The following is a 104,875-nucleotide window of genomic DNA, read 5'->3' on the forward strand; positions in this document are numbered from 1 at the left end:
TACTTCACATGCCTAGCACTTTGTGGTGATGAAACAAAACCAGGGCGGACAACAATCCCAGAAAGAAGAGATTGGACTCATTGCCGTACAATCAGGGACGAATGAAACGTTTCCTGTCATTAGAGTCGAGCGTTTATTCAGCGAGCAGGTCTGCTTCATCCTCACAGCTAGCAAAGCGACGCCCAAGAGCAGAAGAATTTTGTGTGGTGGCCAATTTGACAGTTGTTGAGGGAGTGGAGAGTTATATTCATCCCTTCTCTGTCCGCCCGGACTATCAGATCGTATCCAAGGATTAAAGCCCACTCCATCAGGCTTTACTTGAGTGCTTTATTGATTGTAGAGGATAAAACAATAACGCCTCTGGTAATAAAGCAATGGCTTTTTCCTTTTTTTTAAAATAAACGTTATTAACAGGCAACAGATTCTGCAACAAAAAACAGGTGGAATGAGGAAGTTTTAGGCCTCATTTAGATTTGTTGCACCTGGAGAGACTGTTACTTAAAAGCTGCAGTAATTAATTTTTATTAAAAAAATATATGTTTTCACATATTTGTTGAAATGATCATTATGTCATGAGAAAAAAACTGACCTCCTGTAGCCACACTACAAAACTAGAAAATTCCTGCAGAAATTTAACTGGGGCCTGCCAAAGTGTGCCCGTCGGTTTGGACCCAGCGTTCTGATGCTAAGAATTACCATCAATGCTAAAGAAAGCTGCAATGTAATCAATAGCATGTGGAGAATCACAAGAATGTTAAGTAAGCTGGACATGCAACATTCAGTATGATAAAGTAAGTGTATTAGCTAAAATGAGCAAATATGCTAATGTAAGCATAAATACTTTCAGTAGCATGTGGGGTATCATTAGAATGTTTACTGTCATTTACTTACTCCATTAAGTATACTAAACATGGCTAATAAGTCTGAAAAATAGAAAATAGCTTATTTAAGCTAAAAGGCTAATGCTAATGAACTGCCTTGCTGCGCAAGGCAGTTCCCTAACCTCGGATAAACAGATAATGCAGAATGATATCACTGCACTCCTCTGATGCACTATCAGAAGGGGCATTTTGAGGCTTTTATTTTGAAATTTGCAGTAAGCTTCATATTAAATGCCCACACTAATCCAATGTGTAAGAGTGCTTTGGATAAACCAATCACATAAAGCCAAAAAGAGCAATTACATGATGTAAAAATTGCCAAAGCTTTTATTTTGAAATTTTTATTTAGCTTCATTTGAAAGGGTCAAAGTCATCCCATGTGTAACAGTCATTGGATTAAATCAGTCATATAACGCTCAAAAAAGCAATGACCTGATGTAAAAATTTTCAAGGGCTTTTATTTTGAAATTTTCAGTAAGCTTCATATTAAATGCCCACACTAATCCAATGTGTAAGAGTGCTTTGGATAAACCAATCACATAAAGCCAAAAAGAGCAATTACATGATGTAAAAATTCCCAAGGCTTTTATTTTGAAATTTTTGTTAAGCTTCATTTGAAAGGGTCAAAGTCATCCCATGTGTAACAGTCATTGGATTAAATCAGTCATATAACGCTCAAAAAAGCAATGACCTGATGTAAAAATGTTCAAGGGCTTTTATTTTGAAATTTTCAGTAAGCTTCATTTTGAAGGGCTAGACTCATCCCATGTGTAACAGTGACAGGGTTAAATGAGTTATATACAGCCCATAGCAGCAAGTTGTTCTAAAGGCCAGCTCAGTCCTCCTCTGTTTTAACTGAACTACTAGTTAGAACTACAGTGATGCGTGTTGTAGTCTAAGCAGCTCTCCCTGCTCTGGGTTCCGTTGCCATGGTAAATAATCCTCTCTGCCAGCTGTGAGTGAGACATCCAGGGGGAGACAATTCTCTGTTTGAGCCAGCCAGTTTGACTAAAAAAAGCATTGCAAACAACTGTTTCCCGTTAGGAACCGTAATACATATTCAAAACCGTTTGAAGCATATGAGACGGCTATTTGTCGTCTCACATAGTCCGCCATTCATATCTCTACCTCACTCACAGTATTAACAGCGATGAGATAAAAAAGTGTGTGCCAAGGTCTGAAATTTTCAGAAATACATGGAAGTGAATCAGTGAGATCTGTCTGCTACCCTGGCGCATGACTTTGCTCTGAAGCACCTGGAGAGAAAACTGTAAGCGCTAGATAATTTTTGAAAACATTTGACCGGAGCAGGCACGCAGCGTCATGACCAAGTTTGATACCAATCATGCAATATTTGTGAGCGTGAGGCGAGTTAAAAAATGATTTGGGGTCAAAATGTCGCTCTGACTCTCACTCTAGCGGAGCGGCTTCACACTCTGATTTTTCCAAAAATCAAAAACTTTGGGTCGCTTAGAAAGAAGTTGTGGACAAACCATAATACATATTGACGTGCTGTCTTCACTTTAAAAGAGATCACGGACGTATCTACAAAATGAAGTTTGAATGGCGTTTCTACATAAAGTTATGACGACACAGAAAATCCTCAAAAATAGGGTATTTTCAGGATTTACTGGTTGCCTCATCCCTTGACAGAGACTTGCACCTGGTGAGCTCGTTAGTGATTTTGGGGTCGTTTTTTGCTTTTTACGTCGCCATGGTAACTCCAAAGCCCACCAAAAGTAATAGCACACCTCCCGGGATCGAGCCGCACGTTTTGATACCACTTTTGTGGGTGGGCTCGCAGCGGTACGAGCCGCATTCCGGTTGGCGGAAGAATAATAAATAATAAACTACCCTTCCTGAAGAAATTTAACTGGGGCCTGCCAAAGTGTGCCCGTCGGTTTGGACCCAGCGTTCTGATGCTAACAATTAGCATCAATGCTAAAGAAAGCTGCAATGTAATCAATAGAATCACAAGAATGTTAAGTAAACTGGACATGCACCATTCAGTATGATAAAGTAAGTGTATTAGCTAAAATGAGCAAAAATGCTAATGTTAGCATGAATGCTGTCAGTAGCATGTGGGATATTATTAGAATGTTCTCTGTAATTTACTTAATTCCTTCAGAATACTAACTATGGCAGATAAGTAAGAAAAATACGTTATAGCTTATTTAAGCTAAAAGGCTAATGCTAATGAACTGCCTTGCTGCGCAAGGCAGCTCCCTAACCTGAGAGAACCAGATAATGCAGAATGATATCATTGCACCGCCTGCTGCGGTGCACTATTCAGAAGGGCATATTGAGGCTTTTATTTTGAAATTTGCAGTAAGCATCATAAGAAATGGTCAAACTCATCCCATGTGTAACAGTGAATGTGTTAAATCGTTTCTATAATGCTCAAAACACAAGTAGTTCTAAAGGCCAGCTCAGTCCTCCTCTGTAGTAACTGACAGTTCCACCATGTTGTAGTTCTAACCTTCAGTCTTTGTAGTTCTAAACAGCAGCTCAACTGTCATGTGAGTGAAACACACAGGGAGAGAGATTCCTAACTGTTTGAAGCAGTTACTTTTTCTGATCAAAGCAGGCCAAACATATCTTTACCTAAGTGTTGCCAATAGCATGTGGGGTATCATTAGAGTGTTTTCTGTAATTGATTTACTCCATTCAGTATATTTAAAATGACTAATAAGTAAGTAAAATAGCTAATAGTTTATTTAAGGTAAAAGTCTTATCTTAATGATCTGCCTTGCTGCGCAAGGCAGATCCCTAACCTGAGAGAAGAATATAAAGCATTCTAATATTATTGCATCGCCTTACGGCGATGCATTAACCTGAGGGCAATATGAAGGCTTTTATTTTGAAAAATAAACATAAGCTTCATATTAAATGCTCACACTAATCCAATGCCTAACAGTGTTTGGGTTAAATTCCTTATTTACTGGCCTAAACAGCCAGTAGTTCTAATTGGAAGCTCTGTTTTAACTGAGTGTTAGTTAGAACTACAGATATGGTGTTCTGATAGTCCTATTTATTATCATTAGGTCAAAGGTTAATGCCATTGCACTGGCTTGCTGCGCAAGCCAGTGCCATAACCTGAGAGGAAAAGATAATATAGGCAGAGATTTTTTCAGCGCCTTACGGCGCTGCACTCACCTGACAGAGATATTGGGGCTTTTATTGGGAAATTTCAATTAAGCTTTATTTAAAATTGACACATTAATCCTGTGTGTAACAATGGTTTGTTAAAATCTGTTATAAAATGCCCAAAACACAAGTAGTTCTAAAGGCCAGCTCATTCCAGAGTGTCCTCCCATAAATCAGCTGCTCTGGCCTCATGTGTTCCGTTGCTATGGTAATGGATCAGCTGCTAACTGTCATGTCTGTGTGAGACAGAAAGAGGGGAAAAAAATTCTATCTTTGTGAGACACCCAGCCAATTAATATGGAAAAAGCACTCCGAACAAACCTTTGCCGTTCAGGAACCGTAATACATATTTGAAAACCGTTTGAAGCGTATAAGAGGGCTATTTGTCTTCTCCGATAGTACCGCAATTCATATTTTTACCTCATTCACAGTAATTGCAGTGATGAGACAAAAAATTGTGCAGAAACTTTTCAGAAATACATGGAAGTGAATCAGGGAGAGCGTCAGTTACCCTGTCCCATAATTTCACTCTGAAGCACCTTGACAGAAAACCGTAAATGCTAGAGAAATATCGAACACATTTTACCGGAGCAGGCACGCGTATCAATGTCATGACCGAGTTTGATACAAATTGGGCGATATTTGTGGGCGTGACGGCGATTTCAAAATCGCTTTGGGGTCAAAAATCTGCTTAAATTCTCACTCTAAAAAAGCGGCAGTTGGTGTCAGTTATGCTCTGCGTTTCGGCAGTTGGAAATTTTGCTCGTTTTTCGCTTTTTACGTCGCCATCGTAAGTCCGATTCCTTATAAAAATAATAGCACCCCTCCCGGGACCGAGCCGCACGTTTTGATACCACTTTTGTGGGTGGGCTCGCAGCGGTACGAGCCGCATTAACGGTGACGGAAGAATAATAAATAATACGTAATAAAGAGGCGTTCTATTGGGTGTAGAACAATAGGTGCCTGCCATGCAATGCATGGAGGCAGTGACTGACTTGCTTCGCAAGTCAGTCACTGCTCTCCTTATGCATTGCTATGGGCAGGCCCCAACTAGAAAATTCCTGAAGAAATTTAACTGGGGCCTGCCAAAGTGTGCCCGTCGGTTTGGACCCAGCGTTCTGATGCTAAGAATTTGCATCAATGCGAAGCTAAGTTCAAAAATTCCAAAGAACTATGTGGAGAATCACAAGAATATTGACTAACATGGACTTGCACCATTCAGCATGATAAACTAAATGAATCAGCTAAAATTAGCCAAAATGCTAATGTTAGCATGAATGCTGTCAGTAGCATGTGGGGCATCGCTAGCATGTTTTCTATACCTGACTTACACCATTCAGTATACTAAACATGGCTAATAAGTAAGAAAAATAGCTAATAGCTTATTTAAGACAAAATGCTAATGCTAATGAACTGCCTTGCTGTGCAAGGCAGTTCCCTAACCTGAGAGAAAAAGATAATGCAGAATGATATCATTTGCACGCCATGTGCATTATTCACAGGGGCATATTGAGGCTTTTATTTTGAAATTTTCAGTAAGCTTAATAATAAATGCCCACACTAATCCAATGTGTAAGAGTGGTTTGGAGAAACCAGTCACATAAAGCCTAAAAGAGCAATTACATAATGTAAAAATTGTCAAGGCTTTTATTTTGAAATTCTTTTTAATCTTCATATCAAAGGGCCACACTCATCCAATGTTTAAGAGTTATTGGATTAAATCAGTAATATGCTCATGAAAGCAATTACTTGATTCAAAAATATTCAAGGTAATAGAAAAATAGGTAATAGCTTATTTAAGGTAAAAGGCTAATGCTAATGAACTGCTTTGCTGCACAAGGCAGTTCCCTAACCTGAGAGAAAAATATAAAGCATTCTAATATTATTGCATCGCCTTACGGCGATGCATTAACCTGAGGGCAATATGAAGGCTTTTATTTTGAAATTTGCAGAAAGCTTCATATTAAATGCCCACACTAATCCAATGTGTAAGAGTGCTTTGGATAAACCAGTCACATAAAGCCAAAAAGAGCAATTACATGATGTAAAAATTGCCAAAGCTTTTATTTTGAAATTTTTGTTAAGCTTCATTTGAAAGGGTCAAAGTCATCCCATGTGTAACAGTCATTGGATTAAATCAGTCACATAAAGCCAAAAAGAGCAATTACATGATGTAAAAATTCCCAAGGCTTTTATTTTGAAATTTTTGTTAAGCTTCATTTGAAAGGGTCAAAGTCATCCCATGTGTAACAGTCATTGGATTAAATCAGTCATATAACGCTCAAAAAAGCAATGACCTGATGTAAAAATTTTCAAGGGCTTTTATTTTGAAATTTTCAGTAAGCTTCATTTCAAAGGGCTAGACTCATCCCATGTGTAACAGTGACAGGGTTAAATTAGTTATATACAGCCCATAGCAGCAAGTTTTTCTAAAGGCCAGCTCAGTCCTCCTCTGTTTTAACTGAACTAGTAGTTCGAACTACAGTGATGCGTATTTGTAGTCTTCAGCAGCTCTCCCTGCTCTGGGTTCCGTTGCCATGGTAAATAATCCTCTCTGCCAGCTGTGAGTGAGACATCCAGGGGGAGACAATTCTCTGTTTGAGCCAGCCAGTTTGACTAAAAAAAGCATTGCAAAAAACTGTTTCCGTTGGGAACCGTAATACATATTCGAAAACCGTTTGAAGCATATGAGAGGGCTATTTGTCGTCTCACATAGTCCCGCCATTCATATCTCTACCTCACTCACAGTATTAACAGCGATGAGATAAAAAAAGTGTGTGCCAAGGTCTGTAATTTTTCAGAAATACATGGAAGTGAATCAGTGAGATCTGTCTGCTACCCTGGCGCATGACTTTGCTCTGAAGCACCTGGAGAGAAAACTGTAAGCGCTAGATAATTTTTGAAAACATTTGACCGGAGCAGGCCGCAGCGTATCAATGTCATGACCAAGTTTGATACCAATCATGCAATATTTGTGAGCGTGAGGGCGAGTTAAAAAATGATTTGGGGTCAAAATGTCGCTCTGACTCTCACTCTAGAGGAGCAGCCTTCACACTCTGATTTTTCCAAAAATCAAAAACTTTGGGTCGCTTAGAAAGAAGTTGTGGACAAACCATAATACATATTGACGTGCTGTCTTCACTTTAAAAGAGATCACGGACGTATCTACAAAATGAAGTTTGAATGGCGTTTCTACATAAGGTTATGACGACACAGAAAATCCTCAAAAATAGGGTATTTTCAGGATTTACTGGTTGCCTCGTCCCCTTGACGACGAGACTTGCACCTGGTGAGCTCGTTAGTGATTTTGGGGTCGTTTTTTGCTTTTTACGTCGCCATGGTAACTCCAAAGCCCACCAAAAGTAATAGCTCCCCTCCCGGGAACGAGCCGCACGTTTTGATACCACTTTTGTGGGTGGGCTCATGGCCAGTAATGAGCCGCATTAACGGTAACGGAAGAATAATAAATAATACGTATTAAAGAAACATTCTATTGGGTGTAGAACAATAGGTGCCTGCCATGCAATGCATGGAGGCAGTGACTGACTTGCTTCGCAAGTCAGTCACTGCTCTCCTTATGCATTGCTATGGGCAGGCCCCAATAAAGAGGCGTTCTATTGGGTGTAGAACAATAGGTGCCTGCCATGCAATGCATGGAGGCAGTGACTGACTTGCTTCGCAAGTCAGTCACTGCTCTCCTTATGCATTGCTATGGGCAGGCCCCAACTAGTTCACCACAACATAGCCTGCCACAAATGCTAATGCTAGTTAGCATGAATACTGATGATAGGTTTTCCTGGATTATTAAGTTGTTTTAGCACATTCAGACACTGATTGACAGCGCTAACTTCAAACCCCTTTTGAAATCTCTTAAAAATGCTTATTTTAATTGTTCAAACACTGAATATAACTTGACATGCATCCATAAGCAAAGAGGAAGATGTCTTAGAAGTCAACAGCTACAGTCTTCCCTCCTTTTCGGAGGACAGCCAATCAGTGCCAAGGAAAATAAATGGAGCTCCTGGATTGGTTGTCTTTAAAAAATCAGCCAATAGCGTTTCAAGTATCATTGAGCCTTTGTATTTTAGCTTCCAAAGCTACATTTTCTTTAGAAAATTTTAGTTATTAATAGGAAAATTTTCTGTGAATTATTTGGAGTTTCCATTCACGTAGAAAATCTTCGACTAGGTGAACACAAATGGGCGTTGATCCAATATTTACCGTTCTCTTCAGTGCTAATATTTATGTCCTTCCATGCTGGTTTTACACAAATATATGGAATCAAAGCAATAATATACAACCACATCAACTTAATTTCACAATAATTTATGTTTATTATGTTTACATACAACTGTAAACATAATAATTTGCTGAAATGTCCTTTTATATTATTTATATTGTGTATTAAATAGCAAAAAGTTTGTTGTGATATCTAATGAAAACCTTTTTTTAATCAGAAAACATTCCACAAAAATTTGTCCCTATCTGCTCAGTAATAAAACTTGATTAAATCTGGTGTTTGGTGAGAGGCAGACTGCAAAAACACCAAACCTTACCAAGTATTTTTATGTAAGTATAGTGCATCCATCCATCCATCCATCCATTTTCTTTACACCCTTCTTCCCTAAATGGGGTCGGGAGGGTTGCTGGTTCCTCTCCAGCTGCGTCCCGGGCGAGAGGCGGGGTTCACCCTGGACAGGTCGCCAGTCTGTCGCAGGGCAACACAAAGACATACAAGACTAACAACACACACACACACACTCACACCTAGGGAGAATTTAGAGAAACCAATTAACCTGACAGTCATGTTTTTGGACTGTGGGAGGAAGCCGGAGAACCCGGAGAGAACCCACGCATGCACAGGGAGAACATGCAAACTCCATGCAGAAAGACCCCGGGCCGGGAATCGAACCCAGGACCTTCTTGCTGCAAGGCAACAGCTCTACCAACTGCGCCAAGTATAGTGACATATAACACTTCATAAGTAACTTTTCAGCAAGATGTAGGAGTTTGTTTTAAGTAAATAAGACCTTAATATTGAAGAAAAAAGTACTAGTAAAACAGGTAGATTATTTCACTCATCAAATGGAAGAAATGTCTTATAAGTGAAATAATTTGCCAGTGAAACAATTACTTTAAAAAAATATCTATATTCAGGAATTATTAACTTAAAACAAGCTCCTATATCTTGCTGAAAAGTAACTTGCAAGTTTGTTTTGTCTTATTTCAAGTGTACCAAGATATTTGCACTAGAAACTGGACTACAAAGTAAGATTTGGTGTTTTTGCAGTGCAGCCAACATAAAGAGAATTTTTCATTCTTTTGTACCTTAACTTTGTGTGAAGAGAAGTTTTCCCTAGATGGAGGAAACAGTTCAATTCTCTTACTTCCTGTAACTGCTGATACTTTAAAGCTCATAAAGGTTCAACAAGACGCTGTGGAACAGATTTAGATGTTAGTTGTTGGTGTGTTGAAAACAAAAAGCTCTCAGTAACCTCAGTGTGTCTCGGTCTCCAGTCAGAGCTCTTATTCCCTGATCTGGGACAGGAGCCTCATACTGAGGACTTAACGCCGCCCGCCTCTCCTCAGGCCAACCCCAGCTCTCGTTCTCAGTTAAGCTCCCTTTTGTAGGCGCGCTCGGTTTCAAATAGCCACACCACAAATAGATGTTTTTGATTTAATTACACAAAATTCACTTTTTGCATGTTTTTGTTCTTCCGTTTGGGTCTCGACCGCTCCTGAAAATAAATGTTTTCTGGTGTTTTTAGAATTGAGACGTTTCAAAACCTCCCAGATTGTTGAGTCACATTCCATGGGGACTTTGTCGTTGCCTAGCAACCCCAGCCAAGTGCAGCCCCGTCACCTAGCAACCCCAGCGGAACTCCACCAGCACATTTGGCAGCTGGATTCGCCACATTTTTAGTCACATTTATTTGAAGCTGTTTTTGTTACATGCAGCATTTTTATAACAGATTCAGATTCACAAACAGTAACCAGCTGTTTTAAACTACAGAATGATATAAAAAAAATAAAAGAAAAAAGGGAAGGCAGAATAAAAATAAGTGCAAACTTTTGCAACTTTTAAAAATAGAAAGTCGTAATGTTACTTGACTGTGATATAAAATAGCACAGAGTCTGAAAACACAGAATAGCCCATTTTAAATGCAAAGCACTGAGAAAAAGATCCATAATCAAATACCAAGAGTTATGGTTGAACAAGACAGACAAATATTTTAGTTTTATTTTGTTGTGACTTTTTGTCTAATTCAGCTAGTTATAGTTAGTTTTTAGAGTGTGTCTGCAAGTTTTTATTAGTTATTAGTTAAATATTTAGTTTTTATTAGTTATTGTAGTAGTTTTAGTTCTTTCATACTTTGACAAATATTTAGTTGCTGAATTCAAAAAGTTGAAAGTATTGAATTGTGATTGTGGGTCATTGAAATACATTTTTTTTTAAAAAAATGTTTTCATTTATTTTTGAACAACCAGCTGACTTTGTTGTTTTCTACCAACTCTTCCTGTTGCCATTTTGTGGTCGACAGTAATTCCCACCTGTGTACCGTAATTTGCCGACAGCTGACGTCGCTTTGGGGAAAAAAGGCTAATAAATAGATTCATAAACATGAGAATGAAGAATGTTATATTGATAATTTCAGTATGATCTAGTTAGTTTTATTAACACACAACATAGTTCCCGTAAGTTATAGTTTTTTCCCTGTTAATTACTATTTTTTTTATTGATTTTAGTTAATCAGTTTTTGTTTTTTCTTTAGATTTGCTTAACTATGCTAACCTTGGTAGCATTGAAACTTTTCAACTTGGACCATGGATAGAGCTTCCTAAAGCTTCTACCTCAACTCAACTGAAAATGCATGAATAAGTTTTTAAGAACTCATCCCAACCAATTTAAATTGACCACATTCTCCCAGGTCAACTGGTCCAGTTTTGGTTGGTACTCAGCCAAAAACGTGTTGATGTTTTCAGTTCTTGTGATGTCAGCATATCCAAATGAAAGCTTTAATCTAAAACCTGAGATGTCTTGAAAACGTTTTCAAGACATCTCAGGTTTCGCCGCTCATCTCCACAGACCAACTGTGAGGCTGATGACTGAGGAGGTTAGCTTTGAGAGGCTAGCGGCGTGAACAGGTATCTCTTTACCCCTTCGGCCGACGACAGACCCACCGCAACAACATTCCACTTCTAATAAATGACATTTAAAAGTTTAATCAGCTCAAGAGGCGCCTGTTAGCGAACAACAGGGTCATTGTCTGGGTGGCTAATGGTGCTGGCACCACGGCAGAGTGTGTGTGGATGGAAACCAAGAAAGCTGGAGGCTATCAGGTGAGCCTGGAGTGGCTGATGGAGGCCGAGCTGCTGGTCGCTGGTGGATAAACACCAGAATACATCAAATGTTTACCTGGAAATTTGTTACTTCTGTACTTTTGTGTTGTGTTAGCTGACGTTATGAAGCCATAAAGGTGATTTCACCTGGTTCAGACTTCTTTTAAATGTTGTTGCAAATCAAAAATATGTAGATTTTAAAAAGCCTTAGCTTCTGTTTAAAACACCGGTATAAAACTCTTTTCTATTCTGGGCCACATCACAGCCAAGAATGAATTAAAGGGCAGTTTGTGTTGATAAAACTACCCATTAATATTAATAAACAGCTGTTTCTGCATTTGGTGAGAAATTAAATAGTATTAAACATGTTTTCACCTTTACCTAATTTGGCACAATACAAATAAAACTGCTGATTGATAAAATAATATTTAAAGAACACAACTGTTATTTTAAACATTATTTCTAGATTCCAGAGGGCCACATTACATCTTCTGGCGGGCCAGGTTTGGCCCACGGGCCTTCAGCTGGACTCATGATTTTAAGGAAAGCAGCTCACTCCGCCATGATGGACGACAAAGCCACTGCAATAAATCCTGATAAGGTTGTCTAAAAATGATAATGGTGTATTAAACCCATTTTAGCTTTAAAAAAAATGAGAGGAGGAGTCCATTTCCACCAAAAAATCTCTAAAATTTTGTAGAAAAAGACCTGACATTTTTTAATTCAAGAAAAAAAAATTTAACACTTGAGGTTAATTTCAGAAGTTTTCTAGAAAAAGAAACAGGAAATTTCTGAGTTTTAAGTCAAAGGTTTGAGAGAAAAAAATTATTGAAAAAATGTGGACATTTTCATTTTCAAAAGTCGAAAATGTTTGACTCTTGAATTGAAAGTTGAAATTTAGTCAAACATTTTCAAAATTTGAACATTTTCTAAAGTCAAACATTTTAGTCAAACAGACTTTTGACATTTAAAAAATGTCAGAAAGTAAAAAAATAAATAAAAAATTGACGGTTGAAGATCAGAAATGTCCAAATTCTTACTGTAAAATATTTTAGATAAACCTCAAACTTTTGAATTGTTCTAAAAATTTCTTTTAATCACAAAATTTTTCAAATTTTCTACTTTTGAAACTCAGAAAATCCCAAGTTTTTACTAGATTTTAGAGATTAATATCAAAATTGATTTTTTTTTCTTGCAAATTTTAAACAAAAAAACAAAACAAAACCACCAGGTATTCCATTAGACAATCCAGAGTCACATTTTAAATGTTTACCAGTCATTTTGTGATTATTTACTATTTTATTTGCTAGTGCTATGGGTTAGCTTTAGCAGAGCTAGCGCAGTGACACATTGTATGTAATTTGGGCTGGAACATGTCAGATCTGGCAACCCTCAGCTTGTTTCCAGACACTGTAAAAACTATTATTAACAAACAAAACCTATATGCACTGTTTCAGCTGTTTCAGTCTCTTAACATTTTCCATCTCTGGATTACGTTTCCAGATTGAATTAGGCTAAAATTCTGATGTTTAGACACCAGGAACATTGTACCGAATGCTTTTATGAATGCATATTGGAACATACATGTGAACATGTGTAGCAGGGAATTACGGTTCAGTAATCACAACCTCTTTCACCTCGGGGATGAACTATGCATGTGGCCGCTCTCATTTCATTTCTAAATGAGATTAGGGGACACATTTGATCCTCATAACCTCTCTCACACCCCTCACCCATCTCTGACTCCATGGCAGCGTTTTGACAGCCACGGTTTCGCATTTCTTTCTTGGCGTCCAACTTTAACCTGCCTGTGGCCTCGCTGCCCCTTCCTGTTTGTAAAGTTACACAAAAATCAACAGAAATATTTTGGTTTGTCATACAGAAAGAAATATGGGTGTTCCTTTTTCGTCATATTTTCACTATTTTATTCATACATTTCCAAACTAAATATTTAATTTTCAGGCTAAATATTAATTTGTACATTAATCATTTAGTTCCAAATAAAATATTTATTGTTTATAACAAGCATTTGATTTTCAAACAAAATATTTAGAATGGACCTAGATATTTAGTTTTACTAAATACATAAAAGCAATTTAAATATTTAGTTAGTAGGTTAGGAGACCAACTAAATATTTAGTTAGCTTACCAATTATATAATTTGTAAGCTATTTTATTTTATTTTCCAATTAAATGGAATTGGACCTAAATACTTTCTTTACTAACTATTTAGCATGCAAACTAAATATTCAGTTCACAGACTAAATATTTAGCTTACTATTAAATTTGGAAGCTACTACTTTTGTAAAGTAAATTTTTTTTCTGATTAAATATTTAATATTATATATTAATTTAGTTTACTATATATTTATTTAGCAAATTAAATATTTGGTTCACAGGCTACTGTACTAAACATGTTTAGTTTGCAAACTAAATATTTATCTTCGTTCAATGTGTAAGCTAAATATTTAGCTTTATTAAATATTTAATTCCAAATAAAGTACTTATTTCTCAAACTACGTATTTAATTTCCAAGCTAAAAATTTATTTTTATTGAGCTTGGACCTAAACAAGTTAGCTAACAAGTTAAATAGTTAATCAGCAGGCTCACTAAACTAAATATTTAGCTTGTAAACCAGATATTAGGTTCTGAATTAAATATAAATTTTTAAACAAAACATTTAATTTCCAAACTAAATATTTAGCTTGGACCTAAATATTTCGGTTGCTGGCTAAATATTTTGCTAGCAGGTTGGGCTAGCATGAATATTAACAGACAAACTAAATATTTAGTTAGTTAGCTTTAAATTCCCTTACGAGGTTCTTCTGTCTTATTTTGCTGTTCACTCTCCAACAGCCAGTACCAACAAATTATGTTTTTTAAAGTTTTTTCCTTCTGTTGGTATTTCATATCTAAATTACCTTAAATTTCAGTGTGTAAAGAGTGATATCCACATGTCCAAATGCATCAGAAAACACACAGGGAGTAAGTCTCGTGTCTCTGGGGTTTCATAAATTCAGGATTTGAACATTTATACACATACTGTTGTATAAGAAATAGAAAGAAAATAAATGTTTGAATGCTCTGACATCACAATGACGCAAACACAAAGAGTACAATCTGAAGCGTGTAAGCGTGCGTGTAAATAAACCTTCATCTGCAGGCTGTCAATCCCCAGTTAATCTGTCCTGTCTGCATTTAAGCATGAGCACAACGTGTTGAATGGTCCCCTGTAATGCAGCACATTTTAATCCTTTATACGTACTAAAAAGCACATTTATAAACTGTCCTGTTGTTTTTCTTGAAAACTGTTTTAGATTTTTAATGTTTCTGTTTATATTTCTGGGGGTTTTCACACTGCATGTGTAAAAAATTTTAGCTAATTTTAGCTTTTTTTCACACGGTGTGGTGTGTTACTGTAAATCAAGATGATAGACCTATCATTAGCATTTTAGCTAGCTTTAGCTTTTCAGCTAATTGTAGCTCATAAACCTTTGATACCTTACAGTTTATCTTTTCAAACAGTGTTTTGGATTTTTGGTTTGACGGAAAGTTTTCACTCCTCTTCTACAATTTTTATATTTGCGTTTTCCAGGCTTTGGATTTATTTTTGCTGCTTTTGTTTAATTCTTAAGTTTCCTACAGTTAACTTTAAATGCTTCTGCAATATTTACTAAAAACATTCAGCTTACAGCTTCACACTGCATTTAGTAGGACATGCAAGTTTTTCCAAGTTTATTTGTTTATTTTGGATATTTAAAAAGGAGTTCCAGCATGAAGTGTTCCTTAAAATTTACATCTTTAAGAATGCGTTCTTTCATTATTATTATACAATTGCTATTGTGTTACTTTAAAATGGTCGCAAAACATAAATGATCCCGATAACTTCCAGGAACATTTGTTATGACAGATCTTTTCTTTTTTCGAGTATGAAACTGGAGTTACTTTTAAAGGGTAACAAAAGTCGACTCCAAACGCACATTTCCAGATTTGTAACCTTGCAGATTATTTATTCTACTTCACAATTATGCACAACAATGAGAAAAGCTTTAGAAATTCAAAATATTGAGCTGAGTCAATTCTGATATTCACATTATTTTGGCGCAAACCAAGACGAGTGTCTCCAAATGTGTCAACAGGGGTTTGCAGGCCGGCCTCTTCTCTCCTCCAGTGTGTATATTTGTGCACGTGTGAGCACACAGTGTAATATTTCACTCTCTCCCCTCCGGGATTAGACCATTCATCTCTCAAAGCCCCGGCGTAGGTGTCTCACATAGTGCTAATGAGGAGAGGATGGAACAAGAGAGAGCCTGTGAGTCAGGAGGGAAGGAAGTAAAAATAGATTTTTCTCTCTCTCTCTCTTGTTGGACAGCGGAGACAGCAATCAATTACAAAAAAAGAAAAAAGTATTGATGAATGGGGAAGTTTTATTCCTGGAGTGAGCCGTGCAGTTTATTTTATTTTTGTCTTCGCATAAAATAAATTAATTTACAATCAGACATTGATTGCAGCCGACATCCAACAGACCCAAAGTCTGCAGCACTGCACGGCGTTATTGGCCTCCTCTGCCTGCATGTGTGTTGTTGAGCAGAGCGGATATCTCCCTGCTTTCCCCAGTTACTCAAACAAGAGGCTGGTTGCTAGGTAACCAAGCCACATCATATCACATCAGCGAGCGACGCACACCAACAGAGAGGTGGAGGCTGAAGATTGTGCTTGCAGGATTACATAAGTCAGCAGCCCGGGTCGCTTCGCTCACAAAGTGGCGTCCGCTAGTCAGAGGAGACAAGGCGGGTGACGACGAGGCGTTTATTTAAAATAAAAATAAAAAAGAATATGAAGCGTTTGATTGAGCTACGTACCTTGAACGTAACTCAAGTCATTTTGGAAATATTAAACCAAGGCTTTAAATACTTAAAGAAGAAAATAATCCTTTCCTTCACTTTAGATAAATTAAACTGAACTTCATTTACATTTTCAATAAATTTAAATAAAACAGCTGAAAAAGTGTCTTCTTCCATTAAACTGAGTCTTCACACACAGGAATCAAAACAATCATTAAATGTTCAGATAAGGACCAACAGAAACCCTGTTAAAATAATGTTAATTATTTATGACCAGAAATATGATCTGTTTAAAGTTAACTACATAAGAGATGCATGCAAAACATCAGAACCTTGAGATTGTTTATTTGCATATATCCTCCATCTCACATGTTTTACTAATAACCAAAACTGATGTCCAATGTTCTTCATCAATGATAAGAAAAAAAGATAATTTATCATCAACAGTGCCAAGAATGCTCAGATGTTGATTTGGAAAAAAGAAAATCCATCTATAGAAAAGTGACAACGTTTTAAACACTTTTCCGACATAAATAAATTCATTTTAACGTGTGGTTGTTGTTTTGGTCTTGTGTGAACTAAAAGCTTTGTTAATGCTTTATAAATCAGTGCTTTGCATAAAACTGTTGAAATAGACCTGTAGTTCCACCAACAATATCCAATAGCAGGAGGTCAATCATTGTTTTGATCTTATCTGCAATGTTTTCTCAAAAATCTTGCTAAAATGTTGCTCTGTCAGGTTTTGTGAGCTGGAGTATTATTTAATAAATATGTCTGAAAATGATTACTTAAACTGTAGTGATGCTGCTGATTGTAAAAAATATAATTTAGTTTTGATTCTTAAGTTAACAAATCATAAAAAGTCATATGAAGCTACACCTGGCTAAAGTTAGCTTAGCTTAGCTCAGTTTAACAAGAAGCTAGACGTCCATCCATCCATTTTTTCCCGCTTCATCCGGGGTCAAGTCAGCAGCTTCAGAAACGAGGCCCAGACTTCCCTCTCCAGCCTCTTAATCATTCTTTTTAAATGTCTTCTTATATCTTATTAAACTATCCAAGAAAAAAATAATTTGTAGATATTTTGAGTTTTGAAGGTTTTATGCGTCAAGCTAACTGAGCTAACTACATATAAATGATGGCTTGTATTCAGGATATGTGCAGCAAATAAATAGAGTTTATCATATTTTGCTTTGCTGGAACAAACAAATTTTCCAAAACAAACTTAAAATTTTAATCAGGAGGCCATTTTGTATTCAGTGCCACACAAGTTAAAGGGGCAGATTATGTGTTTTCCAGGTGCATAGAACCACTTTATAGCATAATCAAGTAAATATGTTACTTTTAGTTGTCAATGCTACATTGATCAAATATGACTTAAGATGCCTTCATATTGGGCCTCTGTCTCATTAAGAAGCGCCTGCTCTTTCTGAAACTCCACCTACAGGAAGTCATCACAACATGGCTCCACTACTAACCCTTTAACATTTTTACCAGCGATGCTCTGAGAAGTAGCTCCTATAATGAGAACCGCAGTTCCACCAGGTGTTTGCTAATTGCTGCTGGCTAGTCTGAAGGAGCTGAGTGGAAAAGTTGGAGGGGAAGGCTGCTTGGAAACCGCAGTTCTGAGGAGGAGCTTGGTCATTAAGGCGGGGCTACGTCCAGTCGTTTTGCACACCGCAAAAACACAAAATCTTAAACAAGTAATTTTGATTAGTGTATGCTGCAAATATCTTAGTACACCTGAAGTGAGACAAAACTAAGTTACAAGTATCTTTTAGCAAGATATAAGACCTTGTTTTAAATAAATAATTCCTTAATATTGGTGGAAAAGTTCTAGTTTCAATGGCACATAAATTTACCTGTAAGACATTTTCCCCATGTTACAAGTGAAATAATCTGCCTGTGGAACTTGAACTTTTTAATAAAAATCAAGGAATTATTTACTTACAATAAGCTCCTGCATCTTGCTGATAAGTTATATTTGCACTAGAAACTACACAGAAATACTTGGTAAGATTTTAAGTCTTTTCAGTTCACAGCTGAATGGTTGCCATGGAGATTAAAGGATTTCTCAAACATGCAAAGAATCAAAACAAGTATGTTTTTGATGAAGGAATGATATGATAACATGATGTAAAGATAAAAACAATTGATTTTACATGGTACTGCCCCTTTAAGAGAAGGTCAGATTTGTCTCCCGGGACGTCAAAGTTCTCTGGGGATGATGGTGAAGGGCCGGATGGGACTGGACGCCTCCAGCTCCAGCGCCGTCAGGAAGCAGTCCGGAGCCTGGCTGGAGTCCCGAGCCTGCAGCGCTTCGCCCAGGCCGCTCCACGCCTCGTGGGACGTGCTGTGGACCTGAACGGCGTCACGCAGAACCTTCTCTCCCAGGTGGACACGACCCGTTTTTACCAGCAGGCGACCCTGAACAGCACACAGGGGAGACACAGGAAATATGACATGTTCGCTACAAAGCAACTCCTCAAAAATATAAGACACCCAGATATATATTGAGTTATTTATTTAGAAATGAGAAAAACTGAATTCCATGAACAAAAATGTCTGATGGTGTATTAAGGACATGCTAAGAAAATTAGAAATTAAATAAAAAATAAATTTACAATATTTCAAGAATAAAGTCGTATGACAATAAAATGTAAACAATACCAGAATGAAGTCAAAATATTTAAAAAATAAGAGACTATTTATTTAAAATATTTAAAAAATAGTGGTACAAGAATACAGCTGAAATAGTACTGAATAATATTTTTAAAATAAAGTAAATATTCCGAGAAGAAAGCTTAAATAAGAGAATAAATTCATAATATACAAAAGAACAATATTATGAGAATTTAAAGTCACATTTCAAAAATAAAGTCATACAAGAATAAAGTTGAAATATTATGAGAATAAAGTCAAAATAATGCAAGAATAAAGTCAGAATATTTAAAGTAAAGTAAATATTATTGCTCACCAGAAATGCCTTTTTTTAAAACTATGGTATATTTTCTTTGCTTCAGTTTTAAATCTTTTGTAACATGAATTGTTAAAATTTCAATAAACACAAAGGCTGCTGTAGGTTGTCCTATTTTTTTCATAACTATATTTATCTATTAAATAAATATTAAAAGACAAAAGTGGTGCCTAATGTTGAGTTTAATCCTCAAAACTCAGTGAGCATCACTTTACCACCTAGCCTTTAATACTCGAATATATTTCTATTCCAAATATCTGTCATTAAAACATTTTATTGCATAAAAACCTCAAGTCAGCAGATGGTGGCTTTTTAAAATATATATAAATATATATAAATCATAAATCTTGGATTATGATGTTGCTCTTTTGTGGAGTTGAGTTGTTTAGGATAAAAAATGAAACAAAAGCTAAACAGCAGCAATGAGAGTCACATTCAGCTGGGATTGACCAACTAAACGGAGAAAATCCACAAATGATGAGATTAAGAGGAAACCTCGGCAGAGACGATGCACGTTGTTAAACACAAACATAGCAGTGCTGCAAAGTAGATTCTGATTTAATACAAAACCATCTTTACCATTTAACGTTCAGCTACTATCTGCCATTTGTTTTCTAACATCTACATTCCTGTTACGGACATTCAGTTAAAACCTAATCAGGGTGTTAAAATATAAACTCCAAAAACTAACCTGACCACTTTTCTATGGAGTCCCACAAGGTAGTGTTCAAGACCCATTGACGTTTTCTTTACACATCCGTTCAATTGCTTGTTAAAAGTAGTTACGATTAAGATATGCAGAACACTAATTCTGAATATAAACACATTAATTTGTAAATAGATGGGTACAGCAAATAATATATTTTAAATGAAAATGTCTAATTTTTGCAGCCACCTTCCTAAAGGTCAGGAGTGTTTTTGGGCGTCTCAGAGACAAAATGTTCAACGCTCTCTCACATTAAAGCTATAGATGCTGTGTTGCATGTACATAGAGGATGACAACAGGCAGCTGTTCCTCCACAATATCACACACACACACACACACACACACACACACACACACACTGAGCTGGCCTCAGGTCAGACAGACAAATCTCGTTATGCAGTCTCTGCTCACAAGTTCCAGATTAATTGGGCTGAACTTCACATAGCTGTCTGCAGGCTCTGATGCAACTTTCAATAACAAAACACAGACTCAGTCATGTTTTTGTGACTTGTGGGGACCCAACATTGACTTTCATCCTTTTTCTAGCCCTTTCCTTACCCCTAACCATCACAATCCCAACCTCTGACTCTAACCAAAAGTCAATTTACACCCTAGACCTAAACCTAATCCAAAAACAGCAGTTCCCCTCATGGGGACCACAAAATGTCCCCACAAAAAGCAGAGGTCCCCGTAACCCCACATTGTAGACAGGAAAAGGTCTCCACAAAGATATAAAAACCTACCACACACACACACACACACACACACACACACACACGCCATCTTCCTCTTTCCTCTGTGATAAAAACACAGGAACAACAAAACTCCTGAGCAAAAAGGATGTATGCTGACGTTTACCAGTTCCTGTCTGAGCCTGCAGCCCTTTGAGTTCATTCATTATTATTGTTCTCTTCTCCACATTTAGCATCAATGTGTCGGAATGTGTCAGTTTACAGAATAATTAGCATTTACGGCATCAGTTTACCTACTCCAGATATTTTTAAACAACAATTTGTTCCTCTTTTTTTTGTTGGCATCTAAACTCTGAGTGACCCCAGTGAAGAGTGCTGTAATTGCTATGCTGCTCCAGTAGGTGGCGATACTTCAAATACAGACTGCATGAGCATTCAAAAGAATAAGATCAATTTAAAATAAAATATACCTTTTATTGTTGGTTTTAGCTAATGATGGGACTCGATTAAAACTTTTTATTCAAGTTAATTGTATAAATTGAATAAATGCACATGAGCTCAACAACAACATTTATCGTTTTTAATCTGTTATTTAGGATATTAAACCATAAGATTAGAGCAGAACACTCATTCAACTTTCAAGTGTTTCACCACTGACCATTCACGCAACATCTTTGAAAAAATTATTTTTTAGAAATGTGGACTGTGGATGCTAACAGTCCACAGTCGCTAATGTTAGCGACTCTGGACGCTAACAGACCACAGTCGCTAATGTTAGCGACTCTGGACGCTAACAGACCACAGTCGCTAATTTTAGCGACTCTGGACGCTAACAGTCCACAGTCGCTAATGTTAGCGACTCTGGACGCTAACAGATCACAGTCGCTAATTTTAGCGACTCTGGACGCTAACAGTCCACAGTCGCTAATTTTAGCGACTCTGGACGCCAACAGACCACAGTCGCTAATGTTAGCGACTCTGGATGCTAACAGTCCACAGTCGCTAATGTTAGGGACTCTGGACGCTAACAGAACCCCCTAGCTAATGTTAGCGACTCTGGACGCTAACAGTCCACAGTCGCTAATTTTAGCGACTCTGGACGCTAACAGTCCACAGTCGCTAATGTTAGCGACTCTGGACGCTAACAGTCCACACTAGCTAATGTTAGCGATTCTGGAAGCTAACAGTCCACAGTCGCTAATGTTAGCGACCATGGACACTAACAGTCCACAGTCGCTAATGTTAGCGACCATGGACACTAACAGTCCACAGTCGCTAATGTTAGCGACCATGGACACTAACAGTCCACAGTCGCTAATGTTAGCGACCATGGACATATATCAGTTATGTGAACAACTGATACCTGTTTAGCATCAAGATGCTATTTCAGGCTTAAATAGTTTCCATAATAGGCTAACTCATTTTAGCACAACTTAAACAATAGTCTTTTCCAGCGTCCCACGAGATAGTATTTTTGAAATAACAATTAACTTCCAGTAATTAACACAAAGTCCTGGACCAGGTTAAAAATATTTCGATTGATTTTATTTACATCAGTGAACATTAATGAATGTACCAGACTTAGCAAAATAAAAATTTTCATCCACAGTCAAACTAATAACGCCAATAGGAAAAACATTAAAATCATATAAAATAACAAAAATTTACAAATAACTTAAACAGCAAATTAGGAATTTATTAATCACCGAAGGGCATAATAAATAATAGACAAAATGATCTATTTATAGTGGAGCCCTGCATATTTGTCAGTCATTTTCAGTTTTCTTTAATTTATTTGTCTCCTGTTTTGCCAATGAATGTACAAAAATTTACAAGTGAAAATTGTCAACACCATGTCAAATCAATGCATAAAACGCAAACAAGTTGATAAAAATTAATATAAAGGGTCTAGTTTCTAGTGCAAATATCCTAGTACATTTGAAATAACACAAATAAGTAACTTTTCAACAAGAAACAGAAGTTTATTTTAAGTAAATAATTCCTTAATATTGGTGAAAAAGTATTTGTCCAACTGGCAGATTATTTCATTAATAAAAACATTTTTCCCATGTTACAAGTGAAATAATCTGCCAGTGGAACTTAATATTAATCAATATTAAGTTATTATTCGCTTCGAATACGCTCCTTGCTGAACAGTTATTTATAAGTTAGTACACTTGAAATAAGACAATACTAAGATATTTGAACTAGAAACTACACAAAAAATACTTGGTAAGAAGTTTAAGATAATTTTAAAGTCAGCATTATTAAAAAAAAAAGAAAAGAGAACAGCTTCTTCAGTTTCTTTTCTTGTTCAGTCCGACCATCTGTCTCGTGTTTTACCTTAACTGACCCTCGTCAGTGTGGGCCTGCAGTTTTTATCTCGTGTTGTGGACAGCGGTGCATTCATGCCAAAATTAGACAGACTCCAGAGGAACTTCAAACAGTCCAAAACAGCTAATTAAGGGTGTTTAGCGAGAGAAGGATCAAAGAGATTCCTTTCCCAAAAAAAGGAGAAAGAAACCATTAAACGTCCCAGCAGAAATCTGATTATGGAATCCAGATTAGGGAAGTATGGCATCAGCTGATGCTGTTCATGTGATTAATGCAACAACTAAAACACCGAGTTAGAAGTTTATTTACAGCAACCACTTTAATTTAATCACTTTTACTCAGATAATTTAACTGTCAAATAAGTAGGGATGCGTTAAAGCCTTAAATTATCCTTCAACACATTGCAGATTTATGGATTATTTTTTTTAAATTATGTTATTTATGGATTGCAATAAGTCAACTTAAAAAGCAGCAGCATAACTAAAGATTTAGGAACTGATTTTCTGTCTGGTGAATAATTGTTTATTTGATTAATGTTTTGAATTAAAAAGCACAGAAATTTTAGTTTCCTGGCAGATTTAATCAGCTTTTGTTTAAGATGTCCTGATATTTCAAAGACTTCACATAGGCCCACAGCATAATACTTCCACTATTTTTCTTTTGTTTTCAATTTTATTGACTTATCAAAATTAGGATTTTTTTCCTCCAATGCACTCCTTTGGTTTTCATAGTTCAATAAAATTAAAGGAGAAATTAAAGGGAACCTTTAATGCAAAATTCACATCTTGCACATTTTTTTTTTTACTTCCACTTGGATCTCTAATGTTTTTTTTTTGAAATAATTTAATGTTTGTTGCTTTCTGGAAAATGAGCCATTTCAAAAACTTCCCATTTATTAAATCACAATCATATTAATAACAAATATGTTTTGTTGTTGACTTACCATCCAGAAACCACTTGGTGCATTATTTTTAGTTGCACAGGAGCCTCCACTTCTGCTTTTCAAAGATGTACAGTTGTATAATTGTGCATCTGTTTGCAGCCATTTTCACGTGTCAGTGTACGTTGATTTGAGGGGTGTGGTCAGCAGCAGATTATTTGGATTTAAAGAGACAAGAGGCCCTAAAACATCTCATAGTCTGGACTGAAGAGACTAAAATCTCATTATCTAAGAATGATTAATGCAAAAAAAGACCCATAAGCCTATGGTTACCTGTTTAATGTCATCTCTAAGAATCAACCTGGCTCAGGAAGACTCTCACCCACAGAGATAGGAAAGAAGAGAGAGAATGAACGGGGGATTAAAAGGAGGAATGCAAGATAGGAAGACAGAAGGAGCTAAAAGAAGCAGGAGATAAAAATGGACAAAAATTAAGAAATGATTTAATGCAGAGGAGCCAAACATAGCAAGAGAGGCACCAGTCGACTCCCAGTTGTTTCCCAGTTTGGCCCCCCTTCCAGGTTTCCGTCCTCCTCTGCCTTCTTCCCTCCCTCCATCTATTCATGGTTATCAGAGGTTTTGCTCAGTAGAATATATTTCCCTGGTTGCTAGGCAATCCCATAAAGCGGTGAGAACGACCAAAGTGTTATAAATAATGTATTTGCATTATCTAATCAGCTGACAACCGCCCCCACCCACACAGCCAGAGAGAGAGAGAGAGAGAGAGAGAGAGACGGGGAGCGATGGGAGAGCATTTGATAATTGGAACGCGATTAATTCAATGAGCACAAGTCCTCGTCCTGAGAGCGTTCGTGCATATGCAGGCCGCGTGCGAATATGCGTCTGCCGGAGAGGAGCAGAAGAGGAAGCGTGCGCGGCCGTGAGTCCGACCGACTCACAGCCGGCTCCACTACAGACGGGAAAGGGACCAGACGTGGAAGACGCAGGGAACGGGTTGGATTCATGCCCCACTGGGAGCAAGACTGCGGTTCAGGATCGGATCCAATCCAACGTCTTCGGTACCAGAAACCACAGGCGCAGATCGCATTTTATTACTGAAATCAATTTTAAACGTTAGTATTTATTCTCCTTTTATAATACGCAACACAGTTATGGGAGAGTGACTAGGCCCACTGGACAAAAAAAATAAAAAATAAAAAAAGACTTTTTTTGGTCTGATTTCCAACTTTGGGTCTCAGAAGATAGAATTTTGAAGAAAACATAGAATTCAAAGAAAAAAGTTGGAATTCTGAGAAAAAAGTTAAAATTGAAAGAAAAAAAATGAAACTTTAAGAAATATTTCAAGTTTCCAAGAAAAAAATGTCGGAATTCTGAGAAAAATATAAAAATTAAAAGAAAAAAGTTGGTATTGTCATAAATGAGTAACAATTTTAGGAAAAAAGTTGGAATTCTGAGAAAAAAAATTAAAATTCCAAGAAAAAAGTCTTTATTCTGAAATTAAAATCAGATTTTGTAGAAAAAAGTAAACACATTTTTTCATGCAACTCTTCGTACAAATTGCTAAAAGTATCACTCATCACAGGTGATCTGATAAAATCAGTTCCTAGTCTGGCAGATTGCTTCTGCATCAAAGGACGGTGGGATTTTTGTCATATTTTAATAAAGTTTAAGTTATTATAGCAGCAACTCGGTCATGAACGAAAGTAAAATCACAGAGTTGCACTGCAAAAACACAAAATCTGATCTTTTTTGTAGTATAAATATCTTAGCACATTTTAAACAAGACAATTTCCACAGGCAGATTTTTTCCACATAATAAGACATTTTACCCATGTAGGCCCACTGGACATGGGCCTACACATGTAGTCAGTGTTATACCACAACCAAAACACGTCTGTTTTGGTTGTATTTACCCAGAATGCCCTGCGCTATAGTGCACTTCCTGCTACAGACCGCTGGGCATTCACACATGCATTCGAAACCGTTCCAGAGTTCACTTTAACTGAACTGAGACCGAGGTTTGTAGGCTGGCCAGAGTTTGACTTTTTAGGCAAACAAAGTAGAATTTGATTAAAGCGGCTAAACAGGGCTGTGTGAATGTAACCTTAAACTTTTAAACTGACCAATACGAGTTAAAAACGGTCAAGAGACCCAATACTTAAAGTGTACATAGTAAGAAAAGTACCAGTGTAACTGTTAAGGTTTGTTCAAGTGAAAATGGGTGAAAAATATTGTTAACATAACTGAGAAACCTTTTAATCGGCCAGTATAAAAAGCCACAGGCAGTTATTTTCCTGTTTCACAGATACAACAAATTTCACAATTAAAATCAGAGCGACTGAATGAAAATAAGAGGACCTTACTGTCATTTCCCTGAGGGAGCGCCTCTTTTATTTGTTGCCAAGTCAATAAAAAAGCTTGAAAGCAGTCAGTCCCAGTACAGTATGTACTTTTGCAGAATAATAGCTCAAGAGTAAAAATACCAACCAAGAATATCATCAGAATTCCCCTCAAGGCGGAGCAGAATAAATGGGCCACTGGCACACAATGTGTCCACAGCAGAAGCAGAATAAAAATAAATGGCTCTGCCGTCGAGGAGCAGAAACTGGCTTCAAATAAAATGAGCCACGCTGCGTCTTCACTGCAAAAACACCAAATCTTAACAAGTAATTTTACTCTATTTCTAGCAAATATATAAGTACACCTTAATTAAGACAAAACTAACTTAAAAGTATCTTTTAAGCAACATATGGGAGCTTGTTTTAAGTGAAAAATTCCTTAATATTGTTGAAAAAGTACTTGTTTCATTGTCAGATAAATTTACTGACACCGAGAGTTTTTTTCCTGATATAAGTGAAATAATCTGCCAATGAAACGAGAACTTTTTCATCAATATTAAGGAATTATTTATTCAAGACAAGCTCCTATATCTTGCTGATAAGTTAGTTTTGTCTTAATTTAAGATATTTGCACTCGTAACTAAACAGAAATACTTGGTAAGATTTTTGCAGTGTTCCTTTCAGATATCTTAGTAAACTTAACTAACTTAAAAGTAACTTAAAGGCTAAATATAGATTAAAAAGTTCTGGTTGTGTTGGCAGATAAATTAACTTATAACATGGGAAAATGTCTTATTATAAGTTAAATATTCTGCCAATGAAACTTGAACTTTTTCATCAATACTGAGGAATTAATTCTTGGTAAGATTTCATGTTTTTGCAGTATTCCTCTCTCTAATGTTGCTCTTTCCCTCAACTTTTGGTGTTTTCATTCTGAATTTTTGCCCAAATTCAATGGCACACATTTAGTTTGCTCAAAAAAAAGAAGAAAAAAAAGGCACAAGAAGTCCATATTTGCATCAAATCTGTGGAGGAATGCTGGCAAGCACAAACAAACACAACACACACACGCGCAGCAACGTCACGCTGAGAGCACATCTGTCCTGTAAGAGACGCAGAGCGGGACTCGGCCAGCTGGCTTCGCTTCAACTTTTCACCCGCTGGGATTGGTTCTCCCACAGGCCAAATAAGGAAGAGACGCGAACCTTCGTCCACCTCTGGGACTCCACACACACACACACACACGCACACACGCACACACACACACAAGTCCGTCCAAAAGAGCACAGTAGGAGCAAAACCCATTAGCCTTATGTGGTCACAAGATGGCAAGAGCTGGAGTTAAAATATCAAGCAGCAGCACATCTACTGTAACCATGGAAACCAAAGTGGAAACAGTGGATGTCTGTGAGAGCCTTTTTTTTTTTGTTAGGGATATCCCTGTCTAAGACCCCTTCACCATGACAACAGAGAAAGTTCAGAGGTCACTGCAGCTGTGGATAATCCAGTGGATCATCTGGAAGACAGACTGAGTGGGAGGAAGTGGAGTTGGAGAGAAAATGAGAAAACAGGAGCTGGGATGAAGTAAGGAGGGAAACGGACCGACTTCAAGCATCATCTTTCATTGGTGGGTTACATTCAGTGGAGTTCAGGGTGAGGAGCTGCACAGTTCATGTTTTATCATTAGTGATAAGAATTATTTATTACTTCTTTTTCGGTAACTTTCAGTATGGCTCCGCAAACACAAATTCTGCTCTTGAAAAAACTTTGCTGCAAAAACACAACATTTTACCAACTTAGTACACTTGAAATAAGACAAAACTAACTTACAAGTAACTTTTCAGTAAGATATAGAGCTTCTTTTAAGTAAGTAATTCCTTAATCTGGATGAAAAAGGTTCATTGGCAGATAAATTTACTTATAACAAGATATTTTCTTCATGTTCTACGTGAATGAAACCAGAACTGTATTATCAATATCAAGCTATTATTCACTTAAAATAACCTCCTATATCTTCCTGATAAGTTATTTTTGTCTTAATTTAAGTGTAGTAAGATATTTGCACTAAGCTGCAGGAAAATACTTGGTAAGATTGTGAGTTTTTGCAGTGTTGAAATGCGTTTCTTTAAGACAAAAGTCACACAAAGAATAAACAGGTTTTGGGTTTTTTTAACCATCACTGGCAACAATAAATCAAATTTCTTATCATATGTGTTTCTGCTACATTTGGGTGTCTCAGAAACGTTTCCATTGCCAATAAACAGTGAGGTGAAGATGTGGAAGTGGGCCTGAGCCGAACACACCTTACATAAACTAACAGATCATCTCCAAACAAGCCCTGAGTGATTCCCAAGGTGAAGAAAGACGGAAGAAAACAAATAACCGAGTAAACCGCCTGGGGAGGGATAGTTCATCCAAAAAAAAAAAAAGAAAAGAACAGGTAAAGCACCCATAAACATTTACTCAGGTAAGAGTAAAAAGTATTTGGTAAAAAATTTACTCAAGTACTGAGAAACTGGTCAAATTATCAATCATTTAATATTTAAAGATTACACAATCAGACAGACGAAATATAAAGTTAAATTAAAATTTTGGTATTTTAAGGAAGAAAATAACAAAAATTCAGATAACAAAAATAACAAAATCAGGCAAAATAACATTTTCTTAATCAGTTTCTTTCGATAAAAAAACTAATGAAACTTTAGTTAAAACGTCTGTTAGTAACCAATTAGTTGCCAACTAGTTACATTAACATTTACAAATACATTTATTGTAAATAATATACTTTTAGGAATATTTTTACTATACTGTACTTTTTACTTTTACCCGAATAATTTTATTATTAAATATCTCTACTTTTACTTGAGATAAATTTCTGGATTTTCTACCCACTGAATGAAAAACAAACATGTTTTAACCAAACATTCACCAGACTCAGACACACACAGCTGCAGTTTCTGTTAAAACTTTCTAAGTTTTTAAACTGATTTGACATTTTTTTTCTTTTGCCTGATATTTTTTGTTACTTGTATAAATTATTGTCATTTTGGTTCTTAAATTACCAACATTTCCACTAAACTTTATATTTTGGTCCATCTGATTATGTAATTTTTAAATATTAAAACATTGATAATTTGATAATTCAATTGAGTAATTTCTTGAATAGCTACTTTTTACTTTTACTCAAGTAAAAATATGTTGAAGTATAATTTCTACCCACCTCTGTTTACACTGTTGATTCAACATGACAGAGCTAATTTAACAGCCTTGAATAAAAGAATCTATTAGTGTTTTTATGTGTTAGTTGATTAACTCTTCATGTTCGCTCTATATTGTGTTTATGCACAAGACAGAACAGAGCAGCGTTATGTAAGTTTTAATTCAGTTTCAAAGCCTCTTACATCTCCAGTCACTCACCATTTGCACCAGTATGCGCTCTCCAGTGGGATGGATGGCCAGGGCATCGTCGTACAGCGCCTTGGCTTCGTCCAGTTGGCCCCTGAGCTCGGCCAGGCGGCCCCGCTGCAGGAGAACCGAGTGGGAGTTGGGGGACAGAGAGCTGGCCTCCGCGATGCAGAACTGGGCCTCCTTGAGCCGTCCGTCCGCCATGAACAGCTCCCCTACAGGAAGAGAGAGAGGAGGGACGGGAGTCGGACGGGTCAGAACACAACGGAGCGAGGATAGAGAGATGAGGAGGAGGACAGAGAGAGAGAGAGAGAAAGAGAGAGAGAGATTCCATTCTTTCTAAGACAAACTTTAAATATTAAAAACAAAAGTTCAGTTTAAATTCATGACATGATAACAGATACTAAAAAATACTGGAAAGAAGAAATAGGATGAATGGATGAATGGATGGATGGACGGATGGATGGAAGGACAGATGGACAGATGGACGGATGGATGGATGGATGGAAGGACAGATGGATGGATGGAAGGATGGATGGACAGATGGATGGAAGGACAGATGGATGGATAGATGGAAGGATGGATAGATGGATGGATGGATGGATGGACAGATGGACGGTTGGATAAATGGATGGAGGGATGGATGGATCTCGCGGTTCCTGCTGTTGATGACGGAGGGAGAGAACAGATGAAGAAAGAAGAAAATCCAGGAGAAAATTTGTCCGTTTTCGTCTCTTTAGAGTCGATGAAAGATCGCAGAATAAAACCTGCAGCTCTCAGAAACTCGACCCAAACTGGTTCAGGAAGGAACCGGAGGCCGAGTGCAGCGCAACGAAGCTGAGGGCCTAAATATGGCCATCACATATGAAAGCTGAGGGCCTCCCTGCCCTCAAACAAACCCCAGACACACAACGCTCAGTAAACCAACTACATGCTCTTCCCTGCCAATGAGGGCCCGACGAGGCGCCCCCTAGAGGACCGGCCGCGCAACGAGCTGCCAGGCGGTAGAGACACTGGACATCGGCCCACACCCAGAGGAACCCTGACGTGGCAGCTGAGTGGAGTAACCACTGACGGCGCCGTCTGCCGTGTGTGTCTTGTGTGTGTGTGTGTGTGTGTGTGTGGTAGAGGATGCTTCGTTTGTTTACCTGTGCCTCAGATGCACAGATGGGAAACACTTAATGCATGCTACCTCTGTGGGACGTCTGCTCGTAGCCTCGGGGTTCCGGTGCATAACGTCGGGATGATTTGGATCCGGTTACGTAAGGTATTTTCCCGCTCCTCACCTGAGCTCTTTAAATTAAAAAAAGCTCCCAGTTCAGTGCTTGCATAAGCATTTTTCCTCCTAATGCGTCTCATATGGAGACCAGTTTGATCTGATTTTAAAATCGTCGGACAACATGATGAAAAGAATCTTCGGTAAAACCAGAGTTGGGTTGTAACTACATTACTTGAGTAACTTTTTTGAAAAAAAAAAAAAAAAAGTACTTTTAGGAGTATTTGTATGTTTGATTTTTAATTTAGTAATTTTATTATGAAGTATTTCTATTACTTGAGTAAAATTTCTGGATTTTCTACCCACTGAATGAAAAACAAATGGGTTTTAACCAAAAATTCACCAGACACAAACCTGCAGTTTGTGTTAAAGTTTTATCTTTTTTTTTATTAAAAGAAACTGATTTGGAAACATTTATTGTTATTTTTTGTTACTTCTATGAATTATTGTCATTTCCATCCTTAAAATACCAAAATTTCCATTTAGCTTTATATTTTGATAATGTAATTTAAAAATTTTAAATGATTGATAATTTGCCCAGTTACTCAGAACATAAGACTTTTTACCAAATAATTTTTACTTTTACTTGACTAATATTATGAAGTATTTCTACTTTTGGGCAAAACTTCTGGATTTTCTACCCACTGAATGAAAAACAAACATGTTTTAGCTGAAATTCTCCAGACTCAGACACACACACACCTGAAGGTTTTGTTAAAGTTTCATCAGTTTTTTATTGATAGAAACTGATTTTACCTGATTTTGATAATTATTGTTACTTTTATAAATTATTGTCATTCTGGACCTTAAAATAATAAAATTTCCACTTTATATTTTGGCTTGTCTGATGATTTAATTTTTAAATATTAAATGACTGATAATTTGATCAGTAGACTTTTGAGTAATTTCTTTGATGGCTTCTTTTTCCTTTTATTTGAGTAAAAATATGTTGAAGTACAGCATTGTTTACCTCTTTTGGCTATTCTGGTGAACCTCCAAATGCTTCCTACTCATAAAATTCTCTCTATTTGATTATATTTTGATATATTCATGTACTCCCAACAAAGATTACACCAGAAATGGAAGATGTCTTTGTGTTGGGGCCTAGAAAACCTTCTTTCTGTCTGAAACCATTCAGAGTTTCTCTTTTCAGGCAGATGAAAAGCAAACTGTGCAGCCGTCGCACTGAAAGCTGTGCAGCCTCAGAGTCTTACACAACTTACTGACCTGTTTATATGCTCAATTTAATTTCAGCCTCTCAGGGGAGTAGGACATTGTTTATGCACTTGATGCAACGTGAGCACACTTTTTTTTGTTGCTGTGCTCACTGCAGCATCAAAAATTCACTCAGACGACTTGTTTGTTTTTTGAGAAAAGCCAGAGAACGTCTAGAGTGGGAGAAATCCTGCATCCAGGCGTAATCTAGTTTATGTTCAACATTATGCAACGTAGTAATGATATAAATGATTTAATAGGATTACTGGAATCATTTAGTTTAGCATCCGATGGTTTTTGGGCTTTTTTCACTGCAGCTACACGACAGAAAGTCTCTGCACACATTTATCTGTTTAATTCAGAAAGCAATTCCATAAAAAAGCCATTTTCGAATGCCCTGCTGTTTTAAACAGGGGTGTCCAAAGTGTGGCCCACGGGCCGTTTGCATGTGGCCCACTAGAACAGTTGGTCGATGCACATGGAGACTTTTTTAGATTAGAAATGGAATAGGGAATATTAATTATCTTTGAACAACTTACACATTTAATTTGATCAACTGACCTCTACTGAGCAACAGAACCTAAAGCTGCATGAATAATTTATTGAACCTAAAGAAAGCGTGACCCAAATCTTACTCAAAAGTTACTCAAGTAAATGCAGCTGGTTACTACCCAGGTCTGAAGCTCACCGTTGTAAAATTACAGGAATCTGGGAAGAGTTTCAAACTTGTAATTTACAGATTGACTTTGGCAGCTTGTATTTAAGTTATTAAACTTGGCTAAATATATCAAATATTACAAAAAAACACTCAAATCTTTTTCTTGTACAATAAATTTGTTCAAAATAATTTGAAAACTACATAAAAATTCGTTTAATAGAGAAAATGTATAAAAATCCTTCTAAAGTTTCAAATCATTTCTACAAAAAAACAAACAAAATCAGACAACTTTAATTGCTTAACTTTATTTTAATCTTTCTATTGTTACTTATATAAATTTTCTACTTATTTTTCAGAATGTGAATACAGAAAGATTTTGACCCACATGACAAAAAGTTTGGACATCCTTGGTCTAGAAAGTCCGGTTGGTTTTGGGACGTGTGATCAAACTACGGAGCGGACAAAAAAAACGAGGTCTGGCTTCAGCTGAAGTGAAGTCTGGCGAGGTTTGAATGAACATGTGGATGCCAAAGAACTGCCAAAGAACTACCAAAGAAAGTAGTAAGCGGACTATAGCGCAGGGCATTCTGGGTAAATACAACCAATAATGAACACGCTAGCCTAGCGTTAGCGGGAAAAGTAATACAGAGAAGTCCTCCTAAAATCTGACGTCACTCCATTTTTGTTTACATTTCATAAAGAAGGAAGTTGCGCTCTGTCGTTTTTGGAGGCTTTTGTGTCATTCCCCTCAATGGTTCTTGGTGCAGCGCCCCCAGAGGCGAGGAGGGGAACAGGTTTTTCAATTACTTTGGTTAGTTTAACAGCGCAGTGTGGAAGAGAAGTGCAGCAGCTGAAAATGTAACAAATGTTGCAGTTTTGGTCCCCAATCGAACCGAGTGAGACGAAACCACAGCGTGGATGTTTAACCATCATGTTTGACATGAATGAAATATAAAGAAATATAAATATGTTGATTTCAGTGACGGTCAACCTTCTTACTGCGACAAATAAGTGGAGACTGCAAAAACACAAAACAAGTAATTTTGTTTAGTTTCTGGTGGAAATATCTTAGTAAACTTGAAATAAGAAAAAACAGCTTATATGCAACTTTTCAGAAAGATGCAAGAGTTTCTTTAAAATCAATAATTCCTTAATGTTGATAAAAAAAAGTACTAGTTCAATTGGCAAATTAACTTTAAACAAGAAAAAATGTCTTGTTGTAAGTGAAATAATCTACCAGTAGAACTGATACTTTCTAATCAATCGCTGACTTAAAACAAAGTCCTGTATGTTTCTTAAAATGTGAATTATTTTTTGTCTTATTTCAAGTGTATGAAGATATTTGGACTAGAAAATAAACAAAAATTACTCGCTAGGATTTTGTGTTTTTGTAGTGTAAATGAATCTACATAAATAGGAGTTTTACATTTTGAAATTAACTAAAATACATTTCTAGGTTCTATTCTTATTCATTTCAAACTACCTGTATTTAACTCTCTGACATCATAATGTTGTTAATGTATTTAACTCTCTGACATCATAATGTTATTACTGTATTTAACTCTCTGACATCATAATGTTGTTAATGTATTTAACTCTCTGACATCATAATGTTATTACTGTATTTAACTCTGACATCATAATGTTATTACTGTATTTAACTCTCTGACATTATAATATTACAGTTACCACGGAGAAAAAAGTGTAATCTAATTGCTGGGAGTTGTTTTTAAATAAACTCTTAATAGTTTGTTTATTTTTAACTTTCTGGTATTCCGTCTCACCAGGAGTTGAGCTCACGTGTTTTCTGAATGGTGTTTGGGGGGGACGGCGCACTTCGTTCTGGGAAATCTGAAAATCTAATTTTCCAGGAAATCCCAGAGCAATTGGTCCTAAAAACGTGGCTCCGGGTCATGTGCTGTGAAGTCCTACCAGCCTGCAGCCAGATGTGCTCCAGAGTGGCCCAGATGTAAGTGGGGCCCTGGCGCCGGGTGGAGCTCAGGTCCGATACCTCGGACAGCGCCGCCTCCAGACGGGACACCGCCACCGACGGAGGGCTGAGGGATCCTAGAAGAGGAGGGAGAGGAAGATTTAAACGATCCTTAATGAGGAACACAGACTAACTGATCCACTGATGGTTAGTCCTGAAGGACAGTTAGAGAACAAAATTTATTTTATCAACTCGACTTAACAAATCTCATCATTAAAACTGCAGTATGTAACTTTTACAAACATATTTTTTACATTTTAGTCACCTTGTTGTGACAGTGTGTTATAAGGGAGACAATTTGTGACAAAATAAAAGCTCCTCTCTGAGCTTTTATTGCCCTCTGAAGAAATGGATTGCTCCCAACCAAAAACAACCAATCAGAGTCAGGAGGCGGGGTTTAGCACTGTCCATCAATCATATGTACTCGCTGCTAAATCTGCAAATGGGGAAGAAACAACTTATAGTTACAGGAAAACCGTTTATCTGCTGCCATCGGTAGCTATGCCAACTAGCCTGAGCATTCACAACGAGCTATGCTAACAGAGAGCAATGGGGGTGAGTAGCGCCACACAGAGGGGTGATTGACAGCGCTAATACCCTCCTCCTGACTCTGATTGGTTGTTTAAAGTTAGCACTAGGAGAAGGCAGAGGAGATACATTTTTTCACAGATTATCTGTCTCATACTGACAGTCTCAACAAATATGTAAATGGATTATAAATTTTTTCAAACTGCAGCTGTAGTTCACAAACATTATTTTACATTATTTTTCTACACGAGTGAAAAAGGAACAGAAAGAAAAAAATCTTCCAAAATTTAATGAACAGATAAATTAAATTAACATAAGTTGTAAACATATTATTCTCCTCATTATTAACCCAGAAGTCTATAAGACTTTTTTTCTTATAAAGGTTTTTTAATTGATGCAGGTTTGTTTTAAGGTAGAACGAATAGGCCTGTCACAATAAGCAATAAATCAATTAATCACATGATAAATGAAAACAAATTCAGTAATTTCCATTTGCTTGGTTTATCGTTTCTCTCTTTCTACCATAAACTGGTGATAAAAATCTACAGTCTGGTGCTTTGGTCTCTACTAGCCCATTTCTTTGACTTTATAACTGATGTTATTTGTTGTTTCTGTTATTTATTTAGGGTATTTAAAATGTCTGCCAGTTCCAGTTTTAAATGTTCATTAGAAATTAAAGTTTATTGATCTTTTAGAATGTATTCTTGCATTATTATACTATTATAATATCACTTGACAATGATCTCAAAACAACAATTTTACCGTTTATTGTAGAACCTTCAGGAATAATTTATCGTCCAGTAAAATTTGTTTTCCTGACAGATTTAAATACACAGTTTTAGTTTTGAACTCGTTTTTCCTTCTATTGAATTTAAGACAAATACATTTTCTAAAATAACTGGGAATAATTTATTTCTAGCGTAAAACAAATAATTTATTAGTATATTTTCCAGGATTCACTCCATATAAAATTAACCCATATTTAATGTTTATTGATGATTTTGATTGTTTTTCTCTGGTTTCTCAAGTCGTCATTATGTGATGTTTTTAGGACTTTTTGTAAAGACCTATAAAATGCCTTGTTACTGAAATGTGCTATACAAACAAACTTGACTAAAATTATCCCAGCTTTCCTTTGAAAGATTTATTTCCCCATATCTCTATATAATAGGTGAAATATGGAACAATAAACAGTGTAGATAGATCTAAAATAACCTCTAAAAATGTAACTTTTTGTTCTTGTTCATAAAGTTAGATGGAAAAAAAAAGCAGATCTTCTGATTTTGACGGATTTCCTGTTTGATCCTGACAGAAACGCGGGTCAGAGGTCAAATTCATCACTTTTATTTAAACACAAACAGAGTTTTAATCTAAAATGAGCTAAAAGTGGAAACTAAAGGGAAACAGATGTGTTAAATCCAGCATGTTAAATCAGCTTTTGAATGAAGAAAGCAGACCTGTGGAGGCGTCCTGGAAGTCCGGGAGGTTGAGGTGGATGGAGGCCTTCCTGACAACAGGGCTGACCTCTGACCTCTCAGCCACCGGTGTGCTGCTGCTGTCATCTGTCTCACTGTCAAATGTAACAAACAAATCTGAATTAAAAGGAGATCCATCATGTAAAAACAAAAAACAACCAGTTACTAATTATAGCCAAGCATTCAACAAAGAGTGACAAAAATGTTAACAGTTATGATTTAAATATTATTTAACATTACGTACTGCACGCGTGTTGAACTATTAAAGTCTTCAAACGTTAGAAAGAAAGAAAGTGACACCTCTGAAAAATGATTCATCATCCTATCAAGAGTGGGCAGTAAAGTCACACTGATGATCTAATATCAGCGCAGAGTGGGAAATCCTCAGGAACAACAATTAAAGTTATTATTCAATTAAACTAAACAAGCTGGATCGAGGCAGCAGTGACAGCAGCCATTATGTCTGGGTCCAAACTGCTGCTGGAGACGTTGCAGTGATCTGGTAGCGACGCTTTGCTTTCCTCTTTGCACTAAAACGCCTGAGTGTCGTGTGATAAGCAAAGCAGCAGAGGCTCATATCTGCACGTTTACCTGGAGCGACTGACGTCATACTGGCTCTGCCAGCGCTGCAGCATCTCCTCGCAGGTCTGCAGGGCTGCAGCGGGTCCCAACATGGCCTCTTCAAGCTTCACCTTCGTCAGCAGCAAACTAAACCGCAACAAACATCTCGATTAGTCGCTTTGTTTGAATTCAAACTCGTGTTTTTAGGTTTCGTTGTGTCCCTCACACTGCAAAAACACAAAATCTTACCAAGTATTTTGGTCTAGTTTCTCTAGATGCTTAAATGAAATAAAACTAACTTACAAGTAACTTTTCAGAAAGATATAGAGGCTTTTTTTATGTAAATAATTTGTTAAAAGTAGAAAATAATTACTTGTTCCAATAGCAGATTATTTCACATATAATCAGTTTTGACTTGTTATAAGTTAAATAATTAGTAATAATGAAAATTACCAAATGAAAATCAAACATTGCTTTCAAAATGTGGTTGCAAAAAAAAATTAAAATAAAACAGACCTATACAAATATTTAGTTTTTGGCAAAGAGATCAAAGTTCAAAGGAAAATACAAATAGCAGGAAATTTAAATGCTTTTTAAAAAAATGTGTTTTTGTTTTGAAACACATCATGATATAGTGACAATTTTAACAAATATCCACTGAAACTTTTTGAAAATAAAAGTCACACACTGCAGCCTTAGAGTTTGTGATTTTGACAAAATGTGAAAACGTTTAAAGGGTGTGAATACTTTTACAAGATGTTGTACCAGCAGCAGTGGCTGCTTTTACTATTGTTGGCAAATGAAACAATAAAATGCTTTCAAAACAACCAAAAACCAGAGGGCGACGCAGACGGATTTCCAAGAAATGAGGACTGAGGCGTAGAAAAACTCAAGGCACATTAAGAGTTTGTGAATTATTACCGATATCTGGATCAATGAAGCCAAATGGAAGAGAAAGCTGGTCAGCAATGAGCTCTGAAAGGGTTTTTGACGTGTGTGTGTGTGTGTGGGTGTGTGAGTGTGTGTGTTGAGAAGCAGCAGAGTGTTTCCGCTTCGCCCTTTTAGCTGAAGACAACTGGTTAAGTGATGTGGGAGTCTCTGATGTGAACTTCTCTGAGTGTGTGTGGGTAATTGCCAGAAGGGAATCTCAGAGGATGCAGTCTGTCATGGACATCAATCAGAGTGAAAGACTGGCATCAATGATGGAGAAACTGGTTTTGCAACCAACTGGTGAAAAGGCAAAATAAAAACGGGATTAAAAGATGGAGGGATTTCCGTGCAGAAGAGATGTACACAGTGTGTGTGTGGGAGGAAGGAGGCTGGATTTACTGGCACACAGATGACAAGTGGTGCAGAGGGAGGCTGTGTTAAGGATACGGCTGCCAGCAGGAGTTCACCGGAGCGGGCGTCTGTGTGATGGTGGGCGTCTCGGTGAGACGGAGCTTTTAGCAGCATGGCGGCAGCTCATCCAGGTGACAGGAGCTATGGATGCAGCCGCATTTCCTGCGCTCAATAAAACCGATTCTCGCTTTGTCGCCTCGGTGCACAACATGAGAAATCCTTCTAAGCTTAGATTAGTATTAGTGGGTAAAAAAAAAAGTACCAAAAGTATAGCTTATGCTTGAGTTATTTAATGATGTATTTGAACTGAACTGTTCTTTCTCAATGAATTTCAACAGGAAGAATTTGGTTAATGAGTTCAAAACTAAAACATGGTCAAAAACTACAACATACTACGTTCTTTCATTTAATATGTAATCATTGCCATGTTTGCCTTATATAAAGTTGATTTGTATGAACTTACACTGACAAAAAATAACAGTAATTATTTGGGTTATTTATCCTGTCATAAAATAAAATTCATGGTGTGGTAAAGTTTTATTTTCACCATGTAACTCATTCATAAATGCCACAGTCTTGAGCACAATCTAAACATTTAGCTTTCTAATTAAATATTTAGCCATAAGCAAAATACTTAACTTGCTAACAAAATTGATAACCACAAACTAAATATTTAGCTTGCCAAACAAATGCTTGCTTGCTAGCTAAATATTTAGCTACAAACTAAACATTCAGGTTGCTAATTAAATATATAACCGCTACTTGCAAAATATTTAGCTTGCCAACAAAATTTGTAGCTACAAACAAAACATTCAGCTTGCTAAATAAATGTGTAGCCACTAGCAAAATGTGCTAGCTTGCTAACAAAATACCTAGCTAAAAATAAAATGTTTAGCTAGCTAACCAAATGCTTGCCAATTAAATAATTAGCTACAAACTAAATATTTTGCTTTATTTAGCAGGAAGGCCTGATTTACAAACATTCAGAACTAAAAAAATTTGAAATAAACATAATGGGCAGCAAGAAGATTGTGGGTTTGAATCCCAGTCTGTTTGTTTTGTCTCTTTCACATGACTGTTGGGTTAATTGCTTTCTACAAATTGTCCTTAGGTGTGTGTGTGTGTGTGTGTGTGTGTGTGTGTGTGTGTGTGCATGCTTGTTGCGTCTCTGTTGCCTTGAGGTGAACTGGGAACCTGAGATTCTGCAAGAATAAGCTGAAATAAACAACAGACGGATTTATTCAGAAATCCCCTAATTTCTATGAAAGGACTGATAAAAGGGTAGAAACGATTCCACCTTGCTCTTCTGTACCTCAGTACAATCTGTGTTTTCCCAGGCAGCGTCAGAAAAGATAGATTTCACCAAGATTGCAACACTTAAAACTACACAGCGGATTACGCAGCCTGTCATTTTCCTCCTCCTGGGACGGAGCCGGTCGTGTGCAGAGCGCAGTGTTTGAGAAGTGCAGTCAGCGCGGCAGCTCTGAGTAAACGCTCGGCGTCGGAGTGCTGAGAGTGGTGAGTGCCAGCGTAAACTCCACACATAAAAATAGCTAATGATGTTCCCTCCTGGAAAAAAAACAAAGTAGTACATCTACTATATTACTCATTCTGCACTCCCACAGGTCAGAGAGCGTAGTCTCTGGAAGCACACGAGGCGTGAACACAAAATTGCAGATGTACGACAAGCGTAAATATATGCACACGCACATGAACGCACACGTGCATATATAACACACACACACACACACCAGCCTGTGCAGATATGCTTTCAGTTTGCAGCCTGACATGCACTAAGGCATGCAAAGCCTAAAATGAATGCTGGATCTTTAGTATAAACTGTGACACTCACTCAAATGAATGCTTGTTTACGCTGTGATTGTAGTTTCAAAGAAAAGGAAGAAATTAAGAGAGAGGAAGAAAGATAAAGTGTGTGCAAGGAGGGTGAGAAAAAAACAGAGAGCGATTGGACGCAGCGGATACAGAAGAAGGCAGAAGCCGGGGGTTGAGGATGTGGGAGAAAACGAGGAAGCAGAAATTTGGTATGCTACAGCGAGCTGACAGTCCGCTGTGGTGCAGAGAGCCAGTGGCTAACAAGAGTCACACACATCCATGTGCATGCACTCAATACAAAAACACACACACACACACACACACCCGCACACACACAACATGCATGTGCAAGATCGGACAAATGTTCGCGTACTCGCACCCACACAAGTGCAAGCATGCACATATGAAACACACACCAGTCAGAGCTAGCTTTGATCTCTCACACATCCAGAGCTGATGATATTCTATGGGCCTCCTGCTGAGAAAACACCTCCTTTCATCGTCTCCCTCCGTCTCTGTCGGGAGTCTTGTATTCTGACTTTGAGCTCTGCAGCCGGGCCTCGGCTCAGCGGGCCGCAGCGATGAGGTTTGAGTATGAAATCAAAAATGCTTTACTGAATAGATGCTCCGTGTTTCATCATTCTAATTTAAACAGTGCACTGTTTTTTTATTTAGGCACAACTGTCTGAGAAGATCAGTTTCAAGGCCTGACATTGATTCTCTGTAGGACTTTAAAGCTGCTCTATGCAATTTTTATAAAATATAAATATTGTTTTTACATATTTGATCAAACACATATGAGACAAGTCTCCTCCACTTCCTCTCTGAGGTATTATTACCGTCTGAAGAAATGCCCCGCTCCTGACCAACAACAGCCAATCAGAGTCAGGAGGCGGGTCTTAGCGCTGTCAATCAACCCCATGTAGTCGCTGTTAAATGGGCTAATGGTGGAGAAATATCTTACTGTTACAGGAAAACCCTTTTAACCATCATTAGCATTCACAATAGGATCTGCTGACAGGGAAAAGCTGCAGTGGTAGCAGAGGGTAAAGAGTGAGGACAGAGGGGAAGAGCAGCACCAAGAGATTGTGACTGAAAGTGCTAAGACCCGCCTCCTCTTGCATCTGATTGGTTGTTTATTGTTAGCCCTGGGAGAAGAAGGAGGAGATATATTTTCACAGATTATCAGGAAACCGCTACAAAAGCAGGAAGTGGACTACAATGCAGGGCATTTTGGGAAATTACAACCAAGATAAACGCGCTTGTCTAACGCTAGCGAGTGAAATGGTTCATAGCTTTTTACCAAAGATAAAAGAGAAATCCTACAACTGCAAAAAAAAAAAGACGCCACTCCAATTTTGTTTACTTTTTATGAAGAAGGAAGTTACGCTCAGTGTTTTCAGATGTTTTTGTGTCGCTAAGTTCAGTGGTTCTTGGCGCAGCGCCACCACAGGCGAGGAGGGGAACAGGTTTTTCAATTCTTATGGATCATTTGACGCAATGTGGTGTGAAAGCACAGCAGCTGAAAATGTAACAGATGTTGGAATTTGAGCTCCAATCAAACCGAATCTACCAAACTGTCAGGTGTGAAAACTGAACTTTACTGAGCCTCTGTTCAAGTTTTAAGTAGCTTTATTCTGGGATTGTCTTGTATTTCACTCCTTGTCTGATCGTGTTTTCTGTCCGTGCTGAGAAAAACCACTCCCACAGCATGATGGTATCACCACCACGTTTCACAGTGTGTTCAGGGTGAGTATAACTTCTCCTCAATATAATCCTCCCTGACCTGCCTGCTGTGATCCCTGGTATTTACAGAACAGATGCATTTACACTGAGATTAAGCAATGAACAGGTATTATAGCACTCACTAACCGTGTCACTGATTTATGAAAATAAAAACCATCGGGAGAAAAAACAAATAGTTTTCTACACCAGATGTTACTTATTTACAAGGGAACAATCATGTTAGAGCCACAATGTCGAAAGAATTTAAATCTCTTATCTCCATCTACTTTACAATAATGTGCACGTTGTGCTGGTCTACCTCCAGTAACATACATTGCATGATACGACTAAGTACACATGAAGAAACAAAACTCTGTTAAACATTTGTGGGAATCTTCAGGAGCACAGAACAGTAATTCTGCTTTAGCTGCAGGCGTGCAGGTTAGAACTTGTCAGATAAAGACGGTTGGTATATTTTTTGCTAAACAGTTGAAACCAGATATTTACACAGATCGAATGAAAAGACAAGGTTTTCTTTTCTTACTGTCTGGAGTTAAATCAGACCAACATTCTCTTGGTTTAGGTTAGTAAGAATTACTAAAATTATTTCTGAATATTATATAATATTTTCCTTTTGAGCAATTTTTAGGTGGATCGGTCTCAAGATAAAAACCTGCTGAAGTTTTCTCTAACATAATATAATTGTGCTCCACTTCCAAGTTGGTAAATTAATGAGATTTTCAATCAAAATTAATTAAATATTAAACATGCTTTAAAAAAAAGAAAAAAGAAGTTAGTTTGCGCTTTGAGGTGGAGTTTGGTTGGAAATCTCCAAATTCTTTGCAAATATGGCCTTTTTTCACACAGCAGGTCTTGTCCTAAATTCAGATTTTTTGCTGAAATTAGACTTTTTTTTTATAAATTAGGGCATAATACGACCGCAATCAGAAAGGTGAGCGGTGTACAACCCTACAGCGACCGGCATGCGCAGAGGAAGAACGCCGACAGGCTGTTTTGGAAGTAATGGCCGCCACCTATTGACTGATTTTAAAGTTGTTCAGCCAACGGTGTCGTCACAAGATCATAAGGAGGAGGAAGCTAACAAAAGAAAGCACAAGTGATAGAAACGGTCATTTTGTGGCATAACGATTCATAATTCTAACTGTCAGATATTGTTTAGGTCAGGATTTACAGCGTTTGGCTTCTTCTGGTGCAGAAATATGACCACGCCTCATATTGATGATGCAAAAGTCGGATGAAATGCGACGAGAATGTTTAGACTACAGACACTTTGGAAACTGTTGGATTCATAACACAATTCTGAATTTTTGGGGGAAGTTAAAAAAATTGGAAATGGGTTCTTCAGACTGCAATGAAAAAAACATAAAATAAATCGTATTTGATTGAATATCCCTTGTGTGAGAACGTGGCGGCCATTTTGATAGACTCTTCTCACTTCAATCCTTCTCTGCAAATTAAAGTAAATTTCCTCTCTTCTCTACACTGATGCTGAGTTTGAACTTCAACAAATTGTCCTTCACACATCTGATTGTATGAATGCATTGAGCTGACTGGCGATTTGCATTAAGCAGTTGAGCTGGTGCGTCTAATGTAGGGCTGTCAAACTCACATTCGTCTCAGGCCAAATCAAGATCATGACTATACTGATAAAACTCGTTAATAAACAGTTAAATATATTAATATGGCTGTCTCTGCATTTAATAAATACTTTTTAAAATGAAATAATATTGAACATGTTTCACATCGTTCAGTCCCTCCAGAATTTTACGAATGTTTTGGGGATTTGTTTTGCAATGAAAATCAGTGATTTTGAAATATTTGCAAGGAATTTTGACGCCATAATGATCACAAATAAGACATGAAATAAGGCTGAGGCAGCAGTGTCATTAAAGTAAGAAATACTGCCTCCTACAGGTGAGAGTTAGCATCACTTAAACCGAATGTTTTTCACAATTTTTGCAATAAACTTACAATTATCCACGAGCATGAAAAAATGCTGGGATCTGTTGACTTTAATGTGAATTTCCACAGAATCACAGAAAACTGGAGGGACTGATTGACCTAATTTAGCTCTGGAGTCCAGAGGGCCAGATAAACAGCTATAACAGGCCACGTTTAACCCCCGGGCCTCGAGTTTGATGAATGTGATCTAATGAGTTTACAGGGTCAAACCCTGATGGAGCAGAAAAGAAAAGCCATATCTTGTCTTCTTTATGATTTTTATTCTAAATTTCATGTTTTTTTAAATTTAAGGTTAATTTATAACTTTATAATTGAAGCAAGTCATGAAACAAAACATCTCAAGTCAGACATCGACTACAGACTCACTTATGTCACTCTCCCTGCTTTCCTCTGACTCAACATCCTTTTTTTTTTTGCAGAACCGTAACAACGGGTTGACGCGACAACCACTGCCTGCTCTACCAGCGTGACCTCACGGTTACCGGGGCAATGGGGGACTCCTGGCGCAGCGAGCGACGTGATTGGCCGAGCCTGGCACAGAGCTCTTAAATGGGTCAAAGCAGTCAAGAGTCTCCACCAAGGAGGTGTAAAATGTGTGTGCGCGTCTCCGAGTGTGTGACTGTGCATCCAGGCAGACTGGGAACAGACTTCATCATCCGACTGTACATGCAGCGAAAAGGATCGGCCTGTGCGGTTAGAAAAGCGCCCACCCACTCCCTTCCTCTCCGACGCTTTCTGTCAGGCTCTGATGTCCTTCGTTATTTCATCAATTTTCTTGTTTTTCTGCTCCCTCCACCAATCTCTCTCCCACTTGCATGCTTGACAATCACCCATCTGTTTGTGCCGGGGCCGCGGAGGACAACACTGACCCCAAATGGCCGTGATACGAAATGCTTTTCAGCGCTCTGAAAGCACATCAGAGGAATGATGCAACATGCTGCCATATTAGTGTGAAAGGATCGGTCTTGGCAGGTTTTATTGCACACGTCCATCCTCCTCAGGTAATGAGCACATTCCTGGTGTTATTGCAGCTCTGTGATACACCAGAGAGACAGATACTGTAATAATGCTGCAAAATTTACAACATTTATTAAGAAACGCCTTCAAATACTGTCATTATTTTACTTATTAAAACAGTTATAGTTGCAAATGTTGCAGTAAACTAACATATACACAGGGTAGATGCACGTACAGCTGAAACGATTAATCGGATTAATCAAATAATCGTCTAATTTAGTGATCGATTAATCGTTAACTACAGTATAAAGATTCATAAAAATCTAATTTGCTGACAAAACTGTACCAAAATATATACATTTTGCATTTAAGATAAAAATAAACTCCTTTGTCTATAAATATGTTCTACCCAGAACTCCTCTAGTGGCTTAGTAATAAACACAAAAATTAAACTAACACGACAAAATAACAGCAAATAAACAATTGAGAAATGATTGCGACAGAAAATACATCAGAATATGACAGCAAAACTCAATCCTGGCTGCTCTCTGAAGTTTCTGTCGTAAGAAACATTTACCACAGAATATCTGTTTAAACTGGTCAATGTAAAATAATCACCGGATCTCATAAAATTTCAACCTTATTTCACTTTTACACAAAACCTCTTTAGACTTTTATTAGTATTAAATGATTAATTGTGATTAATAGATTAATCGTCAACTAATTTAGTAACCAATTAACTGTTAATTGGAGTATAAAGATTCATAAAAAGGCAGATTACTGCTCTAACATATTTAAAACGATAATTAAACCAAATCTGCACAAAACTCCTCCGGTGGTAGTTTTTAGCTTCACCTGGTTCAAATTCTATAAAAATATATATTTTTTAAAAAGGCACTTTTTGCTAGGATAAGGATTAGAATTCATTCTTATTTTATTTTTACAGAAAATCTTTTAAAATCTTATTAGCCTGAAACGACTAATCATGATGAATCGATTAATCATCAACTAATTTAGTAACCGATTAATCGTTAACTGGAATATAAACTCATAAAAAGGCAGTTTGCTGAAAGAATAACACACTCAGCAGTAATTAAATCAAAATGTTTTATCTTCTACCCAGAACTCCTCCAGTTGCAGTTTTAGCTTCACAAAGTTCAAATTCTGTAAAAATATATTTTATTAAGTCACCTTTTGCTTTCTAGCTATTAATTGATTAATCCAAAAATAAATCAACAGATCAGCCGTGAACTGTATTGATGTAAAGTTGAGCAGTAAGGCCTCAGTTTTCACATGTTGATGTCAGAAGTACTTATTCACCTGCAGATGCATCCTTTTCTACAAATGATCCACCATGTGCTGAAGGAATGCGACGTTATTGGACTTTGAACAAAACATTTTGATTTTCTTATTTTAAAAAGGAACTGAATTGCTTATTTATGTATTTTTTAAATGTATTATTTCTAATATTGCATGAAAAAGACTTGAGTGATTAAATGAACAATCTGCAGAAGGTGGCCTTTTTTAGTCTGATTAACCGTCAGTATTACTAAAATAATCGATGCAAGGCAACACGTCCCTCTGAAGTAGCTGTAGGGTTGTTGTCAGAACTGCAGTGGTGAAAGGGTGAGGGTGCATGAGGGGCGTCGGTGCTGCAATGCAGGCTTCCCACTCTGGCACGTCTAAATAAGGCGTCCAGACGGGGCCTGTGTTTGTGCGCTTGGTTTCCACCATAGCGCAGCCAAGACACCCAATCCCTACAGAGAGCGCTCTGTCAGGACAGGCCCTCCCTGCGCCGCGCTCTGGAGCTGCCGTCCACCAAAAACAATAACAAAAACGTTCTTCTCTACGGTTTTCCAGTAATACTTGTTTCTGTTTGATGTGTGATTGGGTGGGTGCAGGTGTTTGCTTTACTTGAAGTTGTCTGGATGCTGACTGAGGGCCAGGCTGATGGTGTCCAGGGCGTGGCAGTGATGTTTCTGGGAACTCAACAGCAGGGTCAGCAGGTGGAGGGAAAGCAGGTCATCGGCGCGCAGAGACAAAGCGGTTTGTAGCGGCTCCATGGCTGCAGACACCTGGAAAAGCAAAGCGATTTTCAGGTAAAACTTCAAGGCACTGTAGCTGCGTTTCTGTTACAAATGTACGCAAATCTTTGTCGACATTTGCAATTGCAGTGTTTTCCTTAAATAAGAAATTAAAGGGCGTGCTGTGGTGGTGTAGGGGATAGCATGACCCATGTTTGGAGGCCTTGAGTCACGGGTTTGATTCCCGGACCCGTCAACATGTCTTGCCCCCTTTTCATCTCCCTTTCCTGTCAGCCTATTTTCAAATAAGGGACACTAGAGCCCACAAAAGACCCTCTGGAGAAAAAATAAAAAAAATAAATTAAATTAAAGTTACGGGTGGATAAGCTTGTTCACACAGTAAGTCATTCAAAATCATGGCAGCAAAAAAGAAATGAAATGAAACCATCTTCCTCCTGGCACTTCCTTTTTTCTTCGTGGTTTGCACCAGTAGTAACATCCACTTGTTGATCATGTGACGTGTGATAAAAAAAGTATTTCCTTTGCAGTTTTGCAAAATACCTAATTTTTATACGGTTGAAAAACCACCTCATCTTAGCGTCAAAACTTTTTATTAGTGCAGTTTGTGGTCAACAGAAACTCAGCTGCTAGTGTCTCCACTGCATAATTGCTCAATTTGATACTTCGAAAACAAATCTGCTTAATGGAATCGCGACAATTTAAAAAACAAACCCTTGTTTGTTGATAAAACGTTTTATCGCTTGGTTTTTGGCCACGTCAAAGTTGCAAAACTGCAACAGAAAGTTTTTCTGCATCACATGATCAACAAGCAGGTGTTGCTACTGGCAGAAACGTTGAAGAAGACAACAGGAAGTGGTAGGAGAATGATGGTGCTGAATATTTTTTATGACTTATTGAGGAACAAACTTTTCACACGTCATTTTAATTCTGTTTCTAAATTAATGGAAACTTCACAATTCCAAAATAGTGTTTTTTCGGCATTAATAGAATGTTGACAAAGTTTTGCACACACTCGTTATGAAAACGCAGCAATGTGACGCTGCTTAAAGGCTTGCTTGTACCTGGCGTACGAGGGCCAGCTGGAGAGCCAGGTACATGGAAATCTGAGCGTCCTGGGGGTCTAATGAATTGGCTCTGTGGGGGAAAGGCAGAGTTTTTATGTTCTGCAAACTCCTAAACATCAGCTCCTGAAATCATCCAGTTGTAATAAATCATATTGAGCTTGTTTTAATTGATTTGTTGGAACAGTGACAAATAAATAAAAGGGTATGAAAACAAGTAACACATACTTGTTTAATGCCTGCAGGGCTTTTTTGTTGAACTCATTCCGATCAGCTGACAAAGTGGCTGAAGACGAAAAACAAAAACAAATCAAGGTTAGCGAGTCACACAAAAGGTTAAAATCTCCAAATCCAGATATACATCCATACAGATTCACACTCATGTGGACAGACTGAGGACGAGGTGAGACTTTACCCTCAGAGGCCTGAAGGCTGAAGCTGAGTCCCAGAGCCAGGTACGCCCTGGGGAGGAACTCCCTCGCCTCCTCTCCCATCGACGCCACGCGCTTCGACAGATTCTCCGCCTCCTTGAACTTCACATGAACACACAGACACACTTAGCCTTTGATACATGGACTTTTTAATTATTCTGTATCTGATTAATTGATTATTCTGACATTCTGTTCTGACGCTTGATCATTTGTAGCAAAGGATGCATCTGCAGCTAAAACATCCTAAGAACGTGTGAAAAGCTGAGGTCTTTCTGCTTGACATCAATAAATTGTATGGCTGATCTGTTGATTTATTTTTGAAATGATCAAGGTTTTCTAAAGTTTTGCAATTGGATGAATGCGTTTTATTTCCACATAAATGGACAATAAAGTTTCTTTGTTTATTAGCTTTAGGTTTTGCTCCAAGTTGTCATTTCCTCAGTTACCAATTATGCTTGTCGATAAATGAGAATATTGTTTTAAGACCATTTTTATCCTCAAAGATCAATAAACTTTAATTCTAATGAACATTTAACAGTGGAACTGGAAGATTATGTATATCCAAAATAAACAAAACAGCAAATAAAATGAATTATGAAGTCTATGTAAATAAAATTCCTCTTGCAAGTTGAGACAAAACACCAGACTGAAGTCTTTTGTCATCGAGTTTTTGAAAAACAATAAATCATGCAAATGTAAATTATTGACTATTCTTTAATTTATCATCAGATTAGTTGATTTATTGGATACTAATTGCAATAACTTCTGTTATAATTTGGCTTCCGGGTAAATTTTCTGCCATGACAGGCCTACTGATGCTTGCAATTCAATTCATGCAACACAGTTTAAATTGCTTGGAATTACTTTGGATACGAAAGGTGTGACACAAATAAAGTTCCTCCGCTGTGCAGCAAATGGTGCTGCAGCAGGGAATGAAGTATTGATGGGCTGGGCCTGCTGGGAGTTTCGTGTGGGGACAGTCTGAACAGATTCAGCTGAAGGACAGCGCAGAGTTTGTTGAAGGACACACACACACACTCGCCCACACACAGGCAGCAGCAGCAGCAGACTGCAGGCGAGGGAGAAAGTGTGCCATATGGTTTGAGAGCTGCAACTGTTGGTGGACAGGCAGGAGCGGAAGGTGGATATAAGGGGGTAACGCTAACGACGCGCTCCCCTTCATCCTTTTTTGTCTGCGTTTCTCTGAATCCCTCATTTTACTGCACAGCCTGTCCGCGAACATCTTAGAAGGATTACCCCGTTGTTGTTTTTTTCTGTCTTGACTGATGTGAAGATCTGCAGCGCAGCTCCTCAGGAATTTATTTAGAAAAGCAGCTTTGCTTGCAGTCCTGCTGCAGATATCATGGAGTTGTAGAGAAACCTCAGCGATGTGCAGAAAGCTTCACGTGGGCTGGCTTAAGGAGCATAACGTCGCTGGACAGATTACAGCCCAGACTGTCCGGTGGAGCTGACAGTGGAGAGCGGTGGCCCATTTCTGTAATGCCGCTCTGCACTATGGCCATAGTGTCCCATTGTGATTAAAACTGTAAGCTCCTTAGTGTCTCTGGCCTGCCATGATCTCCAGCCACTAACAGATGCGCTGTCTCCATTCGCCTGTCGGTTCCTCTGTTCTAATCTGGCCTCACGTTCTCATTTTGTCTCTGCATCCATTGATCCCACTCTTTATTGATGGAGGAGGGTTTTTAGGGAGAAGAGAGAGGAAGCTAACCCAACATATCAACTTTTCTGCTCTTGGTGAATGATAAAACATGGCAGAAAACTTCTGACCAATCGCACAACGCGTCACTCAAAGCTGCGCCCAATTATTTCGACCCGAGTTTATGTCAACGAGAGTCGATTTAGGTACGTCAGATGAGTGTTGTGTGAGCCTTCACTGTGAAGTATGATGATACGATAAATTATGCTGGACGATAAATCGTCCCAGAAACCATTGCGATAAACGATAACGTTGTTTTGAGACAATTTTCAAGTAATATTAAGAACACATTCTCAAAGACTAATGGGATACAAAAATTGTCACATTCTGCAGATTTGTTGTTTTTTTTTACCTTTTAATCTAATATTATAAATATATAAAATAAAATGCAAACAAACAAATCAACTTCCTTTTTAAATTGAAAAAATTTAAAAAGAAACTCAGCTGCTAGTGTCTCCACTGCATAATTGCTTAATTTGACATTTCGAAAATAAATTTGCTTAATGGAATCGCGACAATTTAAAAAACAAACCCTTGTTTGTTGATAAAAAAACAACAAACAGAGTTTTTTTTTAAAAAGGAAAAAAAAAATCGACATTTTGTTGCCTAAAATGCAATAGCAACATTCCTTTAGTGAAAGCTTGATCACTTGTAGCAGAGCAGGGTTTCCCCCAGTATATTATAAGCCTGGCGGGCCACCAGGCTTCACTTGACCCCCCCACCAGGCTGGGCGTCGTTTGTTTATTAATGCAGCAGTGACAGCAAAAAAGGGTTGAGATAGGTCTATATATAATAAAATATCAGTAATCTTTAGCAGACTAATATCTATTTAAAAAAAGATAACATTTGAGTCCACATACAAACCCTACAGAAATACCAGTTTTACTTAAAGCACAGCTATATTTTCTTTGTTGTTGATGTTTTATTTTCAGAATTTCATGTTAACTTTTTACATTTTTTTAACACACAAACACAGAAGGGCAACTGGTGGACTTCCCTACCACCAGGCTTAGCTGGTTTTCTGGGGGAAACCCTGCAAAGGATGCATCAAAACTAACTTACAAATAATTTTTCAGGAAGATATAGAACCTTTGTTGTAAGTCAATAATTCCTTAAAATTGGGAAAGAAGTACTTTTTCCATTGGCACATTATTTCACTTATAACAAGACCATAAGTGAAATAGTCTGTCAGTGGAACTAAGACGTTTTCATCAATATTAAGGATTTACTTACTTAAAACAAGCTCCTTTATCTTGCTGAAAAGTTACTTATATGTTAGTTTTGTTTTATTTTAAGTGAATTAAGATATTTGCAGTAGAAACTAGACCAGAAAAGCTTGGTAAGATTTTATGTTTTTGCAGTGAAGCTGAGTGCTTTTCATTTCAGGTTCATGTGTCAACATGCAGGTGTTGGGATCCATTCACCCAGTGCAGTTGACCGATGCAGATCTTAGCAGCCAGCAGGGGCAGCGAGGGATCGTCTGGTCTCATCCTGGCGCATTCTTTCAACACAGACACAGCGCCGACCCACTGTGAAACACACACCAGAACGAATGACAAACTGTGAGCATTAAACACACGTCAACTGTCCTTACACAGCCCTAACAGACCCTTTTAGACACACAGTCACTTAATACATGTAGGTCGATCATTAATGGACCAAAAACACACACACACAAACACACACACACACACAGCAGGGCAAGCCCGGGATAAAAGCGGATCTGACGACACCGAGGCGGCCCCCCTCTCCTTTTAGAGGACAGACTATTTCTAGAGATCCCCATTGATCAGAGGTGTCGCTTTATCGCGCAGCAAGAATCAATGTTTCTGCTGCACAAAAACAAACCAACACACACACGCACACACACACGCACACACACACACACACACAGAGACATGAGGGGAGGAAACTGGAGTTATTCTATTAACAGCATTGCAATGTTTCAGATTAAATTCACACTGCAAAAACACAAAATCTTACCAGTTATTTCTGGTCTACTTTCAAGTGCAAATATCTTGCTACACTAGAAATAAGGCAAAACTAACTTAAAAGTGCATTTACAGCAGGAAATAGAGGCTTGTTTTAAGTAAATAAACCCTTAAGACAGATTAAAATGTTCTAGCTCTATTGCCAGATGGAAAAATGTTATAAGTTATAAGTCAAATTATCGGCCATTAGAACTTGCACTTTTTCATTAAAGAATTATTTACTTTTAAGCCTCTACTTCTTACTAAAAAGTTAGTTTTGTCTTATTTCAAGTGTAGTAAGACAAATGCTCTAGAAACTTTATCAAAATAAGATTTTGTGTTTTTGCAGTGTTTGCAGCATCAACTAACTCACATTTTGGTTATTTAAATAGTTAAAATAGCCTAGCATGAACCTGCTGGGTACCAAGCAACTAACTCACAAGTAACTTTTCAGCAAGAAATATGAGCTCAACTTTTTAAATTAGTTATTAGAAACTAATATTTTTTTAGTAAAAATGTTCTAGTTTCACTGAGATTATTTCACATATAAAAATAGACATTTTTCAATGTTATTAGAGAAATAACCTGCCAAGAAAACTAGTACTTTTCATCAATATTAAGAGTTATTTACTTAAAACACACACCTAAATCTTGATAAAAAAGTTACTTCTAAGTTAGTTTGTCTTATTTCAAGTTTACTAAAATGTTTTCAGTAGAAACTGGACCAAATAAATACATGGTAAGATTGTGTGTTTTTGCAGTGCATGCAGTGTAACATGTCCACTAAGCTATTCGCTGCACGTGCGGGCATGATGGTTGGACGGTGGGACAGGAGGTGAATGTCTCCTCTGGGTGTAGAGTGTTGATGCATAAGGAGAAATGAGCTCACCTTTCCGGCCGCCATGAGCGACAGGCCCAGCTGGTGCCAAAGGTGGAACTCGTCGTATGAAAACTTCATGGCTCGCTCCAGACACTGCGAGCAAACACACACACACACACACACACACACACGCACACACACACACACACACACACACACAGACAGACAGACAGGCTGCAGCTTTAACAAAAGTACAAATAAACCGTTAAAAATTTTCTCTTTTCCTTTGATAGAAACTTTTTTAACTACTTTGAATAACTAAATGAGCATACTGTACTGTTTCATAACTCAGACCAATTTGCTGAATGGTTGGTTTATTTTGTAAATTACATTTGTTGTAAATTGGCGTTATGGAGGTAAATTAAACTGATTTAGCTAAAGTAAAAATCCCACATTAACATTATTACTTGAGTAAAAGTAAAAAAGTACATACTCTGAAAAATACTTTACGTAATGAAAGTGAAAAAAATATTTTACTGGAACTATCACTTTCTTTGTAATCAATATTAAGGAATAATTGACTTAAATCAAGCTCTATATAAGTTACTTGTAAATTATTTTTGTCTTATTTAAAGTGTACTAACACATTCACACTAAAAGCTAAACACAAAATACTTTGTCAGACTTTGTGTTTTTGCAGTGTATAAAGTACAAACCTAAAACGTTTGGAAGTTTTGACATCAATTTACATTACATCACACACAGTACCTTCAAAGTTTACATAAGAAAGTTTAACTAGAGGTAATTTAACGTGTGAAATTATAATTTCTTAAGTAAATTTGTTGAATGTTTTCCCTGATGTCTTCAACAGGGGGGTCCAAAATGTACATATGTGCTGAACAATGGCTGCTGGAAAGGACAGGTGTTTTGTTGCCGACTTATCATTTAGAAACCACTTGCTGCATTATTGTTGGTTGTGCAGGGAGCTCCACTTCTACTTTTCAAAGATGTTATGCTTGTATAATTGTGCGTCTGTTTGCAGCCATTTTCACCTGTGAGTGTAAATGTTGAGTTGGGGGAGGTGGGGGGGTGTGGTCAACAGCAGCAGATGACGATACTAAAATCTCTTTATCTAGGAATGTTTTTGTGCAAAAAAAAAAATGTAATGAACATATTTTCTATCACTCATAGTTCATCCTAACCTGTTCAAGGAAGTGTAATAGTTCAACTTTAAGTTCAGAACAAATGCAGTAGAAATGTATTTAACAAAGTATTTGTATTTTTCTGCATCCCACCTCTGATCAGAGAACATTCCTTTCAGAGGTTTTGACTACGTCATGTCCTTCCTGAAGTAAATTAGCTTGAAAGTGCTTGTCAGTCAGCGCTCGGCGCCCACTCTGTGCTGCTTCACTGCACAATGATGTGATTGACATGTGTGGGGTTTCGCTCAGTCAGAGGTTGTCAGTCAAGCAGGAAATGAGGTCCGCCTGATGTTATGATTAAATATTATGCTCTAAATGGAAAAGACATGAGCCCTCCCCCCTCCCCCACCTAATTCTGGTATCCATTTACAGTGTGGGGTACATGCTCGCCCCAATCCAGGTTTTCACACTGCAAAAATCACAAAACGGTCTGGTTTCTAGTGCAAATATCGAAATAAGACAAAACTAACTTAGAAGTAACTTTTCAGCAAGAAACATGGGCTTGTTTAGAGTCAATAATTCCTTAATATTAATGAAAAAGTTCTGGTTCCCCTGGCAGATTATTTCACTTAAGACTTTTCCCCGTATTATAAGTGAAATAATCTCCCAATGGAACTAATATCCAAGTATAATAAACATAAAACAAGCTTTTCTATCAAAAGTTTTGTATTATTTCAAGTGAACCAAGTTGTTTGTACTAGAAAAGAGCCAAAAATACTTGGATTATTTGACATTTAAACTCCATTTGGGATCAAGAAAGTATTTTTTTAATTCAATTGCAATCTTCTGGGTCAATATTTTGCCGCGGCTTTGGTCAGGATTGGCAGAAAATCTGTGAACTGGTTGGTTTTCTTAAACTTTTAATTACAGCCCATTAATTTTCAGTTGGGTTCAGCGTAAAACCATTTTAAAAGCTCAATATTAGCCTGCTTGATCCCTTATAAAAAAAGTTTTTATGCCAGTTTGGGATCATTTATGTGTTGGAATACCAAACTGTGTCCAGGTCCAGCTGCTGATTTGAGGGGAAGTTAAAGAATGTGGAAGTAACGTCTTTTACTTTATGACACGTACGGTTAGAAATTCTTCCTGGGTTGATCATTTCTCCAACCATGTTTGCCTATTTGGCTCCAGAGTCGCTGCTGTTGTTGAACCTCTAAGCCAACGGTGTCAAACTCATTTTCATTTTGGGTCAAATCCAGATCATGAATGCTCTTAAAGGGCCGGTTGTGCCAGAATGTGTTGATAAAACCTGTTAAACTGTTAAAATATCAATGAATTATTAAAATTAAACATCATTACTGAACATCTTTTCAGTCCCTCCAGGATTTTGTGATTCTTTTTATAATATTTTTGTAATAAAACTCAAAGTGTTTGTGGTTTTAATTTGGAAATATTTGCGATTTACGATGGTAAATGGGACTTTTTATTACTCGTTGTATAGATCATGGACTATAATCTAACATCAATTAAAGTTGAGGCAGATGTTTAGCACAAGTAAGAAAGTTTTTAACAATTCTTGAGAAAAATCTGCAATAAACACCCAACTACTAGCAGAAAAAGTGCTGGGATTTGATTGAAAACATATTTAAGCACATTTAATGTTTAGTCTTGAATCTAGAGGGCCACATAACAAGCTACGGTGGGCCGGATTTGGCCCACGGGCCTCGAATTTGACACACATGTCCTAAACAATTTGGTTTGGTCTGAAGTGACTGTTTGTGTCAGGGGATTGAAATTTGGACTCAACTGATCTCTGTTTTTGCTTGATGCTTCCATTGTATCTCTGACTGTTTGTGTGTTTTATTTTTCTGGAAAATGTTTGCAGAAACGCGGCTCCTGGAAAAGATGTCAGAAATAAACGATCAATGCTTCCATCAATCAGCCTCGCCAGAGGCAAACTCATGAAATAACACGAGCCTGGATTTTGCTCTCATTTTTAAAGAAGAGGCCGGAAAAAAACGTCTTTTTGTTTCATGCAACTTTGAACAACCGGCATTGATAGTTACATGGCATTCCTTCTTGTTTTGCTCTGTAAAACTTAAATCTATGAAGGCTATTTTATGTACATTTTTTTCTAAATTTACTTCAAGAAATCATAATTTCATGCAATAAATTTCCTGTAGTTCAACTTTCTTTGCTGTACTTTGCAGGTACGATGTGGGATGTAATTTAATTTGGTGTCAAAACTTCAACTCTTTTAGGTTTGAGTTTCCTACACTGCAAAAACACAAAGTCTGACTCAATATTTTGGTTTAGCTTCTAGTGCAAATATGTTAGTACGCTTTAAATGAGACAAAACTAACTTACAAGTAAACTTTCATGAACACATGTTTTAAATCAGTAATTCTTTACTATTGATGAAAAAAGTACTGGTTCCAGTAGCTAACTTTTTCCACCCATTTTACAAGTGAAACTAAATCTGCTAGTGTAACTAGCACTTTTTTTTATAATAAATATTATTAATAAATATTGACTTCAAACAAGCTCTTGTATCTTAATGAAAAGTTATTGTCTCATTTCAAATTTTCTAAGATATTTTTACAAGAAACTAGACAAAACGTCTTGGTCATGTTTTGTGTTTTTACAGTGTAAAACAAAGAGAATGTGGATCATCCAGTTTGATATCAGAACTTGCAGCCAAACAGATCTCATAGATTTGTCACTGCTGCACTGAAAATGCTAATTATCCATTATTTTACTAACAGAAACTTAACCAAAACCTAATCTGAGATTTTCCTTGCGGTAGGATTATGAAGAAGCAGAAGGGTCTGAAAACAGAAACCTCTGACCTCCAGAGTATGACTTTATTCCCACACCTCAGAGAGCATGGCGTACTGCCCCCTCCTGGCCATGCCGATGGATAGCAGGTCATAGACGGAGGTGGCATCCTGCAGGCTGGCCTGGCGAGCCTCGGCCTGGTCCGGCAGTCGGCTGATTACTGCTTCCCCGCTTGTCTGTTGGGACAAAAACACAGAAATCAGACTGTTGGATGTTGTCCTGCTGCTGTAACTGGACCACGCAGTGAAGGATAGGAGTGTGTGTGTGTGTGTGTCTCACCATGGATTCTGTGATGAGCAGCAGCAACACAGCCTCCTCCACCACGTCCTGTGGACAGAAGCAGCTGCCAAGAAAAAAAAACAAAAACAAAAACAGGAAAAGCTCCAAAACAGGAAGTTTATCGCTCACACAAGCAAACAAAGACGGAGCGACGGCGGATTACCGACAGTGTCTGGTTTCTGTTTCACCTGTGGGGCTGCAACACAATACGGACCACCGTGGATGTATCCCTGCACAGCATCATCTCAGATGTCACACACACACACACACACACACACACTCATGTCCTACTGAAGGACACAATCCGCAGACAACATCAGAACCTTTTATGAAACAACTACGTGACGATAAAAAGCAATCATCAACGCTCACACACGGCTGTTCCTCCGGGGGGAATTCGGCTCCTCCACGCCTGCTAATCTCAGACATGGATTTAGATCCTCACTTATGATAGTGTGGGCAGGATTAGTCATGTGGCGGTGACTAAGTATGGCTCGTGGGGGCCTGAGCAATGTTTGCAGGATCCCTCCAACGAGCGAAACGCAGAAATGAAGCAGACAATGAGTTTGATGTGCGGATTGGATGACAAGATTGTGCTTTTAAGATCAGAAAGAATGTCTGTTTTGATCCAACACTGCAAAAACACAAACACTTACCAAATATTTTTTTGGCTAGTTATTAGTGCAAATATCTTAGTACAGTTGAAACAAGACAAAACTAACTCCTAAGTAATTTTTCAGCAAGAGAAATTTACTTATTTAAGGAGCCAATAAGTCAATTACTTCTTAGTGTTGATTTAAAAAGTTCTACTTCCATTGGCAGATTATTTCACTTATAAAATGGGAAAAAATTATTTTTAAGTGAAATAATCTGCTAATTGAAAAAGCCCCTTTTCTTCAATATTAAGGATTTATTTATTAACTTTGAAAAAACTCCTTTATGTTGTTGTAAAGTTACTTTGAAGTTAGTTTTGTCTTATTTCAATTACCACAAATACTTGATACGTCTTTGTGTTTTTGCAGTGTAGACTTCATGGACCAGTGTTTTTCAAAGAGAGGCCACAAAAAAACGTAAAAGGAAAATTCCGGGAAAAATAAAAATAAATGCAAAAAATTTCAATCAGAAAATAATTTGAATTAATCATTCTCATAAAACAATTATAATAAAAACTATTTTATCATAATAATTTTATTATGATAAAATAATACCATTATTTTTTAAATACAATTTATCATTTTAATTTTAATAGTAATAATAAATATTAGTATGATAAAATAAAGAATAAAATTACAATTTGATTATTATTATTCAATAATTATGCTGCAATAATAGTTATTATTGAGTTATCTACCTTCTGTTGGCTAATGAATATTTAACAAAAACAAAAAAATTTTAAACATTTATTCAATTATTTTTCAGTAATAAACTAACTTGCATTTTATCCCAACTTTTACAGAGAAGCATCAGAACCACCAGGAGGATTATGGAGCGCCGTAATTTGCTGACAGCTGACGTAAACTGCTTGTGTGGGGAAATAAAAAAAACTGTTTCAGATCAGTTAAAATTTCTAATAAATAGGTTGATAAATAAAAAAACAAAAGAATGTTACACCCATAACTTCACTAGGTTTTGGTCAGTTGTAGAAATCCACAGCATAGTTCCAGTAAGTTACAGTTTTCCCCTATTAATAAAAAAAAAATTCAGTTATCAGAAATGTTTTCTCACTTTAATTGTTTTTGTTTTAATTTAATACTTTACTGTTATAACCTTGCATCAGTGAAGTATTGAACCCAGACACTGAGGCCTCTGTAGGTCATCGGGTCACTCAGACTCCTGGGAAATGAAGGAGAGGCGTACCAGTCTGTGGCGTAGCGTTGAGGCGGTTTGAAGGTGGGGTACATGGCGTCTTTGGAGGCGGCGGATCCCTCTCTCTGGAGCCAGACTGGGGGTGGGGGGCCCAGCGGGGGCCAGTAGCTGTCCTCGCTCACAGAGCTCAGCAGCACCTGCGCTAGCTTCATGGCTGCACACTGCATGCAAAAAAACAAACACGTTTTTAATGCTGCAACAGAAATCTAGGGCTTGGCAATACGGCTGGCAAACTTATCACAATATAAGCATTTCATATCAGCCGATTTTGATAATTATTGATTAGTTTTTTCGTTTTGTTTTAAACATGTTGGATACATTTATCCACAGTTTTCAATTCTCGCTACTGTGTTTTGAGGCAGGGTGGTGAAACCTTAAACTGCTGCTGTGCCAGTTACTTAGCAAGCTGTTGCTAGGTAACCAGAGTTGGGGGTTGGGGAGGACTTGAAACTGCTTGGTACCCCGCAGGCTGTTGTGAGGTTATTTTAGCTGTTTAACTAACCAGAATGTGAGTTAGTTGATGCCACCAACACTTCAAAAACACAACATCCTACCAAGTAAAAGTTGAAATAAGACAAAACTAACTATCAAAGTAACTTTTTTAGCAAGAGAGTCTTGTTTTAAGCAAATAATTCCTTAATATGGATGAAAAAGTGCTTGTTCCACTGGCAGATTATTTTGCTTATAACAAGACATTATTCTCATTTTATAAGTTAATTTATCTACCAATAAAAAAAGTACTTTTGCATCAATATTAAGAAATTATTTACTTAAAATAAGACTTTATATCTTGCTGAAAAGTTACTTTTAAGTTACTTTGTCTTACTGCACGTGTACCCAGATATTTCCAGTAGAAACTAGACCAAAATTATTGGTAAGATTTTGTGTTTTTGCAGTGAATCTTGCTTATCTGGCTATTAGCTCCCTCCATCTCCCAGAATGCAGTGCAATTCTTGATTGTAGTGCAGTAAATATTCAATCCTATTAGTTAGTATTATCTATTGCTATTGATCACATTTCTGTCGTTATTCATTTACTGGCCAGCCTTGCAAGAAATCACAGCAAATTCTTGTTTTAAACTTTTTTCATTGTAATGATTCTAGCATGAGACATTTGTTGCGTTCCTCACCTTCCTGAAGCTCTGAGACCCTCGTGACTCCACCACCCTGAGCACCCTACGCAGCTGGTGGGCGCCCTGCGCAAGATGACTAACACACACACACCCGCACACACACGCACATGCACACACACACTGGGCTCACACATTGGTTTTAAAGATTGACTAAAAATAAATGAACAGGTAACATAAAACAGCAGCAAATTGTTTTCCATTAACACATGGAGAATCAAATTAAAACTATTCACAGTCAATCCTAAACTCCAGACCTGCATTAGAGAGAGCTGATAGATTTTTTGATTTAATGCAACACTGACACCTACTGGTTCAAAACTAGAGTTGCATTATTTTCTTTCTACAAGTTTAACCTCAACACATATTGAAAGAGCAAACAGATTTTTACAAATGTGCTGCAACTTTACATGAATAAATCATGAAACAGCACATAAAAGCATCTAACAAAGGTCTAAAAATCCTTGTTAATATCTTTTTAATTAAATATGTTTTTGAAATTAAGTAAATAAAGATTATGAGAAACACTTTTTCAACTTCTTTCTGACATATTTTCTGTACAAAACAAACAAAATTCAGGCATGAGCAAAAATACAACGTACACTCCTTTAAACTATTATTCTGAATGCTAAAATTAAATGATAAAAAAAGGTTCAAGAGCCAGGTTTAATTCACAAGTAGGGCTGAAACGACTAACTGTGATGAATCAATTATTGAAATAATCATCAACTAATTTAGTAATCGAGTAAACGCACCCAAAACAGGCAATTTACTGAAAAAACAACAGAATCATAGCAAAGATTAAGCTAAAACAGTACAAAAAATATATACAAGTTGCATTTAAGAAAAAAAAAAAAGTTTGTCTACAAATATGTACACCCAGAAAATTATCACCAGATTAGGGCTGAGATTTTCACATACTGATCTGACATACATTGAAGAAATGATGTCGTTGCATTTCAGGCAATAAAATGTTTGCTTACGTATTTAAAAGGGAACTGAACTACTTGTTTACTTGCATATTTTAATATATTTCCAATGTTGTATAATATCAATTTGCCTCAGTTGAGGTCAGAGGATCTGAGGTCAGACCACCAGGACCCCCTCCCTCGGCGGCCACCCATCACACATTGCACCCGACCCTTTTGGTCCCTCTCACAGGTGGGGGACCATGTTTCCTCTTCAGGCTGAGCCCAGCTGGGCTCCATGGGTAAAAGCCCGGCCACCAGGCGCTCACCATCGTGCCCCCCCTCCAGGCCTGGCTCCAGAGTGGGGCCCCGGTGACCCGTGTCTGGGCGAGGGAACACGAAGCCCAAAGTTGTTTCTCATCATCGGCATCTTCAGGCTGTACTTTGTCCGGTCCCTCACCTAGGACCCGTTTGCCGTGGGTGACCCTACCAGGGGCATAAAGCCCCAGACAGCATAGCTCCTACGATCATTGGGGCACTCAAACCCCTCCACCACGATAAGGTGGCAGCCCAAGGAGAGGCTGTATAACATAGGAGGCCCCGGGGAAGACCCAGGACACGCTGGAGGGACTATGTTTCTCAGCTGACCTGGGAAAGCCTTGGGATTCCCCCAGAGGAGCTGGAACAAGTGGCTGGGGAGAGGGAAGTCTGGGGCTCCCTTCTGAAGCTGCTACCCCCGTGACCCGACCCCGGATAAAGCGGAAGAAAATGGATCGATGGATATTGCATAATATGTTAAGTGCCTAAGCGAAAACTCTGAAGAAAAGAAAATTTCTCCAATTAAAGTGAGAAGGTTCCTGATTTCCAAGTTACTTAATCCATTACTTAATTAGTTGACCATTATTGAATTGATCGATTCATCAAGATTGATAAAATGAATCTGGAACCATTAATTGTATCAGCCCTAGCAGAGAGTCCCTCGTCTTTAAAAAAATTAGACTGCAAACTTCAATCTGTAAAACTAGAAAAAGCAAATGTTATACTTGTGAAAACTTTTTCAGATAATGTAAGATTTTATTGTTTTCTGCTGCACTCACCCCCTCTGCAGCAGACAGAGGTAAGCGCTCTGCAGGGCTGCCTGCAGGAAGTAGCCCAGGTCAACGTCAACCGCTGCAGAAAGGAAGCTGCCTTTGCCCATTTTGGCGTGTGGAGTGGTTACCATCTGAAAACATAAACTCTTTAGTAAACATGCCAGCACATCATGCGGACCGTGCATTTGTGAAGGCTCACCTTGTCGAGCTCCTGCAGGTAGGACAGAGCTGCGTCACACGCCTTCAGGAAGCAGGACAGACTCTCCTCCTCCCTCTCCGAAAGACGGATACGAGACACGGCAGACAGCGTCTGGTGGTCCAGAGAAAGACCTGAAACATGGTTGACCAAACAGTTAGAGGAAGTTGAATGTAAAGAAATTTATCATTTTTAGGAACATGTAAAGTTGGAAACGTATTTTTCTCTTCGAAAGTCAATCATCTGCCTCCATCTCACCATGTAGCGTATCACTACAACCTCGTCCTAGCACATCCGTCATTTTTGAATCAGTTGATGCTGCTCCGTCATGCAGCTCGGCTGAATGAAGCACTGTTAACTCTATAAATTAACGTGAGTGTTTATATTTCAAAAAAGAATCACACGAACAGCATTTTTCATCTCACAACGTACTCTCTTTGGACAGGTTCTCGTTCCCGTTCTGGGGTAGCCGCCATCTTGTCTTCTTCTTCTTCTTTTTTTCATGGCGGTTGGCAAACAACTTAAGGTGCATGACCGCAACCTTCCAGATTGGAGTATGGATCAGATGTTTTATTTACTATATTCTTCCCAAAATACCCGTTCTTCTAAAAAAAAACTTCTTTAAAATATTAGCCGTCGTCTTTGATCAACGGCTCCGCTTAAGAATAACCAGCGGCGCCCTCTGCTGGATGGCAGCCAAACTACAACACTAAAAGAAGGTCTAACCTAACGGACGTTATCAGTTAATCTAGGGTGACCAAACGTCCGTATTTCCCGGGACATGTCCCGTATTTCACGTCCTGTCCCGGGCGTCCCGGGGTTTTTTTTAGAAAGTGAGGAAATGTCCTGTTTTTTAAATTACCTTCATTGGACCATTAAATTTACAGGCACTAGGGCACTGCGCACGGCGCTGCGTGTGACGTAATCCCTGAGCCGCGTCAGTGCGGGCGGCCCTGTTCTTAATCATAAAATAGATAGCGTGGCTGTCAGTACGCCAACAACATGCCAAAGCGATATCATGTTATTGTAGGATTACGTAGACCTGCTGCAAAGATAAAAGTTAAAATAAGGGAAGAGGGAGATAATAAAAGGAAAATAAAGAAGGATAAAAAGAAGACAAGATTAGCACCTAAGAAGTCTGCTTCTATACCTGCAGAAAGAGGAAAACAACAGAAAACTACAGCTACAAACATGTGCATACATGACAACAAAATTACTGTAAAATACACAACACTAATTAATACAAGATATATTTAATGGCAGCCCAAGATAGAGTATATCTGTAAACTCCTGAAAAATGTGCTTTGTTTATCTCAAATGCAAAATGTATCTATTTTTTGTACAGCTTTGGCTTAATTACTTCTTAAACTGTGTCGTACTTTCACTAAATGGCATTTTTACTGAAATAATCGATTTCTTAAATAATTGATTAATCATGATTCATCTGATTAATCGATTCAGTCATAAACACAACAGGCTTTCATTAGCATTAGACATTCATTATTTCTTCTGTTCGTGTGTTTGCAGACCTCCACACAGTGGATACACAAACAGAGAGGAAACTGACATCCCTGGAAGACCAGATGCCCAAACTGGACTGATTATTACAAATATTCAAAGAGTTCAAGAACTTTCCAAGATGGGAAGAAGCCAGAGGCGCTGAGCAGCCTTGGGCTCAACGCTAAGCCAAATCAAATAAGCAGACAGCTGCCAGCCGTCAAACATCATCCATGTCTGACTTGATTCCCACAGCAGCTAGCTTCATATCCCACAGAGGGGCCTGAGAAGGAGCCAACGGTAAATATAATTCAGGGGGAATCAAAACAAGCAGAGGAAATCTAAATCTGACAGTTATTGCTGTAATATTCCTTAATGTTTCATGAGCGTGAGGTCATGTCCGACTATCAGGAAACAGAGAGAGGAGTGGTAACGACATAATGATGATGAGTGAAACGAGATTACAGTCCGGGTGTTGTGTTCTGTGAATCTGATCTACGGCAACCGGAGTGTAGTGACGAATCTCCCTGAAAAAACACCAAAATACTTCACAACTTTACCCCAAAACTGTCACATTTCACTCTCTGATGCGACGTTAAAGCAAGAAAAATATGATTTCTTTTACAGTGACAAGCTCAAGTTAGGACTCAGATGTTGGAAAAACACAGAGCTCCTTGACCCGACTATCTACCCGATCAAGCTGATGGTTTCCAGCCGTGTCCCATCTGCCTCGTAAAATACTCGTCATGCATCTTAGATCCACATACAAGGTCAATTTGGTTTTACTCCTCCCATAACTACCAGGAAAGGAGCCTGAAGTTTGGTTTTGCTTGTTCTTTTATTAATAGCTCGGCTTGAAAGTTGACTGCTGAACGCTACAGTATAAAAATCAGGTGACACTCACAGGCGTCCTTCAGTTTTACTACAATTTCATATAGAATAGTTACACAAAATCATCTATTTTCAGCATTATTTTCTATTAGGTTTAATGATTATGGCTTACAGCTAATATGTATATTTGTATTTTACAGATTTGAATCAGTGAAGCTAAATCAATGCCATTTGAGGAGTTTTGGATGGAACATATTTACAGACAGGATTTGTCAGTGCAGGGCATTCTGGGTAAATACAACTAAACCAAATGGAGAAATGACTTGTGGTATTTTACTAAATACAAAAGAAAAATCCTACAACCGCTAAAATCTGACACTACTCAACTTTTGTTTACATTTTGTGAAAAAGAAAGTTGTGCTCAGTGTCTTCTGAGGTTTTTTATGTTGTTTCCTTCAGTGGTTCTTGGTCCAGCGCCCCCACAGGCGAGGAGGGGAACAAGTTTTTCACTTAGTTTGGTTTGTTTTACACAGTGCAGTGTGAAAGAGAACTGCACCAGTTGAAAATGTAACAAATGTTGCAATTTTAGTCCCAAATTGAACCAAATCTGCTGGAATATCAGGTGTGAAAACACTAATTAAATGGTTATTTAGTTTGTAAAGGTTGCAGACCTGGTTTAGTAGAAGTAAAAATGTTGAGAGAAAAAAGAGCTCAAGCAACAGGGAAACCTGCAGCCTCAACAGGATTTTGAAGCAAAGTCTACTGAAGAGATACTTGTTTCATGAAAGCTCTGAACAACGAACCAGTTAATTGAGAGGTACCTTTAATGACGAAGGCCTCAGCCAGTAGGCGATAGTGGTAGACAGGTTGGTCGTCCTGGGTCAGCTCCTCCAAACCCACCCTGGCACACATTCCCTGGGCGTCCCGGAACCGGCCTTGGACGTAGTGCACTTTGGCCATCAGCAGCAGAGCCTCATTCAAATATCTGGGCTGCAGGAAAACCAGAAATACACGATCACACCAACGATGCATGACAAAAGGTTTTGATTCCCTGTCAAAATATTTCCTGGTAGTTATTTCCAAATGATTTGAAAAGACCTGAAGATTAGACTCACTGTGAGGCGGCCTCGGCTCAGGATGGTGTTCAGGTAACCTTTGGCCTTGCAGAGTCTGCCCTGAGTCTTGTCCACTAAAGGCCTGGAGCTGCGTAAAAGATCCATATTTTCCAGCAAGCACTCCTCCAGCAGCGCCTCGGCCATCAGCAGCGTGCCGAAATCATCTGCAGAGTGGGATTGAAGAAAGTTAAAAGCAATGGAACAAACATGAACTGGGGTCAGAGGTCATCCATTTCTGTAGCCTAAGAAAACTTTCTTCCAGTTTATCAAAACCAGAACTCAAAGCGCAGAAGAAGCATTCCTGAAACGGGGTTTCTAGGACTGGAACTAATGATTATTGAATAATCGATTAATCAGATTAACTAATCTGATTAATCGATTGCTGCTGATTTTTTATTTCATTTAAGCCTTTTTAGCAATGTAATAAACAGATTAAAAGTGGCAAAGAAGTAACTGAATTTATTAGTGTTTTTTAAATAAACAAATAAACAGTTTATTGGCTAAAGTGCAATAACAACATTTCTTTATTATTTGTAGCAAAGAATGCATCTACAACAAAAACAAATTTCTAACATCAACATGTCAAAAGCTCAGACTTGACTTGACATCAAAGTTAAGGAATAATCGGTTGATTATTTTTTAGCTTTGTAAATTAATAACTGTATAGCAAAAGTTGCTTAATGGGAGATTTTCTTCAAAAGCTAAAAAATGTGCCATTTGAATTTTGGGTAGAACAAACTTTCAAAGGTGTTTTTTAAATTTTATCTTAAATGTAAAATATGTTTCTTGTGCAATTTTGGCTTAATTACTGCTCTGAGCGTGTTGCTCTTTTAGCAGATGGCGTTTTTTGATTCTATATAAGGTTAATCGATTTCTAAATTAGTTTACGATTACTTCAATAAGCGATTAATCACTATTAATCCGATTAATCGTTTCAGTCCTAGTGGTTTCGCTTCAGTACAGCTTTCATTTGAATCCTGCACATACAGTAAAAACTCATCTAACTCATGATATTAAAGAGGCAAAAACAACCATTACCTGACCCAACCTCTGTCTGTGTAAACACACACGAACACACACTCCAGTAAAAACTTCCTGTTTAGCTCCCTCAGCCCGGGTGTGTTCTGACGCCCGCTCTTTGAGCCGTGTTTATGCTCAGATATACTTTACATTTTTGCTGCTTTGTTTATCAGCACAGCCAAGGAGAAACCTATCTCTGAGGAGAAGGTAGGGGATAAACACCAGGACGTGTTTTCCTCTAAAACCACAGCGAGAAACACAAGAGTTCACCCATTTATGGAACCAAATGGTGATTTATTCTTCAATTTGTTGGTACAGGCTACCATATGCTAGCTTTCTACCTTTAGTTTGTATTTATCATGTTTTCTTCTCAAATTCCAATTTCCAAATGGCTTTATTAGCTAATTTTAGCATAAAAATGAATTTTCTTTATATTTAAGCCACATACTTTGATGTTATTCAAGCTTTTTTTAATAAAAATCCTGCAAAAACCAACATTTGATCTAGAAAAGCATAGAAAAATCACCATTTTTTCCCTTTGTCCGATGTTGCCTATGAATAGCATGTGTGCTTCTGAGGTTTCTCAGTCATTTTTATTAGTTACAGACAAACAAAACAACACCTAAAATATTAGGTTCAATATATAATGTAGAAAAGAGCTAACATTATGGCACTGGCTAACCATTTCCATTTTATAAAAACCAAAGAGAAGAACCAGCTGCATAACGTCATTTTAGCAAAAAAATCTTCTAGTAAATGTTTCATCCTCTTGTCTGTTACAATCTGAGCTTCTGTAAAAGATGTTTGTGCATAAAAGTGTCACAAATCTGTGTTTTTGTCTCAGTATTCCTGCCCAATGAGCTGGGCTCGCCTGGGGTTGCTAGGTAACAGCGCATTAAAATTTAACAATCGAGATTCTTTTTTTTTATGATTCTTTTTCCAGACACCTAAAAACATTTAAAAATGGTGGGGTGTTTTCTTTAAGAGCTTGGTATGTTTTTAGAAGCAGTTGAGACCCAAGTGGAAGTGTAAAAATGTGCAAAATGTGAAGTTTGCATAATTGCTTGATATTTGGAAACATGGCCAACACAGATTGAATGGCCATTACTGAAACTACAACCATAGGCAGACTTTAATTCTTAAACAGAGCAGAAAATTGATGTCAGTGTTCACAACTTCTGCTGTTGGTTGATTAACCCAGTTAAAGGTCTACTGGAGAAATCCCCATCAATGGGAGAAAGCCCAGACTGAGCACTGAAAGGAAATGTGAATCAGGCAGAATTGCATAGAAAGATGAGAGTTTATATCACGGGTACAACCGACAGCTCGCACAGGGAGTTAACAGACAGACCAATGCTGTTGTTTGTGAGCATAAAGTTTATCAGGCAACCAAAAATTTTTCTTTCACCAATAATTATTGAAGCAGAATATTTTTTTCATTTGTTTGAAAGAACATTTATTTGCAGATTTTGTCAGTGTATTTAAACTTCCCTTCCATTTCACATTATGTATGTTTTGGAAAAGTGAGCGCCTCAGTTGCACATCCTTTGGATCGTGAATCTGACATGACTATTTGTTATAACTGAACATAATTCTCTGCTACAGTCTTATACAGTATGCTATCATCATGATTATTATTCTTATTGTTCATCTTATTTTTTTAATATATTGTTATTAACACTTTAAAGCTGGAGTACGTAATCTTAAAATAAATATGTTTTTTATATTTGTTAAAACTGTCACCATGTCACGACAGTTTATGAGACAGATAATCCGTGAAAAGATTGAACTCTACCTCCTCTCTGAGCTGCTATTACGGTACTATCCATCGCTCCTGACCAAAAACAGCCAATCAGAGTGAGGAGGCGGCGCTTAGCGCTGTCAATCTGCCACAGGTACTTGCTGTTAAATGTGCTAATGACAGAGAAAAAATTTACTGTAGCAGGAAAACCGTTGATCCGCCATAAACAGTGACCATGCTAACTAGCCTGAGCATTCACAACATGGTATGCAAGAACAAGAAGAGGAGAAACTGGGAGACGGAGGGTGATTGACAGCGCTAAGACCCGCCTCCCGGCTCTGATTGGTTTGTTTGTTTCTCATTAGCACTGGGAGAAGGCAGATGAGCTTAATTTTTTCACACAGTATCTGTCTCAAGATAAACTGTCACAATATGGTGACAGTTTCAATAAAAATGTAAAAAAAATATGTATTTAAAAAAAAATAAAAATTACATACTGCAGCTGTAAGAACTTATTGTGTGAACCTTTATATCAGTTGCTGCTGTTAAACCTGAATTACACTTATTTCTAATTTACCACAGTGGTAAATTACCAACAGACTGAACTTTTAAACCCCCCTGTAGGGTGCTGGTTTGTTAGATCTGCCAACTACTACACACTTACAATACCGCAGTTTTCTTAACATCCTTTTCCTGACTGGATTAACCACCTAATTTATCGTTTGAAAACTTTACTATTACTACTTTGGTCTGGGTTGGACATTAAAAGATTTGATCATAGCTCTTCAGCGATGTTTAGCTCCAACATTTTCCTCCTCCTAAAAATAATTAATTGCCAAAATCAAATTCAAAGTCATTCCAATATTTTCTTTGGACTTTAGATCATAAAAATTCAACATAACCTTTTAAAGCCACAGTACACAATGACGCCAAACCAAGCAGAAACAACATGGCTGCTTTTTATTGCTGTCAGAGTTGGGTGAAGGTTTAATATATGACCACCTTAACTACCATGAAGTTCCTCTATCTGAAGCCAACTCCTCCTGGTGCACCTTGCACACTCGCTGCTGGTTCAGCGAATGAAAACCATGCAAGCGCACAGTAATAACACATTAATTTAACACCTGAGTGAACCATCAGTCCGCTGTAAGCACAGCAACAGACGCCTGTAGTCAGGACACTCGAACCCATATTTACTCTGCATAGGCAGGTGCATTAGTGAAATGCCTCAGCCTTGCTTTATGAGGTGCAGAAAGAAAAGTATGTTTGCTTTTCTTTTGTGGAATGACTTCGAGTGTAAAGGCGAAAAATTAGCAGGCTGGCGGATAAATCTGGTTTAACATTAAAGTGAGGGACAGAGTTTTCTGTTTAAATGTGACACAGACTCTTCTAGTGTTTACTGTAAACTTCCAGGGAGAGGTTTTCTTTAAAAGGTCAAGCTGTGATGCACAATTTTCACTGGTTTTATCTGTGTTATTTGAGGAGGAGATCTGTTCAGGAGACCTTCGACTAATCTTGTTTGGAGTCCAAGGTCCAACTGGTGTACAGTGTGATAGTATGCTCACTGCAAAAAATACATATCAACTCAACAATAGGAAATCCTTAATTTTTCTTTAAAAATGAGTTAATTTCTAAAAAACTTTCTGCTTTAATCAGTAGATATCAGTGTCTGTTTTATCTGAAAACTGCTCCAATAAATTCAAATTTACATATGGGTGAGAACCAGGTTATTTTCCTCTAATATTTAACAGTGAACTGATCCTATTTGTGTTAATGGAGCAACCAGGAAGTGACGGGACGTGCGTGCAGCGGCTTCCCAGCCTCCAGGTGCGACCCGCGGTCACTCACCGTCCTCATGAATCCGCGCAGCGTGCATCTGCTCCACCAGCGCCAGGATTTTGCCCCACTGGCACTCGGCCCGGTAGCGCTCCAGCTCCGCTTCCAGCCGGACCTGGGTGAAGGAGTGCCGGGACGCCATGGCCGCTCTGTCCCGGTGGTGGTGGCCGTAGTCCCCGGACACGATGGGAGTAACTGCGGACTAACCAGGAGATGTTTGAGTGCGCAGGGTTGGGTGGGGTGAGGTGTCGGTCATTACTGTCCGGGCGCGGGAAACAGCAAACTAAATCCAGATTATTGTGGTTTATTTATAAACTTTTAACGTAAACTTGTTGAAACAAAGACAAAATCCACTTCAGTATGTTAAAAATAGTGATAGGAGTTTTATTTATTTTAGCAAATCAATTTAAAAAGTGAAACTCAGAATGAAATACTCCTGATTTCCTTTTCTTTAATCTTTTTAATTTTAAAGTTTACGTCTTAAACCTTAAAGAAATTGCATTAAAACAATAAAAAATAGATATTATTACACTCCACAAGGAGGATAAAACACGCTTATTGCTAAAAGAAGTTGTAGTTTTCTTAGTGGAAAGTTGAGTGGAAGGAAAAACGTTTAGTGGAGAAAGGTGAGCAAGCCATATGATGGAATAATAAAGCAAAATCGATTTAAGTTTGAGGATTGTTACTTGAAAACCAGGCAAACTTAAACTCAGATTTTTGAGGTTTATTTTATTTTTTTAAGTGAAGTTTCATGAATTTGAGGCAACTTTTAAATTCGCCTCTCCAAATAGCAGATAAAAAATTTATATTTATTTATTATTTCCAATTTCAATTAAGGAAGCCCTTAATTTTGCATTTATTTATTTGTACTTTTCCCATTATTATTATTATTATTATTATTATTATTATTATTATTATTTTTATATTTTATTTATTTTTTCACTTTTTAAGCTGAATTTCTTTAGTTTTTTATTGAAATTGCTGTAATTTTACTAGTTGAATCTATGACTATAACTTTATTTTTCCAATCATAATTTAATGCTATAGTGTCACAATTTCTTTTATTTGGGTCAAATAAGTACCTCTGCATAAATAAATCTCAAAAAGTATTTTAAATGTTCAGTTTTCCACAATATTGGCTCCTCCTTTCCTATTGATTGGAAACACTGTACACTGGAGCAGCTGAGTAACCCAAACTGTAACTTTTCTTTTTTTAATAAATAGTGCAAGCTAGCTGAGATGACTGTTTAATGGATCCATTGCTGCCTAGCTCTTATACATGTGATCTTTAATGCAAAACGTAGCAGAAATTAATAAGGGTGGGATAGCAAATCATTAAACTCTGGGCTGGCCCTGCCTGGGAGAGCTTGATTTGTAGCAGTGTGAAGGCGAATAAGAGCCAAGTCTCTAATCTTTTTCCCGTTAACACTTTAACTGGATCAGGCAGGGCTTAAGAAACAGCAAAGCAAAACTGTGGCTGGACATAAACAGCAGAACATGTAGACTGTAATATAATGCCATGTTTGTAAAATAATATTGCTTATGGATGAGGGTAAAAAACATAAAATGCTTCTCTCTGATCTGGGTTCTGCCTCACTGGCAGGCTGACACCAGCTTACCTCCCCTGGCTCAGATACAAGCGACTACATCTGTTAGACTCTGCTCCATGACATGTACTAGAACTTTATGAAGCACTAGACAGTGCAGCCCAGTTAATACTGCCGACACTATTAAAAACTAATAATAGAGGGGAGAAGTATGTGGGTAAATTGAAGGGAAATTACTGAATCTAGTTTGAATAAAATGGTCCACAACACAAAGGGAGTAAACACAAGGGAGAATTGTAATTCACTACAGAGTCTAAGTCAGCTACTGTGAGACATGAAGAGAAACCTCAAGCATCTTGAAGAGAGATTTGGCAGCGTCATTTTCTCTTGGGAAAGTTGACATTTGCGCGACATGAAAAGAGCCTGTCCGTCTCCTCAGCGGGCGTCCAACCACAGCATGGTTAATCTGGATCTGGACACTCAGCGGCGGGTTTGCGCCGCCTGCCGACTGGAGAACGTCACTGCGCCCTCAAAGTTTTCTGTCCGGTAAAGATGTTTCACTATCTACAGGAAACATGGCACGTCGTTTGTAGGCTTTACTGATGTAGGGAAGTGTCTTTTAGGCACCTACTGCACAAAGTGGAGATTTAATCACTTTAATTAGGAATAGGGCTTTTTGGTAATTTCTGGTAAGTTATTCTAGCTAATTAGAGAGAAAATATAACCAGTCAAATGAACTGCTTTACGTTGAGGAAACAACTAAGAAGTATGCTTTTACGATGTATGTAAAAGCCCCAAAGCAAGAACAAAGTATACAGTACAAAAACAAAAGCACCAATGCAACACCAAAAAGTCACAATGCAAGAGCAAAAACTGTTCCTCTTTTAAGCTTGAAACTGAGATGTTGTAATATTACAACACAGAGTCTTAGAATATTTACCTTAATTTTCATGCCACACCATCCCCAGATATTTCCCAAGCAAAACATTGAACAATAAAAATACAATTGAGAATGACGCAATTTGGGGGCATGAGAGGGAGAATCTGTTTTCAAAACTAATCTTTTTCACAGTTTGCTAAAACTATTTACAATTTTTAAACTAGTTCTCTTATCAGACACGGAAAGAGAACCATAGTTTATTTCCTACGTTTTTGTTTGCTTGTTAGCTTAACAACGAAGCTAAAACGTTGCTGAACAGAGACAAACGTGAAGATAAAACATTTATACTTCAAAATCTTTTTTGTGAAGTGTCAACTCTGAGCTTTTTTAAAAAACTTTAACTGCGCTCACTTTGAATAATTTCAGTAGTAACAGATTCCCCTCCTAATATGGCGGAGACGTTGACGTGTCTTTCAGACGGTCATTTAGCAATTCTGATGTTTTTTGTTAAAACCAAACATAATATCACTTGAGATCAAGGCAATCCCGAGTTAATGCGGTTTTACTTTATTTATTGAATTGTTAAACCTCTTCGGTTAAATATTTACGAGTACAATTAACTTTTAGCAGTTTGAAACGTTGCAAGTGTTGACCGTTGGATGACGTAAAGTGTCCGTTACGCTATCGTCGATCGTTGTTGACCAATCAAAAATGAGCTGTCGTGTCCATAACGCGCTACGGGACGCTGCTTGGTCCATTATAGTTCTCAGCGCTTACCGTCGCTCGCTAAGAGGAAAGCGAGGAAACAACACCTTAGCTGTTTGCAGCAGCCACACCGACTACTTGAAAGTGAGGATTTGAGTTGGCTGTTTGTATTCACTGTGGCTGAGTAGATGCTAATTTTGTTGAGCGGATTTTTTTTGTCTGGAAATAGGTAATTTGGCTAGCAAATGTGCGTGTTAGCTAACGGTAATGTTTGTTTACCCTTCCGTTGGGCATTTTACTCTAACCCAGGGGTGGGCAATCCTGGTCCTAGAGGGTCGGTCTCCTGCAACTTTTAGATGTATCTCTACTTCAACACACCTGAGTCAAATAATGAGGTCATTAGCAGGACTCTGGAGAACCTGACTGCACTTGGGAGGTGATTCAGCTGTTGAATTCAGGTGTGTTGGATCAGGGAGACATCTAAGAGTTGCAGGACATCGGCCCTCGAGGACCAGGATTGCCCACCCCTGCTCTAACTACATGTAAACATGACAGAGCTGAAGTCCGTTTTTGTTTATGTATATCCTCATGATGAACAGTTATTACTAATCTTAGCCTGTATTTTTGTCAACAGTCGAGAAACGGTTTTTGTTGCATGGATTTACAGAGGAATTTGCATTTCTCTCCCTTGCAGGATGAGGCGTCGTGCACATTGGGGGGGTCTGATCCTCTTCTTGTCCTGCTCTTTTCTGTGTGCTCACTCTCAGTTGTCTCCACACCAGCAGCAGCCTCCTCCTGTAGTGGGAGGCTCAGCTCAGATAACTCGCCTTGATAGAAACATGGTGCAAGACAAAGAGTGAGCAACACCTCTGAAGTCCAGTCACATCGCCCAGCTCACTGGATGATGGGCCAATTCTGATTTTTCTCTTCCCTCTGCTCTCAGCCACATCATGGAGCACTTGGAGGGGGTCATCGACAAACCTGAGAAAGACATGACGCCCCAGGAGCTTCAGCTGCATTATTTTAAGATGCACGACTACGATGGAAACAACTTGCTGGACGGCCTGGAGTTGGCCACTGCTATTACACATGTGCACAAAGAGGTAGGTGTATAAATAAATTAGGGGCTGAACAAAACAAAGCTACTACAATTTTATACATTTGTGTGATTTACAGTAAACTGTGTAGATGGTGTTGATAAATGATTTATGCAGTTAATACAGAAAGATGCCAATTTGCTTATTGGCATCTTGTATTAAAGTTGCAGTGTGCATTATTATGTCTTAATTAAAAATATTTAGAAAAACATGTTTGTTTTTTTGTAATTCATTTTTCTATTGATTCCCAAGGAAGCCAATTTTACAAAACACTAAATCTTACCTAGAAATTTTGGTTTAGTTTTTAGTCCAAATATTTTACGAGACTTGAAATAATACAAAACTAACTTACCATACAGTTAACATTTCTGCGAGATATAAACATCATATTCGTTAAAAAGTACTAGTTTCACTGGCAGAGTATTTAACTTAAAACAAGATACTTATACATTTAATATAAAAAACACCTTTGTCTGGATCTGAGTATTTAACAAGTTTTTTAACAAAACTTTTCAAGTGGCATTGTTTTAACTTCCTCAGGTTCATATTTATTAAAGGAATGCTGTGGTATTATACTTTTAGGCATTAAGATGTTTATTTTCTTATTTAAAATTGGAATTAAATTATTTGTTTATTGGCATATTGTATTCTTAATATTGAAGTATTGCATTAAAAAGGCTTCAGTGATTCAATAACGAATGTTTAGAATGTGCCAATTTTTAAAAATCTATTTAATAATCAGTAGATTTATCAGTTAGGAGTTTGACCCCGTAGTCATGACGTCAGATCTGAGCCCTTCTGCCTGACGACTGAAGCTTGAGCAGTTCCTTAAAGGAAAGTCGCCTGAAATTTCGCCAAAATTATGCAATATTTAAACAATTTTAGAAATCTCTATAGAGCACTAAACTTTTCCGTCCTGATTTTTTTTTTAAATTAAAAAATGTACTGTTGTTTTCCTGTTCTGAATCGCAGGAGAGAGGGGAGAACAGCCAGCCAATGAAGGAGGAGGAGCTCATCGCGCTAATCGACGACGTCCTGAGGGACGACGACAAAAACAACGACGGGTACATCGACTACGCAGAGTTCGCCAAATCGCTGGAGTAGATCGCCTCGCTGTTTCTTCGTTTTCAATCCTGAAGGAGAATCCAGAATGAGGGGAGAGGCGCCTCGCTGCTCCGTCTTTCACGGAAATCATCTTTGTAATTTACAAAGCTTGTGACAGTTCTTTCATACCAGATGGAATGTAATTCCACCGAATTACAAAACAGTAGCCTTTGTACCCTGTTTTTGTAGATTGTGCCATTTTCAAAGGGTCAGTTTAATCAAATTATTTTTTTATTCAGACTTTAGCGGCCTCTACGCTACATGTTTTCTACCAAAGTACGCCAGCCAACCACTGTACTGCAGTAAACAAACTGATGAAGTAGTTTGGTTGAACTGACCCAACGGTCCAGTTCGTTTCAAACTCATACGCACTATTTTAAATTAAATTCAACACACCAGCTGTTTGAGTCTCTGCATTCAGGACCAAATGATTCCTTGTGAAGATAATTGGGCAAATATGTCGTTCCCACGGCAACAGATTAGATTAGATCCTCAGAGAAAGAAGGGCAAAACTTGTTTAAATGATGAGCAAGTTAGCAGCGCCCCCTTCTGGTCAGCCGGAGGATGCACAGCTCTTATTGGTCACAGTGGGAATGTATGGCAGAGCTCCCTCAGATTCTGCGACACTGAATAAGCTAGACTGGAAGCACACTGGCAGACTCTTCTGCAGGCTGGAGTTTCAGGAAAGCTTTTGAATGCAACACGATTCCTTCAGATGCTAGCTGCCTTTTTTAAAACGCTCAGTTCAAACGCATCAGGTCAGGTTTGTTCAGTCCATCTGCGTTTGCTTCATATGGATGAACTCTATTTTTTTTTTCTTTGTTTTTGCCAACCAGTGTTGATTCTTTAATGGGCTTTGATTGTGGAGAGAAATTATGTAAAGGTTAGTAAATGTAACTCTGGAATGTGAAAAGAAAACTGCTCTCTGTTACTATTAAGGTAAATTATGTTTGGTTCTGGTAAACTGGTAGAGTTTAATCTAACAGTTTAATCTGGTAGAATAAACTCATGAAATCAACTTTATTCTCTGATCTGCTTGTTTTTTTTTTGTATGATTTTTATTTGAATTTGTAGGACTCTTTGAACTTCCTATGGAAAACAAGTGCGCACACACCTCCAAATTGCACATAAATTGAGCGGTCACTAAAATTTTATCTACTTAAGAAAAACTTTTAGTGATGAGGATAATCAAAAAAAAGTTTAAGGGGGTAACTAATAGGTTTTATAATTTGATTTTAAATTCTAGTTCTAATGTGTAATTGGCTTAGAGGGATCAGTGAAAATAAAGGTTTGTTATATTTATTTTGGGATAAATGTAACAAAATCAATCTTCTCACCTTAAGTCTGCTGCTGCTGTACAATAAGCAAAAAATGTTGAAATTAAATTATTTATGTACTTCTTAGTAGGATATCAATGATTGTGTAAAAAATGTTTCTTCTGCACAGAGGAGTGTCAGATTTACTGTCACATGGCGAACGCTGAAATTCAACTGACAACTCAATAACAGAAAATTAAATAAAAATGAAAAATGTCCACAATTTAGATCATGCAGATCTCAAAATGATCACTAGAGGGCAGTGGCTTCCCCAGACATTTAGACCTTATGAATCAGAACATCTTGCTTTCAAATAAAGATGTATTTATAGTTTTTATACTGGCTTTATTTAGGAAGAATTGACATGTACAACAGGTGGGCTACGACGGAGCAAAATTGGGGCCATAAACTTTATCCAAAAGAAAAAAAAACATTTGAAATTGAAAAATTATTTTGAAACTAGAAACTTGAAAACATTTGTTCATTAACATTTGTTCCAGCTTCACATCCTTGTTTTCAGTTCTATTCAGTTTTGAATTTTTTTTTTCAGTTTTAAAATAATTTTTCTGTTGCCAATTATTTCTTCCTTTCAATATATTTTTCCAAACTGAAATTATTTTTGAAACTGAAACAAAAATAATTTGAAATGGAAAATCTTTTTTGAGTGAATAACAAGATATGAAACTGAAAAGAACTTTGAATTTGACAAATAGTTTTGGACATTCTTTCAGTTTCACATACTCTTCAGTTTCAAACATTCAAAATTTATGATAACCGCCCCCCCACCGATTTTGAAACTTTTTCAGCTTCAAAGTTTCAGAACTTTTTATTTTCAGTTTCAAATTTTTCTTTTTTTTTTTTTTTCCAAAAAAACCCCCAATCTTTATGGCCCCAATGTAGCTCCGTAGTATCCCCTTCCCTTCCTAGCTCCAGGGGGAGGCCGTCTCCAGAGGCTGCATGGAGCCCAGGGGGAACATGGGTGACGGGAGGTTGGTTCTCAGCGAGCCGTACCAGTCGTCGTGCTGCCGCTGAGGCGCTGGCTGTGGCGGGCTGCTGGGACACGGAAAGCGGCTGATTTGGGTTTGGTGGCGGGAATACGGCCCGGGCGGCAGCATGGAGGACAGGTGGGGGATGTGGGCCAACGGCTGTGGGTAGTACTGTCGAGGCATGCCGGCCATCAGCGTCCTGTGGCCCGTCATCACGCCCACCGGAAAGACTTTCTGGGAAGCCCGCTCATGTTTGCGCTGTTTGGCTCTTCTGTTCTGGAACCACACCTGCCGAGACAAGACAAGACTAGCTGCGTTTTCATTAATCATCTACTTGCGCAATAAATTAGCTTAATGGAAACCCGTCATGTCACATGAGTCACGTGTTCAACAGCCGGACGTTACTACTGGCGAAAATACAAAGACCACAGGAAGTAGTAAGAGGATGATGGTTTGTTTTTGTTTTCAGACAGATCACAGCATTTAACAGTTAATAATAATAATAAAAAATTGTGTACAACAATTTCCCCAAAATGCCGCATTCGTAGCCGCTCCCAAGTATAAGGAGTTTGTTGTTCCCAACGCCTGAATGATGTCTGAGTTATTGTATATAATGTCTGTTTATGCCCATAGCTGCCATGATTTTTAATGACTTATCGCATGAACAACCTTATTCATATGTGATTTTAATTGCATTTCTTATTTAGTGGAAACATTGTAATTGCGAAATTGTGTTTTTTACATTAGCAAACACCAGACAAAGATTTCCAGACATTTGTAATGAAAACGCATCTAGCAGCAATGCAGCCATTGGCCATATAATTGTGCGATTTAAAAATTTTGAAAGTAATTTTGCTTAATGAAAAATTAAACAAAATTTTGAAAAAATTTGTTTTTGGATAAAAAGTTTTGGTGTTTTTTTATTTGGAAGTATCAGAGTATTTCAATCGAGTCACGTGTTCAACAAATTCCTGTGGACCAAACAATGCTGCTCCTAAACTCAGAGATGAATTTGTCGAATAAATTCAGGTTCTGCCTTCGTCCCACCTGTATGCGAGCCTCGTTGAGTTTGGTGACGCACGCCAGCTCCTCCCTGCAGTAGATGTCCGGGTACTGGTTCTGCTGAAAAGCCAGCTCCAGCTGTTCCAGCTGCTTGTGGCTGAAGGTGGTGCGGTGGCGCCTCCTAGCGGGAGACGGGTAGGCTTTGCCCCCCCTGCTGATGCCGGCGGCCATGGAGGTCTCTGACGTCACTGCTTTCCTCCCGGGCTCACCTATATCTGCTTTCAGAAGCAAAAGAGACTGAGGCTTTGCCTGGAAAAGTCCTTCATTTTTACTGGAGACAATTCTCCAGCTCCTATTTCTTGACTTCCTTGGCTAATAAGGAACAAAAAAAACAAAAAACACGACAACCTTCAGTTGTATGAGTGCAAATCACCAAAAAGGAGGGATTAGAGTGACTCGGCAACCTGAGAGCCGCGGAGATTTGGCCGCCTAAAGACAAGCTCGTGAGAAAAAGATACCAGAAACTGGAGGATTTGACCAAGATTATGTCCACAATCACTGATGAAGGGGCCAATCTGGAAATGGGGGAGTGAGGCGTCCGTTCACATCACTGCTTCTGTTGTTTAGTCTAACATTTAGGTTGTTTTTTCAAAATATATTCACTAATTTTCACTTTTAAGAACAAAACCCAACACAAAAGAAGAAGAAATTTACATATTCTCATCATTTTATTGTCCAAGTCTAAAAGTTAATAAATGCCAAAGACAAGATGGTGGACAAAAGTTTCCATATGCATCCAAAGATGTCAGTCTTGTTTTCCAAAATAAGCTTCCTCCTCCCAAAGATAGCAGACAACTTATTGGAAATAAGATTTTCTTTCAAGCATAAAAAGTTAGAATATCATAAAACTTAATGTTTAGTTTTTAATTGAAGTGCAGTAGAAAACTACTGGTCACACTAAAAGGAGAGTATTTCTGGAAAAAAGTGTCAGTATTTCTCTTAAAGGAACTGCAATTCAATGTCCTAACCAGAAACTGATAGAATTACTACCTAAAATAGCTGAAAACATTGATAATTTCTACAAATAAATCAGTCGGAAACAACAGTTTACACTCTAATTTAGCTGAACGCTTGCAAACTAATAAGTTATTTCCATAAAATGGTCACAGTGAACCAGAACTTTTACACTTAGGGTCAAACCAGTTGTTGTTAGTAGCACATTTATTTGCTTTTTCGACCAACCTGCGCTCGAGCTCACTGTAGCCATGTCAGAGTAAAGTTCTGCAAAGTCCTGGTGGCTCCGTGGTGTTGCACCTGCAGCCTTTACCTGGGCCATCGCTGCAGCTCTGCATCCCAGCAGAGACTCTCAGTCAAAATTTAAGTCCTGCGTCCCTCCCATCTCGCTTCCTTCACTCGGTCTGTGGGAGCCAATAGGAACTGGAAACCAGCATCACTGGAATGAAAGTAACCAGTTACAGTTACTTAAGATTTACCTTTTGTGAAAAAATACATTATTCTGGGTGTAATTTTACTTTTTCTGTACTTTTCTACTTAAGCAACTTTACTCTGAAGTAACACTTCAGAATAAAAATCAGAGAATCTTTAATTTATGTCAGAGTGAGGCTTCTTGTTTGCATAAACAAGCTTTATTGTATTTTCTATTCTGCTGTCATTTTGAGGGCAACCAAATATACAGGAACCGGTAAATATTGTCGCTGCACTGCAAAAACACAAAATCTTACCAAGTATTTTTACAATAGTTTGTAGTATAGTCTAGTTCAAATGTCTTAGTAGACTTTAAAAAAGACAAAACTAACTTACAAGTACATTTACAGCAAGACATAGGGGCTTGTTTTAAGTAAATAATTCCTTAATAGTAATGAAAAGTTCTCGTTTTACTGGCAGCCTAGTTTTACTTATTACTTCATTTATAATGTGTGAAAAATGTCTTGTTGCCAGTGGAACTTGTACTTTAAAAAATAATAATATTGACTTAAATCAAACTCCATTTTCGTGAAAAGTTACTTGTAAGTTAGATTTGTCTTATTTCAGGTGTACTAGTTCATTAGCAACTACATTTTAAAAACCCTGATTCGATGTTGTGTTTTTGCAGTGTGGATGTCTAAATAATAGAGGTGGATCTGTCAGGTTTTTCTACACTTGTGGATAAAATTTTATAACCTGATGAAGACAGGTTTATTTTTACAGTGACTCAAGCTACTGCAGATGAATTAAATCTCTGGGTTTAAACTCATAATGTCAACATAATGACATCATAATGAGTAAATGGTCGTCTTTTTTTGGAACTTCAACCATTTTAAACATTTGGTTTAAGGTAAGTCTGATTCTTACGTTTGAAAGAAGAAGACACTGCGTGACCACCAGGTGGCACTGTTTGGTCAACTTGTGGCAACCAAATGAAAAGGCACTTCTAGGAAATGTGTTCAATCCATTATTTTGGAAGAGGATGTGAGGCGGTGAGTGTGAAGAGTCATGACGGGGCTGCAGAGCGGCAGCTGGAGCTCAGCATGAAGCATTTCACCATGTAATGCACTGGCAGCACAAACTTCTCCATGTGTGCGGCCCTTTAAATGGTTTTTGCTTTCTAGTCACCTGAATGTTTTCATGTCAAACGAGCTGAACAGCAAAGATAACCTGAGTAAATACAGGAAGCAGTTTTCATACTATCATTAGGGATGAATCGATTAATCGGATTAATTGTGATTAATCAATTACTGAAGTAATCACCAACTAATTAACAAAAAATCTTAAGTATTTTTGTTTAGTTCCTAGGGCAAATATGTTAGCACACTTGAAAAAGATAAAAATTACTTACAAGTAACATTTCAGCAACATTTATTTTAAAAAATAATTTCAGTTTGTTCATCTGCATATTTTAATGTATTTATTATATTTTATAGAAATGACTTAAGTGGTTGAACGAACAAAATGTTGAATGTGACTTTTAAACAACTAATCAACTAATTATAAGAACAATTGATAAATTAATTGATTAGTAAAACAGTCAGTTTATTTACATCTTTTAATATATTCTAAATATTGTATAAAAAGGCTTAAGTGGTTTTATGAAAAAAACTGTTGAATGTGTCATTTTAAAAATACAATTAATCAATTAATTGTCAGAATAATCGATAGATTATTCGATAACTAAAATAAATTGCAGCCTTGGTTGGCTTAGGCTTGAAAGGGGCTTATCTGGTTAAATGAAAAATCTGTTGAATGTTCCAGTTTTAAAATACGATAATCGCTCAATCGTCTGAATAATGATAGATTACTCAGTCACTAAAACAATTGTTAGTTTATTTGCATCTTTTAGTGTATTTAGTATTGTATATGAAGGCTTATGTGGTTTAATGAAAAAGCTGTTGACTGTACCATTTTTAAAATATGATTAATTGTCAGTATATCTGATTAATTGATCACTAAAAGAGTCGTTACTTGCAGTCCTAGTTGTATCTAAACTCTTGCTTCCTCTTTGGTTTTCTTGTCCAACTCCAGAGGTCCGTGTGACTCACTGGGAGCAGAAATCAGACTCGAAACGTAGACAGGAAACGTGTCAGACAGCAGATTGCAGCTCTCCCTAGGACCAGAATCCTCGCCAGGGAAGTGAAACAGACAATACTCAGCGACTGAATGACCTATTGAGGTAGCGGGCCTGTAGGAACGCCTGTTACATATTAATTCTCTGGTTGAAACGACAAATGACCCTTGAGACTGAACAAACGTCTTGAGAAAGTCCCTGCCTTGTTTTCTGGTTCTTTGCGGGCGAACATCTAATTTGATTCCTTCTGACAGCCTGTGAGGGCCAAGTCCTGTGTGTGTGTCGTCAAAGAGCCCCGTCCTGCCTTCACTGTGAGTAATTGTGTGCACGCTGCTGCCAAGCTCGCTATGCGTCTTATATTCTGCTCACATGTTTCCTGTCCCAGACAACGACCCGACCACAATCCCCCAAACTCCTGAGACAACAGAAAAGCCAAGAAAACGGCACGACTATGATTCTGTTTAGACTTCTGGGGTAATTAAAGCTGCAAAAACACACAAATAAATCAAACTTTTGAAGGTTTGAATTATACATAAAGGAAGAAAATCGTCTATGCTTTTCATCTTTATGCATTAAAATTCAAAATGTGTAGCATGTGAATATCCAACCCCAATTCCAATAAAGTTGAATCATTGTGTAACACATAAATAAAAACAGATTATGATAATTGGCTAATGTTTATCCACTTATATTCAATTGAATTCACTACAATGACAAGATATTTAATGCTCAAACTGATAAACCTTATTTGGATTTTGCTGCTTGTGTCCCAACTTTTCTGGGATGCACTGCATGAGTTTCTAAATGAGTGAACATTTGTAAAACTACATTTAAGTTCTTCGTTTGAACATTCAGTTGAATATTTGTTGAAAAAGCTTCATAAATTATTGCATTCTGTTTCTGTTTCTGTTTTACACAACGTTCCAACTTCACTGGAATTAAGATTTTTAATAAGACCGTCTGATACTTTAAAAATAAAAAGATTACAGTAAACATTTAAAAGTTGAAGATGAACACAGAAGAAAGGTCAGGGAAAAAGTTATGGTGGGATTTTAAAGCAGAAGCAGTTTATTAAACAACATTCATTTCAATTCTATCCGAGTTAAAGGGAACGTATTATACAAAATTACATTTTTTTAGAATTTTTGTACTTCCATTTGGGTTTCTACTGCTTCTAAAAACAACCAAAGTGCTTAAAAAACAGCCACTCAGATGGTTTTTGGCAATAAGCTCCTGTTGGAAAATGAACTGTTTCAAAAACCTCCGGAATGTAACGTCACAAATCAGCAGGAACTGCCCGTTACCTAGCAACTTCAGAAACAGCCCAGCCCGTTACCCAGCAACCCAAGCTGAGTTCCAGCACTTTGGTCAGCCAGTTTTACTGCTGCATGTGCTGTACAATGGCTGCTAGAAAAGACAAGTGTTTTGTCGTTGACTTACCATCCAGAAGCCACTTCCTGCATTCTTGTTGGTTGTGCAGGAGGCTCCATTTCTGCTTTTCAAAAATGTACAGTTGTATAATTTTCAAGTGTTTAGTGTAAATGCTGAGTTGGGGGCGTGGCCAGCAGTACCTTATTTGAATTCAAAGGCCCTAAAACTGCTCATTCTAGGCCGAACTGACCTGACTAGAAAATGTACAGGCCATAGACTTATCCCACGTTAAAAACCTTATTAATCCCAAAGGTAAATTAAAAGTTGTTCTAACTCGTATCATCCAAATATCTTCAAAGAGTCGTTACAGAACGTGGTGCTCTGGGCAGAAAGAATCTCCAGCAGCAGTCAGTCTAGCAACTAATCTAAAACGGCCTCTGTCTGAAGACAGTTGATGTCATGACATGCTAGCAAGTCAATTTTCAGGCAGGAGAGACAATATTTTACAGTCACATGTCCTAGATGACACCATCAGGGGTTTTCAAGCACTGCTAATCCACCTCTTTTGCATTTGCCTCTTTAAATCTGTTTCTGGAAGTTTGGTTAGAAAGCTATGTAGAGAGACATTGGAGTAGGGGATATGTATCTTGGAAGAGATGATGTGAACTTCCTCCTTCTCTCTCAGCTTGTCACAGTTATTACATCTTAACAACTATCCGAATGTAAAAATCCTTCCAAAATAGGTGCCTATGCAAGAAAAGCCCCTCTGTCCAGCAGGATGGGTTATTCATTGACATCTGTAGTAAACATGCAGTGACACATGTTCAGACTTTATGACAATTCGGCATCAGATGTGTCTCACTGATCTACTTCCTGTCATATTACCCTAATCTGCGATGCAGAAACCGGTAAAATATGTAAAATGTGACTCAGTGAGCGTGTGGACACACATCAACACTGAGCAGAACCCAACGCCTGTTACAGTGTAAGGAAATAACATGCAAGTCATATTATCCTGGGTGCTCAGTTTCAGGGGTTGTGCATGCACACGTGCCCCGGTGCACACAGGCCCCTGCCTCTGAGTGGCTCCGGCTGGGCCCAGTATGGACACAGAGGAAATTCTTCCCTCCCATTTTCCTGGGACTGAACTGGGAGTGACCTGGTTGGCAGACAGACAGCCCCAATGGAAGGAATGTAACCCAACTCCCCCCACCAGCTCACCCTCCGCGCTCCATCCAGCCAGTAAGCTTGGCCAGCTGTGAGAGAAACATCCAGCATGTGGGGCGAAGAGAAGCTTTTGCATCAGCGTTAGATCAAAATGAATTTCTTTTTTCATTTGGGGCGGGGGGCACGGTGTGTTTTGGGGATGTGTCTTTGTTGTTTGTTGGATTTTTGTCAGATCTTTATGTGAAGAGCCCAAGATGTCATGTTACAAAAATAGAAAAAGAACAGAAAAAGGACTGAATCTGAGTCTCGAGGAATGTCATAAAGCTGAAACCATTAATCAGATTAATCATGATTAAGCTGATAAATCACAATTAATCATTTATTGAAATGATTGTCAGCTAATTTAGTAATCAATTTATTTTTAACTGGAGTATTGACCCCTTTGCACGTGACGTCACCGTCTTCAGAAGTTCGCCCACTCCGCCCTAATGGACGTCAAAACAACCAATGCGCAGCTGTCAGAAACAGACATCTGTAACTTAGTATCTTTTTTATGTTGTTGATTTCATTTTAAAAATGGTCACAAGGTGCTGCGCGCTCGGCTGCACAGACTGACAAGGATGCAAACCAAATTTGTCAATTTATTTTACAACTTTTAAGGAGGAAAGACGCCGTGGTGATGGATATCAGCTGTCAATCAATCATAATGACCTTTGGTGTAATGGCGGATTTGCAGCAAACATGTTTTACAAGGTATGAAGATTAACGTTCATATACTTTATAAGTAAGTATGATTAGAAAGATATTAAATATCGCATTATGGAAAAGGTGTGTCCATAAATTGGTAACCATGGAGACAATGCCGCACTGTAGCCTAGCATGCATGGAAAAAAAATTGTTAGCATCTTGTCTTTTGTAGGATTTTAATTCTGCTCCGGTGTAAAGGGAAATGGCGTTTATGACATGGTGACATAAGTCATGTGGTGTGAATTTACTACATGATTTATGTGTAACCGATTAATCGTTAACTGGAAACACATCAGGAGGGAGGAGGTAGCTACATGTCGGTTTCCAAGCTAGCTATTTCTAACTTCTATAAACTGTTCAAAAAATATAAATACAAAATGCCTATTTTGTATTTAAGATTAAAAACATCTTTGTCTGTAAGCCAAAACTCCTTGAGCAGCAGTTTTAACTTCACCTGGTTCAAATTCACTAAAGTAATGCTATGCTATTGCAATATAAGGCAATTAAAAAATAGATTTTTTTTACTTAAAAATAATTAGAATTATTTGTTTATTTGCATCTTTTGTTGTTTTATAAAAAAAGGCTTAAAGGGTTAATTTAAAAAATCTGTAGATTAGGCAAAAACGTGTCTGTGTTGTTAGTTGGCCATCAGATTATTATACAGACTGAAGAGCCCATGATATCATAATACAAAAACAGTAAAAGAGCAGAAAAATTTCACTGAATCTGAGCCCAGATAAACATAAAAAAGTAGGGATTAATCACGATTAATTTGATTAATTGTGATTAATTGATTACTGAAATAACCATCAACTAATTTGGTAATCAATTAATCATTAACTGGAATATACAGACTCAGAAAAAGGCCATTTGCTGAAAAAACAACATACTGAGAGAAGTAATTCACAAAATACTGTACAATATTTATATACATCTTGCATTTAAGATGAATAAAACCTTTGTTTACAAATAGGTTTTAGCCAGAACTCCTCTAGTTACATAGTTTTAGCTTCATCTGGTTCAAATTTACTAACATTTACTGTGTCATTGCATTTTGAGCAATAAAACACTTATTTTCTCATTTAAAAACGTCAATTAAGATATTTGTTTTTTGCCTATTTTAATGTATTTCCAAAATTGTATAAAAAAGCTTCAGTGGTTAAATGACAAATCTGTAGAATGTGCCAATTTTTTAATACGATTAATCATGAATATTCAATAAACTAACTAATAATTGTTTGTTGCAACACTTAAAAAGGCATAAATTTTTCATTTAAAATTAAAACAGGTTTTAGCCAAAGCTCATCAAGTTTTATAGTTTCAGCTACATCCAGTTCAGACTTACTAAAGGAATACTGCAATATATTTTATGCAATAAAATGTTAATTTTCTTATTTTAAAAAGTAATTTAATTATTTGCTATTTGCATATTTTAATGTATTTCTCACATCGTATTAAAATGCTGAAATAGTTAAATGATAAATCTGTAAAATGTGCCAATTTTTTATACGATTAATCAATTAATCGTTAGAATAATCGATAACTAAAATAATTGTTTGTTGCAGCCCTTAAAAATATTGAAACTTTGCATTAAAATACCTTTGTTGGTAAACTGGCTTTAAACGTGACTTCTCAGTCTTGTTCAGATTTACTGCGATATTATATTTTAGTCAATATAACGTTTGTTTTCTTTTTTGTTTATTTGTAATCTCAAAATTTATTAGTTTTTTTTGGCAGAAATGTGCTTTTTACAATGGATAGATAGATGTTATACAAAGCAGACCAAGCAAAAACAACAAAATAATGCTTTTAAAGAAAATCTGGATTTTTTTACTCTAAAGTTTAAGTTAGCATTGTGACTCTGTCTTGTTTTGTCATCCTTTCCAACCATTAAAAGTATTATCTGGATGTTTTTTGTCGTTTTGCTTGCTTGCTTTGCTTTGAACTGCTCACCTCACCTGCTGCTCAGGTGTTTTACAACCTGAATCAAGGTGGAAATCTTCCCGCCTGTCCTGCAGAGTTTTGGGCTGGCGTGCTGGATGAAGTGGGAACCATAATGACTCAGCAGCTCCACCCTGCATGGTACTCTGTGTTCTTTTGTGATGAAATTCAACGCATCTCGAAGCAGATATTACTCTGCACGCTGGGAATCTAATCTTCCCCAGCTAAAGATACGGAGCCAACACAGACAGGCTGGAGCTGGACAGGTTGTCCCCTGGTGCTGCACACGCAAAGGCGATAAAAATGCAGCAGCAAAACGCAAAGTGTGTTCCACTTTAATTTAAGCTGCGTTATTGAGTGATTGGGATCATGGTGGCGTGTGGAAGCTTGCCCTGACTGCGGTCTGTGACATTTGACTGTCTGGCGAGGCGGATTTCTGAGAGCTGTCCTCCTCCAGACTCCCCTCGGCGGTGTCCGCTTTCCCCCTCGACTGCATTTTGCTGGCTCCGCCGGCTTCCTGTGGTCCTCCAGGGCGCTTCTAGACATGATAGCTGGAAGATTATCCACTGTTACAGAGGGACGACCAGGAGCAAAGGTATAATTATCGTCTTTCTACATCTCTCTCCACACCTTGGTTTCCTAACTGTGACTCTCATGATCCCTGCATGACTCAACCAAAAGTATCTTCTCTTTCCACAGAACCCAATGTGTTTTATTGGGGTTTTACACAACAGATCAATGCAGATAGATAGTAATTGTGAACTGCAATGAAAATCTTATGAATATTTTTGGTCTTTTTTTTTTATTGTGAATACCTTTGTTCACTTGAAACAAGACGAAACTAACTGAAAAGTAACTTTGAAGCGAGATATAGGAGCTTGTTGTAAGTCAATATTTTTTTAGTATTGATTTAAAAAAATAGTAGCAGATTATTTAACTTATAACAAGACATTTTCCCATGTGATATGTGAAACAATATTAAAATCTTAATATCTTAGAACACTTGAAACAGGACAAAACTAAATGACAAATGATTCTATAAGAGCTTATTTTAAGTAAATAATTCTTCAATATTTGTACAAAAAGTACTTTCACTTGCAGATAGTTTTCACTTACTAACAACATTTTTCTATGTTTAAGTGAAACTGGTACTTTTTCAGCAATATTAAGGCCCTATCAATAAATTAATATACACTGCTAAAACACCAAATCTAGATCAAAAAGTGCCAGAGCTTTTTTGGTCTAGTTTCTTGTGCAAATATCTTAGTACACTTAAAACAAGACAAAACTAACAGAAAAGTATGTTTTCAACAAGATATAGGAGCTTGTTTTAAGTCAGTAATTCCTTAATATTAATTTTAAAAAGTAACTCCACCAGCAGGTTATTTAATTTCTAACAAGACATTTTCAAACTAGTACTTTTCATCAATATTTAGGTATTATTAATACCTTAAAACTGCAAAGACACCAAATCCTATCAAGTGTTTTTGATTTATTTTCTAGTGCAAATATCTCAAAGGAACCAAAATGAGACAAAACTAACTTAAAAATAACTTTTCAGCAAGATATGCGAGCTAGTTTTAAATCAATACTGTCTTATTACTTTATTAGAAAAGCACTAGTTCCAGATTATTTCTCTAAGACATTTCCCACATAAATGAATTAATCCTACAGTGAAACAGTGAGCATGTCCTAAGTAAATAATTTCTTTATATTGCTGAAATGTACTAGCTCCATTGGCAGATTATTCCCCTTAAATCCCTCCCACCCCCATGTTATAAGTGAAATAATCTGCCAGCAGGACTAGAACTGGGTTACTAGGCGATGGGCTGAGCTTGGCTGGCGTTGCTAGGCAACAATTTTGAAATAAGGTAAATAATCTTCCAGTGGAACTAGGACTTTTTCATCAATATTAAGGAATTGTTGACTTAAAACAAGCTCCTATATATTTCTGGAAAGTTACTTGTAAGTTAGTTTGTCTTATTTCAAATGTACTAAGATATTTGCAGAAGAAATAAGAAAAAAAATACTTGGTGGATTTTTAGTTAAAACATGTCTGTTTTTTATTCAGTTGGTAGAAAATAGAAAAATGTAAGAGTAAGAGTAGAAATACTTTATATTAAGGTTATTCGAGCAAGTATTTTTTCCCCCAAAAAATGTTCCTAAAGTAATTGTAGCTGAGTAAATGTAACTAGTTACTACCATCTCTGCTCCTGGGTGTGTTGAGGAATCTGTGTAGTCTCAAGCCCAGCGTTCCTTTTAAACACTGTGGTATGTTATTCAACCACATAGATTCCTTCATCTAGATTGTGTAGGTTCTGAAAAAAGTTAACCTACATTTTTGCGTAGAGACAGGGGGCGGCTCGTACGGGGAACATCGTGAGTTTGGTAGGCAGAGCAGAAAGCCTCTCAGTGTTTGAGTCTGCTTGTGGTCGAGTCTTTTTTGCAGCAGGAAATGACCGAACTCGACACAGAGGCTAAAAATAATGCCCGTTGTTAAGGGAGAACAGAGCCAGAGAAGCATCAGAGTACAGAAAATATTATTTCAATAAAAACCACAAGCCCCGAAACCGCCCGCCTCTTTTTCAGATGAAAGCCCAGCCTGGAGCGAGGAGGAGGGGGTGTAAAGTTTGGGTGTTGGTGTGAGGGTTTAAGCAGTGCTGATGGTTCTTCTCTACCTTCTTCCTCTGAATTCACTCCGTCACCAGAGAAAAAGGCGTGGCCGTTTGGATCAGAGCTGCCTGGCAGTTCTGCACTGCAAAAACACAGTCTGACCAAGAGTTTTGGTCTGGATTCTAGTGCAAATATCTTAGTACACTTGAATTAAGACTAAACTAATTACAAGTAACTTTTCAGCAAAATATAGAAGCTTGTTTAAGTCAATAATTCTTGAAAACAGAAGAAAAATGTTTTCCCAACCACAAGAGTAACTTGTGATAAGAGTCTGTATACTTCACTTAATGACTAATCGATTACTAAATTAGTCTACAGTTATTTTCCTGATCGATTAATCACGATTAATCGTTTCAGCTCTAGTGTGTCATATTTCTTTTGACTCAGATTCAGAAAATCTTCTCTGCTCTTTTACTGTTTTTGTGACATGACATCACAGACTCTTTAGTCTGTATAGAAATCTGAGTGCTAACAAACAACAGAGACACGTTTTTCGCCAAAGGAATTAATTTTTAACCCTGATGCAAAAGCCTCTCTTCAATCCTTCCTCTAGTAAATCTGAACCGGGTGAAGCTAAAGCTATTGCACTTGCAAAGCTTTGGCTAAAACTTATTTACAATGGGTTTTTTTTTATCTTAAATGCAAAATTTTTATATATTTTGTATAAACTTGGCCTAAATTCTGATCTGAATATGTAGTTTTTTTCTTGAGTTAGCGACTAATCAATTACTAAATTAGTCTACGATTATTTTAATAATCGATTAATCCCGATTAAGGTGATTAATCGTTTCAGTGCTAGTTGTAAGTTAGTTTTGTCTTATTTCAGGTCCTCTGGGACATCAGCAGTGGGAGCTGGACCAGCAGTCCTTGGTCAGATTTAGTGTTTCTGCAGTGCACCCCTCCTCTCGCTGCGTAACCTTGGCGCTTGCCAGGCTCCACGTACCCCTGGCACTCAGCGGCGCCCAGGCTAAGAATGGAGCGCTCCTCCAGCTCACGCGATGCGGTGTGGCAGAAATTTCCTGCAATAAAAACCGTGATTGGGAAGATACGAGTGAAACCTGCGAGGAAGAAGAAGAAGAGAAGGAGGAGATGGAGGAGGAGGAGGAAGCTGGGTGGGGAGCGGGACGCCCCTCCAGTTGACCCTGGCTAACCTGCCGCCCCCTCCCCGTTATGAAACACACGTTTTGGCCTCGTCTGTGTTCTCTCACACTCTGTGCTTCACCCTGGCCCCAGTTTTTTTTTCTCTGAATCCTGTTTTCATTTAGCACATGGCTTCGCTCCATCCAGCTCCTCAGTTTCCCAAACCAAAAAGCTATTTCCTGATTCCCTCCCTCATTCATGTAATTATTCTGCTGGACTCGGGATCCTGGCGCTGCCTTTTTATTCCCAGTGCAGCCTTTACTGAGCCGAGGTGACATCACAGGCTCAGTGGGGCAAAGGTCACTGGAATCAGGTCAAAGGTCAGGGCTGATTCTACTCATATACAGTCAAGAAATTACAATGTGAGTCTTGTTTGTCAGATTAAAAGTACTTTTACGCAGCTATTAAACTTTTCATAAAGTTCACATTCCTGTATTTAAAATAGTTTTTTTTTTATTGATCTTATTCTAATTTTAAATGTTATGTACACAAAAACACAAAATCATACCAAGTAATTTTGGTCTAATTTTTAGTGCAAATATCTTTGTACACTTGAAATAAGACAAAAGTAACCTACAAGTAACCCTACAGCAAGATAAAGTAGATTATTTTAAGTAAATAATTCTTTAATATTGACGAAAAAGTATTAGTTCCACTGGCTGATTATTTACTTTTATAGAAAATAGTCTGCCAGTGGAACCAGTACTTTCCTTAAGAAATTATTTACTTAAAACAAGCTCCTATATCTTACTGAAAAGTTACTTGTAGGTTAGTAAACTTGAAATGAGACAAAAATAAGACATTTACACTAGAAACTAGACCAAAATATATTTTTGCATTGTGACAATTAATCGATTACTAAATTAGTTGACGTTTCATTTCAAGAATTGATTAATCATGATTAATCGATTCAGGCCTAATTGACCCATGTCATTTCAAATAACTATTTTCCTCCAAGGAGAAATCTCAAGCCAGCACAAATTGACTATAAAAAGTAATAGCTCAAACAGAGAGCACAAACGTAAAAAATAAATTAAAATAAAGCAAATATTTATGAGTGGTAAACAAATGTGGTTGATTCGAACCATTTAAAGCATCAGTGCTAGCCACTGCACTCACAATTCTGCTTTTTCTGCTCATTTATCACTCAAAATGCAGATAAAATAATTTGAATGGCTGTGGTTTTAACCAAACAGAACGTGTAGCAGTTTGATGGATGGAAAACTTTAGTACCACTTCGTTTTCAGCCTAATCCCATTTCGATTTTCAGTTTTTCCAAGTTAAAATCATGCGGTCAAAGGGCGAGAACATGAGCTTAGCACAAAATGATTCACCGCTCGGTTACATGTTAACAGTCACATGGTTAATGTGTTGAAGGCTGTTGGTAAAGACTGTGGTGATCGCTCCATAAATGACCGCATTATTCCCACACACACATGGGCGCACACACACATGCACACACACGCACACATGCACACGCACACACACACGTTTGCGCGGCTATCTTTGTGGGGACTTTCCATTGACTTCCATTCATTTCTAAGGCCTAAACCTTACCCTAACCCATATCCTAACCCTAACCAAAACTCAATTCACACCTTAGTCTTAAATCTGACCCCTGACCCAAAAACAGCGTTTCCCCTTGTGAGGACCAGGCTTCGGTCCCCACAAGGAGCAGTGTGTCCCCACAACGTAGTATGTCTGGAAAATGGTCCCCACAAGGTATTAGAAACAAGCACACACACACATACACACAAACACACGCACCCCCCCCCTCCCCACACACACACACAGATTTAACTCTTTATACAACACTGTTTTCAAAAGAGCAACTCGTTTGTTTTTATGGTTCATTTTAGCAGAGTTTACGTTTTGGTCTTTTCGTCATCTGCTAATGTTAACCATTTTAAGCTGTGATAAAAACTGTCAGCATGTGCTTCTTTAGCCCCATAAAACAAAATAAGTTTAATTCATTCACAAAGGAAGGTCATTAAACCTAAAATCATGTCTAAAACTTTAAGATTACATGGGATCGAGTCAGAGTAGCAATATCAAAACACCAAGTAAAAGTAAAAAGTAGCTGTCCAAGAAATTACTCATAGGTAAAAAAGTGTTTGGTAAAAATGAAACTCAAATACTAAGTAACAGATCAAAACATCAAATTAGGCCGTCAGATGGACCAAAATATAAAGTTACGTGGAGATTTTGGTATTTTAATGGTCAAATGAAAGTAATTCATACAAATAAAATAACAAAACAAACATTTTTCCAAATCAATTTCAACATAAAATGTAAAAAACTGCATGTGTCCATCTGTGTTTGGTGATTTTTTTTTTTTTTTTGGTTAAAATAAGTTTGTTCTTCATTCAGTGAAGTTACTCACAGTAGCTAGAGTATCCAGAAATTTTACACGAGAAATAAAATTATTTAAGTAAAAGTAAAAAGTAAAAGTAATTTTTTTCCAAAAAAGTTACTCAAGTAAATGAAATGAGTTACTGTCCAACTCTGGTATTGAGGAAGAACACCATCCATTAGCTGCTGTTTGCAAACGTCGCTTGTGCATCAGATTTATGGTTGTATCAGAAACGAATGAATACAAAGGTTCCAGCCAGAACTTTGTTATTTAACATGTAAAATTCAAGTTAAGTAACTAAAAGAGTGATGCTGTTAGTAAAATAAATTACTCTGTTTTCTGTCTTATAAACTGGAACATGAAGAGATGTTACCACTTTGGACATGCAAAGATATTTTATATTACCAGTTAAATAAACAAGAAAGACCAAAAACAAACATTATTTTGAGCTTCCATAACTATTTATCCAGGCTACTCTTTAAATTACTTTACATATCTGTAAAAATTACAGCCATTTTTAAGTAATACCAAATATTATCAAGATTAATTGGGGAGTGTTGCTTTTGCAGCAGCTTTGCTCCTAAAATCTGATAAGATTTGCGTTTCAGATTGAATGCATGTTTATTGGGTTTCTGTTCAAAACGCTGGAAAAAACTGGGTGGGATATAAAAATCACTTTGCCTCATAGTTAACAGGAATAAAATTAAACAGGTAGATTGAGGGATAACCTCAGTGATCTTTACCAATACTTACTTTTCTTATCAGCAGCCAAACGTCTTGAGTTTTCAGTCAGTAGCCGACAAAGCAGAGACTTCTCAGCTTCTTCTGGAAAAACTGGTTAGATAAGAGCGAAGTGGCTGGGCTGAGATCAGCGGATGCCCCTGAGCTAGTTCTCCGACACAGAGGAGTTACTCAATGGCCTGCGGTTTTCCTGGGCAGCTCCCATGCAGGATGTGAAGCCGAGCTTTGTTGAGAAACGAGCAGAGAGTGCCAAGGACTTTTTTTTCTCTCTCTCTTCCACTGAAACAAAGATTACAAGAAACAGCAGCTAAATTTACTCTCTGCTAAATTCCAGAAAAGTATGCTTGACAGTACCGGTTCTGAGTGAAGCAAAGGGAGGATAAGAGCCAAAAGTTGAGGCACCATCGTCTGGATCAAAGAGGCTCGAATGCAGAGGAGGGCAGAGTACCCAAAAGTATTCTCAAGTAAGAGTAAAAAAGTATTTGGTAAAAACTCTACTGGAGTTATTAATTATTCAGTATTTAAAATTACATAATCAAACTGACCAAAACATAAAATAAAGTGGAAATTTTGTTGTTTTAAGGATGAAAATTACAATATTTCATGTAAATAGCAAAAATAAAATCAGGCAATTTTTTTCCCCCAAATCAGTTTGTTTAAAATAATAAACTTGTGAAACTTTAGCAGAAACTACTGGTGTGTGTCTGAGAGTTTCTGGTGAAAACATGTTTGTTTTTCATTCAGTGGGAAGAAAATCCAGAAATTTAATCGAGTAAGAGTAGAAATACTTAATAATAAAGTTACTCAAGTAAAAGTAAAAAGCTCAAATACTCCTAAAAGTAGATTTTTTCAAGAAATGTTACTGAAGCAAATGTAACGGAGTAAATGTAACTCGTTACTGCCCAGCTCTGCTTGTCCGTTATGTTTAGGTTGGTGGTGCAGACTCTGCTAGACATAATAAAACATGCCAGCTGCATGTAAACAGCATATGTGGACTGAGGGAGTGGATATGCCAGGGAAAATATACATCAACACGTTAACAGGCCGCCTGGGTGGGTCGTCCTGGTGCTGCAGCTGTGAGTCAGCAGGGAGCCGAGCAGAAAGAGGCTGCTGTGACAGTGGAGAGGCGGTTCAATCTGAGCGCCCGTTCTCAGTCCCAGTTATCCTGGAAGAGGCCCTGGGGCCCAGATAAAGAGCCGTCAGGCTCCTCTGCGGTCGCCCTTAGCTGATTCACACTTCTGGGAAAGCTGAGTCAGAGGAGAAACCGCAGAGGAGGCCTCCTTCCTGCGCCTTCCTTTCCCTGTTGTTTCACACACTGAGCTGGAGGAGCGTTAGCAAAGCTCCGCTCACACCGCAGGCCTTAATGCTCAATTACAACTTATTTTTTTAAGAAAAAAAAGAGTCTGTTTTTTTTTTTTTTGCATGGTTGTTCAATTGTACCTGATCTCCAATATGAGCTGCAAACAACCTTAAAGTATTCGCTGGAATACAGGCTGCTGCAAGAGATCTTTTCTGCCAGCAGTCATCAATAACGCCAAAGAATTTGAATTCATATGAGCTACAGCAACATTTAGGTTTTCTTCTTCACCTATAAAGTATTTTTGAATTTAAAAAAGTTGTAAAATTACAAAAATATGTTTAAAAGGGATAAAATTATTGAGATTATTCTGATAATTAATCATAGTTTTTTTGATTTAGCTTCTTAAGGCTTTTTATACAATGTTAGAAATAAATTTAAACATGTAAAAAACAAACAATACCGTTTTTGAATAAGGAACATTTTATTGCTTAAAATGCAATGACATAAATCTGAACCAGATGAAGCTAAACATCCCATTTGAGGATTTTTGGCTAAAATGTATCTACAAACAAAGGTGCTTTTATCCTAAATGCAAAAAGTATATATTTTTGTACAGTTTTGGCTTAATTACTGCTCTGATTATGGTGTTTTTTTTAGTCTGCACGTGCCAGTTAATGATTAATTGATTCCTAAATTAGCTAGTTATTTCAATCCGATTGATTATTTAAGCTCTATTTAATACTTGGAGAGCTGACATGACCAAGTTGTCTGGTTCAGTCGTTTGCTGAATCGTTTCAAAGTTCTGCAACTGATAATAATTTGATGCTAACGTGCTAATGGATTAACTATGTTCTTATTTTTAAGAACATTCCTCATTTTATGTTCCAATTATTTTTCATGGAGGAGTTCTCATAAAGTGACTACTTTATTTTGCAACCTTTATCTGGTAATATTATGACTTCATCCTGGCAATATTACGACCCGAGTTTGTCAAGTATCAAAACGCCCACTTTGCCTGGCCGTTCCAGGAGTCTGTGGATGCTTACAGGCTAAACCAGCCAGATCATTATGAAATCATCGGACAACTCGTCACTGTCTGGTGTTTTGGGTAGCATGAAAGAAAACAAACTTCTGCAACACGTCTGTCCAGAAGATAATGAACAAATGTTGGAACTAATCAATCAAAGCCATTTGAGTTGAGTGTTTTCAGCTGCTAAATAAGAAGCAGCTTATTTTGACAGAAGTGGAATTACTTCGATTAATTTTCTAAACCATTTTTATCCTCATCTTCAGCAGTAAATTACATGGTAAATTGTGGAAAATTCACATTTGGATGGTTTTGTACTTCCATTTGGGTTTCTATTGCTTTCCAAAACAGTCCAAGTCCTTAAAAAAAGAACAATCAGATTTTTTTGGGGAATAAGTTAATCTTTTTTGGTGTCTGGAAAACTTGCTGTTTCAAAAACTTCTAGAATGTAAAATCACATTTTACATTCAGTACAAATCAGCAGGTACTGCCCGTTACCTAGCAACCCCAGCAGACCTCTGCTGTCCCCTAGCAATCCAACTTGAGCTCCAGGACATTTGGTTAGCTGGTTTTACTACTGTATGCTCTTTACAATGGCTGCTGGATAAGACAGGTGTTTGGTCGTTGACTTACCATCCAGAAACCCCTCGCTGCATTCTTGTTGTGTAGGATGCTCTACTAATGCTTTTCAAAGATGTGTGGTTACAAAATTCTTTTTGCCACCACTTTTATGTGCAAGTGTAAATGTTGAGTTGGGGGTGAGGCCAGAAGCAGCTTATTTTGATTTAAAGTGACAAGACGCCCTAAAACAGCTCATTCTAGGCAGAACTGGCCAGATTAAATTCTCGTTATCTAAGAATAATTTTGTTTTCTGTAGACTATAGACCTATCCTAGCTTGTCACCTGGCATAACAGGTCACCTTTAGCTAACACGAATGCAGTGTGGGCAACTGTTCGTCTGTGCAGCCTGTGGTGGAAACCCCTATTTCTAAATTCAATTAATTACAGAGTGACCAGTACTTCCAGCACCAGTGACCCTGGCATTTCCCTACTGTAAGAAAATACAGCCATGCCCCAAATCTTGTCTACCACAAGACCTATGTGAACCCATGACTCTCCCGTCCCGCTGCCTCCATAATGGTGCACCAGCCACCGCAGAGGCCATGGCTCCATCTCCGGGCCCCATAACTCCTCTACCGCACTGCCTCTGGCTGCACGAGGAATGAGGAATTAAATATAATGCTCTCACGTCAAGTCCACGATGCGAGCGAGGGAACGAAGAGGAAGGAATTTGTCAGAACCCCGTAAACACATGTGTGGATTTGTCTCCTGGTGCCAGTTCCCTGAGCGACGAGGGGTGAGAGTACGCAGTCCGGGGTTTACCTAGAGGACAGCCAAGCAGCAATGATACTCTGCTGTGGAAGAGGAGGAAAGAGCAGGGAGAGGACAGAAGCCATGGAAATGTGTAAGATGTACAGCCTCACTGCAAAAACAAAATCTCACCAAGTGTTTTCGGTCTAGGTTCCAGTGCAAATATCTTAGTGCACTTAAAATAAGAAAGCAACTTACAAATAACTTTACAAGTAGATATAAAAGCTTGTTTTATAAGTCTAAGCAAAACATGTTCATTAAATATTTTTGCACAAAATCATTCCTAGATAATGAGATTTTAGTCTACTCAGTTCTGCCTATTTTGAGCTTTAAATCCAAATTAGCTGCTGCTGGCCACGCCCCCCTGACTCAACGTTTACACTCGCATTTGAAAATGGCTGCAAACAGATGTGCAATTATATGGCCGTACGTCTTTGAAAAGCAGAAGTGGAGCCTCCTGCATAACCAACAAGAATGCAGCGAGTGGTTTCTGGATGTTAAGTCAACAGCAAAACACGTGTCTTTTCCAGCAGCCAATGTACAGCACATCCGGTGGTGAAACTCTGGACTCATGTAAAGATTTAGATCCATCCATCCGTCCGTCCGTCCGTCTGTCCGTCCGTCCATCCATCCATCCATCCATCCATTCATTCATTCATTCATTCATTCATTCATTCTCTTCCGTTTATCCAGGGTCGGGTCACGGGGGTAGCAGCTTCAGAAGGGAGGTCCAGACTTCCCTCTCCCCAGCCACTTGTTCCAGCTCCTCCGGGGGAATCCCAAGGTGTTCCCAGGCCAGCCGGACCTCCTCCTGGTGGAACCTGGACACCTCTCCAGGGAGGCGTCCAGGAGGCATCCTGACCAGATGCCCGAGCCTCAACTGACTCCTCTCAACGTGAAGCAGCAGCGGCTCTACTCTGAGTCTCTCCTGGATGACTGAGCTTCTCACCCTATCTCTAAAGGAGAGCCCAGAAACCCCTTGGAGAAAATATATTTCATGTATATACTTTTTTTTTTTTTTTTTACTTCATTTCATTCATTTTCTATTTAGGTCATTTCCAGCAGCCATTGTACAGAACATACAATGGTAAAACCAGCTGACCACACAACATGGAGCTCCGCTGGGGTTGCTAGATGATGGGCGGAACCTCTGCTGGGGTTGCTAGGTTACGGGCCAAGCTTCATTGGGGATTCCGGAGGTTTTTAAAACTAATTTTTTAAACACCAAAAGCCTTAATTCATTGCCCAAACCCAGCTGTACATATTTTTAAGCATTTATTTTTAAAAACAGTATAGAACCAAATGGGAGTATAAAAACATGCTATATGCAAATTCTGCATTATAGGTCTCCTTTAAGTAAAATATTCCTTAATATTGATGAAAACGTACTAGTTCCACTGGCAGATTTTTTGTTATAAGTACTTTTTCACCAATATCAAGGAGAATGTATACTTTAAACAATCTCCTATATCATGCTGAAAAGTTATTAGCAAGTTAGCTTTGTCTTATTTCAAGTGCACTAATATGTTTGAACTAGAAACTAAGCGAAAACACTTGGTAAGATTTTGTGTTTTTGTGGTGCTGAACTGGATCTGCTCAGAGCTGCGTACCTTACCAACGAGACGGGAGCTGGGGGGAGTAAGAAAGAGAACAGGAAAAGACAGAGGAATTAACAAGTCATGCCCTCTGAAATTTTCCACCGGCTCTGCCAAAGAACCCCAAAAAGGAAAAAGAAAACAGACTGTTCACATGTGGGCCAAGTTCTTCGGAGTTGGGGTCTCCAAAGAGGAGGGGAGTCGGAGAGAAGCTGCAGTTTGGTTTTAATCAGATTAAACCTGGACATCATTTGGCCTGCAGATGTTGAGCAACTATCCAGGAGGTCTGGGAATGTACGGAGGAAAAAGGTCAGCAGCTAAAACGACTGATGAATACAACCTGCTCTCCAAGGCTCGGCAGTAAAAGTTTCCGTTCTGTCACACGCAGAACAAAGTCGGTTATTCAGTAAAACTATTCAATAAGTAGAAGGCAGAAACAGAGCTGGAGCTGCTGCATCTTCTCCATGCTGGATGATTGGGAGGGAGCTTGGCCTTGACTTGAAAGCTGCTGGAGCCGGCTGCGGGCCGGTGCTCCTCGTGCCAGGTCAGCCCCTGGAAGGTGAGCCCCGCAGTGGGTGTAAAATACCGCTGGGCAGATTTGTTTCGCCTATGAAATATGGATGCGTGCGTCTCAGTGGAAGGTTAACTGGAGGGCACGGCTTATTTTGCTACCACAGACATGGCCGTGCTCCAGATTCCGGGAAAGAAGCAGCAGCACAAGTGTCACTCAGTATGGCAACCCATTTGTGCATTTAATTGATAGCATGGGCTTCAGTCAGCATCCTTGTCAAACTGTTTGTGACCATGATGTACACAGAGTAACTTGATGACATGTTTCAGTTCTGATTCTTTACTTTTTTTAAAAAAATCTTTACATATAGTCAACATTTTGAGAACAAGCCACTAATACCCATGTTTAAAGGGGCGGTATCATGTACTTTCCAGGCCCATAGTGGCATTTTATAGCACAATCAAGTAACTATGTGACCTTCAGTTGTTATGAAAATGCTGTAGAGAGCAAATATAACTTAAGTTAGCTTGAAATTGAGCCTATCTGTTTGAGAAGTGTCTGCTCTTTCTGAAACTTAGTCGACATGGCTCCACTATTAACCCTTTTACAACATTTTTACTGAAGTTGCTTGTATAATAAGATGTGCAGTTCCACCAGGTGTTTGCTAATTGCTGCTGGCTAGTCTGAAGGAGCTGAGAGCTGCTCTGGAGCTTTGAAACTGCAGCTCCGAAGAGGAGCTTCGTCCCCTCAGGCGTTTTGCACAGCTGAATGGTTGCCATGGAGATTAAACTATTTCTCAAACATACCTGAAATAATCATGGCAGCACTCCATTTCTGTTTTTGATGAGGGAATAACATAATAGTGTGATGTAAAGCACAAAAAAGTTAATTTTACATAATACTGCCCCTGCTAAATAAGCTTACAAACATTTTTGATGAATTTTATCCCAGTTTGGTTAAACAACTAATGTGCAAAACAATTTTGCAGCTGTAAAGTTTGTGGTAGCTATTAGGGTTAGGTAAGTTACAAGACATTTTTCCCATTTTATAAGTGAAATAATCTGTAACTTTTTCATCAATATAAAGGAATTATGCCCATAAAACAAATTGCTCAAAAGTTACTTATAAATTAGTTTTCTCTTATTTAAAGTGTACCAAGATATTTGCACTAGAAACTAGAGAAAAATTACTTGGTAATATGGTGTAATATTTCTTCAGATGTCTTCAGGTTTAATGTCTTTGATTAGCTCCATTTTTTTCTATTTCCACTTGTAAACAACTAGTATTGGTTTCTGTAAACTGGTAGCATTTAGAAAACTAGCTAGTCGAGGTGTGATGTCAAGGTTGTTGAATAAATACACAAACAGCCTGCCGTACCCCAAGCGGACATCCTGCTGCCGTCCCTGTGCCTCTTCTTCTGGCTGGTGTTGCTGCAGATAGCTTGTGAACAGGCTTGTGGTGTGTATCTTTGTTGAGCTTTGGGCTTAGCAGCCTGTGTGGGCAAGAGACGCGAAGAAAATGAAAAGCCTGAGCGGTTCACAGCTGGACCAGGAAATCAGTCCAAGACAGACACTGCAGATGATCCCATGAAATGGCAACAAAAACCAGGTTTCATAGCTAGTTAACCAAAAGCTAAACTCATCCTATAACCAAACCTGCTGAGACAGACTGTATATCTGCACAAGCTGAAACATTTAAAGTCGATTCTGAACTGGTTTCCAGCATCTTTTTTGTTTTATTCCCTAAGACATTAGCAGCTGCCCAGAGGAAATGTTTCCCATCAGTCTCATGGCAACTTATGACTTAAAAGGCTGATGCCAAACCAGGAAACATGAAACTGAGATACGGATTCATACGACGACATATTGGGGCCATTGGAGATAGAAAAAAAGGAGTAAATTTTCACCAAAAACTCAGAAAGTTTGAGGATTAATCTCAGAATCTTTCTAGAACAAAATTGGTAAAATTGCATTTCAAGTGAAGTCAAAAAAATTTACTTTTGAAAAGCTCAGAGTTAAGTAGAATATATATTGAGAACATTTTATCGATATTATTTGATTTGATGGATTTTTTTTTCCTGTGGGATGGAAAATAAGTATGAAAATAAATGCATAGATTCCACCTAATTTCCAAAAATATTTTAGGAAAAACTGGAAAAAACCTGCGATTCTTATGACATTACTTTATCATTTGTAGCCAAAGTTATAAATAGTTGTTGTGGACGGTTGCAGATTGCTGGTCTGACCATTCATATCTTTATCTTTGGGTAATTTGTGATGCAACTGTTAATACCCAGCTGGTGCTCCAGAACTGCAAATCCAAAGCTTGTGCATTTATAGATGTATATAATTACTTACCTTAAAATCCAATGGAAGCAGCAGTAAGAATGTAGTTCGTTTATTTTATTTAATAATTTAGTCTACATGAGGGTTCAGTTATTTTTTTAAGACATCTACTTAATTATAAAAGGCAAGTTAAAAAGGAGGGTGTCCTTTTTTTTTGCATCACTACAGAAGAGGATTGGGGCCAATGTCAGAAATCAGTTTAAAGAGAGAATTCTGAGGAAAAAGTCAAAATTATGGGAAAAAAAGTCCAGCGTCAATTATGAAAAATAGTTCAAATTAAATTGGAATTAAAGTCAGAATGTCTTTTCTTTTATTCTAGTGGCCCCAACCCTCTTCCATACATCCCAGATAAATCGGCTAGAAACCGATTTATTGGTTTGGTTTTAGTCGTCATGTTGCTTCTAACAACAGAGCAGATTAAACGTTAGTTAGAGCAGGGAGACGAAATCTGAAAGCGTCGACCTGCTGATAAACGAACTTTGATTCTTCTCCTCATCGGTGACCCACATCCAGCTCTGCAGTCTAACTTTTTGCTGCCTGGCTTCTATTTTAGCCGTGACCGAGGTTTGAACTGGGAGGAAGCGCTGAGGTTATTGAGCGGCGCTCGAGTTTAGGCATTTTCTCCATCTCTCTCCTTGCAGGGGCGAGTGTTAATTATTCATAAGCCCTGGTAGAAAACTTGAAACCGATAACCCACATGCTATTTATACTTCATTTCGAATAAACAGTTAAGTTCCAGGCGGCTCGGCTGCGTCTGTCTGCATAGCTGCTGGTGGGCACAGTTTGGGGGTGAGAGGTCAGGACGGGTGAACCATCAGAGACGACACTGGAGAACCAAGAGGTTTTCAGAAATCCACCATTTTAAATTTTAAAAAAAAAGGGGAAGTATGTGTTTTCAGGCACATAGTGCCATTTTATAGAACAATCAAGCCTTCAAAATACTACATATATCAAATATGACGATGTAACGCCTTTGGGCCTCTGTCTCTTTAAGAAGCTTCTGCTCTTCCTGAAACTCCGCCTACAGGAAGTCATCACAACACGGCTCCTCTATTAAGGCTTTTAGCAACATTTTTAAAAGCGATGCACTGAGAAGAAGCTCGTATAAGAAGATGTGCAGTTCCACCAGATGTTTGGGAATTGCTGCTGCGTGGGGGAGGAGCTGCGTCTCAAAGGCGGGGCTAGGTCCACCCAGGCATTTGCCCAGCTCAATGGTTGCCATGGAGACTAAAGGATTTCTCAAACCTGCATGAAAGAATCAAATCAGCACTCCAGGTGTGTTTTTGACGATGGAATAACATTATAACATTTCTCAAACCTGCATGAAAGAATCAAATCAGCACTCCAGGTGTGTTTTTGACGATGGAATAACATGATGTAAAGCTACAAAGAAAAGTTGATTTTACATGAAACTGTCCCTTTAAGACAATATTCTTTGAGGGTGTTTGCACACCTGATAGTTCAGTAAACTCAGTTTGATAGGACAATAAAGTCTGCTACATTTTCAGCTGCTGCGGTTCTCTTTCACTCTGGACTGTGTCAAATGAAGCAAACTAATTGAAAAACAATTCCCCCTCCTCACCTGTGGTGGCGCTGCACCAAAAACCACTGAAGGAAATGACAGAAAAACCTCTGAAGAAAACACTGAGTGCGAATGTAAACAAAAATGGAGTGTCGTCAGATTTTAGCTGCTGTAGGATTTCTCTTTTCTCTTTGGTAAAAATAAAAAAAAAACAAGTCATTTCTCCTGCTAG

General features: G+C 37.9%; 3 protein-coding genes across 9 annotated transcripts; 1 reads left to right on the top strand and 2 right to left on the bottom strand.

The window, feature by feature from the left end:
• Positions 1–18,348: 18,348 nt before the first annotated feature.
• ttc7a (tetratricopeptide repeat domain 7A) lies at positions 18,349–73,225 on the bottom strand. Of its 3 annotated transcripts, XM_044135846.1 has the most exons (21): positions 73,128–73,225; positions 70,653–70,842; positions 66,044–66,207; positions 65,750–65,918; positions 62,604–62,734; positions 62,411–62,535; positions 60,406–60,484; positions 59,268–59,437; positions 57,411–57,474; positions 57,170–57,307; positions 53,221–53,304; positions 51,786–51,890; positions 48,629–48,746; positions 48,442–48,499; positions 48,214–48,286; positions 47,022–47,182; positions 37,299–37,415; positions 36,690–36,802; positions 34,647–34,781; positions 29,578–29,780; positions 18,349–18,638 (listed from the first exon to the last, which is right to left on the bottom strand). In XM_044135846.1, the coding sequence occupies exons 1-21, from the start codon at positions 73,173–73,175 to the stop codon at positions 18,420–18,422; spliced, it is 2,664 nt and encodes an 887-aa protein (XP_043991781.1). In that variant the 5' UTR covers positions 73,176–73,225; the 3' UTR covers positions 18,349–18,419. The 3 variants fall into 3 exon arrangements, with proteins under 3 accessions (XP_043991781.1, XP_043991782.1, XP_043991784.1); XM_044135847.1 differs by lacking the exons at positions 65,750–65,918; positions 66,044–66,207; positions 70,653–70,842; positions 73,128–73,225 and adding exons at positions 62,859–62,960; positions 63,033–63,236; XM_044135849.1 differs by lacking the exons at positions 59,268–59,437; positions 60,406–60,484; positions 62,411–62,535; ... (3 more) ...; positions 70,653–70,842; positions 73,128–73,225 and adding an exon at positions 57,574–58,536.
• A 548-nt stretch (positions 73,226–73,773) lies between these two features.
• On the top strand, positions 73,774–76,996 carry mcfd2 (multiple coagulation factor deficiency 2, ER cargo receptor complex subunit). 4 transcript variants are annotated; one of them, XM_044135856.1, is made up of 4 exons: positions 73,774–73,916; positions 74,467–74,628; positions 74,716–74,875; positions 75,842–76,996. In XM_044135856.1, exons 2-4 carry the CDS (start codon positions 74,468–74,470, stop codon positions 75,971–75,973), a joined length of 453 nt encoding a protein of 150 aa, XP_043991791.1. In that variant the 5' UTR covers positions 73,774–73,916; position 74,467; the 3' UTR covers positions 75,974–76,996. The 4 variants fall into 4 exon arrangements, with proteins under 4 accessions (XP_043991791.1, XP_043991787.1, XP_043991789.1 ...); XM_044135852.1 differs by having other exon boundaries at positions 73,807–74,001; XM_044135854.1 differs by lacking the exon at positions 73,774–73,916 and adding an exon at positions 74,229–74,334.
• A 162-nt stretch (positions 76,997–77,158) lies between these two features.
• On the bottom strand, positions 77,159–95,406 carry prop1 (PROP paired-like homeobox 1). Of its 2 annotated transcripts, none has more exons than XM_044135851.1 (4): positions 94,985–95,406; positions 80,520–80,730; positions 79,323–79,552; positions 77,159–78,563 (listed from the first exon to the last, which is right to left on the bottom strand). In XM_044135851.1, the coding sequence occupies exons 2-4, from the start codon at positions 80,611–80,613 to the stop codon at positions 78,213–78,215; spliced, it is 675 nt and encodes a 224-aa protein (XP_043991786.1). In that variant the 5' UTR covers positions 80,614–80,730; positions 94,985–95,406; the 3' UTR covers positions 77,159–78,212. The 2 variants fall into 2 exon arrangements, with proteins under 2 accessions (XP_043991786.1, XP_043991785.1); XM_044135850.1 differs by having other exon boundaries at positions 79,323–79,555.
• Between the last annotated feature and the right edge of the window lie 9,469 nt (positions 95,407–104,875).

The sequence above is a fragment of the Gambusia affinis genome, linkage group LG13, assembly GCF_019740435.1.
Source record: "Gambusia affinis linkage group LG13, SWU_Gaff_1.0, whole genome shotgun sequence".
NCBI classification, from domain to species: Eukaryota; Metazoa; Chordata; class Actinopteri; order Cyprinodontiformes; family Poeciliidae; genus Gambusia; species Gambusia affinis.

Bases quoted from the DNA above. Each gene is read 5' to 3' on its own strand.
- ttc7a (XM_044135846.1), bottom strand. From the start codon at position 73,175: ATGTTTTGCTTGGGAAATATCTGGGGATGGTGTGGCATGAAAATTAAG. The intron at 62,536-62,603 runs GTGAGCCTTCAC...TTATGTTTTCAG, and splicing joins ACCTGCAGGAGCTCGACAAG to ATGGTAACCACTCCACACGC. The intron at 47,183-48,213 runs GTACAAGCAAGC...TTGCTTTTCCAG, and splicing joins AGCTGGCCCTCGTACGCCAG to GTGTCTGCAGCCATGGAGCC.
- prop1 (XM_044135850.1), bottom strand. From the start codon at position 80,613: ATGGCCCAGGTAAAGGCTGCAGGTGCAACACCACGGAGCCACCAGGAC. The intron at 79,556-80,519 runs GTTGGTCGAAAA...TGCTTCTGAAAG, and splicing joins TACAGTGAGCTCGAGCGCAG to CAGATATAGGTGAGCCCGGG. The intron at 78,564-79,322 runs GTGGGACGAAGG...TTGTCTCGGCAG, and splicing joins TCAACGAGGCTCGCATACAG to GTGTGGTTCCAGAACAGAAG.
- mcfd2 (XM_044135852.1), top strand. From the start codon at position 73,961: ATGCTAATTTTGTTGAGCGGATTTTTTTTGTCTGGAAATAG. The intron at 74,002-74,466 runs GTAATTTGGCTA...TCTCCCTTGCAG, and splicing joins TTTTTTTTGTCTGGAAATAG to GATGAGGCGTCGTGCACATT. The intron at 74,629-74,715 runs GTGAGCAACACC...CTCTGCTCTCAG, and splicing joins AACATGGTGCAAGACAAAGA to CCACATCATGGAGCACTTGG.